The sequence below is a fragment of the Lutra lutra genome, chromosome 2 (assembly GCF_902655055.1).
Source record: "Lutra lutra chromosome 2, mLutLut1.2, whole genome shotgun sequence".
Classification (NCBI taxonomy): Eukaryota; Metazoa; Chordata; class Mammalia; order Carnivora; family Mustelidae; genus Lutra; species Lutra lutra.
This window is the reverse complement of record NC_062279.1, coordinates 183,125,564-183,255,133: the sequence shown is the minus strand read 5'-3', so window position 1 is coordinate 183,255,133 and position 129,570 is coordinate 183,125,564. Positions and strand designations below refer to the sequence as shown.

Below are 129,570 nucleotides of genomic sequence, written 5' to 3'. Positions count from 1 at the left end.
CTGACAAATAAAAAGTATATTTACGGTGTGCAGTGTGATGTTCTGGTGTGTGCGTGCGGGCGCAATGAGGCACGATCCACGCAATTGACGTAGCCATCACCTCACGGAGTTTGAACGTTTGCGTAGGGAGTGTGTGTGTAGAGAGAGCACTGAAGACTTACTCTCTTAGCAAATGTCAAGTATACAATACAGAGTATTACCCATAGTCACCATGCGGCGCATTTGACCTCCAGAGTCTCTTCATTCTACGTAACTGCAGCTGCGTAGGGTTTGACCTCCTCCCCCCGCACCCCCAACCCCAGGGCAGCAGCCATTCTGCTCTTCGCCTCTGTTTGACTTTCTTAGATCCCACATATAAGTGAGATCAGTGTTCGTTTTTTCTGTGCCTTCCTTATTTCCCTGAGCATAATGTCCTTCAGGCTTATCCATGTTGTCCCAAATGACAGGATTTCCTTCTTTTTCAAGGCTGAATAATATTCATGTGTGTGCGTGTACATTTTCTTCATTCATCTGTTGGTAGACAAGTTGATGCCACATCTTAGCTAATGTGAATAATGCTGCAGTGAACACGGAAGGGCAGATAGCTCTCCGAGCTCCTGATTTCCCTTCCTTCGGGTATATACCCAGAAGGAATATGGCTTGATCATAATACATAGTTCTATTTTTAATTTTTTTTAAAGATTTTATGTATTTATTTAACAGAGAGAGAGAGAGAGATCACAGGCAGAGAGAGAAGGGAGGAAGCAGGCTCCCCACTGAGCAGAGAGCCAGATGCAGGGCTCGATCCCAGGACCCTGAGGTCATGACCTGAGCTGAAGGCAGAGGCTTAACCCACTGAGCCACCCAGGCACCCCTCTATTTTTAATTTTTGAGAAAACTCCATACTGTTGTCTATAATGGTGGTTCCCATTCACATTCCCACCCACAGCGCACCAGGATTCCCCTCTGTCCACATCTCAGCACTCATCTCTCGTCTTTTTGGTACTTGCCATTCTAACAGGTATGAGCCAATATCTCATTGTGGTTTTATTTTGTATTTCCCCCATGAATAGTGATGTGGAACATTTAAAAATTTCTCTGCCAAAGAAGATAGAAGGTTTTATGTGGTTTTTTAAAAAAAAAATTATTTTTTTTTGCTTCGTCTTTTTTTGAGAAATGTCTATTTAGGTACTTTTCCTATTTTATTTTTTTTTTATTTTTTTAAAGATTTTATTTATTTATTTGTCAGAGAGAGAGAGGGAGAGAGAGCAAGCACAGGCAGACAGAATGGCAGGCAGAGGCAGAGGGAGAAGCAGGCTCCCTGATGAGCAAGGAGCCCGATGTGGGACTCGATCCCAGGACGCTGGGATCATGACCTGAGCCGAAGGCAGCTGCTTAACCAACTGAGCCACCCAGGCGTCCCCACTTTTCCTATTTTCTAATAGCATTACCTATTTTCTTCCTGTAGTTGTTTGAGTTCCTCGTGTATCTTGGATATTAACTCTTAGATGTACAGTTTGCAAATATGTTCTGCTGTTCTACATATTGTTGCTTTCTTCTGTTGACTGTTTCCTTTGCTGTACAGAAGCTTTTTGGTTTGATGTGGTCCCCATTTGTCTCTTTCTGCTTTTGTTGCTTGTGCTGTTGGATCATATCCAAAAAAATCACTGGCCAGACCAATGTCAAGAAATTTTTCTCCTATTTTCTTCTAGTGGTTTCACATGTCAGGTCTTATGTTTAAACCTTTAATACACTTTGAGTTGGTTTTTGTATATGGTGTGACAGAAGGGTCTAATTTCAGGCTTATGTACACAGATATCCAAGTTTTCCAACACCATTTACTAGGGAGACTCACCTTTCCCCCTTGAGTGTTCTTGGCACCCTTATCAAAACATCAACTGACTGTAAATAAATGTAAACATTTATTTCTAGATTCTCTTTTCTGTTCCATGGGTCTGTTTTCAGGCTGGCACCATACTGTTTTGATTATTATGGCTTTATAGTCCATTTTAAAATCAGGAAGTGTGATACCCCCGCTTTGTTCTTTCTGTACAAGACTGATTTGGCTACTTGGAGTCTTTTGAAGTTGTACTGAATTTTAGAATTGCTTATTTCCATTTCTGTAAAAAATGCCCCTGGAATTTTGGAAGGGATTGCATTGAATCTGTAGATCACTTTGGGTAGGATGGACATTTTTAACAATATTAATTCTTCCAATCCATGAACACAGCCTATCTTCCATTATTTTGTCTTCTTTAATTTCTTTCATCATGTTTTATAGTTTTCAGTGTACAGCTCTTTAATTTCCTTGGTGAAATTTATTCCCAGGTCTTTTATTGTTTTTGATGGTATTGTAAATGGGACTGTTTTCCTTATTTAATTTTGGGATGGTTTGCTATTACTGTACAGAAATGTCACTGATGTTTGTATGTTGCTTTCCTATCCTGCAACTTCGCTGAATTTTATCACCACTAACAGCTTTTGGGAGTATTTACAGTTTTCTCTACAGAAGATGGTGTCATACACAATATTTCAATATCTTTATAATGAGTAGAATCACACTAGCGAACACCAGCTCAGGACTAGCTTGTGCCTTAGGTTCTTAATGAAGCTCTTTCTAAAACCTTTCAAATTCTGCAGCACTTAACTTGGGAGAGAGGAGATTTGTCTGTATCTGGAGACCGTTAGCTAGGAAAACAACCAAGGGATCCAGATGGGGTTTACAGGCTTCGGGGGGAGTAGGAGAGGGATGTCAGCAGCTAGCCAGCTGGAAAATCGGGGAAGAGCCAGGTAGGCTATGGTAAGGATGTGGGCAAAAAGAAGCTGGAGAGAGTGAATGGAAAAACACCTCTCCCTGCCCTCTTTTCCAGGGTGTGGGTAAAACCCTGGCCTCAATAATAAACCTCATAAACATTAAAAGTAAAGACACTTAATAGTTTCAGCTCCCCCCCCCCACCGCTCAACTGGGGCTCAGATCAAATCACAACACAGATTTGCTGAAGGCAGCAAACCAAATCAATAACTGGTCAGTTCAGGGAAAAGTTAGCTTTTGTACATACCCAGGCAGGCGCAGTGACTTTTTGGCACCTGGTGGGCACAGTCTCTGTGTAGCCTCCTTTCCCTTCTTCCATCAAGAGGTGATGATTTTGACAGACAAGAAAGCTGGAAGCCAAACAGGAAATGGAATAGACAGCAAAGAGCCTGGAGAACATTCCAGAAGAACTGAATGGAAGGCAGTACCCCCCACTGGAGAAGTTTCCACCATCATCCAGTTAAGAATCCTCCCCATGCTGGGGTGTGTGTGTGCACATCTATTCACATGCTCGCACACTCACACACACACATGTGCGTCCACGTGCAAGCTAGTGGTCGTACACACACCTGTGTTCATGCCCACGGACAGGTGCAGCTGCTCATGTTTTATTGAGGCATAACCAGAAGAATGTGGGAATGTCAGTTCCAGGACAGCAAATAATTCATGGAAGTGCTTCGTCCCTGAAGTGGTAAAGCAGTTGTTTCCAGCTACATATTCTCTCTATTTCCCTTCTTCTCCCTCACATCTTCTGTCCTTTTCACCCCTCATTCGCAGAAACTGTGATTCAGAATACGTCTGTGGTCTGGTTGGGTTTGGGAAAAAATATCACAGGCATTAGGAAAGGAGGAGAAACCTGATGTAGGGCGAATGGAGCATGGGAGCACTGAAAATAGTGTTTGTCAAGTGACTAAGTGATGGGCTAGAGTGGAAACAGGTAGGAGGTACTAGCTAATTAGGGGCTGGTTAATAACAGCAACCACACTGAGCACTCTACACCAGATGCTTCCTGGGTATTTTACATACAGCCATACCTCGTTTTGTTGTGCCCTGTTTGTTCTTTGCGGATATTACATTTTTGACAAATCAAAGGCTTGTGGCAATGCTGCATCTAGAACTTCCACAGTTAGAAGAAGTCAATGTCTAGCTTCAAGCTTCAAAGGACAGGCTGACCCTCTTGTGAGAGGCTAATGCAGCTGGTGACATTAGGTTGAAGTCAGTGCCACTTTACCATCTCAGAAATCCTAGTGCCCTGAAGAATGATGTTGAATCTACTCTGTGTTTTAGCGACGGCACACAGCCTGGATGACAGCACATCTGTTTACAGCATGGTTTACTGAATATCTTAAGCCCACTGTTGAGATCTGCTGCACAGAAAAAAATTTCCTTTGAAAATATGACTGCTCACTGACAACGCACCTGGTCGGTCACCCAAGAGCTCTGACAGATGGACAACGAGGTCAATGGTTTCGCATGCCCGCTAACGCAACATCCATTCTTCAGCTCATGGATTAAGGAGTCAGTTTGAATTTCCAATCTTATTAATTAAGAAATTTTTAAGAAATTTTATAGGTCTATAGTTGCCATAAACAATGATTTCTCTGAGGGAGCCAGGCAAAGTACACTGAAAACCTTCTGGAAAGGATTCAACATTCAGGACGCCATTAGGAACTTTCATGATTCATGGGAAAAACTCAAAGAGCGCATGAAGAGGAGTTTGGGAAGAAGTGGATTCCAAACCTCATGGAGGACTTTACGGGTTCCAGACTTCAGCAGAGGAAGGAAGTGCAGGTGTGGTGGAAATAGCAAGAGATCTAGACTGAGAAGCGGAGCCTGAAGAGGGGACTGGATGGCTACAAGCTCATGATACCACCTGAATAGATGAGGGGTTACTTCTCATGATGAGCAAAGAAAGTGGTTTCTCGAGATGGAAATGCCTCTTGGGGAAGATGCTGAGAAGATTGTTGAGATGACAACAACAGATTTAGAATTTTACCTAAACTTAGTGGATAAAGCAGCAGCAGGGTTCAAGAAGATTGACTCCAATTTCGAAAAGTGGTCTACTGTGGCTAAGATGCTATCAAACAGCACCATGTGCTACAGAGAGATCATTTGTGAAAGGAAGACAATAGATGGGGCAAGCTTCATTGTTGTCTTGCTTCGAGAAACTGCCACAGCCACCCCAGCCTTCAACAACCACCACCCCAATCTGACAGCAGCCTTCAATATCTAGACAAGACCCTCCACCAGCGAAACAGTTATGATTTGCTAAAGGCTAAGATGAGGTTTAACATTTTTTAGCCATATTTTTAAATTAAAGTATGTACATTATTTTTAGACATAATATTATTGAGCACTCACTGGACTCCAGTATAGTGTCAAGATAACTTCTACATGCACTGGGACCCCAGAAAGTTCATTGGACTTGCTCTATCATGATGTTGGCTCTCCTGTGGCAATCTGGAATCGAACCTGCGAGATCTCCAAGGTGTTGCTGTATGTGATCTCACTTAACTCTCAGGAGAGCCCCATGGGGTAAACCCTGTTGTTGATCCCAATACGTGGATGAAGAAACTGAGGCTCCGAGGCCAAGACGGGCTGGTCAATGTTTAACAAGCAGCTTGGGGAGGGAGGACGGTGCTAATCTGCAGCATTTGTCCATGTGCATGGTGTAAAACATCACCATGGCCAAGGTCAAGCGGCCAACAGGAAGTCACTGAACACAGAGCTGGGAAAAGATGTACCAAAGCGGTTCGCATGTTCCCAGTCGAGGCAGCTCTGGTGCGTAGGCTTGGAGGGGGACTGGGCAGCTTCCCCACAAGTGCTCACGGCACACGAGTGGCAAAGCCAGGGCTCAAACCCAGTCTCACTCCAGACTACCCTTCTCACTGAGGTGCTCTCGCACGCCTTCTAAACTACGAAGACGTCCAAAGGGTCCGCACTGGGGAGATGACCGTGCGGTAGGGGAAGAAAGAATGGATGCGGGCTTGCAGAAAGCACTCCAAGACACATTGTTTTCCACAGTTGCAGCCCAGCAGCCTGAAAGTAAAAAAAGCAGAGTTCAAAGATCAATGACTAATTAACATCCAGCTGCCAAAAAAAGAACTGTGTTTTGATCTCAGCAGAATATTACATAAACTCTCCCTGGGCAAGAGACACCTCAGGGAGAATTAAGAGGTGGGACAGGGAGAGTTCATTTAGGAAGACTCAGAAGTGCTTTCCTGTATAATCCCTGGAATTCTGGCTGAAGGGTGGAGCCCGAGGTGGGGTGGGGTGGGGTAGGGTGGGGTAAGGGTGGGGTGAGGTGGGGGAGGGTGGGGTGAGGGGGAGCAGCTCTGTAACAGCGCTTGGTATTATGGGATTAAAGAGTCAGGTTTCAACAGGCATTCCCAAGCTGAAGACAGGGGAGGGTGGTGTTATTGGGGGTAATTTCCAAATTCTGCCATTAAGCGTCCGTCCTGCCTTATGGACCCAAACTGGACTGTCGTGGCAAAGGCTCTGGCTTCATCAGGGCCCTTGGCACATGGTGACAGCGGAGCACAGTGTGGCATGTTGGAAACAGCTCTGGACTGGATTCTAGTCCCGGCCCTGCCTTTACGGGCTGGCCCATGTCGGCTCTGCTACTCTGAGCCTGTTTTAGTCATTTACAACACACAACGTTTGGACTGGATTAATTTTTTTAAAAATCCGTTTCCATTCTAAAAGGTTCCAGTTCTGTGCCACTTAAATATATTCATTTCCTAAGTCCTGTGCTTCATGAAGACACTCTGATGAAGCAAATCTAATGTGAAAATAGAGTCACAACCATAAGCTTTTATACAGTGCTTGTGAGCACCAGACTCTGTTTTAAGGGCTTTGCCCGTGTTCGGTTATTTAATCCTTACAGCCATCATTTGAAATAAGTGACTTTATATGAGATGATAGAGGCTAATGGAAGTTACTGTGATGACCTTTTCACACTATATGTGCGTCAAGTCATTACGGTGAGCACAGCAAATGGATACAGTCTGGACGTCAGTTACAGCTCCATGAAACCAGGAGGGGGGAGAAAGGAGTTATATTTGAGGGGCCGGCTGGGAAACCGGGGCTCCAAAATGGCGGATTTTCCCGCCAACCCTCTCCAAGATGGCGGACTTTCCCGCCACCCTCGCTGGGGCCTCCACTTCACCGTCAGGAAACTGAAACTCTCCACCCAGGAACTTCCCAATTGGGAACTGCCCATCACGGACTTCCCCCGCCCCATACCCTCCGATCACCGCATACCTTGCCTTATATGGACGCAAGGCTATGCCCTCCCTCAACCCGATAAAAGGACCTCGCCAACTCCCTCCGAGAGCAACTCTCTCTCTCATTCTCTTGTGAGTCGCGGAGCCTCACCCGAGGGTGCTTGCAATAAAGTTCATCTCTCGGATCCATTTGCCTCGTAGCTTTTTTCTCACTATCGCTGGCAGGAGCAACCTAACAATATTATTATCTTCATTTTGCAGATAAGAAAACTGAGGCACAAAGTGGTTCTATAAGACAATGGGATAGGTGCTATTCTTATCCCTGTTACATGGACGAAGAGAGTGAGGCTTAGGACCCAGCGGACCCAGCGGCACATGGCCCAAGGAAGCTGAGGAGGTACCAGCATCAGGCCCACTACAGGCCTCTGGGTCTTGGTGGGACTGGCTGTGTCTGAGCCAAACCTTAGGCCTACAAGGAGCAGCTCTGGGAAGCTCACTGTCAGCCCCTCATCTCCTAACCATGCTGCATGAATGAGTCTGCCTCTTGGCTGTGATGGCTCCAGGTCTGTGGGGAGAAGTGCGGGGGAGGGGGGATTTGTCTGAGGTGATCCCTTCCCAGAGCCCTGACTGATGCCCTCAGCATTTCCCCAGGCTCATGTCACCCATCTTGAGGGACCCTGGTCTCATCCTTCTCCATACTGAGGAAGCACATCTTCCTGCCTTCCTACTTCCTCTCTCCTTACCTCCTCCAGTCCCTCAGACCAGCAGGGGCAGCTTCCAACTTTCCACTTCCACGATTTCAGATTCCCCCCGTCCTCAACAGCAAGCCTGTGGCCTAGGCTTGGTGAGCAGAGAAGGGTCTACTCCATTCGGTGAAGGAACTTCCTGGGCTGGGTCCTCTGAGACTGGTTCTTGACCTCGTTGGGAGAGGCGACCCACCCGCCATGTTCTTCCTGGGTGTGCCAAGAAGGCAAGCAAGGCTCTCTCCCCCTTTTCTGGCTGCTTCTCAGGGCTGTGTTTGTAGGGAGCAGCCTGAGGGCTGAGGTGACCTCTTGCCCCAGATGAAGAGCAGGCCTGCTCTAAGAGAGTTGCCTCCCTAAACTCTGTGTTCCCTGGCCATGATGCACACCGTTCTCACCACCCTGTCCCCAGCTTTTCTTGTGAGCATGTGGGGAGACCAGTGAAGAATGTGCAAATGGGTACAAATATGGTAGCTCCAAGGGATTCTGTATTCTTGTGCTGGTCACACTCAGCCTTCAGCAATCCATTACAAATCTTCGTTAAATTCTTGTTACTGGCTTGTATGCACCCAGCAGCCTCCACCCGGGCTGAGCAAGGGCTCATGGCCCCTTCCTCCTGGGAGGTGCCCGGCTTCCCTTAGATTTCAAGTCTGTGGGTTGACCTGGGACTTCAGCTCTCTGAGAGGTTCGAGAAAAGTGGTGAGTTTTCAGATTTCTCGGCAGACCCTCACTTGTTTGATTCAGACCCAAAAACACTAAAGAGAAAGGCCATGCTAAACCACCCGGATGAAATGATTCAGCAGTGAACAGAGACATCAGGGAACAAATCACCCAGCAGTAAGAGGAAGCTCTTGGAAATTAAAAAACGTGATAAGGAGTGGACTGAGCTGAGAATGAGTCCACAGGTGACTTGGTTGTCGCTAGACTCCCGTCCGAATGGCACTATCCACGACCATGTGCATGTATTACTTCGATGGGAAGACTTTAAAGTTACAGGAGGACAGAAAAGTCTGATTACTCACAAAGTCAGAATAACAGGGAAAGTGTCTGATGGCACGTGGTCAGTAGCTGCCGCAGCGTGGGAATGTACGAGCAAAACAACAGAACCTGAGTCTGGCCCACTGAGAACATCTGAATCAGCTCCTCTCCAAGAAACAGAAACCAGAAGTCCGGGCAGGGTTGGCTCCTTAGAAACCTGGCATGTCTGTGCTTCTCGTTCACCTATTCAGTGACTGTAAAAAATCGAGTTGCAGCAACACCAACTCAGCATCTAAGAATCGCTTAAAATGTGTCTTCCTATAATTAAGTTGTATGAGATGAGTTGTGGGTAGCAGGCCTTACACCCCGAGGTCACTGCCCAGACAAGCAGACACATCGCAGCGGTTACAACAATTCATGTTGGCTTCAGCCAAGCTTCCTTGCAGCCAAGAAAGTCTTTGCCATCTGCAGACCCTCAACAGTTACCTGGGCTGGGATCAAAGTTCCCGGACCGACCTCACCCCTAAACACTCAGCCATGTCGGGGTTCTACTGGTCTGAAATCACTTTCCTCAGCCAAGCATTTCCAGAAACACATTTCCAGAAGGAAATGAGTCATAATGACACGATATGTAATATTTTAGCTGTTAGAGAATTCCTTGAACCTTTTCCGTTTAGTTGCTTCAAACTTAATTTGAAGAAGTAACTAGTTTTCACTTACTATAAGGCGAAGTCAGATCAAGCAGAAATTTGGAACTTTGGAAATGCAGAACAATCTTTCCAGCTTAAGGGAAGGAGATGGTTGTCAACATATGGATTGCTGGTTTCCACCTTGGCCCTGTGGCTCATCAGAAAAACAAAACAAAACAAAAAACAAATTCAGTGAATTTCATCTATCTTCCCAGGCACAGATAAATCAAAACCAAAAAGCTCTAACAAAAAATACACTGGAGAGAGCAGAGGAAGTGGGAGTGCACGCGGAATTGGCTGGGGTCTCTACTCGGAGTTCCCACCATGTCGAAGGTTTCTTTTAAGATCACGCTGACGTCGGACCCGCGGCTGCCTTACAAAGTACTTAGTGTTCCTGAAAGTACACCTTTCACAGCAGTCTTAAAGTTTGCAGCAGAAGAATTTAAAGTTCCTGCAGCAACAAGTGCAATTATTACCAATCATGGAATAGGAATAAATCCTGCCCAGACTGCTGGAAATGTTTTCCTAAAGCATGGGTCAGAACTGCGGATTATTCCTAGAGATCGTGTTGGAAGTTGTTAATATCTGCTACTTGGAACATAGGATGACCTTTCCAAATAAATATTGTTATTGTTGTAAAACTGAAGTCAGGCATTTAAAACATGATGAAAACACCAGTAGTTGATGAAATAATGAAGGGTGACTCTGTCCCTTCTTGTGATTCACATGCTTCCTGTGAAGAGGGACTGCTATGTATAGAGGGTACCATCTCCACAGAAGACCATAGTCTGTCATCGCTACCTCACAACACATACAGATAGTTCATTCAGGCTAAGTGGATTATCCAGCTGTGTTTTGTAAGTGGTGGATGCTTCTGATAACTCTTTCTGAGAACATTTGGAAAATTAAAGTTTACTGAATCTTCCTATTTGCGTTAAAAATTTAAAAGGACTGCGGGTCATACATGGCAGTTTGCTTGATGGCATCTGACCTATGCACTTAAAAATAGTTGATTCTTAATTGTATGTTCATGATAAAGGATATAGACATAACAATGAATACGTAACTATCTTTTTGTCATTTAGGTTTTTTTAAGTTTCGAACTATATCAGAGACCCCAAAATTGAATTTTTTGATCTAGCCCTTATGTGTAAAATTGATGTCCCACACCAAAGAGTTTTAACTATGATCTTGCAGAATCCAGTACTTGGTAAGAATTGAGAATAAAGTAGAACCGTTCTTTGCTGAGTTATGTATCCTTTATCAGTCTCTGAATACAACCTTTAAAACAAACAAACAAAAAAAATACACTGGAGTCCCACTGAGAAAAGTCTAATGTTACAAAATGATATGCAGTCCATATTCTCTCTTTTTCCTGAGAGATGAGGATTTGGAACAAACGGAGTCTTGAGCAGAACAGAGTTCTGCAAAGAGAGGATTCCTACTGCTTCCAGAAATGGATAGAGTTACTCATTGTCACAGCCAAGCTCGCCTAGGGTCAGAAGCTTCTAGTTGCTAAGCAGCCTCCCCTAATTCCAAGCTTCCTGCTTTACTAGGCAGGAGGGAGAGTTTTCTATTACAAATCTGCCAAAGCAAGGGCTTTCCACACTGATGAGTTTCTAACCACGCCAGCAGAGGGGGGAAAAAATTTCCTTGGGTGGGAAGAATAGTCTTCCAGTTCATAAAAAGCTGTATTCCTTCTGTATCATTATGGAGCATATATGCAAATGCAGTTTGGAAAGTTGCTAATTAGCCTGGAGGAGCCGTGTGGTTAGAAGTTAAGAGTCTGGGGCTCTGTGGCCAGATTGTCTGGTTCAAAACTTGTCTCTTCCCTTCTTTGTGACTTTGGAGAAACTGTTACACTAGTGTGTGCCTTTGATAGTTTCATCAGTGTAATGAGAATAATACATTTGTAGTGAGGACTTCAATGAGTTATTGTCTACAAAATGCTTAGGACAGAGCCTGGGGCATACAAAGCACTCAGCAGAGGGTACCCATGATTATTTTGGTGGCAAACTTCTCATGTCTCTGTTGCTTGCGATCCATGAGCCATCCTCTACCGGCCAACAGAGGAGGAACAGGACAGTTCCCACAGGGTATACGTTAAGGGAGCCTTCTTCCAAACACCCACCCCAGAAAGGATTTTCCTAAATCATCTGGTCTTTGAGGTCATTGGCAGGTTTGTGGTTCCGTTCTGCCAGCTGAGGAATTTATCTTTTTGCGTGCTATATCACATCTGTATCACATCTGCATCACATCTATATCACATCTGTATCACATCTGCATCGCATCTATATCACATCTGTATCACAACTGTACACATCTATATCACATCTATATCGCATCTGTATCGCATCTGTATCACATCTATATCACATCTGTATCACATCTATATCACATCTGCATCACATCTGTATCACATCTGCGTCACATCTGTATCGCATCTGTATCACAACTGTACACATCTATATCGCATCTGTATCGCATCTGTATCACATCTGTATCACATCTATATCACATCTGTATCACATCTATAGTTCTGCATTGGGCCTACTGGCCTGATTCTTGGGCTACGTGAGGGTTTACACACTCCTAGGCTAAATTATTGCTGTCTTCCAGAAAAAGAACCAGGCAATTCAAAGATTTTGGAACTTCCAGAAAATGGGTGATATCCTATGCTATCATGTTAGTATAAGTTCTTTGATTGACCTAAAATACATATACAAAAAAAAGGGTACAAACAGTAAGCGAACCACTTCGTGAGTTGTCACAAAGTGAGGAAACATGTATTACCATCATCCTAAGATAAAGTCTCGACGGGAACCTTGAACTTTGAACTTCGCCCCTCACCCATTCTCTTTCCAAATGATCACTGCTTCTCTCTCACTCAGAGCTAACCACTGTCCTGATTTCTAACACAATAAATTAGTTTTCTTGGTTTTGAAACTTAAATACATGGAATAACAGAGAATAAATTTGCAACTTGTTTCTTTCATTTTATATTAGAACCAAAACAATCACGTAAGCAGTTGTATGTAGTTTGTTCTGAACATAGATTTTGTGCTCCCTTTGGCAGCACATATACTAAAATTGAACAAAGATTTCAATGTCTTTTTTTATATTTTTTAGATTTTATTTATTTATTTGAGGAAGAAAGAGTGAGCATGAGCAGAGGGAAGCAGAGGGACAGGGAGGAGCTTGCTCCCAGCTGAGCAGGGAGCCCCACATGGGGCTCGATCCCAGGACCCTGGGGTCATGATCCAAGCTGAAGGCAGACGCCTGACTGACTGAGCCACCCAGGTGCCCCTATGTAAGCATTTCTTTTTTTTTTTTAATTTTTTAATAAACATATAGTGTATTATTAACCCCAGGAGTACAGGTCTGTGAATCGCCAGGTTCACACACTTCACAGCACTCCCCATAGCACACACCCTCTATGTAGGCATTTCTGATGAGTATATAACTAGTGGGGAAATGATCAATCACTAGGTATCTGTATGATAAAACCAATTTTCCACAGTATTTGTACCAAATTGCACTTGTGCTAGACACGCATGAGTTCCAGTTGCTCCTTATTCTCATCAAAACTGGGTATTGTCAGTCATTTTATTCTAGGGTGAGAATAGGAGTGTCTCCCTGGGATTCTGATTTGCATCTTTCAGATGATTAACTGTTATGAATCATCAGATGCTTAATTAATGAATCTCAGATGCTTAGTTGTATGAAATCTTTTATCTAGGAAGATTATATGAATTATATGATTTTTTCTCATTTTATAAATACAGTAGATTGCATTGATTGATTTTCAAAAGTGAAACCAATTTTTCATTTCAGGAATAAGCCCAATTTTTGGTGATCTTTATATTTTGGTTCAATTTGATGTGATAATTTAGAGCTTTATCTAAAAGCTTAGATACTTGTCTAAGAGGCTTGTCTAAGCTTAGATACTTTTTCCTGTAGAGTTCCTGGTTACAATGACATTATAAAACAAGATTCCAAGTGTCAGTGTACCTCTTCCTTCAGTGTTTGGAAGAACTCATTGGTAGGGACACCTAGGCTTGAAGTTTTGTTTTATTTTGCTTTGTAGGAGGGTTTTGCTGCTATTGTTAACTTCTTGGGCAGAACATTAGGAAAGTGCTCATAATTACACAGCAATACATTTCCAAACTGAGTATAAAGCCACGAAGCCAGCTCCCAGATTGAGAAACACAATCAGAACATAATCAGCACATAATCAACATTCCAGTGGCGTTTTCTGGTCTTATTCCAGCCATTAGCTCCCTACCCACGGATAACTGCTCTCCTGAATTCTGAGACCATTATTTAGTTTTGCAGTATTGGTACTTGATCGGATATCTGTTGAGACTTACTTTTTGATTCAGTATATGGTTAGTTTTGGTATTGTTTTGTGTTTGCTTAAAAAATAAATTGCCTATTTTGAAGTTGCTGAAAGCAGTGTCCTATGTGTCAAGTTAGTCAAGTTCGATAATTGTGTTGATCACATGTTGAGCAGCTTTCATGCCCAGTTGTTGGCTTGTTCTATCGGTCAGTGAGAGAGATGGGATAAAATCTCCAACTATGCAGACTTGTCAGTTTCTCCTTTCGGTCCTATCACTTTTGGCTTCTTATATCTCGAACTCATGTTACAAGGTTCATAAGATTTAGAATTATTTTATTTTCTTGGTGAATTGAACATTTTACAGCTATGAAATCTCCCTCCTTATCTTCAGTAATGTTAATTGTCTTGAAATCCATTTTGTCTGATGTTAGAAGTGTTTTACCGGCCTTGTCTTTGGTAATGTTTGCAATGACTCATTTTAATCTACCCTATTATTTAAATATTTTGGTATTAAAGAGTTGCCTCTTATAGGCAGCATATAGTTAAGGTCGTGCTGTTGTTGTTCTAAAGATCTTTGTCTTTTAAGTCATGTAATTTGTCCATTTGCAATGAATCTAATTCCTGATGTATTTGGGTTTACGTGTACCATCTTACTGTATGTATTATACTATGTATCCTGTGTTTATCTCTTTTCTTTTCTTTTTTTGCTTATCTCTTGTCTTCTCTTCATTTTCATTAGTTAGATTACTCCATTGCTTCCCTTTTATTAACTTGTCCTACATGTTCTGTACCATTTATATCTGATAGGATTTCAATTCAGCCTGAACAATTTCCTTTAATATTTCTCATACTACAAAACTGCTGGGAACATATTTTCTTGATTTTCAGTTATCTGAAAATGTCTTTGCCTTTATTTTTGAAGGATATTTGCACTGAGTATAGAAATTCTGGGTTAACAATCTTATTATTGATTTTAGCTTTCTGAAGGTATTGGTCCAAGGTCTTCTCGACTTCTTTGTGTTTGATGAGGAGTGAAGGTTACTGAAATGATTGTTCTCCTGTATGTAGTGCTTTGGTTTTTTTACCCTGCTACTTTTGTGATTTTCTTTTTCTTTAGTTTTCAGCAGTTTGACTATGATGTGCTTAGGCATGGTTTTACTCGTATTTATCTTATTTCAGATTTCCTAAACTTCTTAAACCTACAAATGTATGTGTTACACTAATTTGGGGGAAAATCTAGCCTCTGGTTCTTTGTGGGTTTTTGGTTTGTCTTTTTTTTGTCTCATTTTTTCCATTTTTTCCATCTGAAACTCCAATCATACGTATTTTAGATCTTTGCTGGTGTCCCATAGATGCATGAGTTTCTATTCATTTCTTAAAAATTTTCCTGTTTTTCATATTGGATTAATATTCATTAATCTATCTTCATTTTTATTGAATCTTCTTCTTGTGAACTTTTAATTTGAGGTATTTTGTACTCCTAGAATTCCCATTTGGATGTATTTTATAGTTCTTATTCTTCTATTGAGATCTCCCATCTTTTCCCTTCTAATGACCATGTTTTCTTTTATGTTTTTAGCCAGTCATTATATCCACTTTAAAATTCTTATCTGCTAATTCTAACATCTGGATCACCTCAAGACCAGTCTCCATTGATAATCTTATCTTCTGAGATTTGGTTATATTTTATTGATTCTTCACAAGTCAAGTAAGTTGGGGTTGTATCCTGGATATTGTGATTGTTTTGTTGTGGAAATTCTGTGTTCTATTCCTCCAAAGGGTGTTGGTTAATTTGCTTAGGTTCAAATAGCAAATTCTGTCTATTGTGTGGCACCTCACATTTCAGTAGTTTGATCTTTAGCTGGGCTACTGGCAGCCTGCCCTGCATATGTGTGATTCAAGGATTGGCTTAACATTTGGACAGAGTTTATGTGCAGAATTTGGGATTTCTCCTTCCTGGCTCTGTTTCTGGGATTCCCCTTCACTTTCTAGAGGATGTGGTTGCCCTGAAATCTGATTTCTGGTTATTAGAAAGGCTGCAGAGTTTCTTAAAGTTTTGCTCATCTCATGTGGTGCAGACTGGAGCATCACAAAAAGCTAAAAAGCTCAACTCAACTAAAAGCTGTCAAAAATGAAAACCTTTTTCTGTGCCATTCTCTTAACTCAGGTGTCAACTAACCTTCAACTCTGCCTGTTTTTGCCTGCTCTTCAGTGTTTTCAGGTCATTATTTGTTTTTAATTTATCTCTAGTATTTTATGGTTTCTACTTTAACATGTGGTTGCTTTTTAAGGTTTTCTGTCTTGTTTATTTCAGAGATTTTACTTGTATATTGCTTTGTATTTGTCCTGCGTGGGTCTTGAATTGGGGCCTCCTATTTTCATTAGTTTAGGAAAATTCTTAAGCATTGTTTTTAAAATATTCCCTCTGCCATGTCCTCTGTCCTCTTTTTCCAGGTCTGAAATTATTGGTATTTTAGACCTTTTCACTGTGCTGTAAATCTCTTGACTTGTTTCTATGTTTTCCACCTTTTTTTTTCTTTTTTAGTTTCTTGGTTCTTCAGTCTAGATTTTTTTTTTTAGTCTAGATGTTTTCTTTATTTTATTTTATTTTATTTTATTTATTTATTTGACAGACAGAGATTACAAGTAGGCAGAGAGGCAGTCAGAGAGAGGAGGAAGCAGGTTCCCTGATGAGCAGAGAGCCTGATGTGGGGCTCGATCCCAGGACCCTGGGATCATGACCCGAGCCGAAGGCAGAGGCTTTGACCCACGGAGCCACCCAGGCGCCACAGTCTAGATGTTTTCTGATGTATTTTTTATTCATTAATTCTGTCTTGGTTGGGCTTATTACTCTTCTGTGAACTCCTATCCACTGGGTTATTAATTTCATCTATTAAAATTTTCAGTTCTATAATTTCCATTGGATTCTTTTTTTACAGTTACCACTTCTCTGCTGAAATACTCTCTCATAAATATAATTTATAGTTATTTAAAGGCCACATCAGTTAATCCTCATATCCAAATTTCTTATGGGCCCTTTTTCTATTGTTTTTTTTCCTTTCTTTTTTTTTTTTTTAAGATTTTATTTATTTATTTGACAGAGAGAGATCACAAGTAGACGGAGAGGAAGGCAGAGAGAGAGAGAGAGAGAGAGAGAGAGGGAATCAGGCTTCTTGCTGAGCAGAGAGCCCGATGTGGGACTCGATCCCAGGACCCTGAGATCATGACCTGAGCCGAAGGCAGCAGCTTAACCCACTGAGCCACCCAGGCACCCCTTTTTTTTCCTTTCTTAATAAAAATGTCTAGCCCCTTTTTGTAGGTTTGGTTATTTTTGAATGACTAACATTAAATAACATTGTGTACAAGAAATCATAGATATAGTGTAAAGTTCTGTATGATATTTCTTTAATAAAAGAAAGATCACTTCATGGTTTCAATAGTCTTACAGATACTGGATATAAAAAAGTGGAGCAAAGACAGCTGGGAAAATGGGTTCTGGTCTTGCAACTTTGAGGACTAAAATGCTCCATCTGTCTTTCAGGGAAAGGCACATCTTGTAGTTGCTTCTTACTGATGCTCTGTGCCAATCAGCTTTTTACTTATTGACATATAAACAATGTAAAATGACAATCTAGGAACACCTGGGCGGCTCAGTTAAGCTTCTGCCTACAGCTCAGGTCATGATCCCTGGGTCCTAGAATTGAGTCCCACACCAGGCTCCTTGCCCAGTGGGGAGCCTGCGTCTTCCTCTGCCTATTCTGTCTGCCATTTCCCATGCTTGTACCCTGTCCCTCTCTAACAAATAAATAAATCATAAATAAATAAATGAATGAATAAATAAATAAATAAATAAAATGACAATCTACCCCAAATCATCATGATATTATAGATCTCATACCCATCTATTTCCTCCTGTTTCAGTATATTTTCATTCAGATTTCTGAAGAAGAGAGTGCAAGAGGCTTAGTGAAGTCTATGGATTGGTACCCACTGGGACAGGCACGTACCATGGGTTAGTCAGCCATAGCCGTACCATAGGTGTGAACTCACATATTCAAAAAGGGCAGAAAGACTTACCGAGAAGTAAGTCTCAGCAGGCATGCCTGGGTGGCTCAGCTGGTTGGGTGTCCGAATCTTGACTTCAGCCCACGTCACAGTCTCAGCGTCATGAGATGAAGCCCTACATTGGGCTCGATGCTGAGCATGGAACCTGCTTAAGACTCTCTCCCTCCAAGGTCCCTGGGTGGCTCAGTCATTTAAGGGTCTGCCTTTGGTTTGGGTCATAGTCTTAGTGTCCTGGGATTGAGCCCCACGTCGGGCTCCTTGTTCAGTGGGGAGCCTCTTTCTCCCTCTCCCTCTTCCTGCTGCTACCCTATTTGTGCTGTCAAATAAATAAAATCTTAAAAATATGGAGCACTGGGTGTGGTGCAAAAACAATGAATACTGTTACGCTGAAAAGAAATAAAAAATTAAAAAAAATATATATATATATATATATATTCTTACTCCAGTGACCTCAATTTCATGGCTGAAGTGTAACCAACCCATACGTTCCCACTTCTGAAAAATCAGCCAATCCCTGAACTCTGTGTTTCCCCAGGATTTGATAAAATTAGCAGAAGGGGGACACCGAGAAGTCCATCAGAGACCCAAGCAGCACACATAGGGCTTACATGCCTCACCCCTCCTTGTGGCAACCTTTTCTCCATATCACATGGCCCCCTACCAAGCTGCTGGAGGTGGAGACATCTGCCCGAGTTTAACCCTCACTCTCCCACCTTCCAGCCACGTGACTTAGCACAAGCTACGTAAACATTCCAAACCTCAGTTTCTTTGGTATACTTCCCATGATTCTTGAAAGGTGTCTGAGGAGACCAGGGTCAAACACTGGTGTTTACACAGTATAAAACCTCACTAGTTGCCTTCTCTTCTGAAAGGAGCTAAATATGGTCAGGTAGCCACCAACTGACCTTCCTGTCTCCTACCTCCCTTGAATCCATTACAGTTTGCTAGCAATTAAGTCTCAAAATCCACGAGTACATACAAGACATCAGTGTAGAAGGTAGCAAAGATGATTGTGTTGAACCAGAAAGTCTCATTTATTTTTTTCTTGCTCACTGTCACGGGTCTGTCACCTGCAATGTCATCTCACTGTGGTCAGAATTGAAAAAGTACTTGACTTCAAAGACCCTTAAAAGCCTGCTCCTTTATATCCCCAAATCTCCATGCCGGAGCAACAGGGAGAGAGGGTTGTAGGTGCCTTCTAGCAACTTACCCTGAGGATGGCGGTGGGCTAGGGGGGAGACCTAAGTCCTCCAACTGCTTAGCTGCAAAGATTGTGACAATTGGACAGTACTGGGTCTCTGCTAGCCCACGCTCTCCCTGCACCTGGGATTGGGGTCTCTGGAAATTTGTCAGTAGGGGAACTGTTTTCCGAGCACTGTCCACACGTTGGCCGTGCTTGCTTCATGGCTCCCCCCGCTGCCGCTGGAGGTTCCCCACCCCTAAATCTCTCTGCCACACTGTCTGACCCTTCATCTCCCAGCACTCAGCTTCCCACTCCCCTTGCAGAACCCCTGGGGGTCTTCATCCCATGGGTGTCCTCCCCTCTATGAAAATGCTTAGTGGCTGGGCCTGGGGAAGGACACTCCTGGAAGACGGACCTCCCATCTCTCTCTTGTGGGGAGTGGGCTGGGGTGCTCTGCACCTGTCACTTCCATCTGTTGAGTGGACAGGCTTAGGGCCAGTCTCCAAAGGAAGGCAGAGGGTGCCTGCCTCCCTCCAGGAGAGGGAAAAGAGGGCATTTCTCACTGGCTAGAAGCCTCGCACTATGTGGGAGTTTTGAACTATAGTCGGATGTCCTCAGAGTGAACTCTGGGGATCTGGGAGGCCATTCCTCCATGACGGAACGTGCTTTACCATCTCCTGCTTGATGTAGCTGCCTCGGTACATTTCATATCCTTTTTCCTGAGATATTTCTTCTGTTGGCATCTTTTTGGTCAATTACATATCTCTTCATGACAACCACAAACTCCCTGTCTTAAAAAGCCCAGTCTCTCTACTGTCCCTATATCCTATCTCTGTGTACACTGTAGCACCTAAGAGTCAACCCACGCCGAGTCCCCAGCTATCCCTATAATGCCGTATTCTCCAAAGGAACTCTTGGCACCGGGTGTCTTTCTAGTCTACCACTTATCAGTGGCTCATGCTACTTAACACCAATGGGCACAGACCCCCACGCCCAGAGGTCCTTCCAGATTTTTCAATCTGTCGCTTTTCTATTTATCCCAGTCCCCCACTCTGCACACTTAAAAATTTTAATGCCTCTGTTCCCAATTTCATATAAGAGTTGTGCCTAACGTACAGTTGAAGTCTGTTGCTACAATGATCGCACTGCAAATGTGAAAATCAACCTCGATGAGAGAAATAAAGGAGGAGGAATTTGAAGCATTAGTGAGCACTCAGACATGCAGAATAGGGTGCTAAAAGGCACATATTATTCTATTAGGATGATCTGTGATGGAGTCATAACTCCTGTCCAAATCCCACTCTCAAGAAGGTGTAGGTAGCAGCCCCCACGGGTAATGAAGCCAAAATAAAAATTAAGCAAGTAGACAGGAAATGGAGTGGCTTTTTTTTTTTTAAGAGATGGAGGGAGAGAGGAAGACAGAGAGAGAGAGAGAGAAGTGGGGAGGGGCAGAGGGAGAGAATCTTAAGCGGGCTCCACGCCCAGCACGGAGCCTGCCGTGAGGTTCAATCTCACGACCCTGAGACCATGACCTGAGCCAAAATCAGGAGTCGGACGCTTAACTGACTGAGCCACTCAGCTGCCCTGAAATGCGGGAGCTTTTAATATACTATTGAAAGTTGGCCACAACTTTTTTTTTTTTAAAGATTTTTTTAATTTATTTATTTGACAGAGAGAGAGAGATCACAAGTAGGCAGAGAGGCAGGCAGAGAGAGAGAGAGGAGGAAGCAGGTTCCCCGCGGAGCAGAGAGCCCAATGCGGGGCTCGATCCCAGGACCCTGAGATCATGACCTGAGCCGAAGGCAGAGGCTTTAACCCACTGAGCCACCCAGGCGCCCCAGGCCACAACTTTTTGAATGAGTTCACTGGTTCTGAGTGCAGCTACAACTCTCCTCATCATCACATTTATCCCGAGATTTCTAGAAAACACTAGTTTGAATTTCAGATATTCAAATTTCGGCAATTCTGAGATGTCTCAGCTACAAAGTGCCAGAGGCAAAAAAATAAACAAAACAAAACAAAACAAAAAACCCTCCTCAGCTTACCTTCTCGTCGCCCCGGCTCTTCACAGCCCACATGCTTCAGAGAGTGATTGCAAAGGCGTTATTTCCAAAGGACTGAATACATTTCCTCAGAAGAGATTACATTTTAAATGATGTTTTTAAAAAATTTCCATTTAATTACTATAGACAATTTGTTTCTCAGTTTCCAATTATTATTGTCAGCATAGCCCACTTACTCACTGTAATTTCTGAACAAGGACTTGTACACAGGGGACGGTTTTGGGTTTTGTTATGGCAATTAAAGATAAATGTTACGAACAGATTCTGGGGGGAAATAAAACCAACCGTCTGCTGCTGAATGTGCCAAGAGCGGTGAGCGTGCTCTGTTTGGGATTCCCTTCTGCCCCAAGGGCTTAGGCTAGTAGACAGGGCCAGGAAGCTCTTGTATCATTTCCGCACGCGTTAGGTTTTTTCCCCTTCCAAGCTGTCACTAGGTTCCATGGGCAATTCTTCTCTAAAGGGATCACAGGAGCTTCTCTCTCATCTTCTACCTGGAAGTTCTTCTTCACACAAAGATATGGGGAGAAGGTTCAGGCGAGGCAAAAGGGGGGATGTGTGTTGCTCCATGGGGAGCACGTCCTCCTGCCTCCCTGTGGGTTCAGACAAATCAAGAAAGGTGCTGTCCGGGAGCTCCCTCTCCTTCTCACCCCTCTAGCTCTGGGGTGGAGTCCGTGATCTTCCATCTTTTCCTGCAGGTAATGTTTTCCATTTTCCGTTCACTGTGCCTCTTTGTCCCATTATTTCAAAGAGCTGTCTTTAAAAATGTGCTTCCGGGGGCGCCTGGGTGGCTCAGTGGGTTAAGCCTCTGCCTTTGGCTCAGGTCATGATCGCAAGGTCCTGGGATCCAGCCCCGCATCCAGCTCTCTGCTCAGCAGGGAGCCTGCTTCCCCCGCCCTCTCTCTGCCTACTTATGCTGTCAAATAAAATCTTTTTTTTAAAAATGTGCTTCCGTTGGAGCAACCATCCTGTAACCTCTTGCTTTCATAGGTCTGTGGCAATGCAGCTCAAGCTGGGTGTGTGCGTGCGCGTGTGTGGAGCAGGCATTAGTCATCTATTCCCTCCCCGGAGCATCCTGCTCATTACATTGCTAGAGAACTTCATTTCAATGACTGGGGTTTTTATGCGGACTAGTATTGCCCAGAGAAACCCACCTCGTGTTCCTGCTTTGTAGGGTTGCACAAAGTGCCTTGTGACTTTCTGCTGTTCCCTGTGGCCCAGGTTGGGCCCGTCCTACCGCTGACCCTCTCCCAGTGCTTGCAGTCCATATAGAATGAAGCTTTTCCTTCATCTCCACCAACTGTCTCTGTAGGCGTCTGCAAGAGGATTTTCCAGAGTTGAGCCCAGCTTTGGTCCAGATGATAGCGGAAAGCCCATCTGCGTCACCAATTTAAAATGGTGTACCTGGAGATTCTGTGTTTTAGGAACCTTGTCTTCTACCTCCTGTCTTGCCTTCAAGCTTCTGGGAGTCTTAAAAAGTCTGGGTCGGTCCTCGTGGGTTCTCTGATCTTTACATGAGGTTTCTTAGGTCCTCATGATTTTCTGCCCTGCACGGTCTTGTGACTTGCTTCCTTCTACGTGCATTTTCGGGGCACCTGTGCTGTGCCAGAGGTCCTGCCATCGGCAAGCTGATACTCCACCATCAGACAAGTTCAGAGTGGTAAGCGGGGCTGATGCTCGCTAGAGACTAATTGGACAGTAGTACCAGAGGCAGTGAAGTGGGCACTTCTGCCTGGCTCTGGCATTTTCCAAGCACTTAATTATTAGCTCAGAGTTTTAGAAATCCACAGCGTATGGTTGCATATCTTTTTAATTCACTGTCTGGCTGAGGAGGGTTTGTACTGTACCTGGAACTGTTCCAGATTAAGAGACTAGAGAGAGGCAGGACAGCTACGTATGGTGCTTTTCCCCGGATTATAAATAAAATTGTTATCAAGGCCAATATTGGTATGAAGAGAGAGATTTTAATCTAGACTGTTTATTAGGTTATAGAACTGTATCAATGTGAAATTTCTTGAGTGTGATCATTGTATCGTGGTTCTTAAACTGTCCTTGTTTCGAAATACTAGGTATAAAGCATCATAATGTAATTTACTCTTGGTTCAGGAAGAAAAGTGTATCTATCCACAGAGAGAAGTGTACGTATGTACAGACATACACACACACACACACACACACACACACACACACACACTCAGAATGCCACAGAAAAGGTGGCAAAACGTTGACAAGCAGAAAATCTAGGAGATAGGTATATGGATGGGTTGAAGTTCATTATATTTCTTGAATTTTTTTTCTGTAGCTTTGATTCTTCAGTATAAAGAGTTCGGTGGTGGTGGGGGGGGAACCAAAAAGTAAAAGAGAAAATACTTTAAAACTACCTTAGGTGGTTTTTGAAGCAAAATCCCAAGAAGAGAAGAAAACTCACGAATCGGTTCTGAAACCAAACACAAATACTTTTTATTTATGGGATATCATTTTACATCAATTCCATTAAAACCTAAAACCAGTTTGCTGTACTCAAGTTAGGTGGCAGAACAGGGTTTCAGTTAAGCTGGAGTCACAGAACTTGCACACGTCTATGGGCGGAATGCAGATACTGACGACACGAAGCGTTCACAGTTACAGGCTGGCTGCCGTCCATTTAACAGTAACCCCCCAGGGAAAGGCCTTAGGATGAAAAGCAACCCACGTTTTGGTCTCATTTACAGACACCCAACACTTAGTTGGTCAATGAATTTTATACATTTATTATACAACATATGAAAGAATAAAAGATAAGGCTTACAGAGGTATTTTAGCAGTTGTAAGAATAAAAACCAAGGGCACACACTAACTCGGAAAGCTTTCCGTATAAACTTCAAAAGCACTGTTAAAATGGAGACGGAGAGGCAACAGATGTGTGTTGTTAAAGGAGAAGGTTAGAGGCTTGTCTAGTCGGATTTGTAAAAACCTAATTCAGAGTTCATGCTTTGAAAAGGCTGCATGTAACATTATAGTGGGTGTTTATGGCAAATCCAATTGTGAAATTTCTGACCTACCAGTAAACACCGCAAAGTTGTATCGTGACGACGGAGTATTGCAATGTGTAGGGAAGAGAGAAAGGGTGTAGACAGGTAAGAAAGAAAAACCAGAAGAAGGCACCCTAATTTCTTGAACATTAGCCAGTAAGTTAAGTGTCTGATGACTGCTCAATTTTATGTAACTTAGGGACATTTTTTAAAAGAAAAGCATCTTGTTACTCGTTTGGCCCCTTTTCGTCTCCCTAAAAATAACTGCATAAAATCAAGAGCCAAGGGCAAGCAGTCCACAGGCACAGAGGCTTCTTTTACAAGGGAGCTCGAAAACTATTTGGAGTCTTCTAAATGTACGAGATCGTCACTGCTTGGGAATACTTACTTTCCATATTCCAGATCACGAATAGTTTTCCCTTGGGTTTTTTCCCCCCGATCATCAAAATGTTCACAGCGGCTGAAATGGAACATCTCCCCGTAACCATCCTCTTATGTTAGGATTAGCTGTGCTTAGTGTTCCCGAACATTCTCCAGTACTAACCGTAACTCTGAAAATAATTTCATCTATGATTTCTACTTGTTTAAACAAAACTACAGCAGATCGAACCTAAGAACTGTTGCCTTTAAGGTGTGATTTATTATTATTTTTTTTTAACTTTGCGGGATACTTCTGAAAATGAATCGAGTTCTTCACAAATTCACACCTGCCTCTGGCCCATCGCCTCGGAACACCAGGCACCTGCTGGGATGGAACAGATCGGTCCCGAGGGCTGTGCTTGCGTCAACACCTTCTCTTCTCTTCGGTTATTAACTTGTGCAAACTGGTATGAGGTTGTAAGGTAGAGAGACGAGTCTACCATTCCTAAGCAAGGAATGATGAAGTCTGCTTAATCATTACAGAGTTTTTCACACTTCTGGTTTATTTCACAGCAAACCAAACCTTCCTTTTTGGTAGAAAAAGGGAGTGATTTCATTCTACCGCATCATGATTTTGTATATGCACACACACCGTATATACATACAAAATTTCTGTCTTTGGTGGTTCAGTTAGGGAGAAAATAATATGAAAATCTGAACACTGTTTGCAAAGAAACTGTGACATAGTGGTCAGGAGTAGCATTGTCTGTGTGCTTTTGCTCACTTAATGCCATTTAAAGGTTCACATTTAGTCCAAGAGATTTTTTTTTGGCCAGATTTTGTGATAACCCGAACCTCTTCCAATCATTATTCCATCATGGATCTTGCTCATACCTACAGCATGCACCTGTCCAAATGCACCATTAACTTTTTATCGGTTTAAATCATTAGACTTTTATGTTTTCACAAAACTTTAGGGACTAAGTTAGTCATTCAATAGCACCAGATAGTTGAGGGGGAAACAGGTTATCTATACATTTTCTCAAGAAGGGTAAGGCAAGGAAAAAAAAAAAAAAGAGCAAAAAAAAAAAAAAAAAAAAAACCAGACATAAAATACAAACCTAAAAATACCGTCCTGTTTACTCTCGTTTCCTCATCCACATAAATAATGGCTATCACCTTTCTGTACAAATTACTCGGGTAATGAATGACAAGTGGCCCCTCCAGGAAAGGTCCTACCGTGTGATAAAATGAGCTCAATGCTGGTGGTTTCGTGTCCATTGCCTGCAATGGACATTCTGCCAGGAAAAGCCTAGCATAAAAGAAAATGAAACAAAACACCTCTCACTTATAGTATAGTTCTTTTTCCAGGAAAACTAGAAAATTAGACACCATGAAAGCTTAACTAAAAATCTAAACCACAACTAAAGGTGCTTTGCGGTTATAAATTGCCAGCAAACCATCAGGTTTCCACGGAGCAGGCAAAATCAATGTTACCTAGAATGGCACGGGAAGCATCGGGAGACCCAACACTGACAAAGAGAAGGCAAAAGGGAAAACCAAAACCAAAACAAAAAAAAACCCAAAACAAAAAAAAACCCAAAACAAAAACAGCAAAGGAAGTTTACAAGAGTTTCAAACTCATTTAAAAAAGGTGCAATTTTAATTTGTTCATTTGTACCTATATTCAAACTACTACGGCCTAACATCAGAGAATAAAAACCTACACCCTGCGTGGTGGAAAGCATCTGTGGCATGGTACGTGTCTAGATGTTCAAATAATTGTACCTTCCATCATTTAGAAACACTCACACTGAAGTAAACCAAATTATATTTGGCATGTGCCTCTGCGAAGGTCTGACTCGCACCTCTTTCCACAAGTTGGCCTCTTAAACGATGAGGTTAATTCTGGCAACATTCACTTATGGTAAAGGTTGTTCTCTCTTGTGTTCTGAAATGCTACACTGGAGACCAAATAGAGTATAACTGGTTCGTTTGAAAAAAGGGACTAGAAATATGCCACAAAAATTATTTTTACAATACAGTTTTGCAGAAATAATCTCTAGGTGAAGCTTTGTCTTTTTATACACATATACAAAATTTAAACAGCAATATACACATCATCACAGTGAGGGCGCTGGCAAAGTCACCAATCTGTAGTGTTAGGTACAAACTGCAAAGCAGCCTTCCAAGAGGACGAGGCTACACAGCAAGCAGAGCCGGCCCGTTCAATAGCAAACACCAAAACGTCCCTGCAAAAGGGAGACAGTGCAAGAAAAGCAGCATGCGCTTGGATACAAACAGCAATTTATGGCTAATGGTTGACAGATCTGTGGTAACAGTGACTCTCTCGCTGCTATGCATAAAGTCCTAGGACATCTGTTTGTCTTTATACCACTCCACAAACTCGTCCAACAACACTGGCCCTGAAGAGAGAAAACAAAGGGGCTATAAGGCTCTTCCCAGTGAGGAGGGTGTGCTGATGGATGGGGCGGGGAGGGGGGGCCTGGGCTGGGGGCGGGGTTGGGGTGTGTGTGTGTGTCTGTGTGTGTGTGTGAGAGAGAGAGAGACTGAGAGAGAGCGAGTGAGCGAGCGAGCACGAGCGCGCACCCAGTGCCCGGTACTTACATGCTCCATCTTCGTCGTAGTTGCTGAGGTCAAGGTTAATTGTCCTGCTAAATTCTAGCACATTGCACCACTGGTCTTTGTTAATAACTTTATATTTTGATTGCTGATGGAGGGAAAAGTAACATGAATTACTGACACTTACAATGAATAAATGACACGGTTTCAACTGCTGTGTGCATCAACTTAATAAAGTTCATGAAGGTTAACTCTTTCATTTGAGGTATGTTAAGCACCAATCTAGGAGAAGGATGAGAGACAGCAAGAGTAGAACTTAAGATGACAATTCCCATTAGGAAAATATTATGAGGGCTCAACACAAAATGACAAGCACATCAAAGAAACATGATTTTTATCCCTAGAAGTGAAATTTCTAGACTGCCAAAGCCCTCATTAACCTACTTCATAGAGATCCTGCAAGAATTACAAGAGATAATTTATGTAAAGTACCTCATTCAGTGCTTGGCAGAAAGCAGGTGCTAAATAAAGAGTAGCTCCCCATTAATAATCCCTGGCCTGATCAGCACGCTCACTGTCAAGTACACACACAGCAGGAAGTTATTCTCCGGGAACTGACGAAGGGCTAGCAGCGGTCTCAGAGCTAGGTGCTCTAGCTGTTGGAGAGAGTTACTGTTCTAATCATTCAGACCTTGAATCTGATCATAAAAGTAATAAATCAGAACACCCATGAAGTAGTTCTCCTATTCCACTCAGACAAAAAATATGCCATAGGTATTTTTTCTTTCAAAGTACACAATTCCTGTATAAAGACTGAAAAATTAAAACTCAGATTCAACAGTTTTTAAATCCTACCCACTAAAAGTCAGGAACACTGGGAACCAATACGAGGAGGGGGAGAGCAGAGAGAGCTGAGCCCACGGTTTTGAGGGTGCAAACACAAGAGAAGCTCAAAAGAAACGCTCGCTATGTCCTTTGAAAAGAAAAAAAAAAGCCAACTAATGTAAAAGAGGGAACAAAGCACAGACTACAAGTTGAACTTCTGAAGCAACTCAAAGCAAACATCAGTCTTGGAAACAGCTAAAGATGCTCCTGGAACCATGCAAAGTCAGACTGGCTTGCGGCAAGATCTTTCAGCTACAAAACTCCTTGCACCGGGGCTCAAATTCTGCTCTACTCTGAGAACAGGACCTATTTCTACTCATTTTTCGAAGAAAGCTAACATTTCATGGGACGCCCAGAGAAATTAGAACAGATCACTTGTAGCCACGGACTGTCACATCAATAAATACTTCTTATAGTAAAAACTGTATCTTATACCCGTCTTGAGGAGTCCTGGTTAGTGACCGTTAAAAGCAATTTTTAGTTACAGTCCTCAAAGAATCAGATCAGCTCAAAGTTTTTCTGGATCACTGCATAAAGTGAGCTGTAAGAAAGATTAAGGCGAGAGTGAAGCTGGAGTCAGGGTAGGGCCCAAGTTTTTCTCAAAGACCCAGGACCCTTGTCCTTTGAAGCAAAGGGCACTTTTTAAGGGGTCTGGGTCTGGAGGGCAAGAAGGATGCCCTCTGTGACAACCCCCGAAGCTGAAACTTACGTCTCCATTACTTCCAGGTCCTACAGTATCACAGGGCATCAAAACCAGCAGCTCAAAACGTTTGATCATGAACACTTAGAGCAAGCAAACCTCGGTGGAGTCAAGCTCTGGACATTTTTTCTAACGCAAACGCAAAGGAAATGGATACTGAGGGAGATGCTGCCAGTGTGCCTAACCCTTTGATGGAGCTAGGTGCCCACATTCTTGGAGATAAAGAGTAGAGAACAGTACAGGACCAACTCCTATGATAAGAAGGTGGACAGCCGCTTCTGAACCTTTGCTTCATAAGAGTGGAAATTCATCTACAGCCACAAAAGAAAGTGAACCTTGTTTTACTGCTGTTATGCAGAGCAGGATATCCTAGCGGAGGTCAAGGGGGGCAAGAGAGCGGGAAGGACAGAGCCATGGCCGTCTCCGATGCACCTGCACCCGGAAGTGATGCGGCACATACACCCCGCCCCCCCCCAGACAGCCCCAGGGAAAACAGGGAACTGCTCACGGACAGCGATTACGTCACCATCATTCCTATAGGCAGAAAAGTACAACAAACAGAAAATTATGTGAAATGGTTAAATAAAGTAGACTTGGTAGTTCTAAGCAAGCAAACATACATTCCATAAAATAACAATTTGGTACCTCTAAGAATTGGTGAAAAACTGGAAAAAGGGGCCAGATTTTTCCTAATAACAGTCCCAACATGCACTTGGCAGTGTTTATGTCTAGGCTGCGCTGGTCCTTTTCCTGTTTAACAAACAAAAACAAGGATGAGCCAGATGCCCCCAAATAATAAATTCCAATAATCCAAATTTCTGTTTCACTTCAACACAAAATTAGTAAACAGCTCATTTGTCATACACCATAAAAACCCTGAACCAAGCCTCAGGTGGGGGAGGGGGGCGGTTCAAACACAAGGGAGGGCTTAATCAGTTCGGTGCCGTATCAGTTTACCGTGGGCAAGATTCATGTCAACTGAGTGATCGCCCTAACGCAAGAGCGATTAGTTATGTAGTCACGGTATCTATGATCATTTCACGGGATAAAGAAAAATCTACAACTCGATCACTTGCTGCGACATTTACAATAATTATCCAAATCATAATTATGGGCCCCAAAGTCTGTAACTTTACTAAATGGAATTTTATTAAAGGTTTCGATTTCCATGCTTAGGAATCAGGTTTCCTTAAGAAAAATCATTTTTTCCCACAATTTTATTTCACTGCTAAGTGTTTTTCATTGTTTTTCTTGAACCTAAAAAGCTGGAATTAAATCAACTCCTAATAAATGCTGGGGCTCTAGAGATTCTGAGAGGATGAACGCATCCGCGCACTGGGGGGCAAAGTGTCTAACGTGCTGCAGTCCTCCTTACCTTGGATTTATTAGATGTGGAATCTCTTAGCAGAACACCCCTAACTAGTAGCCAAGGGAAAGACAATACTTTATAAGGAAACCAGAAAAGCAATAATACATAAACCTGAATATGGGCAGATTAAGTTCAAATTCACTTCTACTTGCGATGAAGGATCCTTTCTCCTTCTCACCTTTCACACAAGTTTCCATTCCAGACATACAAGCAGTCTGTTTCTAAGTAAAGGGACTGAGGATCTGGGCCCATGAGCGGTAACCTCACATATCCGAAGCTAGCCTCCTTGTGGTATTTTAACTACAGCGGAAATGTGCAAAAGGATTTTCGACAAAGGGAAAGTGAGAGCCTGGCCATCCCGCTTGGGACGGAATCTCAGTGTTCGTCAAATTCAGGGATGACGCTGGGACTACCACGGTCAGCCACGTATGAGCCACACATACCTTCCGACCAAATTAACTGTTACCTCGAGGACTCTAACACTGAGGTGCTCATTAGTACACACGGAATTTCTGGCCATGACACTGGATTTGAAAGTGAAGGACTTGAACAATATAGCCCATGGGAGGGCCTCGCTCAACAACAGCAAACAGGGCAGATGCAGATACAGGAAGATGAGCAACAGGTCTGTCTTTGGTCCCAGTCGCAAAGGGTTAAGGACTGTTCCCCGACAGACCAGGTCAGTTGGTCCAAGTCCCCCTTCTCCATTACAGGCCACGCAAACTGAGTCTGATGATGGTGGGGGCCCAGCTCCACAGTTCCATGCAAACAGGTGGGACCTCCTTTCCACGGTGTTCTCTGCCTGTCTCCTGGCCACGCATACGCTCTTGCTCAGGGCTGCGGGACTCACTCCCAGGGAGAGGAGGGCAGGAGGAGAGGTGCGCCCGAGACTGCCCACCTCTCGCCAACCACCCTCCTCCTTTGCTGCATTTCAGGGGCTCACACTTCCGCGATGCACTGTGCAAGCAAAGGGACAACTTCCCCTTACCCTGTAACATGGGTGTGGCACACAGCAACAGCACACCACACTATAAAGCAATCCACAAAAAAATAAAATAACGAGCAAACTGTTGAAAACACACGCGGCACCAGAGGACGGGGCCCAAAGTTCATTTGCTGACCAACTGCTCAGGTAGCACAGGGCTGAGGCCACCGGCGTCCTGCACACCCTTTCCCCCTAAGGAGTTTGTAATCACTCACTACGCCTAACGTCGCTAGTCTTGCCTTGATACAGTTGTGCCTTCTTCCAACATCAATGCCTCTGTCCCCATCACGATGGACATACACTAAGGTGACAAAAAAAAAAAAAGATACAAAGGACCTGGACAGACTCTTTGCAACAATATAATCATCTGACAAACTGATGATCATGAAGGAATTTCAATGCATGTGTTTGGCAGTGATGCCAAAACATGGAGGAAAGGCATCAGACTCACAGGACCGGAAGCTGAACAGCACTCACTTACTCCTGCTCTGCAAGGGTGCCAGCCGGCAGCTCGCAATCACTAACACCATCTTCTGCCTAGCAAATAAGAGAAAGATATTATGGACGCACTCACAGTCTGAACAGTGGCATCTCGCTGAAAACCAACATTGCCAGTGGGGGGATACAGACTAAGTGCAAATGACCATGAATGGAAACGCTCAAAGTTCCCGGGAACAGCACAGTTGAGAGCTCCCACAGCACACATCTCCTAACCAGCAAAACTGGAGACACGCCCAGGGGGTTCTCGGACAATGATCCTAATGGCAGTCTCTGCAAAAGGGCTCCCAATCAGAAGTGAAAAGAATCTTCTAGGATGCTATGAGGCAGCCATCGACATCATGGGCAGTTAAAAAAAGAAAAAAAAAAATCACCTTAACAAATTCAAGGAGTACAGCAAAGACATACAGGAGCTCCTTGAGAGAAATTTGAATAGTCCCCTGTCAACAGTGACCCATGACCCTCTGCTCTTAGAGCAACCAAGGAGCAAAGGACAGATTTCTGCATCTCAAGGTCAGAATCTAAGCAGAAAGGACCTTGAGGCAGTCTGTCAAGAGTCCGTCAGCATCCCCCAAAGGCCCATCAAGGCTAAAGGAGAAGAAACCAAACTTCCCTTCCTGCCTACTCCTGACCCAAGAAGTGGGGGTATCTCTTGGCATGCACTTCCATTGTCTAGGAGAACAGCTTAGAAAAGAATTTTATTTTTCAAAGAATAATAGGAACCAAACAGGTTCTAGACACCAAAGATACACTAACTCCCTAGAACACACAACTAGATTCTGCCTTGCTGTCTTCCTTAAACAGAGATTTTTATTTAAAAGCGCAGTTACAGACGATTCGGGCCTCTTCGTGGGGCAGCCGTAAAACCAAAAGAATGTACTCTGGAGATCTGAGGAAGTTATGTGTTGTCTCTGGACTAAATGCATTCCTCAAGCTAAAGTCTAACAACAGTGAATGTAGAAAGTGATGACGTTTATCAAGGTCTGATTTAAAGTTGTAGTATCTATTTACATATATTCAATATATACATAAAAAGTACCTTTGTTTATGTAAGACTGTTACAGTATAAGTCTTCTTGTAAAATATGAAAATTAAACACTTTTCTTCTTAAATAGCTCAAATGACTTAACAATAACAGAAACAAAGCAATTCAAATATGTAAATACGGTATTACAAAATGAATCTGTCACCACCTAGGTATCTAGATATTCTGTACAAGAGGTTCCCAACTTCCAGATTCTCTATTTCCAATTTTCACGAAGTGTTAACAGCTTAAAACTTGTATGAGAAATGGGGCGCCTGGGTGGCTCAGTGGGCTAAAGCCTCTGCCTTTGGCTCTGGTCATGATCTCAGGGTCCTGGGATCAAGCCCCACATCGGGTTCTCTGCTCAGTAGGGAGCCTGCTTCCTCCTCTCTCTCTCTGCCTGCTTCTCTGCCTACTTGTGATCTCTGTCAAATAAATAAATAAAATCTTAAAAAAAAACAACTTGTATGTGAAAAGGGGAACCCCAAGTTATTAAAAGTATAAAGAAAAAAAAAAAACCCTTCAAAAAAAATCCTTCTTGTTTTCAAGAGAGACTAGGTGAACTCAAGAAACCAACTGTGACTACAACTCACAAACATAAATGGCAAATACCAAGGCAGAAATTGGTGCGTGAAATCAAAAGGCCTAAACTGAAGACCTATGACACACGCCCTGCAATTCTTCTAGGTCACCACTGACATTATAAAAAAGAAAGCGCAAACGCAGTCCTCCTAAACACAGCTACCTAAGGGAACAAATGCAAAGTAAAGACAGCGCTAAAGAACTCGAGTTTTGATATGGTTCTGTTTTTGAAACTGATAATACAATAAATCAGTTTTTCAAGTGGGAGTCTTTTTTTTTTTTTAAATGCATGTGAAAAAACAAGCAAAATGTCAAAAAACCCAAGAGTGCCCTTCCACTGGGAAAAGTGAAATAGTTTTGCTCTTAGAACTTACCCAGCATTCATTAAGATAACAGTGTTTGCAAAACAATTACTTAATTAAGCTAAACTATTGACACTTCCTTTAAAACAAAAGAAAAAAAATCTGCCAACAGTCTTTCCTTGTCATTTTACTTGGCACAGATTCTCTGACTGTAAGCACTACTCTTGGAAGACAAGTCATTACTTGCAACTTGAGGTTTGCAGACAACCTAAGTCATGTCAGTGTAGAATAACTGAACTGTTCCTAATTCTATAGGGTAATTTATGGACTACTTCAACTGCACCAAAAGCTGGGAAAGGCGCCTTATACTTAAACGCATTTAACACAACGACTCTGTTAGGACAGGCGTTATTATAACCCCCACTTTATAAATAAGGGAACTGAGGCACGGGGAGCTGAATGACAGTCATCAACCAGTCGGTCAAGTCCAAGCCTGAGCTCTCGGCGAGTAGCACAGCACCTCCCTGAAAAAGGTTCAGAGGCAGCGAAGTCCCAACAGCTTTACAAGCAGGGGCTGAGCAACCGTGTCTGCCCCGCTGACGGTACTGTATCATAGCTTCCTTCCTCATATATTAAAGTATAATTGAAAGTATTTAACATAAACCATTGTTATTTATAATAGGGAATATTAAGGATATTAAGGATGTTGAAACAATAAGAAAGCTTAATTTCTATTAAAAGTTTGGTTTTAAAAGGTCTGCTGTGTTAATTATATGTTATTACCTCTAGGCGTCCTATCTTAGTAAGGAAAAAATAAATATTAGAGGGAAAAAAGAGGAGATGGACTTTTCCCAACCAAGATGGAGTTAGAGAAATCAGATTTCCCCTTTCACTTTGAAAAACTGGGAAACTGGACCAATTATCTGAAATGATGGCTGTCACACGATGGACAACAGGCAGCATAGGACCATGACCGCTAGAAGGAGATAGGACGGAAGGCCTAGGGTGATACCCTCTCATTGTTCTGAGGCAGGTTCCAACCCAGAACACAGGAGGAAGAACCCAAACCAAGCCCAGGGGTTCTTGCTGAGTTGGAAAGGACAGAGGCTGTAGTTCAAGGAGACAAAGGTGATTATGATTTGTGGGACAAAATACCAGCAAGGGGGGAGCTACACAGAGAGGTATCTAGAAATCCACAAAGTGTCTCCCCTAGTCATTGGCCAAGGACTTATCTGTGCAAGTGTAAGAAGAGACTGAGTGCAGGGAAGGCAGCAACCACTCACTGAAAAGGAGTAAGAAGAAATTCCCAGACCTCCGCAGGGCTGGGGAAAACCCTGTGTTCCCACCAGCTACAGTGGAAAGATCTAATACACATGGCCTTGGGTAGAATCCTCAAAAGAGACTTACCAGTGGGGTTGAATCATCCCAAAACTGAAGGTTGCTCCAGACCAGGACTTTCAAAGGATCAGTCTGGTTCCAAGGAACTATAACTGTACACCAGGAAAATGCTTAAGCTCAATCTTATTTAAAGGAATACAACAAAACTCAGGAACCAATAACATCTGGCATCCAATCAAAAGCCAAAAAAACAAAAACTACTAGGAATGCAGAGAACTTGTCAAATATGATTATAATCAAGACAAAAATTAAGGAATAGAAAGATACGTAAAAACGACAGACGTGATGGTACCAGGAAACAGAGTTTTTAAAACACCTGTCATAAACATGTTCTAGATGTTCAAGAAGGTAGGAGAAGATATTATCACATAATGAGGAGAGAAATGGATAGAAAAAAGGCTCAGATGGAACTTTTCCAGCTGAAAAATACAGCACCCAAAATGATAAATATACAGGCCAGGATTAATAGCAGAATTAGACACTGAAGAAGAAAAAAATCATTATTAGCAGACATAGTAAGAAATATTACAAAGGATAAGGGGAGACCCCAAATCTGAACATGGAATCACTGGCTCACGGGACAACATCAAGCTTCTAACACGGGTGTTAACTACTGTCCCAGAAAGACAGAAAGAGGGAACAGAAAAAATGGTGAAGAAATAACAGCTGACAAATTTCCCAAAGTAATACAAACTAAGTCCACACATTCAAAAAACTGAACAAACCCTAACCAGAATGAACAGAAGGAAAATTATGCCAGGGCATACTGTAATCCACTTGCCAGAAAGGAGGGAAAACGAATAAAACCAGCTACAAAACAAGACACTATGTTCAACAGAAAAATGAACATCGGACTTATCATCGGAAACTATTTAAGACAGAAGACAAGGGAAAGAGATCATTTAAAGAATATTAACAGTCAATCTCTAATCTTTTATCCAGAGAAGCACCTCCTATATCGAAGGCAAATTAAGTTTAGAGAATTCACCGCCAGAAAGTCTGTACTATGAGGAACGTTAAAGGGAATTTTTTTTTTTAGGCAGAAGGCAAAGGATACCAGGAAGAAATGTGGATCTACGTCAAAGAGCACAAACATGGCTCATAAAAGATATTTTTGTCTATTTAAAGAAAAAGTGATAACAATGTATGCTATGGTCTGATGTCTGTGGCTCCCCCTGAATTCGTATGTTGAAATCCTAACCCCCAAGGTCACAGGTATTAGGAGATGCGGCCTTTGAGAGGTGGTTAGGTCACGAGGCTGGAGGTGAATGCCATTCTAAAAGGAGACCCCAGGGGCGCCTGGGTGGCTCAGTGGGTTAAGCCGCTGCCTTCGGCTCAGGTCATGATCCCAGGTCCTGGGTTCAAGCCCCACATCGGGCTTTCTGCTCAGCAGGGAGCCTGCTTCCTCCTCTCTCTCTGCCTGCCTCTCTGCCTACTTGTGATTTCTGTCAAATAAATAAATAAAATCTTTAAAAAAATAAATAAATAAAAAATAAAAGGAGACCCCAGAGAACTCCCTCTTCCCCTCTGCCACGTGAGGGTACAGCAGAGAGCCATCTAAGATCAGGCTTCAGGTGACCACCAGAGACCTAACCTGCTGGCACCTTGACCCTGGATTTCCCAGCCTCCAGAACTGCAAGAAACAGATTTCTGTTACTTATAAGCTACTTAGTCTCTGGTATCATGTTGTAGTAGCCTGAACAGACTAAGACAATATACTGTGAGATTTATAGTACAAGGACAATGTCCCCCAGCAGCAGCAGAGAGTATGGGAGGGCAAAAGGAAAGTCTGCTATTGTAAAGGTTCTTGCATTATACATAAAGTGGTAAAATATTATTTGTAGATTGTGAAAATATAAAGATGTATACGTCAAGCCTAGAGCAACCACAAGAAAAATGAAACAGAGAGACAGCTATTAAGGCAATACCGGGATGGAATGATTAAAATGGGACCATTTAAAAAAAAATACCTCAATCCAAGAAATCATGATAAAGGGGGAAAAGGAACAAAACAAATGAGACAAACAGGGAAAAAAATACTATAGGAGACGTAAGTTTAACCATACCGATAATTACATTAAATGTACATGGTTTAAGCATCTCGAGAGGGTATTTTCAGACTGTCTATAGGCTGTCCATAGGAAACTATATCCTACCTGTGAGAAACCCACTTTAAACATAAAGACACGAATGGGTTTAAAGTAAAAGGGTGGAAAAAGACAGATCCTGCAGACTTTAATCAAAAGAAAGTAGGAATGGCTGTATCTGTATCAGACAAAGTAAATTTCAGAACAAGGAACATTACTAGAGATAAAGAGACATTTCATGATGCTAAAGGATCAATGCTTTAAAAGGCTGTAACCGTATGAACTGTATGTACACCTAATGTCTGCACTTCAGAATACGTGATGAAAACGACAGGGGGAATAAAGCTGGAGAGTTCAACGCTCCTCTCTCGGTGATGGACAGAACCTAGAAGGCAGACAACGGGAAGGACAGAGAAGACCAGAACAACACTATCAACCAGCATGACCTAACTGACCGTCATAAAACACTTCACCGAACAGCAGCAGGATACTCATTCTTTATGTGTTTTACACAAAAACACATCCATCGTGGCAGACTGTATTCTGGACAGCAGATCAAGTCTCCACATGTGTGGTGAACTGAAATGACACGTGCTGTATGTTCTCTGACCACAACAGAATTCAACCAGGGATCACCGCGAGGATTACTTGGAAAGCCCTAAATATGTGAAAAATAACACCAACGACACGTTTCTAAATAACCAACGTGTTAAAGAAGAAATCACAAGGGAAAATGAAAAATTTCTTGAACTGAATGCCAACGAAAACACGTACAACATCTCAAAATGGCGGATGCGGCGAAGCAAACCAAACCGAAGGGTCCAATGACAAAGCCATCCCAGAGCGTATTTTGGCCCAACTGAATGTGTCTGGCGAGGATTAATATGGGCGGCAGTTACTCATCTTACCTACCAGGGCCTATGAATTCACTGGCAGCGCTCAGTAAAAGCAAGGATCTCTGCTGGCTGCTACTGGGGATGCAAAGAAGTAAAATGCCGACTCCCCGGCTCCGTCCCAGACAAGGCAGGCCTGTGCCCAAACTCCATAGCCGCACTGGAGGGGGCAGGGGCAGGATCCCTGAGGGTGTGAGGGCAGGGGAGGCTATGGGCAAGGGGACAAGGGGATGCGGGTGGCTGGGCCCAGAAGCCCGAGGTGGCAGAGAGCTGTGGGAGCACAAGCAGGGCTCCGGGCGGGGGGGGGTCTGATGACGAAAGGCAAAAGCAGAAAGGCCAGAGCAGGTTCAGCAAACAGCGGGCTGCACGTCACAACACAGGTGTCCTGTGAGAAAGGAAACCCGCGGGACCTGTGGTCTGGACGTGGGACCAGAACCTGGATTTGAGTCCCTATCTACTGCTGATGGATGGCATGACCATGGTGCAATGTCTCTGCTTCTCCGCGGCCCACTCTCCTCCTCTGTGAAGGAGGCTGAACCCACCCCTGCTCGTCACGCACCGTGTGTGGGGGGACAGCCACACCGAACACATGGCGAAGCACTACGTACCCTGAAGGCCCAGGGGGCGGAAGGAAGGCTCTGCAGAGCTGGAAGGTGGCCCGGTGACCCTGGGGCTGAAGGCAGACGAGGGACACCCTCCTGACGGGATGCTGGATGAGAAGTGACAGGATGTGGAAACAAGGTGATTGCAGCAGTGCAGGCCTGGAGTAACTAGGGCCTTGAGTGGCAAGGCTGTGGTGGAAGCACCAAGGAAGAGGCCAGCATAGGGGGCTTCTGAGACAGGCCACACTGACAGGCCACGCTTACGGGCCACACTGACAGGCCACACTGATGGGCCACAGATGCGGCAAGCCGGGGCGAGGAGTAAAATGGAACTCGGGGCTAAAGCAGTGGGTATGTGGCAATCTCTGACCCCAAAACAGAAAAGCTAGAAAACAGGGCTTATTTTGGTGAGAAGCTGTAATGCTTTGAAACACACTTTGCCCATACAGTAAGAACAGTGGACTCTGGGAGGAAACCGGTCTCATGTAATAAAATGGTTAATCCTAAAAACCACGTATCTATTCTAAAAGCATCTGGCAAATAACTCCCATGTACAATTTCACAAATGCCATTTAGTAGAACACTGTGTCTGAGCTGCACCATATCATTTCTAACATCTATAAACTTTGATGTATTGTGATTTTATTGGTAGGTTATGAAAATGCAAAAATTCACAAATGAGGCCATGCTAGAGAACTACTAATGTGTTATTACAGATGCACCAGAATTCACCATCAAGTAAACCCTTGGGGCTGACCTACCGGAGTCAAAGCATGTAAAAAGGGAAAAAGATCAGCATGGTGGTTATGTTAAAAAAAAAAAAAAAGTTCTCTGTCCCTGAACTCTCTGCTTTAAAACCCAATCAATCAAGGGACGCCTGGGAGGCTCAGTTGGTTAAGCGGCTGCCTTCGGCTCATGTATTGATCCCAGCATCCTGGGATCGAGTCCCATATCGGGCTCCTTGCTTGGCAGGGAGCCTGCTTCTCCCTCTGCCTCTGCCTGCCACTCTGTCTGCTTGTGCTCACTCTCGCTCCTCTCTCTGACAAATAAATAAATAAAATCTTAAAAAAAAAAATCAAGAAAGCCTCGTCACCTGAATCCACGAAATGCACAAGCCTAACAGAGACCACAACACCGTTCCTGAATGGAGTATAACCGTATGGGCCGTGGGCTGTGTGTGAATGAACACAGCGCCAGCCCGAGCCTCGGGACTCCCCACCCACGGTGACTCGGCTGAGAAAACGAGACTTCATTCACTCCAGCAGAACCACGGTCACACACTCAGATGGGCCTCACCACATGACAAACAAGATTGCTCACTTTTCAGCACGATGACTAGAAACTATGTCTGAGTCACGTTCACTGGAATCCGCTCGGGTCTGAACTTCAAACGACTCCCAAACACAACACAGCACCCAGAGGGAAGCTGGATTCGATCTGAGTGGTTTACTCCGGTAACTCAATGGGTGAAGGTCTGCTGTTTCACGAGAATGACAAGCTTTCCCAAGCCTGTCTCAAAGACATTTAAGAAAACGGTCTACCACATGCCCATTTGTAAATGACTTCTAAGCCAATCTCAAGAACGACTGAAGGTCTGCCATCACAGCTTTTGCTAACACGCTACATTTTTGCCCAGAATCAGTTAGTTTAGAAAGCGTACATGTTGAAAGAAGTTCTAACTAGCATCCTGGGAGTAACTTACTCAACTTTGTTGCTTGCAGCATGTAAAAACGAACCTCAAAAGGCAGTAAGAAAAGGCGGGGGGAGGGAAACATCTGGATAGGCTCCAGAGAACTCACCCGTGCAAAGTCAAATGCATATCTGTAAATAAGTTTAAAGTTTGTAGAATCATTTAATAATGATCTTAAGTATTCCAAAGTATTTCTGAGTTTTTCTGTTGTATCACATCTAGAAAAACAGAATAAAGGCAAATTACAACCTGAGTTTGTTCTTAACTGGGTCGTTACATAAAACAGAATACCTAAAGAACACATTCATGACGATCTTATTTTTCCCACATTTTTGACTTAAAAAAATTTCCAATGTACAGAAAAATGGAAAGGATAGTAAACAGGCACCCACATACCCATCCCCTAGGTTCATAACAAATACGGTCAGATTTGCACTTTCTCACATACAGGCACTTTTTTTCTGTACCAGCTACTATTTGAAAGTAGCTGGCCAACATTATGACACTTCAATCCTAAACATATGAATACCATCATCACTCTTAATATTTTACCAATGTCAACTTTCTTAGCTAATGTACAACCCATATACAAAACTTCCAATTGTTCCCCCAATTTTCTTTATAGATGCTTTTTCTTGATCTAGGATCCAATCAAAGCTCATGTACTGCTTTTAGCTGTTTATCTCCTTAGTCTCTAGAAGGGCGTCCTGCCTTTTTCTGTCTTTCTTGACAATGCCATTTTCGAAAAAAGTCATTTTGCAGAATCCCAATTTGTCAGATAATTTCCCTAGGATTATACTTCAGCTAACTACTTACGGTAAGAACACTGCTCATGATATCCTTCTCCCTGTGTCCCATGGGGAAGCTCCTAATGTCAGTCTGGCCCATTGTGAGTGATTCTAAATTGCTTCATTCAATTTAAATACCTTCCCTCAGATTCTCCACTAACAGGTACTTTCCCTCCTCTGAAATGGTATATAATTTATGGGCTGCTATCTTGAGACTGAATCCTGTTCCTCAACAACTTTCATCTGGTGGCTTTAGCACCCACCTGCTTGAATCGACCTCAAATTTGAAGATGTGAAATGGTGATTTTTCTGACTCTCTCCTGCTGTGACACTACCGGCTGGAGCTCTTCTATAAAGAGAAGTTCTACTCACCCCCCTTTCTTCTCTTCTGGACTTCAGGATTTTTGCTTTTTATTCAGTGTTATAATCTTGCATTGCCTTTCGTCTTTGTGATGCACAAATTGTCCTCATTTGGGCAGCAACCCCTCTAAGCTGGTGCCACTGTCCTTCTGATTTGTCCCCGTCAGTCTCTGAACATGTCCTTGCTTCTGGCACAAGATATCCCAGCTCACTTTGTACTATCTCTACCCTATACCTGAAATCAGCTGTTTCTCCAGGGAGCTTTGGTGATAAAAACCTATTTTTTACAGGTAAGTGACACACGGTTTATTTTTCCTAAGGAAGTAGACTAATTGGCTATTTTTAACAATTTTCTGTTCCTAATACCTAGCCCTTAAAAAGGAGAACCAAGAGTCACCACTTCCACCAGTGATATTAACCTTTTCAATGCTGGATGTGCTTCCTACTAAGTATAAATAATACATACTGTAAGTCTTATCAATGTAAACATTTTACATACTTTATAAACTATAATATGGTTCATACTGGAGCACACTGATCTATTTTTAGCAATAAATCTCTAAAGTTTTCTTTTTTGTAGCTAACTACAAAACAGTTCCCATAATCTAAGGAGATAATAAAATATTTAAAAGCCAAAAATTAGAGTAAATGCTTCATTTCTATGAATCTACAACAATTTAGAATGTCCTCTATTTCTTCCTGATGTTTAGAAAGTAAAAAAAAAAAAAAAAAAAAAAAAGATAACAATTAGAGTATTTTAGAAGTCAGAAAAGGCTTCTTGAAGGGACTGAAATGTTTGCTGACAGTTAAAAGCAGACATCAAATATTTTTAGCAGAGAGGGTCTTTCAGATAAAAGGAACAGCACATGCAAAGGCCCAGTGGCAGAAGGGGGCATGCCAAGTTAAGATGAAAAGAAAACCACTGTGACTAGACAGGGTAGATGAAGAGGGGAAGTGAAAGGGAGGTGGGGCCAGGCCTTGTAAAGGGTTTTGCGGTCCAGACTGTTTTGTTTTTTTAATTGAATGCTAGAAAAAAAAATGGAAGCCACCCTCTACACCATGGGAAAGACCACAATAACTGGGCTTGCATCTTGAAAAGCCCACTCTGGATCTCTATGGAGAAAGACTGGGGAAGACAAAAAAAAAAAAAAAAAAAAAAAGATGCTGATAGCTTAGATAGAGATCCAGTGTCAGACCCCAAATGTGGGGTGAACAGTTGCTCAAAGGACATACAAGAAAGCAGTAAGTGGGAGTCTAGGAAACAGGAGGGGAACAAGCTATCTCTGCATTGGGCATTCTACTGTATGGTTTGATTTTTTTATTGTTTATATATACATAACTAATAATATTTTATTAATAATATGGGGGAGGGTCAAAGAAGAGAGCAACCAGCTAACCCCAAAACATTTAAGGCCGAGGTCTCTGCTCTTCACTGGAAGGGCAGGTGAAGGACCAAAGCCACAGGACATCGGCCAGATATGGGCAGGTGGTTTAGGGGACTCCTGCGCAATGAGAGGAAGAAGAAAGATGTTTGTTGCAACAGATTCGAGGGCAGGGACCACTCATCCAGACAAGAGCTCTGGCGGCACAGCTAACAGAAAAGAAAGGAGCTGCGAGTCTTCAGGCAGGACCACGAGGCCAAACGTGAATGAAGCTCAGTGCCTGCCTGGGAGTCCTGCCCCCACCCCGGCCAAAGACACCCTTCTGCTTGAAAGACACCCAGAGCTCCTGTCTGGAGTGTAAAGCATAAAATGCCCAAAGTAAAATTTTCACTTCGTGGATGTACCAAAGACAGTGACGTGGTTTAGGGCTAATATCATCAATAAAGGGTTTAATCTGCTTAAAAAGGGGCCCTGATACGTACGCCAGTGTTCGCAGCAGCAATGGCCACAATCACCAAGCTGTGGAAAGAGCCAAGATGCCCTTCAGTGGACGAATGGATAAAGAAGACATAGTCCATATATACAGTGGAATATTATGCCTCCATCAGAAAGGCTGAATCCCCAACTTTTGTATCAACATGGACGGGACTGGAAGAGATTATGCTGAGTGAAATAAGTCAAGCAGAGAGAGTCAAGTATCATATGGTTTCACTTACATGTGGAACATAAGGAATAACACGGAGGACACTGGGAGAAGGAAAGGAAAAGTGAATTGGGGGAAATCGGAGGGGGAGACAAACCATGAGAGACTGTGGACTCTGAGAAACAAACTGAGGGTTTTGGAAGGGAGGGGGGCAGGAGGATGGGTGGGCCTGGTGGTTGGTATTAAGGAGAGCACATATTGCATGGAGCGCTGGGTGTTGTGCATAAACAACGAATCTTGGAACACTGAAAAAATAAAATAAAAATAAAATAAAATAAAATTTAATTTAATTTAACTTTAAAAAGGGGGGTCCTGCCCCACAGTCTCTAGACTGACCCCCATCCGGGAACAGGCCGCTGAGCCACCCTATTCGAGCCACAGATCGCCATCTAGTGGTCACTCCACAAGATCACGTGCAGGGCCTGTGAAGAAACCGGTTTGGGGCACTGAAGCAAACTTCCAGAGACTTTCCAGAAAGCAGCCACATCTTCAGCCCATCTTCCCTACTTTTCGGTGGAGCACGAGTGAGAAAACTCCTACCGGCCCAAGCCCAAGAGTGACAGACCATGCCACTCCACTCAGGGATATCACCTCCCAAAACAAAATGTGCGCTTATCGTGGGATGGTTTCTTTTGTGATTTTGCTCCTGTAACAGACTCAGAAGCACCAGAAACTGAAACAATAAGCCTCAAAGGTTCTGAAACCAAAAGTAAATTCTCTATTACCTGGGGAAAGGCCTTTACCCCTTCACTTAGCCATAGGTATTCTTCTAGCCCCTCATCAGTTCTATGCTGAGTCAGCTACATCTCTAACACTGTTTTGTTCTGTTTAGGGTAAACATCCCTATAAGCTTAATTCATCAGAAGTAACCTAAAGCCTACATGTTGGAAGAAGGCGATAAGCAAAACAAAGAGTCGACTGAAATGAGCTGTGCCTTCTGACTGAGAATGATCTACAAAGCTTAGCAATGACTGTCCCCCATCAGCTGCTGTCACTCCTTCCAGCACTCACGAAACATGGCCCCGGTGCGGCCGGGCAGAGTTCTGAGAGCTCAGGTGTGAACCACAGCGCACCACTCCCCCTTCCTGGTTCGAGAGGCGCTGGCAGAGACACCCAGGAAGTGGTGGAGCTCATTCAAACCTCTGGTTCCAAAACCCATGGGCTGTCTGTCTCTGGCACATTCCCACTATACAGGTTTTTTTAAGCTTAGCATTGTCATCAAATATACTAATATGTTATAAATACAGGTATTGTCATATAACTGTAATTCCAGTTTGAGTTCAAAACACTTCCCTAGGCACGTTTAATAAAACTAAAAGAGAGCAAAAAAGAAAAAAAAATCCAAAACAGGTAATTCAGAAGATGGACTACCTTCCGTCTTTCCAGCCTATGAATGATTAGTTTCCATCCTTATTTACTTCTTGTCCTTATTTACTGGGCGTGCACACCGTATAAACACAGTACTTACTCAATTCAAGAAGCCTAGAGAAAAGTGGCCTTATTACTTTTAGATCTTTTGCCTGAACTTTGCTTCCGAGCCCCTGCCCTGAACGGACTGTCTTGTTCATGGACTTTGTTTCCCCAGGATGTAGAAACACTGCGCTTGACACGCCACGGCCATTCAAATACTTGCTAAACAAATGATGCATCTATGGAGGCCCGAGGGAGAGGGAGTGGAGGTTCTTAAAACTTGAAGTTGGACTATTCTGAACTATAAAGAACCTTAGAGGTTATTCTGAGTAATTATCTCTTCCTCCGTCATGGGGAAAGCTATCTCAGAGCTCCACAACGAGGAAAGAAAGCGGGCTCCTCAATGTCCTGAGTGGGTCGGGCTTGTCATTCCGCCCCAAATGGCAAGGACCAAGTTTCGTACAGGAACACATCTGCCACCAAGTGTGTCACACCAAGTGTTAAGCAGGGCTCCCAACGAAGGACCAGTAGTGTTCCTGCATCCCCCTCTGCACCCCCCGAACATACGCACACCTCCTCCAGGGAGCTGCGCACTTCCCAGGGAAGGTGGCCCCTCACATGGGAAAAGCCTGGCATTGTGTAACTTTTCTTTGGTAAAGGCAAACGTCAAGAAGAATCCAGAATGACGTAAATTGGATATTCTACCCTCCCTCTTAAGACAAATGAAAGTGTGTCTGAAAAATATTAACGGTGCCTCCTCTGAAGCCTTGAAATAAAACCTTGATATGGCCATGCCTTCATCAAGACAAGGACCCTTATAATGGCGTAGCCATCCTGCGCCATGTTCGGAAGGCAGCAGAGAAAGACAGCGAAGAAAACCATGAAAGTGAGTAGATGTAAAACTGTCAAGAAGATGTGCCCAACACCAAAAACACAATTTTTAAAAGAGATTTCAGAGGACTTAATCCCTCAAACTCTAGGCACCATGCTATTGACTTTTACCTAAAACTCATTCCCTATCAGACAATAGTTGATACAGGAAGAATGTGACTTAAGAATCAGAAGTCTGGGGCTTTCTTCTCCTTTCTGCCACTGACTTTTAACACATCATGTACCCCTGCTAAGCCTCAGTTTCCTCATTTGTAAAATGTGCAGGAGAAAGCCTGATCTGTCTTCTTCACCAGGCAGCTGTGAAAACCGTAATCAACTACTACAGCCAGGTGCAAAGACAGCATTTTTATCAACAGCAAATGTATGACGCTAGTAAGTTGGCAAGTTCCAAATTGTTTCAATAAAACCATAAAACCATTTCCACTCCAATTTCAATCCAGTAAATATCAAAGTCTATTATTCCAAGTTGAAGTGCAAAAAAAAAAAAAAGATCAAAGTTCCCATGTTAAGAATCAGCACTTCACCTTCTAGGACCACGGAAATATTTACGTACCCGTCCCAACCGTATCCTTCAGTGCCCAGCAGAGGGGAACAACTGTTTTCTTGAATGAAACTCTTAGTGTGTGCTCTCCCTCACTCACACACACACGCATGCATGCAAAGTGAACTCATAAAACCATCATCATAAAACCACTGGGTTTTTGGTTTTTTTTTCCTTATTCTGGCTCAGGTAATACAAATAGAATCATTATTATTGCTTTTTAATTACCAGCGTAATGAGGTTCCAATTTTTCCCAAAGCTAACATGAGAATATAAAATAGAAGATATCAAATATTTTCATTTTTAAGTTAAACTCAAGTCAAAGTCTTCCCCCTACCTGAAAGCCAGATGCTATTACGCCTTTACTGTTTAAGCTCCAAGCCTGTGCTGATAGGACAGCTACCAGACACACGCGGCCACCGAGCTCTTCAGATGGAATTAATGCAAACTGAGGTGGACCAGAAATGTTAAAACATGCACCAGAGTTTGAAGATTTAATATGAAAAAAAGAACAGCTCATTAATTTTTAAAATACTGATTATATGTTAGAATAATAACAGTTTGGATATTTGGAGTTAAATAAAATATATTAAAATTAATTTTACCTGTTTCTTTTAACCTTTTTTAATGGGACTATTAGAAAGTTTAAAATGACAGACTGGTTCACATCTATGAGAAGAGGCTTCTATTGGGCAGATCTGCTCTAGAAGAATACTAAAATAAACAATATACATTCCATAAAAATTTTAATTTAAATTCATGCATAATGTCCTCTTCACCATGTAAAAATGGGATTTGGTCTTTACACCTATGGCCACAGATGAAGTCTGCCAGATCACCTGGCTTCCTCCAGTCACCCAGCCCGGGCTCCCTAACCTCCCTTGGAAACAGCCAGCTGGGAAGTGCATGGAGGCCTCCCCCACAACTCCACTCCCAGGGCAGCCTCGGGACTTACTGTAGAGAAGTCATTCCTTTCAACCATTCCTGCAGAGTGAAATAACCCATGTTTTGTGCATCCAATTTCCAAGCGAGGACAAGCATAACTACCTGTATAAAAACAAACAAACAAAAAATTAGAACGACCAATCAAATCAGAATCAGATCTTAGGAATTAAAACATATCAACAACTTTCCCGATGCCTGTGTTTACGGTAGTTTAATCACCGAAATATGAACAGGGTAACTTCAACGATGCGTTCTAGTTTGGAAGACATCTAAAAAATAGTTTGATCATTCGTCTGTTGACAAAGGCTTGAAGGAACATGAACTCTTACAATGCACGATAGTGGAAGTGTAAAGCCATTAACCACTCCAGAGTACAATTCTGTAATATTTACCAAAATTAAAACCAGTTACTGACCCAGCAACTCCACTTATGGAAAGTTACCTTACAGATACATGTATACAAAGATGTTATTATTCAACAATATTTTCTGCAGTATTACTTATAGTAGCAAAAGCCTGAGAACAACCACACATCTATTAATAAGGGCCTAATTAAATACTTCCTTGTTGAATGCTTTCTGCACAAAGAAATACTATGCCACCATTAAGACAAATGAAGTAGAGCCATCAGCAGAAATGGGGAACAATCTCCAAGGTTTATTAAGTGAAAAGAGCAGGTGCAGAGCAGCGGGCTACAAAAATAAAAAGGTGGGTGATGGGTCATATGTAGTAATGGAGTTGTATCACAGACACACAATAATGTTTGTGAATTTAACTGTATAGACTGGAGGAAAATTATCTGAGAGGAGCCCAACATTCCACTTAAAAAAGCGTGGTGCCTGGACGGAGCACAGGCTGAGTGGCCCAGCCCGATCACTTCTCAGTGGGGCACTGCTCTGGCTTCTAGGGAACCTTCGGAAATGCGGTATCAGGAACCGTGACAACTCTAGTTTACGGCACAGCTTATCACTTAGCAGCTTTGGAGAAAAGACGGCCCACAGATCCTGATGGTGAGCTTAATAAATCCCTGAAGGTGTAAAGTCAGCATTTCAAAGGCATGTCCAGCTTCTAACTATCCAGGGCTCCGCACAGCGACAGAGCTGACCCTGCCCATCCATGAGTGTGGAAGAGGAGGAAGCCTTCCCATCTCGTCTACCTCAAAGACCCAACATAAGACGAGGAGTAACTGAAAAGGAAAGGAGGTCATCCCTAGACAGGTAAAGAAGAGGGATGGGGATTTGCCTGGACCACCCCACCACTCTGTGGGGCTGGTTGTCTCTGGACAGTTGTCCATACCTAAGGGACACCCAAGTCCTGAACCGGGGCTATACACTGACAAATGGCTACGTGTCTGCCTGTTGTAAGAACAACAACAAAAAACAATGGGAAGAAAACAGATGTTTCTGCAAACGTTGGCCAGGGACTAACATGTTCCACGTTTGGCAGTTAATCTGATTTCTTTACACAGGACTTGAAGGCTTCATTTCAGCTACCAGAAGAACTTCCCCAAACATCAAGCCACCAGCCATATGGCCCCACTGGGTCCGACAGTGATGGTGGTAAGAGGATGACATAACAGGAAAAAAGTAAGGCAAGCAGTCAATTAGAAATCACTTGAGATGATTTAATTAGCCTCTGAGAGCCAACACACACATTAAGTACTTCAGAACAATAGTATTTAGGAGATGCAGCAAGTCTGTCCTTTTGTTCGCCAACAAGCTAGTTTGTAGACTAAAAATGTCCAGTTTTGTCTAATTTCTAGCTGCAAGATTAATGAAAAGCTTTCTCTTCATGCTGACTTCATGGTGAAATTTCCACCTTAGAAATTATTATCTGTGAGAACTGATTCTCTAAGCCCTTTCACCAAATCTCAATTAAATCAATACATGTCAATTTTTAAAGTTACTACGTTTCTTAGATTAAAAAATCTAGATTACTAGGTAGATTACTAGAACTGATTAGTAAACCAATATTTCCACATACCATGCATATCATCACAAAATATCATCGCTTAACAGGTTAAAAAATTTTACCTTAAGAGACCAGGGGGCTACTCAGAAGAACTTCCCAAAAAGAGCTTACATGTTCTTCCAAATATTTACACAGTAGAGGATCTCTCCCTAACCCTTAGCTTTTCTTGGAATTTTGACTCTGGCATATCAATTTACCTAGGTGAAATGACCCACATTTTCGAATTCAAACTTGTATCTTCTCACACAATATCTATACTCAAATCCTCTACTGGAGAGATTTAAAGTCCACATAAACACTTGTTAAGTTAAAACAATGGTTAGGACACACACACACACATACACACACACGTTAATATGCAAGAAATGTGGCTAAGAAGCCAAGTCGATATTTGCGATGAGTATTTCTTTACACAAAATGGACTTTTTCTTATGGTAGCTAATCAGGATGCTAATTACTTAAATAAAGGATTTTGTTGTTGCCTTAGTAAATGACAGCATATTTGAATTTTACGAGCCTGCTTAAATTTTATAAGCTGTAAGTCTCAGGCAAGGTGAGGGCTTTACAACCTTTATTTATTTATTTTTTAAGATTTTATTCATTATTTATTGCTTCCCACTGAGCCCCAATGTGGGGCTCGATCTCAGAACCCTCGGATCATGACCTGAGCCGAAGACAGACACTTAATGACTGAGCCACCCAGGTGCCCTACAACCTACTTTTAAAGTGTTTTCAAGTGCTAAGTCAACAGAGCATGACAAGCCTTTAAAAAACTATCTCAACACTTATTTTTCAAATGTTAACACTTCCGACATTGGGATGTGTTCACAACTGATGCATATCAGTTTACTTAGCAACATGTTTTTCTTTCTTAGTGATGATATAAAATTTAACTTCTATTGGTGCCTTAGAACTGAAGCACGGTAAAAATATTTTAGGATAATATTCTGAATTCGGTCTCCCGGTCTTCAGTGTGATTTCACATTTCAAGACTATTTCTTTTCCTACAGAAATCGAGAACGAAAGGCCTCATCACTGCTCCACAAAAGGATACTAAGAGCAGCTCTCTGTAGCTGAGGACAGCTATCTGAAGAACGAATCAAGGGCAGCACTCCCTCCTCTCCAACAGGCCTTCCCTGCCCCGGGAGTAAATGCTCCCACCATGCCTCTCGAAATGCCTCTCACATTGGCGGTCCTGATCTCCTCCCTTCCTGGCCCTGCTGTCCACCCCTCCTCCCATCCAGGCTGACATCCGTGCTCCTTAGGTCCGCTCTCAGGCCCAACTCACTCTTACCCCTCTTACCATTCAGTCCAGAAAACACTCTGCCAACCTCAGCCCAGCCACCATCAGGAAATTTCCTTCATAAAGCTGGTGAAATATTCTTTTCTGTGTCTATGACTAGTAGTCTATGGGCCTCATCAGGCAAATACTCTTTATTGGCCCAGTTGTCCCTAAACCTTTAGAGCAGGATGAATAATTTATTAAGATCCCTGAACTAGATCACATTAAAATAAAAAACATAAGGACAGAAATCCATGTAATGAGCTAAAAGCTCTTTAGAAAAAGTAAAGCGTTGGGGGAAGTTGGGGGAGGACAGAGGCATAGAAATGTTAAGGATAAAGAAAAGTTTTAAGAAAAAGTGTGAAGTCTTCATTTCTAGTTGTCTTTAAGAGCATGGCACCAGCGATCTTGCCAAGAAGAGTCTGAATGAGAGGGACGATCTCTTGAGATCTATTCTAGATCATAAATTCATTTAGGAGCTAAGACATGTTTGTTAAATCGGAGGCTAATGTGGTATCAGACTGCGTGGTTAATGAGCCAGGGCACTTGTATAGTATCGTTTTTTTTTTGTTTTTTTTTTGTTTTTTTAAAGATTTTATTTATTTATTTGACAGAGAGAGAGATTACAAGTAAGCAGAGAGGCAGGCAGAGAGAGAGGAGGAAGCAGGCTCCCTGCCGAGCAGAGAGCCCGATGCGGGGCTCGATCCCAGAACCCTGAGATCATGACCTGAGCAGATGACCTAAAGCAGAGGCTTTAACCCACTGAGCCACCCAGGCGCCCCTATAGTATCGTTTTTCATGTTAGTGTAAGAGAGACAATGTAGGACAGGAAAAAATGTTCAACAATACCATGATGATAAGACTTAAGAAAAAAATAATTAAGTGTATAAAGTAACTTCTAATTAAAATTTTTTAAGGACATACTTAGGGCCTTTATATACTAAAAAGTAATCTCTGTGTTAAATCTGATCAGAAGTGGAAGAGCTATGAAAAATTCTTGATCATTACAACCTACTCAAAACCCTAATGAATAATTAATTATTCAAAGATCTGGACAAACTCTACATTGGGCTGGAATGACTACAGAGGGGGACAGATAGACTGTGTGACTCAGTCTCCCGACTGATCTCCCACTGAAGGCACACAGGCCCATACCACTTTTTATCATCTAGCCTAATTACTTTATTATAACCAGGCCTTTCAGATACAAGAACGTAAACAAGAAAAAAATGACTAACCAGTCACACCATACCAATCGCAATGAAAAAATTTTGCTTAGAAATCAAATTAGATTGGAACTTGTTGCCTCGAATGCCTCATAAAACTAACACACACCGTTACTTTTTTACTGTTGCTTTATTTGTCAAGGGACAAAAGAGGTAAGGAAAATAGTCAACTGATTTGCCTACCTTAATAGGCTACACTTACATTTTCTGGTTCAACACCAATGTCTTCACAGAATTTCTCCATGCCTTCAGGGCCTACGATATCATCAGTACCTGTGATGAAATGAAACCTTATATAAATTTAATCTTACCAGGTACACTATTACTCCTATAGTAGTGTCATACAGTTAAAATATGATTAAAGGAAACTAAAATCAAGTAACACTTACAGGCCATAATCCTTTCTGAAAAAAAGAAGTCACCAAGTATAAACCAGAAAATATTCTGGAATTTCCATTACTTTTTAAAGAATTCGGCTCTGCACAATGATTTAAGTCAGTTTATTGCCACGTCTTCCAACCTGAGGACACAGGCTACACATAATTTGCGTCTAGAGATAAGGCTACCTGATTTCAACTCCTTCTCTTTCAAGGAGCTCATAGCTCTATCTTATTTTGGTGATAATTTCAATATATACAATAATCTCCAGAAACCCGAGAACCACATAACATTCTTTACAAAATTAACTGGGAAATAACATAATTGCTTCTCTTCCGTAGGAGAAAAGCAAGCAGTCTTTCTGTTCTTGATAAGGCAATAAAGCCTCTTTCTTCCCACTCTGGCTTCAGCTTTGTTTCCTCCTAAAAGAACTGCCTACATGTTCTAGCTCTACTTTATCTCCCATTCATTCTTCAACCACTGCAATTTAGTTTCTGCTCCTCTCTCTCTATTGAAGCTCTTCCTGCCAAGGTCACCAACAACACCTTCACTGCCAAATCTAACAGACAACTGGTTTTTATCTGAACTCTCTGTGCTATCTGAAACTTTGGAGCTCTTTCTTCACAAAGTTTGCCTCTTCCCACAGCTTCTGGAAGTACCCTCTCTCATCTGGTTTTCCTCCTACTTCTCTTTTGGCCTCTTCATGTGTTCCTTTGCTTCCTCCCAACATGTTAAATTTGACGTGTGGAGTTCCATCTTGAAACCTTTCCTAGTCCCTTCTATACCTTCTGCCAAGGAAGTTGCAAGGGCACTCAAGCTCTCCGGCCCACGCTTTCCCTCTTAGCTTGGGACTGTCTACCACGTCCTGTCGAACGGCCACAGCTGAACTCATCTTCTGCCCTGAGCCACCTCCTGCATTTCATTTTCAGCCACCACCTCACTGACCAGATCATCTCTCCATGCCACGCCTGCTTATCCTCCCGTAGTCCCTCTCTCAGCTGGTGGCCCCACCAGAAAACAGAAACCTGGGAGTCATCCTGGACCTCTCCCTTCTTCCACATGCTCCACGTCCGGTCAACTAGCAGGTGCAATGCCAATTCTGCCTTCCAAATATTTCTGAGGCGCACCTATCCTGTGCTAGCCTGTTCAGGCTTTATTCTCCCATGCAGATGACCACAGCAGTCTCCTTGGGATTCTCCTGAATTCCACAGCCCCGCATCCCCCGACCCACCCTGCACACAGCCACCTAAAGGAGCCATCCCAGACATAAACCCCATGCTGGCTTCAAGCCCTTCAGTGGCTCCCCACTCCCCGAGGATGTGGTCCAAAGTCTGGCATATCCAATAAGGTTCTCTAGGATTTAGAGCCTCCCTTCCTCTTCAGCCTCCCATCTCTCCACCTTCAGCTCAAGCTTCTTAGAAAGAAATGAATCAATAAGCAGTCCTCAATGAATAAAAACTGAGCCCCAGAAACACTTACCTGTGGTTTGCTCGGCACACATGTCCTGCCACACACCTAACACCAGACTGTTCTCTGTGGCCTCAACCCGTCTTCCTCTCCCCCTTCCCAGTGTTAGCTGGCCGGCTCGTTCAGTCCTGAAGACTGAAACCAGACAGGGAGTCCTCCACTCCCCCCCACCCCACCCCTGCAGAGACTGGGAGGGGCAGTCCTCTGTGACCCTGCCATCCCAGGAGCATCTTCTCACATGCGGCCCATCTGCGTTAAGTTCTGGCTCCTGTGTCTTTCCCTCGTGATTCCTCCAAAGTAAGAGCTACTGTACTTCCAAGGGACCCTCAGCACCCCACCTGGCACGGAGCAGGTGCTTTTAGAAAGCGTACTGGATGAATGAGTGAAGAGTGGAATACAGGAGTCGCTCTACAATCTCTGCACAGCCCCTAGATCTAGCAAGCCCTGCAGAATCCCACCATCTTCATAGCTCTGTTTCATCCAGGTAACACTGACCTGACACACGGTGGACCTTTGCTAAAGACGGAGAAAACATGGGCCCTGCCCTCCAGGAAGGAAGACAGAGCATAGGAGTAATTCCTTTTTTTTTTTCTTCTTTATTTTTTTTTTTTTAAGTAATCTGTACACCCAACATGGCGCTTGAACTCACAATCCGGAGATCAAGAGTTTCATGCTTAACCACCCGAGCCAGCCAGGAGTAATTTCAATACAAAATAATGATATACAGAGGCGCCTAGGGGGGCAGGATCCACGGAGCATGTGACGCTCGATCTTGGGGCTGTGGTCCAAGTGCTACGTTGGATGTAGAGATTACTTAAAAAATAATAATAATAAACAACAATAAATGTATAAGGTTGCTGTCCTCAACATAAAATGAATATTAAAATCACCTAGAGGGCTTGGTGGAAAGTCTTACGTCATTTCCCTGCTTCAAAGCCTTGGCTCCCCTCAAGTCAAACTCAGGCCCTTCCCTTGTAATGTGGCCACCGCAAATATTTTCTCTGCATGTTGTTATTCTCCTTTGCATCACAAATGTGCTGTTTTGTTACAAAATGTTTTGTTTCACATATTCAAATCCGTTCCCCTTTTTGGGGATTTTCTTTTTTTCTCCTTTTATTTTACACGTTTTTCTACATAGTCCTAATTTACTTATCTTGATGACTGGGGGAAAAGCTATTGTTCAAACAAAAATTTAAATACTGAAATCTTTAAATAATACTTAAATATTAAGACAATAATAAAAGTTATTATCCAAATAAAAGAACTGCATTTCTAATCCAGTTATGTTTTGCTACATTAATACACACACAAGATATAAAAGTTCATCTCAAAGTGAAAGTGAAAAAAAAATTAGAAAGCAAGTTTCCCCTCCAACCCTTCCCTACTCCTCAGAGACAATCATTTATTAAACAGTCCTTTAAATAGCCTTCCCGAAATAAGTTGCTTATAGAATTCTACAGGCATGGAATAGGTCCATGTTTATTTGCTGTTTCTGTTCGTCCATGAAATTCTCTGTGGCTTTCCAGGGAGAATCTGATCATTTCATCTTCAGCCAATGTTCGTTTTTGCCTGCTCCTTTCCAATGACTTATTCCCCATTCTTTCCATCTCTTGTCTAACAGCACTGGCTCATCATTTCCAAAACATGGGCAAATAAGCATCGCCAGGGGTGAGCACCCTTATCTCTCTTCACTCAAATGAAAACACATTCAGCATTTTACCACCTGACAGGCTGCAAGCTCAGGCTTTGAGGGTGTGGACACCCACACGTGGGCAGCACGTAAATATTCTGCAAATGACACAGGAATACAGCCACATGGGAAAACGCTCCAGTAGACAAAATCAGGGCAAAGTAGACTAAAAAGAAAAAGGTGTTTTCTGCTCTCGGACTTAGGTATGCGCAAATACCAATGAAATCACTTATTAGTTTGCTGACACACAAGGTTTCACGCTAGGCCTGTGAATCCTGCCCCTCGCTTTGGTCCCCGTGCATACCTGGTGGTCTGCCCAGGCGAGGACCCGCACATGCGCTCTGCTAGTGGCCTGTCTTCCGTCACCTCCCTGCACGGAAGCGTGTGTAAGGGTCACTGTCCTGGCCATGGTTCTACTACTGTAAAGATTCCAGCGACAAGATCCAAGAAGAGTTCTTCTTGTGAGGAAATATCCACCCATTCCTATTATGCTAAGAGGTTTTGTTCTTAGGAACAGATGCCCTTTTTTGGTCACTACTGGGAGGACCCCTTGAGAGGTAGTTGCAGATGTGAAAGAAAAAGTTACTTTATAATTCATTTAAAATTCCTGTCTTTGGTTTCCATTCCTCCCAACTGGAAAGGGCTCTCCTGCCGTAACCTTGAGCCTTGAGCCTTGTAAGGTGCCTCCTTTTCCCCAGGCCTGTGCACAGGCACTTGGTGGGTCCCGGCTGACCTTGTCCACCCTCCAGCCTGGCCACTGACGCCTCTCTCTGCCAGTATTCAGCCCAAAGACGATGCTTCTCGGGTCTGTTAGCCTGAGTGCACCCCAGAGCCTGGCACCCAGCAGGCCCTCAGGGGAGGTTTGCTGACCTATACTGCGTGGCTGTCATGTTAAGTTCTCCAGGGTTCTTCCTTTCCTCCAGATTCTACGCGATGCCATTGTCCTATTACCTACAATACTTGTCTCTGTTGTTTCTAAAGAGCAAGTTTTAACCATATGCCTTGCAGGGGCATGACTCTGGCCAAAGTAGTATTTTATCCTAAAAAACGTAAAATATAGCTTGTCAATCAACATTATTTAAAAGATACCCATAATTCTGCTACTTAAAACAATTTTTCTCTTTTAGCCATGGTCTTTCTCGTGCATGTACTGAGATTTAGTTGTAATCACGCTGCCCGTTGGGATCAGGAATTTGTCAATTCACACGTAGAATTCAGCCATCTTAACTCCACCATTAAGAACTGAGAAGTCTTCATTCTGAATACAGAACTGGCTGACACGAAGTGGTTAGAGGTGAAGCATGAAGGAGATGATTTTTAAAAGTTGTATCAAAAAACCTAAGCTGTGGATTGCCCTGGTAACAAGCCAGTGGAGATATATTTGGAAAGCAGATATACCGACAACGCTCTAAAAACAAAAGTAGCCCCCCCACTTTCCCCACCATCCTAAGCAGGGGCCCCTCATAAATATATTTAACCTTTTTCATGGTGGCCTCAGGCCCTCAGGGGAAAACTTCCATAATGCCATGACCCTGCATCCCTGAGGCAAACGAAGCCACACTGTCCCTTGCCTTACCCGTAGCCTCTGTTCCCTTGCTGACAGATCACTTGGTCACTTAGCATCTGCTCCTGGTCCTTAATCTCATTCTGGTAAACCCAAACACAATCCTGTCATAGAACTTAATCCAAAACAGAAACTAAGGACCTGGAGGCAGGACTTGGGAGAACTTCTATGGTTTACATATATGTGAGCTTCCTTGTAACTCTGACTTCGACAATGGCATGTGTTTGGCTTAATTCCTTATTCTTAGATAGACTTCAGAAAGTAGATGTTATCAGGTCAATTGCTCAGGTAACACTGGTTATTTTTCATCCTAATGGAAAGAGCTGGGACTCCTGTTGCAGATGGAGGTCTGCCATGGGCAGTGGGGGGCAGGGTAAGGAGTGGAATGAACTCTGGGAAGAAGGGAAGAGGCACCCCAGTGAGATGACTACACCACAAAGGCCCCTACCGCCCCTCTACCCACCCTAGATGAGAGTGCAAGGAGTCAAGCCCATGCCAGTTGCTCTTTCCCAAGGAAACAGAACTCACCATGGGTGCTAAAGCCTTCCTCTTGCTAGCTAGTGCCCTAATCCCCTCCCCTGCCCCACCACAGCCTCCTAGCCTGCCATCCCCCCCCCCCCCCCCCCCCCCCCCCCCCCCCCCCCGCTGCAGGGGCAGGGCACCCCGCCCTGCAGACTCATCCCACAGCACCACCTGACAGTCGCCCTGGGTCATGTCGCCATTTGCTTTTCTTGAATAATGATCTACAGCTTTTATTCATGTGCATGGGATATTAGAAGGGAAAGCAGGTATCAGCTGGAGCTCCTCATTAGACCCAATTTCAAGCCATTTTCCCTACCAACACAGGAAAAGACGACAAAATGGGGGAGGGGAGTAAAAACAGGGATGGCCGCACCCACAAAAACTGTTTGCAGAGATGAACTGCAAGGAACCACCCGGCAGGGATTTCAAGGAACCTAAAGAATGTGGCTTAATCTTTATCCCAAATGTCACCTTCCTGAGCCAGAGAAAAGCAAACAAGAAGGAAAACTGTAGCCTGCCCTTTTTAAAGGACACAGAAATGTGGCCATACCATGAAAAAATGATGTTTGCTTGGAAAGACACACACACACACACACACACACACACATCAAAATAGCTATGCTCTGATGGCACAATTAAGTGTACTTTTTGTCTGTTTAAAAGACAAAACTTTTTCCTTTTCATAACCTATTTCCATAAAAATCAATGTGAACCAAGACAAGAAAGCAAAATACCTTCATAATTAAAGTAATATAAATATGAAAAGACCACATTCAGCACCCAAGTATCAAACACCTGGCAAAGGGCCAACCGCTTTTCCTAGGAATACAAAATGTCTTCGAGAGATTCACTTTCTCTCGATGTAACATGGAAACACATACATTCTAATACTAAGGTCCATGCCCTGCAAACAAAATCCAGTTCCAACTAGTTCAAGCAATGAAGGAGAATTCATTAGAAAGATATCGGAGTAGCTCGGGAAAATCAAAAGACCTACAGGGAAACAGGATCATGTCCTTTCAAGTCTACCACCCAGGAGAGAAAATGCTCTTCTCCTAGCTTCATTCTGAAAATCCCAGGGAATTTGATCAGATTGGCCTGGCCTGAGTTACCTGCCAGCCCCTGGAACAACTTCTGTGGCCAAAGGGACAAGGTTCTTAATAGAAAACGAACAGGGTGAGGTAGGGGATGGGGTGCAGGGGGGGCGGGGGAGCGGGGGGAGAGCAGATCAGACCAACAGGAGGAACCCTCGCTTTGACACGTAATAAAAGGGTATGTGAACCAGTTATGAAAACGTCCTGGGTCAGTATAAAGAAGGCTATTAAGCTAATGACGAGGCTTCAAAGATGACCAGCAAGAGCTGTGAGATGGCAGAGCGGAGAGGAAACCCTCCAGGTGGAGGGACGGCAGAGAGTCCGGGAGCGGTCTTTTAACCTGCAGGGAGCAGCAGGAGGCAAGGCTGGAACGGAGTGTTAGGGAATGACATGTCCGATCTGCTCAGTTTTTTGTTTTTGTTTTGTTTTTTAAGTAAGACCACAGGAGGTCCATGAAACCTAGTTGGGAGCAGAGACAGAGGACAGGAAAATCGGTTTGAAAGGGGCTGAAATTGTCAAATGCGCAGGCTAGGAGAGGGCCGGAAACACAGCAAAGAGGAAGGGGAGAAGAGGCTTCAGCTCAAACTTGTCTGGAAATACTCCTTTTCTTTTTACCCTGCACACAGCCACAGTGACAAGCCACCCTGGATTTCAGTCTGATATTATCCAACCAATTATTGTGAGCTGCAAAAACAGGACGGAATTTGAGACACTTTAAATGACAAAACAAACTTTTGCCAAATGAAATGAGCTTTCAAAACAGACACTTAATAGAAGAAATTCCAATGCACATAAGGGTTCAAAGCAGCAAAGCTTATTTTAACTTTGATGTACAAACCAAAGAGTCACCCACCACCAGCATTCTAAGTAGGTTTCCTAGCAATCCCGAGTATTTCTCCCAAGTGCATTCATCTTCTCAGTTCCCTTCTAGTGTTCTGAATTCTTTGGCTTAGCTGCTGGCTATAAATAGGACATTTGGTGACTTGTTTCGACTATGTTCCCTCCCTCAAACAGGAAGAGACGGCACACATACCACATTAGAAAAGTACACATTTTAAAATTCTTCACTCTTTCCTAAGGCAGTCCTTACAGCCTCAGATCATCTGAATGAGGACCTACCTGCATATTCGTAGAACCACTCTAAGCATCTCTTACTTGAAAAGGCTTCTTCTTCCGTCTTTATTCTGGTTGAATCATATTTCCTATACATGCTAGAAGGAGAAAGGAGTCTGCAATTATTTAAAGATGTGGAGTTTCTTTTAAGTGGCAGACAGTTTTTTCCTCTTTTACCCAAACCAGACATCTATTCAACCAGTATTTCCAGTATATTTTAAACATTCTGCTTCCTGCACGTGGAATCTTCAGCTTTTATAACTACACTTTTAAACACAGTCAGACCCAAAACAGAATTAAATGGTAAATACTTGATACAAGTTTTGCTCTGATTAACAAGTACTCAGTAAGGACTGATTTAATATACTCCCCTCTACCTCACGAGCCAGAACAACCTACAGAATGATATAGTGAGACGCAGCCAGAATTGGCTAAGGTGTTTCCTCCCAGCAATGACCCTACAACTCACTCCTGTCTCTGCATTAAATTCTCCTTTCAGGTCTTACAAATCAGGGGGGCACAGAACGCAGTCTAAGGGAACCCATCAGTATTGGACACGTCAAGGGAATATTAAGCAAATAAAAAGAAACATAAAATTATGTCCAAGCGCCTAAGGGGAAAAAAACTCAGAAGAGAGAAGTACAGGAGCCTGGCTTCGGCCCCTCTCCTGTCATGCCCCATTGGTATGGAAACACCCAGCATAAGCTGCAGAACCAAGTCAGGAAGCCCAGCAGCCTGCTCCTACAACACTGACTCTGCAGGAGTTCTGTATTTTGTGACGACTGGGACCTAAGAACCAAGATGTTCCCCATCTGGGGAAGGGAGAGAAGGCAGGATCTTTAAAGTAGTCCTTTCAACAGAAAATTTCCGACTATATAACCTTTTCTTTTCCTCATCTATGTATAAATTGCCTAAACACGTATGTGTATGCATATATATATATATATATATATATATATATATGTCAACACTTAAGAACATAGTTTTAATTTACATATTATATATTACAAAGATCACACACAAGTACATTTTAGTAAGAATTTATTCATGACCTAGACATTCACCAGAATATCTGTATACACCGGATTAGAGATTCTGGGTTTTCATACGGAGCATGGCTGTAGGGTATCAAGATACTGAAACAGCAAACCCCCCAGTTTTGTATCTCTTCTATAGGCCATACTACCCAGAAACAAAGGTGGGACTGGCCAATGGTTCAAACAGAGAGCTTCCAATCCTGGGCCGAGACATTCTCAGCTCACGGACTGTAACCGATCAACAACCTGGAGACCTACAGAGGACGCTGCCATGTTTGAACGGCTTCGAAGTACTCTACATAAAAAAGGACAATTGAGTACTATTTGGTAAATAAAAGATACCGATACATGTGATTACATGAATGAACCTCAGAAACAACATGCTAAAGAAGCATGACACAAACACACCGCTCACGTGAAATGCCCAGGAAAGGCCAATCTGTACACGGCCGCTAAATGTGGGGTTATGGGCATCTGGGGGTGAGAACGGGGTTGGGCGGGGACTGTGAATGGGCCTCAGGGATCTCACTGGGGTGGTGGACATCTTCTAAAACTGGTTTGTGTGATGGTTGCGTTAACTCTTAACTACTTGGTAAAAATCACTGAATTGTACCACTTAACGTGGATGAGAGCTACGGTATGTAAATAAAGTTGGTTGTTTTTTTTTTTTAAAAGACCAAGAATGAAACTCAGCCAAAGCTACAGACCCCTACCCCTTGGGTGGCCAGTGAAATGCTATCCTATCGGCAAGAAGACATCACACCCTCCCGCAATGCAGCTACCGGTTTCTAAGCAGCTTTCTCATACGGAGTTATCCCAGCGAGTGGTGAGAAGTAACGAGGGCGGTGGACAGAGTCACAAACTCCATGTGACTATTATCATTTAACAGCTCCATGACCAGAGCATCAACACCACCAAAGAAGTATCAAGTGACTGGCTTCCCAAAGCTGAAAATCACTGGTCGAAACCTTGCTGGTGATTGTCTTAGTCATTGCTACCTTCTTACAGATCACATTTGCTGCTCATCTGGGCTAGGACGAGGGATGCCTTTTTCAGAGTCGAGTTCTTTATCCTTCCAAATAAGGAAGAGCATATTAAGTCCCATGGCAAGAAAACAACAGAAAAATCTCATCTAAATCCCCTTGGGTCATAGATGTGAATATTCAGGCCCATGAGTGAAGTAACCTACAAAGCCAGAATGGAGGAAAGTGGAAAAAAGGCAGAAAAGATTGAAATTATGATGTCTGTTCCCAATGACTCATGAAAATCCAGATGAAAGATTAAAGATGCCTAAGATAAACAAGTCTACTGACTTTCGGAATGACCAAAACCACTTCTGTGAAAACCAAAACCACTTCTCTGAAAGAGAAGTGGTTTGCAGGGTCTTATTTTTCACGGTTTCTAAAGAAATTCTCACTCATCTGAGACTGGTCTGCCCAGCTAACACTCCAAGCAGGCTCAGAGCGGCCAGGCCCCCGGGCGCTCCCCCAGCCACTCGGCCCTGGGGGCCCTCGTGAAAGCAATTATGGATTCCTGTGATTGTGTTTGGTGAGACCCTCTTAGAGGACAGATACATACCAATCCTGTGGTCCTCAATGGGCACAGACGGCAAGCCCTTGAAAGGAAAGAAAGAGACTCTACACCAGTTTTGGTGGCTCAACGGACCGAGATAAAAGTTCAATTTCTAAGAACTCGACTTACCTAATTTGGATTTCGTTCATAAACCCACACGTAAAATAAATATCCCAAGATAATTACACTCTGAAAGTGTGCCTCTTTGATACACGTCATCGAGTCTGATCTACCGGCTCTGCGACATACCCATCGTGTCTACTTTTCTTGGCGGATAAGTCATCTCCGGATGCAGGTCTTCTCTTTTTCCTCGGTGGCATCGCTTTACTAAAGCAGTCTGAAGAGGTGCACGAGCGCAGGCTTCCTAGGGACAAAGGGTCACAGGGCACAACAGCCAGTTTAGCAACATCCCACATCCCCAGAGCGCGCCACCCGCCAAATTAAGAACGTCCGCGGTTTGTACTGTAAAGGGTTTTGATGTTATTTGTAAATGTTCTAAGGTGGAAAAAAAAAAGGTTTTTGGTTCCTCTTTGGGAAAATGTTATCGTCAAGAAATAAACCTAGCAATGACTCGAATAAGTTAATATCCCCCGCCCCGAAAAAACACATTAGAAACGGAAGTTATCATGATTTCCATTTACTCTCCAAAAACACTAATGTAAATCATCAAAGCTTTCGGTCTCTTTCACAGGTCAGTGTTCCTTCAAAGGGGACTGCACTGCTATCTCATTTGTGTATTTCATTGGGCAAGGTCAGATCAACCAGTAACCTTGAATCTAAAACACAAACAAGCACATTAGTCCCAATACTGTTAAGCTTCAAGGGATAGCTGATATCCGAAAAACAAGATTTAGATTTTTTGGACAGAAGCCTGACAGGATCTTGAGCAAAATTTCCATACTAATTTTTAGTCTGCTTCTGCCACTTTTGGTCAGGATTTTCAGAAGCAAACCTTCATTTGGTAAAAGATACTAAAATGTACTAACAGATGATCCCAATAGGGAACACGTACGTACAGGGACCTCGGGGTGAGCCAGGCCCAGTTTCTAACACTTACACGATGTCTTCACTTGTTAACCTCCTACCTGGTAGCGGCTTATGAAAAGAGAATCCTCATTACTGCCCACGCCGATAAGAGAATGGGGGGCAGGGAGAGCTTAGGTTAAGTGGCAAAATTGGGAGTTCAAACCCAGACAGTCTTGCTTTGGACTGTCTAAAGCCATTACAACTTACAAAACAATTATAAGATAATTAAAATGTGTCCATCCTGGCACAGGTGCTACCGGATATGCCATCTGGGTCCCACACTAACCCCGAATGTCAGTCTGGCAAGGTAGAGATTGTTATCTCTGCTCGACAGATGGGAAAAACCAAAGCTTGGACATTCAAGTGGTTTTCCAAGGTCCCCAAAGCGCTGAGGGGTGAATTCAGGACCCCCACGTCTCTCCTCCTGCCACTAGTCCCTTGGTAGAAGGCCCTGGGCTCTCCCTGAGTCAGAGGACAAGAGGGAGCTTAAGGAAGGGTGCTGGTGTTCGAATGATCTGCGTTCAGTGAATAAGTTTATGTGGCTTGGTCCATCACTGACCTATTCTGGTTCACCGTTTTAAGAGCAAGAACTATGATGCCTCCCTCTTGGGACTTTCGTGAAGAAACACACGCCCTGAAAGTGCTTCGGTGCCAAGCACTGTGTGTAGAGAGACGGTGGGGGTATAAACAGACACGCGTTCTAACGGCCGGAACGGAGGGATGCCCGCGCTGCTCAGGCAGACCCCAGCGCCCCGAGTGCTCGTGGCGACCGTGGATGTAGGCATGGCTAGTATCCGTATTTTCACAGATGGAGAAAGTGAAGAAGAGAGATTAAGTCCCAGCCGGAAAGCAGCAGGTAAAGCAGACGACAGAAGCCAAGCAGCTCTGCCACGAAGTCCCCGCGCTCAGCCACTACGCAGTGTCGCCTCTCTGAGGGACAGAGCTCCAGGCAAGGGTGGATGCACAAGGGCTCAGAAAGGCCTGGGCAGGGAGAAACACTCAGAAAGGATCAAGCCTTACAAGCCAAAGGAGGAGAGCGGGTTTGGAGGCGTGGTCCAGGGCAGCCGAGGTCAGCTCGGGAAGGAGCGGAGGTCCCCACCGGACTGAGGGATGAAGGGCCCACAGCAGCAGGGGGCGAGGATGGAGGTCAGGCTCTAGCGGGCCTGGCTGCAGAGGGATGCGGGTGAGGGAGCCCGCACAGGGCACACGGCAGCTCTTTCTAGAAACCTGCTCTGAGGGCAGGGAGAGAGCTGTTCGTGGCTATAGGTCACAGCCCCAAGAAGAGCGCTGATCAGGACTGGAACCTCCATCCCGGTTCCCAGTGAGGCTCACACCTGGTGCTAGGTTCCCAGGGCGACGTGCTGCAGGCACCGAGCAGCCGAGAGCACCTCTTCTGTCATAAACCATGACCACAGCCCGAACGGGGCGGCTGCCCAGTGCCAGGCACTGAACGATGCATGAGCTCAAGGATCCTGCCTCCTCCTCTAGCTCAGAAGCAGACCCCAGACAGGACGAAAAAGACAACCCGCAGTCACCCTTCTCCAGCTCCCCAGATCCTGTGCAAGGATGGTAACAGAGAATTTTTTGGAGACAAAAGGCAGACGGTATCTCTGACCCCAGCAACAGCAGCGGCAACTAGAAGAGGAAGGTGAGGAAAGAGCCTCCCACCACCGCACACACCCCGTCTTCCCTACAGAATGGTCCTGTTTATAAATAACACTAAAGCGTACCAAAAGGTCCAAAGAGTTTCACAGTGACCCAAGCTTTAAAAAAAAAAAAGAAAAAAAGAAAGAAAGAAAGAAAAAAAAAAAAAAAGATTTATTCTTGTCCATGAACACTTTGGGGTAAGGTCTGCAGAGTGTAACAGTGTGTCCCGCCTGGTTGGAAAGCCAGCCACACGGCTTGGAAACAACAGTGTGACCGAGGAACAGCGCATGTTGGCGAGGACGTGGGGCTAACAGGACCATCGTGCACTGCTGGTGGGCAGGCAAGCTGGTGTAGCCACTCTGGAAAACAGTACAGAGCTCCCCCCAAAAATTGAAAATAGGAATACCTACGACCCAGCAATTCTGCTGCTGGGTCTTTATACCCAAGAAAAACAAAAGCACTAATTTGAAAAGACTACATGGACTCCAATGCTGGGTGCAGCATTATTTACAACGGCCCAGAATGGAAACAACTTTAGTGGCCAGGAATAGATGAATGGATAAAGAAGATATGGGGTATACATACAGTGGAATATTATTCGGCCATTAAAAAATAATGAAGTCTTGCCATTTGCAACGCAGATGACCTAGAGAGTATTATACTAAGTGAAGTAAGTCAGAAAAAGACAAACACCATATGATTTCACTTATATGTGTAGAATCTAAAAAAAAAAAAAAAGAAAAAACAAACAGAAACAAGACTCATAAATAACAGAACAATTTGGTGACTGCCAGAGGGGATGTGGGCTGGGCGGATGCGCAAAGTAAGTGAAAGGGATTAAGAGGTACAAACTTCCACTTATAGGTAAGTCACAGGGATGCAAAGTAGAGCACAGGGAGTAGAGTTGATAATATTGTAATAACCTTATAGGGTGAGTGATGGTTAACTACGCTTACCCTGGGGAGCCCCGTGTAATGTACAGAATTGTCAAATCAGTATGTCGCCCACCTGAAACTACAACATTGCATGTCAACTACACTTCAATTTAAAAAAAGAAAGGAAGGAAGGAAGAGTGGTCTGTCTTAAACCTCAAAGCTCACTTTCTGCTCCTTGATGTCTATTTATAAAGAGAAGTCGGGGTGCCTAGGTGACACAGTCTGTTAAGCATCAGACTCTTGATTTCAGCTCAGGTCATGACCTCAGGGTCATGAGATGGAGCTCTGCATCCGTTTTAAGATTCTCTCCCTCTCCTCCTGCCCTTCCCTGCCCCCTTCCACTCTGCTCACTTTCCTTCTCCCTCTTAAAAAAAAAAGTCATTTCCAACCAGAACTGGGGATGGGTTAGGTCTAAGCACCTCATGTGGCAATAACCACCCCTTTACACCAGTGTCTGCAGAACAAGGAGGAAAACGCCCCATATCCCCTCAGCCCATGAACAAATGCACACTGTTCACAATAATGTCTCCACCAACATTCACCAATAAAGGTTAAGCCACTAGCTCCTCTGCTTCCTCGTAGACACACTGGCACAACGTCTAGCTTTCGCTGAGGCCTCCTTTTCAAGGGTATCCTATTTTCGGTAAACATACAAACATCTTAAGTTCACTTGTTCAACTTTCTCTTATTTTCTTCCTTATTGCTGAATGTTTTCTATGAAAAGTTTCACGTTGTGTAAAATGCACTCCTATTTGAGCCCCAATTCGGCATTTTATTCTTTGATTAAAATTTTTATCTTCTAGCTCAGCTTTTGCTTAGATCGCTCTAGTCTAATGACCAGCATAGGCGAGTGGCTACATGGGGCCATCTTTCACCAAGAAACAACGTCTGTTCACATTCCCAGTGCCCTCACTGGCTCACTGACCCATTCACCCCACCCCAGAGGAAAGACGTGTCAAACTCATCCCCAAGTGTAGATACAAAGGGCCATACAGCATAGCTCCAGAGGTAGAACCCTAGACCCTGTAATGTCAGGGAAAAGTTTCAGGCTACACGAAGCAATTTTTTAATGCTGAGGAAAGCAAGTTTACTTACAATACACTTTGCCACATGAACCAAATCAACAAAATACACAGAGAGCACACAACTCAAGGCTTATGTGCTCCAAACCTGCTCCCCTTCCCCCCACCCCAACAGAGCTCCAAGGAGTCTACCTGAGCAAGGGCAACACCGAGGGTTTGTAAGTGCACACACAAAGGTACACGCTGGCTTGGAGGGCCCCATCTGGTTCACCTGTGCATACACAGCAGCTAATACAGTATCTTAGTACAATAATAAGATATACACATTACTGAGAACCCTACAGTAGGCTCTCAATAAATAAGCATTCCTCAAACATGTGTAAATCAAATTCTATTTAAAAAGTCAGTACAGGGGCACCTGGGTGGCTCAGTGGGTTAAGCCCCTGCCTTCGGCTCAGGTCATGATCTCAGGATCCTGGGATCAAACCCTGCACTGCGCTCTCCTCTCAGCAGGGAATCTGCTTCCTATCCCCCGCCCCCCGCCCCGGCCTGCCTCTCTGCCTACTTGTGATCTCTGTCAAATAAATTAAAAAAAAAAAAAAAAAAGTACGTTTCCTCAGTGCCTTTCCAGATATTTAAAATACCAATGAATAGACAGTATATCATCATTTCAGAATTTTTTTTCCTGTTTGTCAATAAAATAAGCACTCAACTTTAAGTCGCCTGGCAAGTAAGACTTTTTTTTAAACAAAAATATTCCAGGGGCGCCTGGGTGGCTCAGTTGGTTAAGCAACTGCCTTTGGCTCAGGTCATGATCCCGGAGTCCTGGGATCGAGTCCCACATCGGGCTCCCAGCTCCATGGGGAGTCTGCTTCTCCCTCTGACCTCCCCTCTCATGCTCTCTGTCTCTCAAATAAATAAATTAAAAAAAAAAAAAAAGCCATTGTGTTTCCTTTAAAAAAAAAAATTCCAGAATGTCTGTTTTTTTTTTTTTTAAGATTTTATTTATTTCTTTGACAAAGAGGGATACAGCAAGAGAGGGAACAGCAGGCTCCCTGCCAAGCAGGGAGCCAGACATGGGGCTTGGTCCCAGGACTCTGGGATCATGACCTGGGCCTAAGGCAGATGCTTAACGACTGAGCCACCCAGATGCCCCGAGAATGTTTGCTTCTTAAAATACCTCTGTAATGTCTTTTTATAATAAAAATTATAATCACTTAAATGAATATTTTATAAATTTGTATTTATTTGTATCATTAAAATTTGGCTTTACTGACTCAGAATTTATATCACTTAATCCACTTCAATTAAACTTTAAACTAAAAAAACAACTTATAAAAATGTTATGAAATGTTGTCTACTTCAAATAATGGACTATTTTAACCCCCAGAAGTAGCTATGTAAGTACAATCAATGTGACATTATCGATCGAGGCAAAATGTAAAGGCGGACATTTTAAAGAATAACTCTGAAGCATTTTTAAAGTTATCCTCACAAGTCTGAGAGATATTATTACCGTCCCAATTCTACAGATGAGAAAACTGACCTATAGAGTTGAGCACCCAAAAGTTCCTAGATCCGTAAGTGCTTAACAAAGAAAAAGCAACTTCCATAGAGGAACTTTAAGAAATCCCAAAATTCATTTGAAATGATCACAGGTACAAGTTTTCATTCTTTGCCAATCATCCAAGAGAAAGCACTGAATGAAAAAGATTTTAAAGATCCATCTTATATCATGAGAAATATTCGGCAGATACACAGGAAAGAAAAGCCTTTTGATAATAATAATAATAAAGAAAGAGGAAAAGGGGGAGAAGAATCTCAACTAACAATCACAAACTCTGACATTCTTTAATATCATCTTGATGTCCTGGTGTTCAGTGTCAGTATTTCTACACTAGATGGACAGTCTGAAATCCACCCTGATGCTGGGGGGGTGTGTGTGTCTGTGTGTGTGTCTGTGTGTGTCTGTGTCTATGTGTGTGTCTGTGTGTGTGTCTGTGTCTATGTGTCTGTGTGTGTGTGTGTGTCTGTGTAGTCCTTAAGAAGGCAATAAAAATTGCTTATATTTTTTAACCCAAGGGTTATGACTTGAGTTCAGGTTCACTTATTTTTGATTTAGTGTTAAAAGAACTTCGGATCACTAAAGTGGATCCAAAGTGATCTCAGGTACTAAATAGAACAAATGAAATCTATTCACTGTCTATATTTTCAAATAAATCGGGTAGTCGGTGAAGTCTTTTCACATTAAACAATCAGAAATACTGCCAACATCCTTCAGCTTATTTATTTTAATAGTTCTTCCCACAAAATCTATTTTAAACAGCAACTCGAGTTCACCTGGATCAGACCAAAGGCTGTTTAATGACTATCCTGCTTGCTGTTTGGAGGATAATTTAGCTAAACTTATTTGTTTTTAAAGATTTTATTTATTTATCTGATAGAGAGAGTGCACAAGCACAAGGAGGCAGAGCAGCAGGCAGAGAGAGACGGGGAAGCAGGCTCCCCGCTGAGCGGGGAGCCCAATGTGGGGCTCGATCCCAATACCCTGAGATCATGACCTGAGATGAAGGCAGAGGCTTTACCCACTGAGCCACCCAGGCGCCCCACTTTTTTTTTTAAGATTGTAATTATTTGAGTGTGTGTGCACGAGAGGGAGAAGCAGACTCCCCACTAAGTAGAGAGACTGATGCAGGGCTAGATCCCAGGGACACTGAGATCATGACCTGAGCCTAAGGCAGACACTTAACCGACTGAGCCACCCAGGCATCCCTAAACCTGTTATTCTTAATAAACAGTATCTATGTAGGTGCTCCACTGCCTTTTCTTTTTTAATGTTTTTGTTTTGGGGCCTCAAGAGATCCATAAAATCAGAGAATTTGTCTGACTTTCCCTAACAGCGTAAATGCATGTTCTAACACAAAAAAAATCTCACTAATTTTTCATTTTATTGAGTTTATAACCTTGTTTCACTTAATAACATTCAAAGCTCATTCTGCCACTTCAGTACTTTTCACACGGCTGTTTCGCCTCACTTGTCACTGAACAATGTCACAAAGACATAGTGATTTCGGTTGATAAACAGATTACATTTCAAAACACCTTTCTAGTACCTAATATTTTCTTTCATGTCCTTGAACAGATCATTGAACTACTTGCTTGCCTGAGTGAAACTATTTGTGTCTAAAGGGGAAACTTTTTCCCTATTTAAGACAAGAAAATTTTGCCGTTCCTTTCTAAATACTGACTTTGGATATCGTCATCTTTCTCCTCATTCGTTGTTTTTTGTCCCTTCCATTTGGTTTTTCTTATTCATTCCCTATAATCTGGATTTGGGGCTACTTGTCCAAGATGAACTCTGTCTGTCTCTCTTTTTCTTCTTTTGGTGGGAGGAAGACCGAAAGCAGCAAAGGAAAGTGTGAGAAGAGACAGAGCAGGAAGACAACAGCCTCTCTTGGACTTGGGACTGGCTCCTCCATGTACGGTTTCTTATAGAGACTGCTGAGACTATGGCTGAGCCAAAAAGATTCAGAGCAGCATTACGGTGATTAATGTTCTCGGATTTCCAAACATAACAGATTTAATGTCTGATTTTTAAAGCACACTCTGTCAGGTATGGTAATCACAAGTGATGCTATAACCATATGGGGAAATGCTAAGGAAATGGACTATTCGAAGAAATTACTAACGCTAATTTACACTGACAGGCACGTACGAGGTACCAGGCATTGCACCAGGACGTTACATACCAAACAGCACACATATCCTCTGTCCCCAAGGGTGAGAGAGGAGGCATGAGGCCAGATATATTTTCCACTTTCATTTTCTTAATTATAGTTTCCAGTTTTTAAATTGCCACATTCAGGTTAAATATTTAGACATAAAATTACTATAGTAACAATATTCATTTGAATCTAAAGTTCAGAATTAACTACATAATGTACAAAATTCAGAACTTAAGAGGTTTTATTACTTCTGCTAAAGAAGAGACAACCTCAAGGCTGTACCAACACAAAATTCAGTTTTCAATCAAAATCGCATGAACTCAGAAGTTTAAAAAACTCCTCAGAGCCCACCAATATATCAGTTCAGAATTGGAGAGAAACGTGCTTTACTTCTGAACTATTAAAACTGGCCCTGAAAATTTTATTTCAGCATAATTGAGAGCAGCCGAGTCAAAGAGACTTAAATGTGTATCAGTAGGAGGCTGCAGAAACATTTTGATAGATCCATGAACTTTAAAAATGCAGAGACATGAAAATATAAAGCAGATGCTTTATAAATGTGCTACTAGAAAAAGATCAAGATACACTGAGTGACAAACACAAGAGGCACATATAAATATATACTGTTAGGGGGAATACCATCATCATTGGGGAGACAAACAAGAATCTAAGAGTTACCCCTAGAGAATCAAATGCAGACTGCTAACAGGGGATGACAGCTGGGGTAATAAAATGGAAAAGAAACTTTCATTTTTTTCAGTTTATACCTTTCCGACATTTCTTTTAAAACCACGTGCACACATTGTTTTCAAAATGTATTAAGCAAATTGCTTTCGATTGCCCTTGAGTTGATTTACTGACACAGAAAGATCAGGTGAAGAGAGCCTCTGTGGCCTGGCCTTCTAGAACACTCCTAGCACAGACTCTGCCCCCCAACCCCCATCCCCACCCCCCACCACCTCTCTCACTCCTTGCCCTGGAAGGAGGAGTGTCTGATCTAATTAGTGGCCTAGGGAGAAAGAGCTGAGCAGAGGGGCCCAGCCCCTTCTGAATTCCCTTTCACACTGGTCTGCTGCCAGAAGCTCGCACTCCTCCGCTGTCATAACCGGCGGGCCGGAGGGGGCACAGCAGGTGCGCCGGCCTGGGCTCATATGGCTGTAGCAGTGACTGGGTGTCAGGCTATCTCACTCAGGTGAAATACAGAAAAGCCTCCGCCTTCTCGCTGCACACCAGAGCTGTGTTCTCCAACAAAACTGTTACTTCAATCTCCATCTTACACCTAATTTTCAACTGGTTCTGAACCAACCTGGAGGAGAAGGTAGGAGAGTTCTAAACCCCCAAACCTCCAAGATATACCATTAAATGAAAAGAAAAAGCAAGATGCTGTATAATATGTACATTATGATCTTAGAGATGCTGAATTTTTAAAGTACTATAAAAGTGTATGCATACATAAAATTGTCTGAAAGAACACATATTAAACAGCATAATGGGGGAAGGCTAGACTGGGAGACGAGAAGGACTGTCACTTTTTATTCCATTCGATTTTGTGCTGTTCAAAATTCACCAACAAGCCTGTACTCCTGTGGTCATTTTCAAAAACTTTAAATACATTTTAATGATTTTTGCTGGGAGATGTAGTAACCACAGATCAAGTCCAAGTTTCTGAACCTTTGAATTAGCAACAGTTTGGGGAAGTGGTTCTCAAAGAGTGGTCTACTGACCAGCTGCACCAGCATCATCTGAGACCTTGTTAGAAATGCACATTCTAGAGGCACCTGGGTGGCTCAGTGGGTTAAAGCCTCTGCCTTCGGCTTGGGTCATGATCCCAGGGTCCTGGGATCGAGCCCCGCATGGGGCTCTCTGCTCAGCGGGGAGCCTGCTTCCTCCTCTCTCTGCCTGCCTCTCTGGCTGCTTGTGATCTCTGGCTGTCAAATAAATAAATAAAATCTTAAAAAAAAAGAAAGAAAGAAAGAAATGCACGCTCTCGGGCCCCAGCCCCAGTCTACAGAATCAGAAACTCTGGGGGAGGAGATTAGCAATCTGTTTTAACACGCCCTCCCTAGAGGGCTATAAGCTAGCTAAAGTTTAAGAACTACAGGACTAGAGAACTGTTTGTAATTATTAATTTCCATTTTCCAATTCATAAATCCTCAAGACCTATACAACACATACATCCAACACTCTACTCATCTATCAAATGATCGGTCATCTCCATTCAATAACCATTTGTGGGATACTTTTCGAACCACATCACCGTAGTAAGTTTTTAATATAAACTAAAATACTTGAGTAAAGAAACAGTACTGTGAAACCACTAGGGAGGATTCCCAGCCCCTTTAAAGGGATTGAATTACTCTGACAGAAGCCAGAGCCCCACAACAGATGCGCTTCGGAGGGAGCTAGAACATGGCTTCCCCTCAGACACCCTGAGAAACATCTCAACCAAGTAACAGCTTGTTGGTGTATTACAACACACAGCATTCTCGGCTCGTCCTTCTCCTTCATAACTTTATATTACAAGGCTTATTTAAAATTAAGTAGTGTAAGCATTTACAGATACCTGTTGGGTGATCGTCTTGGCCAACGTCTTCTGTTAGATTCTGCAAGAAATATGTTCACTATTACCAAGAAATCACACACCACACAGCAAGTATGAAAATTCATAAACATTTTCATAAACAGCCAGTATCTTCATAATCTTCTCTAAATTTTTACCAAATACACGTAAAACAACTACTTTAAACAGCTGGTAGTTTTGTCTTTAAGAGGTTGACTTACTAGCTTATTAAGGGTGTGGTAGATCTTATGAATATTTGCCAGTGTTGAGAGATGAGGGTTCAGCTGGAAGTCTTTAAAAGAAAAAGAAGAAAATTCAGTGTCATTTATTTCCCAGGCTGCCAAAACAGTGTAAAAGAAGAAAACTCAGAAGTGAAGAAAAACAAATGTTTGGATACCAGTGAATGGTATTCTCCATTAATTTGATACTTATTAAATAAAATACAACATGCAACTACTGACCTATCTCTTAGAAATAGAGTCTGGCAATAAAGTCAAATTCCCAACCGAATGTTTAAGTTCATGAAATTTTCATGTGAACAGTAAGGAAAAACAAAAATCCCTCAGTAGTTGTAAAATCCTACCAGCAATGAACCTGAATGTAAGAGAAAAATGTCAATAATGTTAGCAAATTAAAGTCACACAAATAGAAGATCTCAGAAGAAACATGTTCACTTTCTCTTTCTCTTTCCTTTTCCCTTTCTCTTCCCCGGAATTACTAATACAGTATCAAAGCAAGCTCCTGGACAGGAAAGTACAGAAAAGCATCTCAACCATTTGGCATTTCTTGCAATATATTTATTTTGTTGGCTCTTATACAAGAGAGAGCAAAAATGGAACCTAAGTCCCTCCCCTCCCATCAAACGAACACAGACAAATCAAAGGACTCCACTGCAAGCTGAGGCCAGGAGCCCAGAGCCCAGGGATGGAGCCTACAGTTACTTGCACTGCAAGATTAAAAAATGCCACAAACCCAGGAACGCAGAAGCAGAAATCATGCTCATAAACCTGTCCAAATCCAAGAACGTTATCCCCCATCGTCTCTAATAATTTCAGGATCACATGCTAAATCATACCCCCATCTTGGAATCCCACACAACATAAAACGTTCAACTGTTAGGCTTTTGAATCTCTAAGTTCAAATGTTTCTTGTCGCTTGCACACATATGAGGCTACATAAATATAAGTTAAAAGTCTACAAACCATTTTATATTTGAGTAAACATCAAAGAGTATTTTCATAAAATATCAAGATTTATACTAGTTCCTTTACCATCAGAAAAGTTAGTCTGAAAGTAACCTTGAAAAGATACTGTAACTCCCCCAAGTTAGGCCATTCTGATTAAAAAAAAGGGGGGGAAAAAATCGCCTTTCACTGGAACAGTTTCTTTGGGACATGTATTAGATGCAAAGAAAAGACCAAAGAGCAGACACTACAAGTTGTCCGTGCTGGGCTGGACTCTGGGCTGCTGCTCGGAGGCTGGAAAGCAAGCGGACTTCCCTGCCAGTATTTAGAAAGCTTTACTTTCTTTTCGAAATAGTACCAGGAATCCAGTTCTGGGCAGGCCGGTAGAGCAGAGCCCCTGGCATTCACAAGTCACGGTCAGGAGCAGCAGGCACGTACGTACACACACACACACACACAGGTGTGCTGCTGGACCCACCTGGTGGCAGTGATGGCCAGAGGCTCTGCTCACAGCCATCGAGATTTTTTGGCTGAGAGACAACCAGAGCAGGGCCTCAGACTCTAAACGGGCTTGACTAAAGACAAGTGTTACTTGTTTAGCATCTGAATGCTTCAGCCATACTTAAGGTAAATGATGACATAATGTGGCCCAGAATCATGATTTTCCATCTTAATCAGTGCAGTTGCACAGAAAACGTTTAGGAAAGCATTTGGAGTATGTGAACATATGTGTGTGCGTTTATTTACTTATGCGTATATTTAGTAAACATTGATGGGGTCTCTAAAGCTAGGAGCAACAGTGCTCTCTGATCCACAAGAGGCTTTGGGGAGCCTGAACACAAAGAGCCCCCCTGACCCACATTATCACCACACCATAACCTCCCCTTCTTCGTACTCTCTCAGTTTCAAAATCAGAAGACAAATGATATACTCCATCATCATCTCTACATTAAATCCTGAAATAAACTCCTGCCCACCCCCCCCCCAAAAAAACTAAAAACTGAAGAAATTTAAGGATCTAGATTAGATTCTCTCTTCACTGAAGCCACACGGGGGGGGGGGGGGTGTCACAGAAAAAGGGGCTTGCCAAAGATCATTCAAGCACCCAGGTTTCCAGATGCCTCACCCCCATGTTACACTTTTTCACCACTCTGATGTTAATTCAACTGTTGAAATTCACATAAAAGAATCTAAATGAGAGACCCCTGGGTGGCTCAGTTGGTTAAACATTTGACTCTGGATCTCTGCTCAGGTCATGGTCTCAGGGTTAAGAGATCAAGCCTGGCATCAGGCTGGGTGTGAAGCCTGCTTAAGATTCGCTCTCTTGGGGCGCCTGGGTGGTTCAGTGGGTTAAAGCCTCTGCCTTCAGCTCAGGTCATGATCTCAGGGTCCTGGGATCGAGTCCCACATTGGGATCTCTGCTCAGCAGGGAGCCTGCTTCCTCCTCTCTCTGCCTTCCTCTCTGCCTACTTCTGATCTGTCTCTGTCAAAGAAATAAATAAAATCTTTAAAAAAAAAAAAAAAAAAAAGATTCGCTCTCTTGGGGCACCTGGGTGGCTCAGTTATTAAGTGTCTGCCTTTGGCTCAGGTCATGATCCCAGGGTCCTGGGATCGAGCCCTCTATCAGGCTCCTTGCTCCGTGGGAAGCCTGCTTCTCCTCCCATTCCCCCTGCTTGTGTTCCTGCTCTTGCTATCTCTCTCTGTGAAACAAATAAATAAAATCTGGAAAAAAACAAAAACAAAAACAAAAAAAAAAACACCAAAAAACCAAACTCCTCCCTCTCCCTCTGTCCCCCCTTAAAAAAAAAAACAAAACCTGAATGAATTAAAATTTCTAAATCCTTCTACACACACACAGAGTCCTGTACTAAAAATCACAGCCAAAATACCACTTCGATTTACGACCTGTGAAGACCAAAAGCTGATGTGAATCTCAGGTCTACCAGTTACTTAACCTAAATCTCACCGCTCTTATCTATAAAATGAGATTATGATTCCTAGATATGGCAGACATCCATTATAATGCCTAGACCATATTAAGTGTCCAATAAAAGAGACCAATTATCACTACATTCGCTAACATCATTTTCCATATCACACCGCTATCTAAAATGGTCCCTAATTTCCATTGGTCCAAGTCAAGCCCCAAAACCCCAACTCCCAAGTTGGGGCCACTTCTGTGATTGAGGCATGTGGCCTGGTACGTCTTTACAGCCTATGATGGCATTTCTATGTTCAAACGCCATCAACCGGTGTCCATGATGACAGTCAAAGATAACCTTGACATAGTGGGAAAAAAAGACCATTTAAGACCAGGTTCTACATATGAACTTTCAGTTCACAGGCAATGTGGCTAAAAGGTTTATTTCGCAAATCATACAATACAGCCAGGGATTCTCCATTTCCACATCCACTGTCATCATCACCTCATCACTGCATCACCAAAAGGAAAAAGAAAGCAGCAACACGTATACTTTCTCTTTAGCTTCACCAAGGAAAGAAGCAGCTAAGGAGGAAACACAAATTCAGAGAAAAAAAGACCAAAATGCCATTAAAAGATAAATCCACAAAGGTTAACACATATTGAATTTATGGTTCATCTGTTTAGTGCTCAGGGCAAGTAACAGACCTTGAAATCTAAAATAGATTTCACATCCTTAAGGAATAGATATTAAGGGTAAAAATCAAATGCTTTCCAGAGAACGTATTTAGGAAAGCACTAACTGATTCATAAAAATTTTCTTCTGCTCATATTTCAATTCCAAAGGATAAATGCTAGGTTAAGTCACCTTTATTCCATGATCAAATGACTCTCCACAGTAAAGCACTGACTGGGTTTCACTCTCCTCTACGACATGCAAACCCTATTATCCTGTATTAAAAGCCAAACCTGGCTGTGCAAAAAAGGCATAGCCTGCTTAATAAACAGCATGCCTAAATGATCTGGTATTCTTACAACCATCAACAGAGGATGACTGGGATAAAGCTTCCTGCGTTTTTGTTTGTTGTTTTGTAATTACCATTTGCTGTGACCTATATATGATAAAAGAAAAAAATGAATAACAAGTGGGGGAGGAGGCAGGGGAAGGGGTCAAAGTCCATGTCCCCAACCTACCCTAGGTATAGAGTTCCACGATAAAACAGGCCCAAACATTAGGAAGGAAACAATTATGTAACTTCAGACAATGACTATCAACCAAAAGAATCAAATTTTAAAAATTAACAGTCCTAATAGGAGTTTGATTCCAGAAGAAGGTCAGAAACAATTTCAACTCTTAAAAATCAAATCCTTCCCTCATACCATAGTCACTTGTCAAAGACAGCAGGGAAATGATCTCAATTACAATAGCAACAAAAAGCAGTCATACATACAAGAATAAACAAATATGGAACATACAAATGAAAAAACCATGAAAGTTCACTGAAACACACAAATGTGAGATATCAGAGATATTACACTACTGGAATGCAAACACTCAGTATTATAAAGCAATCACTTTCCCTTTGCTCTAAACTACAAATTAAATGCAATCAAATTCCTACTCTTCCTGCCTTCCAGATCTCCACCCCAAGAGAGGTGGAGAAAAGGAAGGGAGTCAGGCAGATTGATTCTAAAGTTCATCTGAAAGAATAAACACGTTGGCCTTGCCAAGAAATTGTTGAAAAGGAAGAATGAGGAAGAACGTGCCCTATCAGATAGCAATACACAGTATAAAGCAGAAGTTGGTCAATTCTTTGTAGAGGGCCAGATCGTAAACATTTTTAGCTCTGTGGGCCATGCCATCTCTGTTGCAACTGCTGGTGCCATTAGAGCGCAAAGCAGCCATAAACAACACATAAACAAATGAAGGCAGCTGTGTTCCAATAAAACTTTATTTATAAAATCTAAGTAGTAGGCCAAATTTGGCCCGTGGGCCGTAATTTGCCAATGCTGGGTATAAAGGCACAATAATTACACCACAATGGTACATGTGCGAGAAGATAAATCAATGGAAGAGCGCTGATAAACATATGTACATCTGTGTAAACACACATACGTAATTAATATACAATAAAATGACACTCAAATCAATGAGGAAGAGAGAATCAGTAAAGAGAGGGGCAAATAGCTAGCATGTGGAACAGACTACAGTTAATTCCAACCTCACCCAAAAGTTACAGATGGAAGGGGAAGGCGTTCGAGGCGAAAGAAAATCCCTTCTCTTGGGTTCGGGGCCCTGCACGCTCTGCCTCTGCCCGTCTCTCTGATCTCATCTCCTACCCGTCCTCCTCTGGCTTATTCGCCTCAGCCGCGTGAGCTTCCCGCTGTTCTGTGAATATTCCAAGCACACTCCAATCTCAGGGCCTTCACTCGTGCTTTGCCTCGAGCCTTCTGCTCTCTGAAGAGAATACGGCTGCCCTTACATTTCACGGGGCTGCACCACCAGGTGCCTTCTGACACAACCTCGCCAGACCAACAAATAGGACCCCTTCTTCGATCTTTATCACTTTCCCATACGTTCCTTTCCTTTTTCTTTTCTTTGTATCACAGCTTTGTCATCTTCTGCCCCCTTTAAAGGGTAAACTTCATGGAAGCCAGGACTTGGTCTTGCCCACTACTGCATCCCTAGTACCTAAAACGATACCTGGCACATAATAGGCACTCAATAAATACTCAATGAATGAATGCGCGATCAAAGGCACCAAATGTTAATTTCAGTACGTTCAGGGCATTTCAAGGGCATCCACACCATTAGACCTTCAGATGTGAGAAGCAGCATGGTAAAAGACAAAACTCATAAAGAAGGCCAAGGTCAGAACATGAAGAATCTGTGAACCCTGCTTACCAGTCTAGAATTACTCTCTCAAGGCCCAGTCTCCACCTGGGCCACCTGGGGGTATGCCCCCAGACAGACATGGCACATTCAAGCAGCATCAAATCTACTCAGGAGTAATTCACCTGAAACAGTGTTACATGGACACAAAGGAGTACGGCACAAGACTTCGAGGAGATGTCACCACACTGAGCTCTGCTGCCGGGATCCTGGGGACGCTGAAGTCACTGAACCTCTGCCAGAGCAGAATGTCAGTGGAGAACTCTGAGGAGCACTGCTGTGGGTCCAGGTGCTGCAGTGTTCAATTTGGGAACTGTCTAGAAGGATCACTTGGCAGCAAATGCGTGGCACGGACGGTGGGTGGCCTGGCTTCAGAATGGCCCCTCACAAAGACCACCGGAAGTGACTGAGGCGAGGAAGGATTAGGGCCTGATTTGAGATGGGGCAGGACCAGTGGAGAGGAGCAACACTGAGTACAGTGGGGCCTCCCCATACCCGCAGGGAACTCACACAAATTCGACCTCATTCACTTGGCAAAAAAAAAAAAAAGGAAAAAGAAAAAAGAAAAACCAAAAGAAAGGAGGAAGAGAGAAGAAAAGAAACTTCACTTGTCCCATAACCGCTGTCCATTCTACTGAATGAGCCAGAGACAGGCACACAGATCCCATAGCTGCTCGGTCAGTCCGTTCCCACGTGCTAGTCACATTTTGTGATTCTCACAACACTGGATGAGTCTAGTATTTAAAAATGTATTTTCCATAAAACATGTTCCCTAAATGCAAGCCAGCTGCTTCAACTGGTGCTCCGCTGAAGAGCAGAGATCTGTTCCAGCGCCGGAGGAAAGAACCGGCCGTGCTGGGCTGATCTCAGGGAACCTCCAGCGGGGCACCTTCTGAAAGCATTTCCAAGGGACGTTTTTAATACAGGGGGTTTTGACCTTACTCAGGGAATCAGAACTACCGTCCAGATAAAATGTGATCGCACTATCGGGAAAAACCACTATGACTGCATTCAGGAGACGGCACGGAGGAGTTCAGTGTTTCGTGTCCATCTGTCCAATTCTCCCTTTACTGGCTCAGGCAGGATGGCACAGCTGGCTGTGGCCAAGCTGGGAGCGATTCACAGATCTACGAATTCCCAATTCGGAGCCCATTCCTCCATTCTAGCTTATTTCTAATTAGAGCGAGAACGGATCAATCTCCAGAGTCCGTTAAAGAAAAAAAAAAAAGCAACACTCTCTCCCACTCGAAGTTGTTAAAAATCAAGTACACGAACTTAGACTAACATTTTCTTAAAAGTTACTAAAACTGGCTAAATCTAAAACAACTTACCAACTTTTTTTTGTTGTTTATTTATTTATTTTAGTGGGGGCAGAGGGAGATGGAGAACTTAAGCAGACTCCACACGGAGCTCCACAGGGGCCTTGATCCCACGACCCTGAGATCAGGACCTCGGCCCAAACAAGAGCCAGACACTCAACCAACTGCGCCACGCAGGGGTCCCCACCACCTTTCTTCAAAGAGAAGAGATGGGCAGACAAGATACCACCAACACCACCAATGTTATTTGACTTCAAGTACACCTCTTTCTTCTCAGCACTAACAATCAATTAAAATATTTCATTATTTTTCTAAAGATTTTATCTTAGAGAAAGAGAGAGCAAACGCACGCCTGCAGGGGAAGAAGAGGAGGGAGCAGGACAAGCCTGACATGCGGCTCCACCCCAGGACCTTGAGATCATGACCTGAGTCGAAATCAAGAGTCAGATGCCTAACCGAATGAGCCATACAGGTGCCCCTAAAAATATTTTATTATTAGCTAGACTCTAGTTGGCCCATCAGTGGGCCATGCACCCAGGTATAAAGGATTTTAATGCAGCACTGTGCACAGGTATGTGCTTAATAAATGCTTCTGGATGACAATGAAAATGATGAACTAAAGCAGTAAAGGCTCTTGGGGAGGGAAGGGGCAGAATAATGACCATGTTAATGACAAAGAAGTGAGACAAAAATCAGACAAAAAGTAAAGGTTATCAAAATCAGCATTGGTCCTGAATGTCTCTCAGACAGAACCAGAACATGAGCAAGCAGAGCCCGGCCTCTCTAACTGGGGTACGGAATGCTCAGGGGCTCTCTAAGTTACAGGTTATATGGCCCGTTCTCCTGAAATGTCAATTTTACTCAGTGAGAAGGAAAAAGAAAAATACTCTGTTGTCAAAGTCAAGGGTGTATGGTAGCTGAAATGTATTCTTTAGGTTTGCCTTGTCTCCTTCCTTCTAGAAGCAGGAGCCCTCTTTCCTGTGGGCTTCAGACAGACAGAATGAGAACGCCAGCGATGCCAAGAAGAGACCCCTACCAACCTATGAAGAGAACACGTAACAATGTCTGATTTCAGTCAACAAGATTTCAGATTTGTTACTGCAGCATAAAAGAAAAAAACAAACAAACAAAAAAAAAACCCTAAGTCTTCAACAAGTCCTTACAAGGCCCTACATGATCTGACCTAAGTCATCTCATTCCATTATCCTTGCTCACTTCATTCCAGCCACTCTCTTCCTTGAAGACTCACGTGAATTCCTACCTCAGGGCCTTTGCATTTAATATGCCCTCCGCGTCAATGACTTCTGGTGTTCACAAAGCCTCGCAGCTGACTGCACCACCTATTCAAATGTCACCTCATCAGAGAGGTCTCTCCCGACTCCCTATCAAAAGCATCACCTCCTCCCCCCACCAGCTTTAGATTTATTTCTCTACGTTTGTGTGATAGGTTTGTGGGTCCGCTTCATCCGACATGTCCCTCTTTGCTAGGAAGTAGGAATCTCTTTATAAAATGCCTAACAGCGCCTGCCTCATAGGGATACCGCGAGGCCGGAATGAGTCAATGATGTGATGGGCTTAGAACGGTAGCCGGCGTGAGATAGGCACTACCTGGGATGTACTATCGGCCCAGCGCCCTCTTCCCCACAGCCCAAACCAAGCCTGCTAGTGAAGCCTCTTTCAAACTAATCCAGCAGCTGCCCGTAGAGAATCACCTGGGAAGCTAGAAAAATCGGCCAGAGCCGCCATCCAGATGGGAGTGGGGTCACTGATTTTTCAGCAGCCCAGATGATTCTAATAGGCAGCTAGAGAAGGGAGCTCTAGCCCCACTCTGGACTCGGTCCCCAGCCTGCGGGCAGCCAACCCGCCAACGGGACAAGCTCCGCACGCTGGAGACCAGAATCTAACTCAGTCATTGGTACCCCACCAGCGCACTGAAAAGAACCAGAGCGAGATCCAGGGAAAAGATGACGAAACTGAAAAGCCAGGTGAAAATGAAGCATCTCTGTCCTCATCAATAAATATTTGCCACTTTACAAGGCACAAAAGCCAGAAGGTGAGGCATGGCAAGGGGAACCTGGATAAGGGGTGGGAAGCAGGTCATTGTGGGTGACTCAGCGTTTTCACGGAACGCAGGCTCCAAAATGAAAGCCATCCAAGCATACCGCGGCTGGCTTTTTCCTTGGGGCTCTCCCAGGACCCATTAAAAGAGGCTGCGAGGAGAAGCCATCCGGCACAGAGAGGCGGCGTGCCACCTAGCTGCGTCATCCACTCCGCGGCCTGTGCCTGCCAGTGCCATCTCAAAGGAGCCGGCCACTTCAGGACACCCTGCGTGGCTGCACTCCAAGTGTGACAAGGTACAAGGGGCCCTAGATTCATTCCCTGTGCCCCGCCTCACCTACTGAGGAACACAGATCCACTCGACAGTTCAGAGGAAAAATCATCCTTTAATCTCACTGATGTGACAAGAGTTCTGCTGCTCTGGCCTCGGAAAGGCCTGAGCTAGAGTCTCAGCTCCGTGACATTCCAGCTGAGTGACCCTGCCCGTGACCCAGTCTCACTGTGCCTCAGTGTCCCCATCTGTACAGCTGCTCTAAAGGGCCCCTTTGCACAAGGCTTCTACAACAGTGAAACGAGATGGTGCCTAAGAAGCATGAGCAGAGCACAGGCCCGTCCCATGCGCCCATAAGGTGCACTGTTTTACTCCCGTTATTATCAGAACGTAAAAGAGACTAAGACACACTGAAGCCAGATCAGAAAGTAAAGACAAGGCAGAAGGGATGACAAGGTGACGGGTCATTAAAAGTATGACATCAACAGCCAGCTGCCTGGACTTGAATGTACAACCATCTTCTTCAGCTTCCTGTTTAATTAAGAACAAGTAATCTGTGGTCAAATTTTGGGAATGGCATTTGAAGAAAGGGATATTAAAGCAGAAAAGGACTTAATCTCAACTACAGAAAAAAAGAAAAAAATAATTTCAAAGATATTATATGAAAACATATTAGTAGTTCTACTAAAAGGTAAGAGGTTTGGGTTTTGTTTTTGGGGTGTTTTTGGTTAAGGTTAATTTACTTATTTGAGAGAGAGCATACCAAGAGGGGAGAGTGGCAGAGGGCAAGGGGAAGAAAATCTTAAGCAGACTCCTGGTGAGCACAGAGCTCAATGTGGGGTTCGATCCCACGACCCTGAGATCACCACCTGAGCCAAAACCAAGAGTCAGACACTTAACCAATGCGCCACTCAGACACCCCTAAAAGGTAAATTTTATGTTTTGTAGCTTTTCTGCAATGTTGTCCGGTATCTTCTATATTTAAAAATACTACAAAAAGTGTACTTAAAAAGTAGTTAACACAGTTCTGTTTAAAATTAAGACCCAAGAAGACTAAAATGCCAACATCACTAGTTAGTTAAGGAATGCAAGACTTCTCTTCGCCATGATCAGTTCCCCAGTTAGAATCAGTTTTTAAAGCCTACTGTCATTGAGGGGAAGATGACAGAAACTAGGGGACAGGAGGGATGGGAAAGAAGGAATTCCTCCTACATCCTGATGCTACTGGGGCCCATTCTAACAACAAAAGAACCAAAAGCAAAATGGAGATGACCACATCTGCTGGCTCTGCTATCAACATTCATAGGCCAAAGACAAAAATAGAATGTTGAGTTCACTGGCACTGGTGGGGCCCCTAGACCCTGGAGTCAGAATGCCTGAGTTAGAATCTCAATTCACCACTTAGAAGCTGTGTGACCCTGAGAAGATTAATTAACCTTTCTGCACCTCAACTTCCTCATCTGTAAAATGGGCATACTAACAGTACACAATCTGCTTCTGTGGGTTGTTGTGAGAACTGAAGGTATTAACGAAGGCAAAGCAGGTGGAACAGCCCAACAATAATCACCAAACATGTGTCAGCCCCTCCCCACTCCCCCTTGTTCCTCCACACTCCCTGCGCCCTGCCTTATGGCTTTTCTCCTCTCCTCTCTCTGGTCCCTCTTCTCAGCCTTTCACTACCGTGTTCCTGCCCACCCTCCACCTAATCCCCTTTCACCCCAGCCTACCAACAGCCCCTTCTCCAGCCCCAGTTCTCAGTACTTTGACCCTTGCTGTCTCTTCTTCTGGGAAAGCACCCTCCCCCTCCCCCACCGCCGGGGGTAGGGGGGTGGGCACACACAAAACTCTTTCCTCAAGGGGGAAAACTTCAGAAGCGAAACCCACATGATATATGCTAACCCTTCCATTAAGTCTAATTTTAATGACTTCCCATTTGTTTCCAAAGCACTCTGGGCAACCCAACCAACCTAGCTGCCATCGTGCCATACTTAAGCTGTCCATTACTTCTCTGCCTGCACCGCTAAAGCCGCCAGAAGCAGCTCTTTGGACACGGGGCCCCAACCCCAAACCCCCAGTCGCGTGTGTTACGGCACTGCCTGGCAACAAGAAACCCTCAAATGTTTGGTGAATGACTAAGTGAGGGAATGCCTCATTTGGTTCTTTCTGATAACCTCTCTTCCTCTCCAGGGTCTCCTTTTAAAGCCTAATGAGGACAGCGTCATTACACAGCAATCATTAGCAACTAAAACAGAAGAGAGCCAAGCACTTCTCTAAACTGTGGGGGGTTTTTTTCTCATTTAATCCTTGGGATCACTCTGATTTCGCCTCCTACCTCCTCCTCTCTGCCCAGCTCCCCACTCCACTCCAAGTCCACCAGCCTCTATGGAATTTCTACCACAGGTCTGCTCCTTCCCCAGAGCCCCTGCATTCCTCTTCCCACCGCCTGGAATGCCCCTCACTCCCACCAGTGACCCTGCTATTAAAAACTACAACATCCTCCACTCCTCTCCCCTCCGTGCTCATGCACCTGTGTGCCCCACCCCCTGCTTTATCCTTCTCTACAGAACTTCCAACCATCTACCACACTGTATGGTTTACGGGCTTACAGGCTCCCTCCCCTAAGCCAGATTGAGAACTTCACAAGAGGCAAGAACAGGGCCTGGTACATGGTAGATAATCAGTAAGCAGTGTAGACAGAACATCTCCATACTCTGCGGTAGGTACGTACGTTTTAGGCGTGAGGACGCAGGCGTGCGTGCAGAGGAGCTGATGAGTAACTCACCTGCGGTCACACAGCTAAGACATAACAGAGCAAGGATGTGAATCCAGGCAATTTGACTCTAGGGCCAACTCTGAACTATTAACTGTCTTCCCAACCTGACCCAGATAATAGTTAAAAGGCATCATCACATTCAGGGAGCAAATGCTAGCCGTCTGTGTCTTTGGGTGGTACAGAACAGCCATCCACTGGAAAACTTGAAAAGGACAAGTAACTTCACTCTAGACAGTTCCATGTGGTAAAGCACTACCGGATTTATAATTTATACTGCACTGACAGTTTTTCTCTAGACTTAATAGTTCAGGAAAAAAAAAAAAAAGGAGGAGAGATTTATCACACCTTTTTATACTGTAATATCCCGATGAACAGCAAGATGACAAATCATCAACTAACATGAAGGTGGCTTCCGATGACATATACGAAAAGCCAAAAGTTGTGGTAGGAGATGGAGAAGTACAGACTGCAAGGGAACACAGGGGAACCCTTGGGGGATCAAGAGAACATTCTGGACCTTAATTTTAGTAGCGGTTATGCCGGTATAGATATTTATCAAAATTCATCAAGCTGTACACTTAAAATAGGTACAATTTTATAGTATGTCTAGGATACTCAGTAAATACTAAAAAGCAATAAAGACTATCAGATAGAGTTCTACCCAAAAAAAGGCACAAAGAACATTTCCAGGCTAATATTCCCAAATTAGATCCAAAAAGACACACCAGAAGTTAGTCATTATTAGCTCCTGAGCATCACACCTCTCTCTCTCTCTCTCTCTCTCTCTCTCTCTCTTTTTTTAAGGGCAAAGAGGTGATTGGAAAAAGACAAGCAGTGAAGAGCTCCGTATAATGAGATCCAGTAGGGTGGCTGATGTGCAGCTCAGAGCCTGACTGACCATTGGCAAAGGCGGCGCCCACAACGGACATTGACTGTGTGCTCCTTCAGTCCTTTGGGTAACCTCAGATCAGGACCCTAGGACCCTGAACAGAGAGTCCAGTCGGGGTAGTAAGGCACATCGCTGCCCGTCTCTTCCAGGGCCTCTGCCACATCTTGACCAGTGACAGGTACGGATGTTGTCTGTCAGGATTCTGAGTTTCGAGCATCAGAAACCAACCAGCTAATAGAACAGGACCGTGATTTCTTTTTTAAAGAGCCATTGGTTAGTTCACAGAAGGCCTAGGAAATCCTTTGGATTCACACTCTGGTGGGCGTGTCTGAGCGGCCTGGCTTGCAAAGGTAGGAATTTCCTAATCAGGGAAAGAGCCAGGGCCCTTAAGACGGAGGATGCCCACCACGAACAGAAATGGATGACACGCCATCTTTGGGAATACTAGTGATAGCAAGTAATAAAAGGTTTTCAAAAAATATTTACAAGAAAAAAATTCCTCAAAGAGGGAACTTAAAGGAATCATAACCACAGGTAATGCTACTTGGGGAGGGTGGGAGTCTTTTTCATATCATTTAGTGTTGTACTCAGTCTATTAGTTTCAAAAACTATAAGCCTACCTTCCTAAATTGAAAATGACTCATTAAGAGTGTTTTCTAATTAAAAGAAAATTCAAATCCAGAGTAGCAAATACTTTGTCTGCTAGAATAAAGGACACTAGAGAAAAAAAGTCCTTAGCTCTGAAACAGGGATGTGATAATTGCTAAAATATATGATTCTCCTTAAAATGCATCTCAATATCTTTTTCTACTTAAAGCATATATTTATTTTATTTTATTTTTTTAAGATTTTATTTATTTATTTGACAGACAGAGATCACAAGTAGGCAGAGAGGCAGGCAGACAGAGAGAGAGAGGAGGAAGCAGGCTTCCTGCTAAGCAGAGAGCCTGTTGTGGGGCTCGATCCCAGGACCCTGGGATCATGACCTGAGTTGAAGGCAGAGGCTTTAATCCACTGAGCCACCCAGGCACCCCAGAGCATATTTTTTAAATGTATGTTCCGCTTAAAAGAATAATTCTCAAGAGGTACTTCTCCTAACCCCAATCTCAGAATAAGAAAAAAGAACAAGCTATGAGAAGCTATTAACACTAATTCAAGATGACCAACTATAGAAAGATATCTGTGTCAATATCAGATAATCAGAAAATCCACCTCCAACTAACAAAGTTTATTTTCTAAATGAAGAAAGCCTTCCAGTGATCTCAATGTGTAGTTAACATGAAATAAACCCTACAGACCAGAATCTGGCCATAAAATAAAAAGACAGGGAATGTCAGACCTGTCAAGCCCTGCCTTAGCCTTATCTACACAAGACTTACATACCAGATCCAAAATGGAAGCACGCATTTTCACACACAGACTCCGGGGCCCTTAGTCCATCAACAGCATTTTACTTGCTCCTTGAGAATTTCTCCATGCCACAGACATTCTTCAAAACTGGTATCTTTGCACGTATTTAAAAAGAACTATTGTTTAAATTGGTTTGCTTATGGCTGACTTTGTCAAAAAAGACCGAATGAATAAGTGAGAGTTTGTAGTCCCTGAAGAGACAATCTGAAGATAATGAAAGACGATTCAGAAGCATGCTAAATAGCACGAGGGAGGACTAAAATTTTCCAGATAATTCACTATTTAAGAGTTGACCATTTAAGTGCAATTCAATACCTATTTGAGGCCCTAAACAAAGTGCCATCGTGGATGAGAAATGGATACTAAACAGACAGTCCTAGATCTCAAGGAGGTAAGACTCTAATTGGGAAAGGGACAAGTAAGCGAGCAGCTATTGCTATATTAGACAGAACTGAGAACAGAGGTAAACCCAACTTTGGAGATTCAATGGAGGGAAAGGATGAGTCTGCTAGAGAGGGAACAGGAACCCAGTAAAGAACAGTTCTGCAGAAGGAGCACGGAGGGCAGTGGGCAAGGAGGCCGCAGTGGGCAGGGGGTGGGAGGGGGCAGAAACAGAGCTTAAACTGCACAAACCAATTCACCTCCAGGTCCCGAGGAGTCTGCATTTCATTAAGCAAACAGGAGCCCTTGAGGTTTTGTGTGGGGCAATCCTAAGGACAAAGGTGATTAAACTGGTGATGCAGAGGACAAAGTGAGAGGGGCTGAGGCTAGCAAAAGGATTACTGCAGATTAACAACAAGATGGGTGAGCCCTAGGACCGCAGCCACAGGTAGGAGAGAGTTCCATGGGGGGAGGAGAGGCAGTCTCGCTCTCACCACCAGCCAGGAAAAACGAGAGGATGAGGAATGAGTTAGTTTCCAGCTTCAGTTATTAAATGAATTGCGAATGAATGACATTAGTCTTGTTTTCCTCTTTGTTTTGACTACTAGGAAGCTCAGAGCCAAATATATGACTTATTTCTAACATATGGCAAGCAATTATGTGCAGCCTGTAAATCTATGGTTTATTTTCCTTCTGTTTTTTAAATTTACTTATGAGAGAGAGACAAGAGAGGCAAAGAGGGAGAAAGAGAATTCCAAGGAGACCCCATACTGAGTGTGGAGTCTGACCCTGGGATCAATCGCACAACCCCCAGATCATGACCTGAGCTGAGATTAAGAGTCGGACGCTTATCTGACTGAGCCACCCTGGCGCCCCTAATTTCCTCCTCTTCGCAGGCTTTTATCTATACTTAGTAAGTCACCTTTAATTATTTTTAAATGAGGCAGAAAATAAATCAGTATATTAAAAAAAGATTGAGACCAAGCCAGAGATAGCTGGACAAAGTAGCTGGATCAGGGATATAACCTGTAGGCTGCCAACCCAGAGCGTTCTCCTCACTGCTCTACCACTCTAGCGAAGGCCACATCTCCCAAAAGAAACTGAAAAATGCCAGACTTCCAGTTTTTCAAACTTCCTTACAAGTAGCAGTGCCATGAAATCAGTTCTCCCCAACAAAACTGAATGGGAAGTCTCCAAGGTGACCTTCTAGAAGACTCCTCTCTGCTAAGAGGGCGTTATAAAAAAACATCTTCCTTCCTTCCTTCCCTGTCTCACACAGGCATGATGTCTGGGGCCACAGCAACTACACTGCCAACGTGAAGCAATGAGCCCGAGGCTTTCCATAAGCCAAAATACTAAAAATAGAGGAACAAAAGGATGCAAAGAGACTAGAGTCTTCAAAAACATCATTCAGACACTGCACCACCCTTACAACCAACTATTTTCTACACTCCTTGCTACTGGACAACAATAAATTCTGTTATCTATGCCATTTTTTGTAGTGTATTGTTACTTCCCAATGATGGATACAACACTGGTCAAATCATGAGGTCAGTTTCTGACAGGCTGATTTTTATTCTGCTGAGTTAACAAGATTATTATTCTTGAGATGAGAAAATGCAAACATGTATTACAAACATATACTGCAGTCAAGAAGAAAGCAGTAACCTGTAAGAGCTGTTGGAGGCAGCTAAAGATAAAAACAGAAAGGGATGTAATGATAAATAACATTTGAAAAAGCGTGATCAAGTATTGACTGACAGGAGCACTTCTTGGAGGCAGGACCCAAGGAAGGAAAGAGTGATGTACAGAAGTCCTCTAAAATGGAGAAAATGAGGGAGACTTTCTCTTCTGGCAATGTTATAAACAAGATAACCTAAAAAATCCTTCCCAATATAAAATAACAAAAAATTCTGTGAAAAGTAGAAGAAACATCTGTTTAAACACATATCTTAGTTCACATGAAAATAAAGAACCTCCCCAAAGACCAAAAATCAAAGAAGAACCCGAAATCCACAGCATAAAGTAGAAGCTGTTCATGTTTAAAAACCTAGGGTTTGGGGGACTGGAGGAGAGGGGGATCGTTTGTGTGTAAAGGGCACCTGATCTTTGCGCTGTAACAAAAATAAAAAGAGAAAGAAATTACTAGCCTAATATTTTCTTTAAAACACCATCTTGAACACAATTGTAACTAGTTTTCAACCTCGGGCACTTCATGCTTTATATAAAGAAATTCCAGCATTAAGTGCGTATTTTAAAAAACATGTCCATATTACATACTTACGTATCACAACAGGCTTCATGAATATTTCATCATAAGATTAAGTAAAATATAAGATGAACAGAAATGTTTTCCTGAAAAAACCATACATTGCCCCATTTTTCCGGCCACAATTTAATCATTAATCACTTCATCAAGTTCAGTATATCTGTAACCACACTAAAAGGTTTCCAAATTTTAGGACTTTTTGATAAAATTTTATTATTAGGGTCATTGTAATATTCTTCTAGCGACTAAGCTACCAATAGTTTCATAATACCTTATATATCACAGAAAAATAGTCTGTCATCTTTGAGCTAATGTTATCGCCCTCTACATGACAGATTCTGCAATGTTCAAATTCAGCATATAAATGGTAATTCAGCATATAAATAAATTGTAATAGGAACTGGCAAAGGATGTCAAGAGAAAAGAATTACACCCTCAACTTAAAAAAAAAAAAAACAACAACACAAAAACCTCTTAAGGTCGTCCACTGAGTTTACCTTCTGTTAGCCTCATTTGCTTCCCACCTTCCCTTTAAAATTGAAGACATTTTATATTCCCTTTGCTCAGCTTTATGCGGGGTTTATGAATGGGCACAGTTCCACCCTAAATTCCACTAAGCCACCTTCAATTACTCAATTCATTTCAAGGCCATCTTCTTTCAGGAAGTCCTATCTTTGGGCAGTTCAAAGAGCCCAGGAAATGCAAACACATAATCTATATCATCGTCAGAAGGGTTCCAGGGGTCTCCACTGCATTCCCAGATTTACCTAAAGATGAAACCTTTTAACCTTCTGTTTAACGCTGGATGCCACAATAAATACAGCATCCCAAACTCTGCTTTGGACGGTGCTGCACCCTGAATGTTTCTCCAAACCTATGTGCTATAAGGCCACTAAACGCAGGGGGAAGTAATCAACTCGGGAAATCAAGAACCCAAGTGTGAAAGGACTGCGTTTGGCTTGGTTCTCCCCCTCCCGCCGACTCGGGGAGAAGGTCCAGTGAATCGCTCCAGTCCCAGGGGTCGTACGAGAGAGGCTCCCAAGGGCTCGCTCGGGTCCTCCGGGAATAAACCACGAGTTAGCAGCGCCGGGCGGCTCCGAGGGGCGCGCTGCATTCTGGGACTCGTTTCCACAGTTACCCACGTGCACCCAACCCAACCGCGACTCCGCGCGGCGCGGACTACAAGTCCCAGGATTCCGCGCGACCGCCTTTCCCCTTCACACCCGGCCACTGGAGCCAGACCCTAAAGGAAACCCCTAAAGCGTCCTCCCCGCAAGCTTGGCAGAGGTCGCGCCCCGCGAGCGCTACGTGGGGCCTCTGGCCCGGCCCTCCCTGCAGGGAAGCGGGTCCCCAGGCACCAGCGTCCACACCTGACGACCAGAAATTAGACAACTGCGTCACAGACTGCCAATCCCACGGACTGCCTGGGACCCCAACACCTCCCCTGCGCAAAACCCCCCACCCGGTCTCCAAGGCCCGACCCCTCCGGATCCCGCCACGGAAAGCCCGCAGCCCGCGCCCCGGCCCCGCCTCCCAGTCCCGCAGCCGGAGCCCGCGCCAGCGCTGACCTCGCTTCCCGCCGCTCTGGGGGAACCGCGGCCAGCGCCAACCTCAGGGCACCTCCCCGCCCCCTCCACCTCAGCCCCGCCCCCTCCACTCCCCGCACCCGAAGCTCAGGGCTCCCCCTTCCATGGACTCTGTCTTGATTGGGGGGAGGGATCCCCTCCCAGAAAACATAGTCTGACACCTCCCCCCCACCCCGAGCCCCGCGCGGACCGAATCTGGACTTGACAGTCCTCCCCCTGCCCTGGCCCCTCCCAACCCCCCTTTCCTCCCAACTAGCTCTACACCCCCACCGCACCTCCTCTACCCCTGCCCCCATCCTGTCACCCCAAACCCTCCCCTCTTCCCTCTCCTCTCACTCCCAATTACCCTCTCTTCCCAACACCTGCTCAATCCTATTACCCCAACGTCTGCCCCCTCTCACCACTCCCAGTTACCCCACCACCCTTCTATGCCTCTCCAGCCCAGCGGACTCCCCAACTATCCCATCACACCCCAATCCCTCCCACCACCTCGCTCTCCCGTTACATCAGCCCTCATCTCCGTGCCCGCCCTCCTGCCCCGCTCGGGCGATACCCCCATTCCCCCACCGCATTGTTCCCCCCACCCCCGCCATCCAGCCCTTCTTCCCATTGTCCCCGCCCCCGCGCTCCCCTCGCACTCACCCGCCTTTCTCACGGAGCCGCCCGCACCGCTCAGCCCCTAGGAAATCCTCACCCCTGCGCCCCGCTCGCTCGCTCCCTCGCTCTCTCTTCCCGCGCCGGTGCCACCCCCGGCCCTGCCCGCTAGCGCCCGCCGCCGCCTCCACCTCCATTCACCCCAGGCACTCCGGTCCCAGCCCTTCATCGCACGTCCCGCCCCCCCTGCCCCCAACACTGAAAAGGAGCCAGTCCCCACCCCCCTCACCTCCGCCCTCCCCCGGCAGGCCGGCCCCTTCCCCCCCCCCACGCCCGCCCCCGCCCCGCGCCGCCCGCAGCGTCACCGCCCGCCGCGGCCCCGGGAGGGGAAGGGGTGGCTCCCGGGCAGGGGCTCCCGGCGCGTTTCGGGACAGGAGGCGCGGGGCGGGGACTGCGGGAGCGGAGTGGAGAGTGTTGGCAACCGCCCGGCCCCGGCCCGCTCGCTCTCTGTTACTCACTGACAGCGGCGGCATCCGAGTGCATTTTCGGGCAGCTCACACCCCACTCTCCGCCCAGGCTCCCGCGCTCGCCTCGCGGTCCCCCCACCAGCTCGCCGCACCTCCGCTCGGAGCTGAGGACCAGCCGCCAGCACACCCGGCCCGCCCACCTCGGCTCCAAGCATTGGCTGAACCTCGGCTGCGGGACCGCCCCTCCGCGTCTCTCATTTGACAAAAGGAGTGCGGAGGGCGCCGGTCTAGAGCTGGCAATGAGGCCACGCCCCTTGGGCTCCAATGCGATTGGCCCCGGCGCCTCGTCCCCGTAACGCCCCTGGCGGGGGCCACGGTCTGGAGCAGCAGGTTGGACCCGGCTGCTGTCACTCATCCCCGGGGTCCGAAAGCGCGTGTAGGGGCGAGGCTGGGGAATTGGTCCACCTTGACCCTGAAGCCCCGCCCCGTCACGGGCGGGATTGGTGGAGCTGCAGACCAACCGAGAAAGATGCGTCGGCTCTGAAACAAAGCACGCGTGGTGTTCCGCGAAGAGCCGAGGAGGGAAAGCGCAGTTGGGGCAGCTCGTGTCCGGTACAAGGAGTAGGGGAGTCCCCCCCCTACTGGGATTCCCCACTTGTCTCGCAAGCCTCCGAGCCGTTCTCAGCAGGAGCCCCGTCCGCGCGGAACTTGGACTTCTCTTGCGAGGTGTTTCCTACTGCTGGAAACTGGGTAAAGAATCGCCCCGTCCTCACTTCCAGCAAACCCTCGGGTGAGGAATAAATTCCCAGTTCTCGTACAACAATTACAACAATCTGCCCGCTCCCCGTTTTCGAGATGCACATCTCTTCCAGAATCATCACACTTCTTCCCCCCTTGGTCACGTAAGCTTTTCTAAAGGCTTCGAATGCTACAGGCATTGTCCGTCATGCACACATCTGTATACGCCCCGCACCGCATACAGGAAATTAGAGCCACGCTCTGAGCTTCTGTCTGGCACACTGGCAAGTCCAGAAGGTATGTGCTGAGCCCTCAAGGACACCTAGCCTGAATCTAACTCACTGACTCAGAGGGCCTCATTTGGCTGTTACTTGGCAAAAGAAGGTGTTAATGTAAGTAAATTCGTCGGACCATTGAGCTTCCTAAGTCAAGAATTCGCACCATTTTCATAAGTTGCAACCACTTTTTTCAAAGCTTCCCAACCATCTCATCACACTTAACCATAGTGTAGCAGAATGATATTTTGAGATATTTAGGAAGGATAGCCCCCTCCCACCCCAATCACAGGATACATACACCACTTATCTGTATCCCAAGGCCCTACCCTAACCTACAGCCAGAGCATTATATAATCAAGGAATAGGATTACATCACATACAATTGGTAACAAAACATTAGTCATTTTGGTTTTCGATTTCTTCAGCCAATGCTTTCGAGTTTCAGGGTTCTGAAATTTAGGTTTCAAATCGGGATAAATGTCACGCCATAACCAAGTTACTTTTAAAGAACTGGATCAAACCAGTTCCTCTGTCCCACACCACTCCTGTTGTTGTATACTCTGTCCCTCTTAATCCCTAATGTCTCATGGGTAAATTGCATCCTTGTAATTGTATATCTATCATACTTCTATCATTTGAATATTTATGAATCACTTCACCTAATCATAGAATCTCAGAATTGACCTGAATTTATCCACTGTAGGTTTCTTCTCAAGATTCTCATCCATATTGGTGAACTTTAACAATGACAGGTTGGTCAGCTGGGCCTCGCAGAGATGGTAAGTACTTCTAAACTCTGAAAGAGGCCATTCCTTGTTGGGTAGATCTAACTCTAAAAAGTCCCTCCTTACTCAAAATGGAAAAGCTGCTCCTGCACTTTATCCCGTTTATGTTTGCAACCTTTTCATTATCTAGGAAGTAATAAATTCTGTAGAACTTAAATCATAAAATTTTATATATATAAAACGTATGTTTTTATTGATCACGGTACTTTAAGGGCCGAGACACAACTGTTGTTTTGCACAGAAATGGGTTTGCTTCTTCACACCTCCAAATTAAAATAAGCTCACAATTAATATGTTTTAGGTAGCCATTTACTATATTGATTTATTTGCTGCAAACTTGGTGATAATGTATGTAATGGGTAAGTTACATGAGCGACCTGCCCACTTCTTTGCCCGTAGCACCCAGCTCTTTACTGGCTCGTGGTGTCCACAAAAATATATAGAATGTTTAACCTTTGTTATTTCTCAGCATCACTTTCAGTGAGGTCACTATGGTTATTTTCAAATGAAAAATAGACTTACAGAGTAACTTAAAACATCTTTTTGGTAGGTGAACTACAGCCTGAAGATCGAGGGGCTAAGCTTATTCTTAGTCTGCTAAAACTCAGGGCCCCACATGTATGAATAGTAAAATAGTAAAATATATAAATAATAAATAAAATATAAAATAGTAAAATAGTAATTGAGTGATTACATAATACTCTGCAGATATCACCCCATCATTTTAATAATCCACAAGACTATAAACCTTTGAGGGCAGGAATTTTCTTATATTTAGCTTTATGTCCTTAGCATCAAGTATAGTGCTTTCAAATAGTAGACACAACTTAATTGTTCCTTAGAGTGAACTGAATGTTGACTGTAATGTGAAATTTTAGATCTGAGAGGAGCCTTGGGAAAATCCATCTTCCTCATTTTAAGCATATGAGAGTTGAGGTCCAAAGGAGTTAAATGTCTAATCCAACTTACTCAATTAGTTAATTACAAAGCAATAACTAAACTCAGGTTTTTCAACTCCTAGACCAGGTCTTTCCCCCAAACCCATATCAAAGCCTCAAAACTCCAAAGATGGGTAAATTACTTTTCCTTCCCATTTAAGAGTTGTAATAGCAATCTAATACAAATCCAATACTTCCTGGCTGGAATACTGCCTTCCCTTTTATGAAATTCAACAGGCAATTTTTTCAATATGTAATAGAACATTTAACTTTTTTCTCATTGGTACCATCTCCAAATAACTTGATCTCTGTGGGGGGGGGGATGTTTAGTAAGATAATAATGTTACACTTCTGTGCCTTTATATTCAGATCCTTGGGGGGGAAAATTAATAAGTGTCTTGGGACTGTGATGGTAGAGTAAAACTTTTCCCCAAATTCCACACATCCCACCATAGCATGCTGTTCTGCATATGTTGGGAGATGGGGGCACAGAGTAGAGAATAGCATAGTCTTAAGACTGAAATAAACTCAAGCCTGCTTAGACAAATCGATAAATAAGCCCCTGATGAAATTGGAAGAGAGCTGGAAAGAAGTCATGTCAGGGAGGAATTAATTCAGCCTCAGATTGAAGTGAGAGAGTGTATAGAGCTCCACTAGTTATCAAAAGTCAGGCTAGGGGTGCCTGGGTGGCTCGATGGGTTAAGCCTCGGCCTTTGATTCAGGTCATGATCTCTGGGGTCCTGGGATCAAGCCCCGCATCAGGCTCTCTGCTGAGCGGGGAGCCTGCTCCCCCCCACCCCCGCTCTTTCTCTCTCTGCTTGCCTCTCTGCCTACTTGTGATCTCTCAAGTCGATCTGTCTGTCAAATAAATAAATAAAATCTTTAAAAAAAAAAAAGTCAGACTAGATGGGATTACATGGAAACAGACAAACCAAAAAAAGTAAATCTATCAGTAGAAGTCAGGATAGTTCATTTCTCCAAACTCATAACCAGCTAACAGTTTGCTGATCCAAGTGATTCCAACTTTTTTTTTAGTTGCTTCCCATGTGGTAGGCATTACTTTTTTACTCTTATAGTGCTTTCCTTGTTAAAGTATTCCACATAACCTCAAAACACTCTAAGGGAGGGGTGGGGGGGCGGTTACTAATATTATTCCCATTTTACAGATAAGTTAACTGAGGCTTAGACCTTTCAGTAACTTGCCACCTAGCTAATAAGGAACAGTGTGCCTAAGAGGTCAAACTCCCTGTGTTATATAATATTCCGTCTCTTCTTAATCAGGTTAACATATGCCCTCCATGCCTGAGAGATTTACTTAAGGATACAATAATATGGAGGTGAATGTGTTTTTAAAAGATAGTGAAACTTGGCCTCTTTCTAGAGTTGAGTATGTAGACACTCAGGCTGCCTTTATTGATATATATTATGAAAAAACGAGTCTGAAAGATTATTTCCAGGTGACTCCGTCCTTCTTATCTATTTTAGCCTTTTGACCTTATTTCAATAACAGCTATCGACTTCGTGGTATATTATTAATGAGATTATTTATCTAGAGTATCCAATGAGGCACTGCTGAGTATAATTTCCCTACTCTGATAGATGAGTGGGAGGGGGCAGCCCCTTCAGCCTACGGGAATTAGCCTTTTAACCGTTGAGGCCTGTGCTACTGGGAAACAGTTTCAGCTATCTAGCTTTTAATTTCCTAAGAATATCACCGTAACTTTTCACATATATACATAGAACAGTGTTGCAATTAGCCACTTACCAAATGCTAATAGGGTAGTAAAAATGTAGGTTTTGTTTTTTAATACCTATACATAATCATGTTCCAATCATTAGGTGAATGGAAAAGCATAGAAGTAGACATTTTCCTCCAGTGTCACCAACAGGGACAGTCCTTCCTCAAAACTGGTCATGACTGGCAAGCTGAAAAGATGGCATCATCCTCTCCTTTCATCAGCTTCCTTTTCCCCTGCCCCTCTTATGCTAAAGGTCAGAAACTGACAATGACACACAAGCAAGTGACCTCTTTATAATCACTCCAGGTTATTTCATAAAATTGATATCCTGTCATGTGCATTTATAATGTACATTAAAAGGTTTTCTTTCTTTTTTTTTTACCATCAACTTCTTTTTTTTTTTTTTTTAAAGATTTTATTTATTTATTTCACAGAGAGAGAGAGAGATCACAAGCAGGCAGAGAGGCAGGCAGAGAGAGAGATAGAGGAGGAAGCAGGTTCTCCACCGAGCGGAGAGCCCGATGCGGGACTCGATCCCAGGACCCTGAGATCATGACCTGAGCCGAAGGCAGAAGCTTAACCCACTGAGCCACCCAGGTGCCCCTTTCCATCAACTTCTGTTGGGGCAATAGTGTAACTCCCACAATAAAAAGAGACCTTAAGGGATGGAACTTTCTGGAACCAACGCTACACTGAGCATTGTTAGCCATGGCAACACTTTTGATACTTTTTTCCTGAAGCAGAACATAGGCTTAATTCAGATGGCCTGGATTAAAGACCCATTGCTTAAGAAGACAGTGCATCATTTAAAAGAAATTATTTCACGTCTCTGTGTGTTTTGGTTTCCTCATCTGCAAAATAGTGAAAATAATAGGAACTACCTTATAGGTATGTTGTGAGAACTACGTGAATGAGTCAGTATAAGTAGAGCACAGAAAGGTACCTGTCTCCATACCTGAGAGCCTCAGTACTCACCATATCCTTGAATCAATCCCTCCCCCACACAGCCAGCTTGTCATCCCAAACCTTCCTTTTCCTCTAAGCTGGTCCCTGCCTCCACAGTCACTGTGTTTTATTAACTTGGCTTCCTTTCTCCTTTCTAGAGTTTACAGTGAACATTGAGTTAGGGACAAAATCGTTCTTCACCAAGACATGCCACCCATATGAAATTAGTCTAGTTTGAAACTGAAATGTGAGATTTTACACAATAAAGAAAAAAAATGAGTACCCAGTATCAATGCTGTGTCATTCAAACTAACTAGCTTAGTGAAAATTGATTGATACTGGAAGTTCAGATGTACATAGGAAATTCCTAAGCAATTAAACAGATTGTAGTAAATTACAGGGGATTCTACATAACTAGAGGTACATATGGTGTTCCCATAGTGACTAATTTCTCTTCCTCGTCCTTTGAAGTCATATTACCCTTCCCTGAGTGACGCAGTTACTGGTATAAAAGATTTTTAATCTACTGTACCAGAGGCAAAGTGTCTTTAAGTATTACCTTTGGGCCAGCCTGGGATAAGATGCAGACCCTCCCACTTAAGGAGGCATTAAACTTGTTTGGGCCTTAATTCCTCCATCTATAAACATAGGATTAATATCTTCTAGGGATAAATATGATAACATATGTACAAGCACTTATAAAAGTAGGAGACAGAAGCAGGAATAAATGCATGAGCCCCAATTATGTGATGTTTTCACATACTTCCTTGTGAACTTCATGCAGTTGTGTGAGGTACGGTTTAATTTTTATGCTTGGAGCTATTTCAAGTAAAAATGAGTCTGTGTTTCTAAGTTATCTAGAAAATCCGGGTTTCCTTCTTTATGAACTGCCATTTTAGGGATCTCTCAGAAAAGCTAAGAATTTTCTAATTCTGCTGAGATTTGACATCAGTGTTTCAATTTCAATTTTTTTTTTTTTTGTTAATTTCTCCAGCACAACTATAGAATGCTTAAACTGGCATTTTTATTTTCTTTCTTTCTTTCTTTCTCTTTTTCTTTCTTTCTTTCTTTCTTTCTTTCTTTCTTTCTTTCTTTCTTTCTTTCTTTCTTCTTTTTACCCAGGGCCTTCTATTTTTCAGAAATCATACCTGCCTAGGGATTTAACAGAGTGTTTGAATAAAATTGTCTTCATTACCACATGTTCTTTTCTGAATTGGGTATTTTCACCTCATTCGCATCGAGCTAATCAAGTCCTAATGATGTTGCATTAAATTCGATCTCAGAAGGTATAATTTTCCAATCAAATCTAAACAATGCATGAGGTTTATAGTGACTTTCATAAATATACCATTGCTTCACTTACTCCAGCTAGCAGGGTATGGGCAGAAAAAAATAACCATTTTACTTGTACAATGGCTTCTGTGTGCTGTCAGGCTCTTCATTTCTCCTCGCCTTTTCTAGCCTGCTTCCATGAATACAATGTCTTTCTAACATCCCTCTCAGGGCAGTACAGGAGGCCCCATCCATCTCCAGACGTCGGTGGCTGCACGGCAGCCGAGCATCTCATTATGGCAAAGTGAAGCATTCTGGGAGAGTGGATGGAGCCGGCAGGCAGCAGTAGGCAGTGGGGGAGGGAAGAGGAAGACAGGAGCCGAGGAAAATATATGCTCACTTCCTTGGTGATAACATGTTATGGAAGTAAGAACTTCCTGTTGTAGAAAGGAAGAGGATGTAGGATGTCAGAAACCTGTGACTAAGCAGATTCCCACTCCTACAAGCTGGTTACATCTGCCTCAGTGACCACAAGCCCCCGACACACCTGAAACCCACCCCCCACCCCGCAACTGAAGTTACCACAGAAGCCATGTTGTGGGAAGAAAGTAAGAATCCAAGTATTTCAGGAAAAGATCTATCGTTACAAATTAGAAAAAGGAAAGAATTTGGAGGCATGTGCGTGTGTGCATGCGCATATACACACGTGTGCAGACACACTTACACACATATATATGACTGATTTGTCCAATTGGAAAGTATTTCCTTCCAGCTGACCTGAATATTTACACTTTAGTTTGTTATACTGCCTTAGCCAAGATAGGTTAAAGCAAATGCCCTTAACATGTTGGGAGTCACAGGACCCCTTTAAGAATCATTGAAAATGATGACTCCCTGTCAAAGGCCTGAAATCCCCCTACATCCATCCCATCACCCCCTAAATTAAGAACTCCTAGATTAGACATTCATTTGAGTTCACAAGTATTTCCCTTTAAAAATCCAGACACTTGAGGGACTAGTCAGTGGCCATCGGAATTTGTTGGCAAGAGAGGAGTTCCCCAGTCTGACTGTCATCTGGGCCTGTGCTCAAGTAATGGGAACTGGTGGGTGAGGTGAACGGTTTCAGGCTGTGGAACAGTAGGAGAGGAGGGAAGCCTTGGCTCTGGGGGGGGGCAGCAGTTTCAAGGCAGTGTGGTGTATTGGACCATTGGACAAAGAGCAAGAGAGAAGCAGTGCTCTTTGGAGAGGAGATGCCAAAAATAAACTCCTGTTTCCAAGTTTCGTTCACCTCCAGTTCCAAACTGGGTTGCAGTCAAAGCTGCCTTTTCTGCAGCCACCCCCAGCCAGACTCTGGGTCCTTCCCTGCCCACAGTCACCCTTTGCCTTCCCTCTCATCTAATTGTTTCATTTTCTTATCTCCTGATCCCAAGCCCTGAGCAGCTCCCACTGGGCTGGGCCCCCGGAGCCACCTTGCCCCACCCCCATGGTCTGGTCAATTTCCTGGGCAAGTCTGACCTTGACTCCCTGCACCTGCTTTCATCTCATTCTTCATCCCTCCACCTCACAGTCACTGGTTCTGGTTTCAAAGCTCTATCACTACAACCTTCATCTGTTCTAAACCTCCATTCAAATTTTAGATAACCGTAGCTTGGGGAAACATTTCCAATTCACAGATAATAGACTAGGGGCTATAAATACTGTACTGGCAAACACTTAATTTAAGTACCACTCACTTATTACCAGGCACTATTCTAGTGTTCCTGTCAACTCATTTAATTCTCTCAACAATCCCGAGAGGTAGAAACTTTTGTTAAACTCGCTTTCCAGGTGAGGCGACTGAGGCACAGACAGATAAAGGAACTTCCCCAAAGTCACACAGCTAGTTAAGGGCAGAACTGGGAGAATTAAGCCCAGGCAACCTGGATTCAGATCTGTATTTTTCATCGCTTTGCTGTGTCGCTTCTTCATATGGCCTCGTACAAAGGGCTGTTTGCTCACCCTGTGCAACAACCGCCCCCCCACCCCAACGCACATTCCAAGTCCTTTATTGTGGAAACTATACCTATTTTTCTTGTACCAGTAGGCAGTCAAGCCCAGCATAACTCTAGGGGGCCAGGGCAAAGGTCCCATGTTCTCTCTGCCCATCGTCAGTGGCAACATGAAACATGGTTTCCCTAGTTCTGGGGTGTGGAACTTTATTCTCTTCCTTGTTAAAACAATCGGGGGATCTGGCACCAAGACTACCCATTGGGGGATATAAGAGTAGAGCTCAGGGGCACCTGGGTGGCTCAGTTGGTTAAGTGTCCGACTCCTGATCTCAGCTCGGGTCTTGATCTCAGGGTCGTGGGTTCAAGCCCCATATTAGGCTCCAAGCTGGGCATGGAGCTAACATTAAAAAAAAAAAAAAAAAAAAAGAGTAGGGCTCAAAGTAGCAGAGTATGGTTACAGGTGATTCAGCTTTAAAGGATTACCATTGCTTGGGGGTCAAAACTCTGCCACTTCGATTCACAGACCTGTACCCCTGGGGATAAAAATACATTATATGTTTATAAAAAAAATTAAAAAGTTTAAAAAAAAAAAACCTCTGCCACTTGCCCCCTGCTCCCCACTAGCTTTCTCTCCCTTTTCCAGCTCCCCTGCCAGGAGCCTAGGGCTCCTGTCATCGTGGTGCTTGGTGGCCAGCCCTCCTGGACAAACCCCTGCCCTTTGTAGAACGAGGTCCGTCCTCAGGGAGGGAAGGCGAACCTCTCTATTCCCTAGTAAGAGCAATATTGAAACAAGCTTAAACAACATCCCAGAGGAAAGACACAGAGGAGTTGCCTGAAAATCGGAAGGAGACCAGACTGATGCTGAGAGATCATGATACTCAGGGGCCACAGAAAGGGTGAAATTCCCGAAATTCCTCACTCCATTTTTGGCTTAGGAAATGGAGACACTTCCTTCTCCCCTGCCTCCGAGTCACTCTCCCGCTAACGGAACAAAACAAGGCCCCGCCGCCCCACGGCACGCAGGCAAAATACAGAGCCCGGCACCATCAGCCTGCTTCACGCACGGCAGAGCCGCATGTAGTCCCTGGGACCTATTTTGATGATCAGAACTTACCTGTCCAATGTCTCGTTCCCTCAGCTCCTTGTGCATGACTGGCTTGCTGTTCTCCGATAAGCTAATCCAGGGGAAATACACATGCGTGAACATAGTACCCCTCGCAAAGATATTTACACTTGAAATAAGACTCCTAACAAACACGTGGCCCAGCACCAACAACATACTTCCCCCAGCCAGCCTCCCACCCTCCCACCCTCCAGCCTGTCCTCCTCCCTGTCTCCGTGACAGCTCCATCCCAGCCCTTCCCGACTCCGCTTCAGGCTCACCTCCATTAAGCCCTTCTTTGCCTGAGGTTGCCCACAGTCATGTCTTTTTCCACTGAACACCTGCCTCACTAGAACAGAACTTGGCAGGAGGGAACAGAATGGGAACAAAGGGGAATAGAATGTTTGGACAGGACAATCTCAGAGGTGAGCCGGGCACATTCCCTCATCCCACAGGTGAGGAGACAAAGACACAGAAGCGGTGGGGCCGCTTGGACTTTCTCCTGCCTGGCCTTCCCCTCTTTTGCTAGGAAGACCCCTGCTTCTTTTGGGGGAACTGCTCCCCTCACCATTCATCAGATAAAGTTTTGATAGCCAATTGGGATCCCTCCCACTCCCAGTGGGCACGTGATCTCTTGCTTGCTCATTCATCTGTTCATGAAATAACCATCAGCAAGGGCCTTCCATGTGCCAGATACTGCCGGGCTCTAGGAATAACACGTTGAGCAAAAACAGCCCCACTTGGTGCCCTCATGGGGCTTATGAGCTTGCAGAGGAGGCATTCCTTAAGTAACCATGCAGCAAAGTAAAATGGCTCTTTTGACAAGTAGGAGAAAATGAACACAGTTTTTGAGGGCATACAATAGCAGAGCTGACTCAGCAACTTTGTACAGGTGTACAGTCCATGCACTGCACAAAAGAGCACAGCCAAGGGGGCAAAGGTGCTAAAGTACCACTTACTGTCTGCTCACTGACCCATGGACTTGGTGTGAAGCTGCCTCTGCTCAGAGCGGCATCTTGTTCTTCACATCTTGGTGGTCCATCCAAAAGGGTCATCTTTTTCTAATATGCCCCAAAGTCTCAAACAGACCAGCCAAGGCTCTGGTTGTGCCTCAGGGAAGAGAGTGGAAAGAAGTGAGGCTCCCCTGAAGAGGTGACTGGAGACACACAAATAATGAGTAGTGAATAAACTCAGTGGGAAGGAAGAAGTTTCCAGACACCCGGAAGAGCCCAGGCAATGGCCTCGTCATGATGGCCATCTGGTCCCTAGTTCCAAGCACTTCTAAGGCTTAGCCGATCCCCTGCCTTCCCAGACAATTGCTCTCATGACATTCCACTTCCTATTTGTAGTTCAAAATTAGTTTCTGTCCCTTGCACTTGGAGAGCCCTGGCTCACAGAGCAAAGCTGGCCCCAGCTCTCCTTCCTCCCAAGTCCATTGGGCCTCCTCCCTCTGCCAGGCCCCATCCTTCCATGCGAGAAACCTCTCCTCTCTCAGGCTGACTCACCTTCAGAGCCCGAACTCTGCCTTGGATGATCTCGTATTGTCTCCAGCATGGAACGGAAACTCAGTAAACGTTTCGTGAACCAAGACTCGATTAACTCTCTACGGGTGGCCATTTTGTCCACTGGGACTGGATAAAGTGGGAATAGTGGATAAATAAATATCCACTTTATTCCACTTTATTCCACTGGATAAAGTGGGAATGCTGCCACTCCCATCTGTTTTGACCTGTTTTTATGACAGCGGTGGGTTTTGTTGGTTGTTTTGCACGTTTCTCAATTTGGTAGGATGCATTCTCTTAAAATTGGCGGGGGGGGGGGGATGCTGTCACTCCTTAAAACAGGTGATCTCAGGACAGAACTCTAATTGACAGGGCCTGACTCACGTAATCATTCCAAAGCCTTTCCGTATGGCAGGAGATGGGATGGAATTGGCCAGCCCTGAGTCATATACTGTCTTCCGGGGCCAGGGGGTGGTGGACACTGTGGTATGAAACCCCAAAAGAACAACATGAAGTTAGTGAGGGGTAGTTTTCCAAGCCTGTGTGAGTGTTCTTTCCTGAAGAATAGAGGGAAGGAATGCTAAGCAGGATATTTTTTAGAGATGTCCACTTCATAATCATTATTGTTGTAATTTTATGAGAATTCATTTATTTGTTCAAATAATACTTGTTTAGCATTTACTGTGTATCAAGCACTGTCCTAAACTCTGGGGATACAACAATTAACAAAACAGATAAGAATTCATCTCTGGCAATTCAAGGAACCCCAAATAGCCAAAACAATCTTGAAAATATGAATAAGGCTGGATGACTCACTTCCTAATTTCAAAACTTACCACAGACTACAGTAGTCAGGGCGGTGTAGTACTGGCATAATGGTAGACATGCAGATCAATAGAATAGAATTGAGAGTGCACACATTAAAATTACAAGCATTTATGTTTAAGTAATTTTCAGCAAGGGGTCAAGACAGTTCAATGGAGAAAGGGTAGTCCTTTCAACAGCGGTAATGGGACAACTGGATGTCCGCAGGCAAAGGATAAACTTGTACTGCTTCCTCACATCATTCAGTAATGAGCCCCAAATGAATCAAGGACCTAAACATAACAGGTAAAACTATAGAACCCTTAAAAGAAAACATAGGCAGAAACCTTTGTGAACTTAAGCATGGATTAGACCATGCTTTCTCAGATATGACACCAAGAACACAAGCAACGAAAGAAAAATACAGATGAATTGGACTTCATCAAAACTAAAAACTTGTGCTACTAAGGGCACCATCATGAAAGTAAAAAGACACTCCACAGAATGGGAGAAAATATTGCAAATTATTTATCTAGTAAGCGACTTGTAGCTAAACAACATAAAGAACTCTCACACCTTTAAAAAGTTACCTGTACTCGGAAAACGATAAAACACTGATGAAAGAAATTGAATATGACACAAAGAAATGGAAAAACATGCCAATCTTCCAATCATGGATTGGAAGAACAAATATTGTTAAAATGCCTACCCAAAGTAGTCTACACATTTAATTCAACCCCTATCAAAATACCAACAGCATTTTTCCCAGAGATAAAATGCTAAAATTCACAATCCTAAAATTTGTAGGGAACCACAAGAAACCCCAATAGCCAAAGCAACTTTGAAAATGAAAAGCAAAGCTGGAGGCATCACACTTCTAGACTTCAAGATATATTAGAAAGCTATAGTGATCAAAACAGTATGGAACTGGCATAGAAATAGACACTTAGATCAGTGGAACAGAATAGAAACCCCAGAAATGAACCCACAAGTATATAGTCCATCTTTGGCAAAGCAGGAAAGAATAGCCCTTGGGGAAAAGACAGTCTCTTCAACAAATAGTGTTGGGGAAACTGGACAGCAACATGCAAAATAATGAGACTAGACCACTTTCTTTCACCAAACACAAAAATGAATTCAAAATGGACTAAAGACCTAAATGTAAGGTAGGAAACCATGAAAATCCGAGAAGTGAACACAGGCAGTAACCTCTTTGACATTGGCTGTAGCAACTTCTTTCTGGATATGAGCTACCTTATGGTCCAACAATTGCATTACTAGGTCATTACCCAAAGAATAAAAAAATACTAATTCAAAGGGATACAGACACCCCAATGTTTAAAGCAGCATTATCTACAATAGCCAAATTACGGAAACAGCCCAAGTGTTCATCCACTGATGAATGAATAAAGAAGATGTGGTATATATATACATGTATATGTATATATGTATACATACACACAATGAAATATTACTCAACCATAAAAAGAATGAAATCTTGCCATTTGCAATAATATGGACGGAGCTAGCGAGTACTAATTTGCTAAGTTGAAATAAGTCAGTGAAAAGCAGATACCATATGATTTTACTCATATGTGGGATTTAAGCAACAGATGAGCAAAGGGGGAAAAAAGAGAGGGGGAGGCAAACCAAGAAACAGACTCTTAGCTCTAGAGAACAAAATAATGGTGACCAGAGTGGAGGTGGGTGGGGGATGGGTGAAATAAATGAAGGGGATTAAGGAGGGCACTTGTGATGAGCACTGGGTATGGAAGTGTTGAATCACTATATTGTACACCTGAGACTATTTTACATTGTATGTTAACTAACTAGAATTTAAGTAAAAACCTAAAAAAAAATACGTAACCCAATCAAGAAATGGGCAAAAGATCTGTATAAACATTTCTCCAAAGAAGGTATACAAACGTCCAAGAAGAACACGAAAAGATGCTCAGCATCTTAGCTATTAGGGAAATGCAGATCAAAACCTCAATAAAAGACACTGAACATCTAGTAGGATGAATGTTATAAAAAAAAAAGGCAGATAATAACAAATCTCAGCAAAAGTGTTGGAAAACAAGTGTTGAAGAAATTGGAACCCTCCTTGTACATTGCTAGTAAGAATGTAAAACTGTACAGCCACTTGGAAAATAGTTTGGCATTCCTTTTAAGATTAAAAATAGAGTTACTATGTGACCCAGACTCAGCAATTCTTCTCCTAGTTATATGCCCAAGAGATATAAAAACATATATACACATAAAAACTTGTACACAGATGTTCCTGGAAGCATTATTCATATCTATTAACTGATGAATGGATAAATAAAATGTGCATAGCTATACAATTAGCAATGAAAATGAACGAAGTGCTGATACATGCTCCAACATTGACCTTGAAAACATGCTAAGCAAAAGAAGCCAGTTACAAAAGATCATGCATTGTGTAATTCCAATTTTATGGAATGTCCGTAATTCCAATTCTGGAAAGTCCAGAATAGGCAAATTTATAGAGACAAAAAGTCAGTTAGTTATTGCCTGTGGGGGGATGGCAAGAAGGAGAGTGACTGCTAATGGGGAACGTATTTGAGGGGGGGAATGAAAATATTCTAAAATTGTGATGATGGTTAGGCAAATCTGATTATTTTTAAAAACCCATTAAATTGTATGCTTAAGTAGGTAGATTGTGTGCTTAAGTAGGTAAATTGTGTGGTATGTGAATTGCATCTCAATGTTAAAAAAAATCCATGCCTTCATGGGCTTATATTTCTGTTGGAAGATAAGAAAAACAAACAGAAATATATAAATAAACATATGGTATTTTCAGTGTTTCTAAAGAAAATTATAAAGCAGAATGGGGGATAGGGAGTTTCAGAGAGTGGATGGGGGCTGCAGTTATAACTAGAGTGTTGAAAGCTTTACAAAGAAGGTTCCATATGAGCAGACACCTAAAGGAGATGAGGGTACACGCCATGTGGGGAAAGAGTACTCTCCTCAGAGGAAACAGCAAGTACAAAGATCCTGAGGCAGAAGTATCCCAATCATATGGCTGAACGGCAAAGTCAGTGTGGCTTCAATGCGGCTTCAGATATTAGGTTAGTTGGTGTCCGGCCTGTTACTGTTTTAGACCTTATAGCAGTTTTTGGTACACAGGAATCAGGAATACATCATCCTGTTCTTGAACCTGGACCCTTGGTCTAGAAAAGTGATTCTCAATCTTTTTTCTGCCTTGATACTCCTGAAAAACATGTTCCTGTGAGCAACTTGTTCCACAGACATTAAGGTTAGGAGTGAGATAATCTATACCATATAGGTTTGCATATATGTATACTGTCCTAAGTCTTCCACTCAAGAAAGTATATCAAAATGAAAAGGACTGAAACTAATGTTAGTATAAAGATAATTTTGAATCTATTCAATTTATTTAAAAAAAAAAACATAGGACAACCTATAGAATGGGAGAAAGTATTTTCTTTTTTTTTAATTGCCACACCTCTAGTTTACTTATTTATTTATTATTTTTTATTATGTTATGTTAGTTACCATACAGTACGTCATTAGTTTTTGATGCAATGTTCCAAGATTCATTGTTTGCATATAACACCCAATTCTCCTTGCAATACATGCCCAGATGTGGTCCATACACACAATGGAATATTACTCAGCCATCAGAAAGGATGAATACCCAGCTTTTGCATCAACATGGATGGGACTGGAGAAAGTATTTTCAAATCGTATTGTCTGATAAAGGCCTGGGGCCTAGAATATATAAGGAGCTTTTACAATTCAGTAACAAAAAGACAACCATGTCAACTACATTCAGATTTTTTTTTAATGATACCAATGAGACCTAAAGGGGAAACAGAACATATTTTCTACTGTGTTTGTAACTCTGCATCGTACCCAAATGCACCACATTCATTAGGTTCACAATAAATATTGTTGACAGTCTGAATGATAAGAAAGGGGGGGGAAGGACAGCTAACTTTTAAAATGGGCAAAGGACATGAGTAGACATTTCTCCAGAGAAGATATACAAATAACCAACCAACAAACAGAAAGATGCTCAACATTGGTAGTCATTAGGGAGATGCAAATAAAAGCCACAATGAGATAGCATTTTATACCCACCAAAATAGCTATAATTAAAAAAGAAAAAAAACACAAATACTAAGTGTTGGCAAAGATGTGGAGAAATTGGAACCCTTGTCCATTTCTGATGAGGATGTCAAATGGTTCAGCCACTGGGAAAAATAGTTTCGCAGTTCCTCAAAAGCTAAACAGAATCACCACATGACCCAGCAATTTCACCCATGGGTATATATGCCCAAAACAATTGAGAACAGCTACTCAAACAAATCCACGCACTTGAACAGCAGCACTATTGATGATAGCCAAAAGGTGGAAACAACCCAAATGTCCATGAACGGATGAATAAATAAACTAACTGTGGCATATGCATACAATGGAGTGTCATTAGCCATAAAAGGGAATGAAGTACTGATACATGCTACAACGTGGATGAAACTTGGAAGCTTGGAGACATGTGCCAGATGAAAGAACCCATATTCAAGAGGTGCCATATCGTATGACTCCATTTTACATGAAACATCCAAAATAGACAAATCTGTAGAGACAGAGTAGATCAGCAGTTGCCAGGAACTGGGGGTAGGAGTCAGGGCTGAATAACTGCTTCCTGGGAAAGAGTTTTATTGTAGGATGATGCAAAAGTTTTGGAATCAGATAGTCGGGATGGCTGTACAACATTGTGAATGGACCAACTGCCACTGAGTTATCCACTCTAAAATGGTGAATTTGATGTTCATTTACTTCAATAAAAAACATCATAATGCATTCCAATGTAGGTCTTTTATTATTGATAAGAAATAACCTAGTAACATATCTGTGAGGACACTGTAATCTAAAATGCTCTACCATGGCCATGCCACTCCACCCCCTGCCACCAGTCTACTTTGATTTCCTTTTAAATCTCAGCTAAGGGCTTGCCACTGTGTATCACATAGAGACGCATGGACGGGTAGGCAGGTGTGTTCTTAGAGGTGGACAGATTCACTCCCTTCTACATCAGCTGGCTTGTTTTGAGGGGGTCATAACTCTTGATTCTCTTAATGACCGTAGTTCACGTATCCATCCTGTCTTACCATCTCTTAGGTACCTGTAGGTCTTACTTCCTTGCACTTGTTAACATCTCAAGCCCACTTTGTCTGTCCCCATGCCACTACGCTAGTTTCTCAAAGTGACAACTGTAGACCGGTTGCATCAGAATCACCTCACCCCAAAGCCAGACCTACTGAATCAAATTATCTGGGGTGGGGAGGGAGAGAATCCCCAGGAATCTGCATTTTCATTAAGCAACATTGCCATATGCTTTTGCATGTAGACATTTAAGACCTTTACCTTTGTTCTGGATTCCCCATTAATAGTTAATTTACTAATTCATTCAACATTGAGTGTCCATCCAGGCAGTAGCCTAGATCTAATGAGGAAAAGAAATGGGAACCCCAATTTGCAAAAACAAACATATAAACAAAAAAATTTTAAAAACCCCATACTTTGATTTTTCAAAAGTACCAAACCATACTATTCAATATAAACTATCTAAACCCAAATTATTTCAACACCAGTTCATTCAGACCCGTATGTTTCTAGATAAGACTATAGTAACAGTAACATCACATGGATTTATGTGTTCCAAAGACCACAGACAGTTCTAGCAACTGGGCAGATGTACAAATTCTGTCAATCTTGACAGAATGGGATGTCCTTCAGTCCTATAAACTCTGTAAGTATCCTTTCCTAACTTCTCTCTTTGGAGACCCTACTAAGACTTTGTCAGATCATGTTTTTCCTTGCTCAGCAACTTCAATAAACTTAGCTTTATAAGCAGCAGGTTTCCTTGATGTTCTTTTTGTTGGGCTCTAATAGCAGGCACAGATATAATATTATTATTTTCTACCATGAATTATTGTTTATCTCCCTCACTATTATTTTGCATTCTGTTTTATGTGATACTATCCCTAGAATCTAAATTTATAGTATTTCTGTGCATTTTCCTCTTGAGGCACATCAATCAAGACCCAGCCTTTGGCTCTTTGTTCTGTACACCTTGAGAACAGAGTATAGGAGAGTTGTTTCAGGAGTTGAGTTACTGAAGCAGTAGCAATCCCACAGTCTTAAGCAATTTTGAAATGTGTCTAGATCCAGTAGCAACAAGGACTGTGATTTCTGAAATGTCGCTAGGGTGTCTCTTGACTTGGATTTAGTCTCCTTCATCCTATTCAGGGTTTAGAGGATATGTTCCATCAGAAGATTCCTCTTTGTTCAGCCCTGAAAATTTTTCTTCTACTATTTCTTTATTTCTTCCTCTCTAGTCTCTTCATTATTCCCTTCTACACAAATGCATAAACTTCTAGGTCTATCTACCGTGAATCTTAACTTTTTTCCCCCTTTAGCCATCTTCATTTTGAGTTCTAGCCCAACCTCTTGGGTTGGTCTTCCTATTCAGTAATTCAGTTGTCAGCTATGTGCTATATAATAACCCATTAGTGAAGGGTTTTCTCCCCTTGTTTTATGAATGTAACAGCTTCTTAGACCTCCCTGAGTTTAGTTGTGGCATGGGGAATTGTAATGGACTGAATGTTTATGTCCCTCTAAAATTGGTATGTTGAGGCCCTAACCGCCAGTGCATTTGGAGGTGGGACCTTTGGAAGGTAATTAGGTTTAGAGGAGGTCTGGAGTATGGAGCTCCCATGATGGGATTGGCATCCTTACAAAAGAGGAGGAGACACCAGAGCTTGCTTTCTCCACCATGTGAGGACAGAGAGAGAGGGCAGCTGTCTAAGCCAGGAACCAAATTTGCCTGCATTTCGATCTTGGACTTTCCAGCCTCCGGAACTGTGAGAAATAAATATCTATTGCTTGAAGCCACTGGTCTATGGTTATTTTGTTATAGCAGCCTGAGCAGACTGAGACAGAAGGTGGAGTCCTCTGCTTTCCTTCCTGATGTCTCAATGTATCATGCAGTTGGACAACTTGCTACATTCCTCAGTCCAATCCCATCTGCTTCTGCCTTTTGTGAATTTCTCAGCAATATTTCTAGGAACGCTCAATCTGTAATCCGCTAACAGTACCATCTCTTGTATTCCCACACTAACATGGACTTACCCTTTTAAAAATGTTTTCTCTGCCTTTACAACAAGACTTTGGACAGGAGATAGGTAGGCACACGTGTTCAGTCAGTCATCTCGGTTCTATAGCAGAACTCTGATCTCCATTCTAGCCATGGCTTCTCGCAGTGACTTTGCGAAAGCCTGGGGTGGTAAAAAGGGCATTGATCCAGAAGCCAAGATACCTAGATTTCATTCCCAGGTCTGTGCCTCACTTGCTATGTGATTTCAGGTGAGCCACTCACTTCTCCAGGCTTCTTGTCCTCCTTTGAAACCCAAGAGGGTTGACCGGATTAGAGCTCTCAACCTTCGGATCCCAACACGTGTCAAAAAGCCAGAAATAACAATGGTTTAAGTAGGATAGAAATAAAGTTCCCTATATTGTAAATAGACAGCCCAAGGATCTCATGACAGCTCCAGCATCTTCAGGCACCCAGGCTCCTCCTTCTTGGCTTTCCCTTGCCGTCCTCAAAACTTGCTTTCCGCACCATAGTCCAAGATGGCTGCTTTAGCTTTCATCTCTACATTTTGGCCACAGAAGGAAGGAAAGGGTATGACCCCCTTTAAGGACCCTGTCTGAAACTTCACATGCCACCTCTTTTTATATCCTGTCACCAAGAACTTGTTCCTAACCCCTACAATGATTGCTGTAGCTGCAAGGGAGGCTGGGAAATGGAGTCTCCCCCACTCCCCCACCCCCACCCCAGGTGTCCATGTGCCCAGCTAAAATTCGAAGGTTCTTACAGAGGCCCAAGGAAAAGAAACATTGGGGGACAGCCACAGGTTCTGCCACGGTGATGTGCCAGTGGTGATTTGTGCACCAGGAAACCTAGTAATTGAGTAATTAAGTACTCAAGATTACTAATGAATTATTTGAAAAACCATGGGTGGATTCAAGGTCATCCCTATATTAACACCTATTCTCTCTTCTTTATATCTTGATGAGTTTTCCTTTTGAGGCAGTGTTTAGTTCAACAGTAGGGAACTTAGTGAAACACAGCCTTTTCAATGCCTCGGTCTGCAGTGAATTATTGCAGCTGATAGGGAGTCCTTACCAACGTTTGTGGTTTTGTCCAGTGTGAATACATTAATAAGAAAGTGTCATGTACTTATCTTAATGGCAATCACGTTGGCTTTTGTGAAGGGAAGAAGGTTAAGAAATCTTACACTAAGTGAGCTCGGAAAGGGCTTATCATCTTGAAGACATGTGCCATTCAGGGCCTATAAAATCTCTTCTGCACGAACCCCTTACAGTCTTCCACCTGGGAAGCTTGTTTGCAGTACAGTGAACAATACAGTTCACTGAACAGTTCACAGAACAAACACAGCTCACAATACAGTGGGTCCCCGGCCTACTCCATACCATAGACTAACAATCTCTGGGAGTGAGGCCCAGAAATGCACCAAGGGCACAAGCTCTCCGGGTGATTCCTAAGAATGCTGGAGGTTAGGAGTACTTATAGGGGTCTTGGGAAGAGCTCTGGCCAGCACTTTTCCCAGTCTCCCATGGACTCCTTGCCCTGCGTCTGGCTGCCAGGCAGCTCGGGCAGCTGGAGGCTGAGGCTCCCGCCTTTCTGAAGATGATCGGTGATGTCGTGGTTTTACCAAGTGTCCTTCACAGCACGAGGTTGAACCGCTACAGTCTCTAGGCCCATCCCCGACACGGCTCTTCTTCGCAGCTTAAAATTATAAGCAGCTCTTGGAAGGTCAACACATCCAGTAAACTCATTTGCTGCCTTCTCCACCTGTCTTTCTGGTCCAGGCTTCACCAAGTGTAATGTACCAGGTTGTAGCCTGTAGATGTAAGAGATTTTTTTGGCTTCTGTACATACACGGATGGGCTTAGGACTGATAGATCTCCCCTAGCAGGCAGAAAAGCATAAACCGCTGGGCTGTGGGGTCCACAGCCATATGGGGGTGGGGGAGTTGTAGAGAAGAACCGAGCATCTGTTCTGTGCTCAGGGCTCACCATGGGTTTCTGGTGTATGCAAACTCATAGGACACCCCTAAGAGTCCCACGGGAGAGTGACGTCTCACTTGATTCTCATTCTCCGGAGTGCTTAAGTAACCTACTTCATCTCACCCAGAAAGTACAAGAGGCTAACGGACCCTCCTTGACTTGGGGTTGATTAGCAAAGTAGAAGAAAAGGGACAAGGATATCTGTGGTTCTCAAATTAACACATTTCCGCCACAGCACATCTTCAAACGTTTGTGTTTGCCCATCCCTGCAGAAGAAGCTTCCGAGTGTGTCTCCCGTATGTACTTAATTATAAATATATACATCAGAAACCAGTCTGCTCTTTAGACGTTAGTGGGTGCCAGCAGCACCTCCGGCCCCCTCCCCAGAGCACCAGACATCCCATGGTTTGAGATGTGACCCAAGAGTTTGTACTTTTAACAGGTTCCCAGGTGATGTCGAAGCGGCCTCTGATGGACCTGGCTTTCAATAGCATTGCCATCACGATAACCCTAAGGCAAAAATTTAAAGCACTAAAATATGACGGAATAAAATCGTAATTCTAATTAATATTTTTCCTGCACCCAGATAATTGTCTTAGGTGGCTCCAGGAGCCAGAGATCCCATTTTGGAAACCAGGACATTACACGGAGCCACACTGGCGTTCCCTGCCAGAGAGGCAGGCCAGGTGGTACTTCAGAAATCACAGAAATTTCCCAAACCTCAAACGTTGCAAATAAAGGAGATAATAAAGGGACACATCAGATGGCCACAGCTCTTGGGCCCACTAATATCCCCCTGTCGAGCTCAAGCACTCTGCCTTTCATCTTCAGCTAACTCTACTCCTATCATCTTTCCTCTGCCTTAATTTTTTTTCCCTTTGTGATAACAGCTACCATCACTTTTCAGGTAACGCAATCTAGCACCCCTGTTGTTCCTTTTATGGAAATTCTAGCCACTGCAAGTACATGTGGTACTTGATATCCACAAAGCAAAAATGTTCTGAGTGAATGATGCTTTGATTGAACTTTAATTTTGCTGTTGCTTTGAAGTCCTGGCCCTGTGTAAGTGATGTGCTGTTCAGCCTGGTTACTTTCATAAGCACTTGGAAGGGAATTTTTCCCTACTCAACATATGATGTAGATTTCCAGTGTGCCCTGTAGATTTCTTCAGTGCGTTTGCTGTTTTGGGTGAAAAATGAGGCAGGCTTAAACGCAGTAAATAAAACCAGTCCCAGCACTTTGAAAGAGAAGAGACAAGGTATTTGCAAAAACTTGGTCCATAAATTTAAATCGAAAGGTTATTATATAGCAATGGGCTATAGTAGCAAGAGGGTATTGTAGGAATATGATTATATTATAAATAATATCTGACATAATTAAGATATAAATATTATAAATTACAGCAATAGGCTGTATTATAAAAGAAAGTTGAAAAAAAGTTAATCAGTGCTTCAGCAGATGAGAAAAGAAACATCTTTTGAAATTTTGACATAAAGGCAGCTGGAAGTGTAGCTTATTGGTAAAGACAAAAATGCTTTCTTCCAGAAATAATCCCGGAGTTTCCTGTGACCAAATCCGAGTAAGAGAGCAAATGTCATGGACTGAGAGGAGCTTTGCAAAGAGCCATTTGCGCCGCACAGGAAGACCGCTGTGACCCATTGCTGGCTTTGGTGGAATTAAGTCTTGATTAACCGTCTTCTACTTTCTCCCTCTTGCCCCTCGCCTCATTCCTGCCTCAGACAGGAGACAGGTCAAACGGGAGAAGAGAGGCACTGGGGACATGCACCAGCAGAAACAGAACAGAAGGCCCATCTGGGCCTCGGATGCCCTGGACATCTCCAGTGACTTTCCAAACAGGAAGAGCAAAACAAGAAGCAGTGTTTGCATATTGTGTCCCTCAGAAAATATTTATTTGAGTCCAGTAAGGTGTCCTGCAATGTATGGACGCCAGTCTTAGAATCAGCAGTTACTTAATGTGCTGTCCTGGGCAAGTCAACTCAGTTAGCCTGAGTATGAGTTTCCTCAGCTAGAGAATGTAGAAGACGCCTCCTGAAATCTAGCTGTGGTGGGGTAAGGATGGCCACACATTTTTTGACACCTTTCCTATTGAGAAGTGGAGTCTTGGCTCACAATCTTTGAATAGTGAATAGAATATGGCAGAAGTGACATTATTCCAATTTCCGAGTCTAGACCTTATTCTTCTGGAAGCTTCCATTTTCGATCAAGAAATACTTTGGGAGCCCTGAGCCACCATATATAAAGTCCAACTACCCAACAACATAGAGAAAACAGCTAAAGGGCTCAGCTAAATCTAGCCTTCCAGCTGTCCTCATCAAGGCACAGTCATATGGGAAAACCAACTTGGACTCTCTGGTCCAGCCCAGCCACCATCCACATGCCGGCTAGTGACCCCAGTCAGTGCCACTTAGAAGGACGGCCCAGCCAAGTTCTGCCCAAATTTCTAACCTGCAAAATCATGAGACACAAGTTATTATATAATAATAGGTAATCCGTTGTAGACGATAGTGGGGCTCAAAAAGAGATTATAGATGGAAAAGGACTTGCCAACTGCAAAGCAACGTGTTTTGTCACTAGTATAGAAAAGAACAAGTTCAGTATCTGAACACAGGCGTTTACTAAGTAGTGATTTTGGTGACATTCGCCATTACTACTTAAGGATGCAGTCACTTGCCATCAGGTGACAGTAGTGGAGATGAAGAGAAATACCTTCAGTGTCTAGATATTTATGTTGGTAAGGGCCAAGGCTCTGTAAGTAAGGGACACTAACGCAAACTCCAGCTGAGCAAAGAACATACCGTCAAGCTTCGAGTTATTTATTTGGTAAAAGAATTGGGAGCAATGATCTCTTTTCTTTTCCTATGATTATATTCACTTTAGAGTATTCTGAAATAATCAAATCAATTAACCAGAATACACGAAGACCTAGTACTGTATCTGAAAATTCCATCAATGCTTCTCGTTGCAAATCTTTCCAAAATGCCATAATAGCTTTCTTGCCTCAGTCAGTTGTTCAGAAAATCCAAGATCTTTGAAAAGACTGTGAAGAGTTACCTCATATGTTGAGTGTTTGAAACTTAAAGTGCATTTTCCCCCTGAAATAACCCTATAAATGAAAATAAGATTCCAAGACACAAAGCTGATAGAATTACCAATGTTTTATAAGGCTGCATAATTATGTATTTTAAGGGGTTTTTTTAAGTTTTTATTTATTTATTTGACAGACAGAGATCACAAGTAGACAGAGAGGCAGGTAGAGAGAGAGGAAGGGAAGCAGGCTCCTTGCTGAGCAGAAAGCCGATGCGGGGCCCGATCCCAGGACTCTGGAATCATGACCCGATCCGAAGGCAGAGGCTTTAACCCACTGAGCCACCCAGGTGCCCGGTATTTTAAGGTTTAAAAAAAAAAATGTCCCCAGCAAATTCCATGCAGTGATTTCTTTAAACCTCATAAAATAGGCTCCACCTTATGAAACTCTTTTCAGTCAGATCTAAGGGAGTCTGCAGGGTGTCAGAGCCCACCCAGGAGGGCAACAGCTTTAGGGAGGTAGCATCTGCTACCTTTGGTCTCTCTGCCCAGGGCTCAGCAGAGAGCCCAAACCCAGGAAGCCCTCAGCGGCAGTCTGCTGTTGACCCCAGAAGAAGCAGGTACAGCGACTAAAACGTGGTTCAAATCAGAGAGACCAAGCTTGAATTCTGCCCTGCCTCTGGCCGGTGGTGATCATGAACTGAACTCAGGATCTGTTTCCTCAACAATAAAATGAGAATCAATAATGCTAACCACATGGTGCCCCTGTAAGAATTCCATGAAACATTTTAACGGAGGCCTTGGTGCCATGCCTGGCACACAGGAGGTCCTCCAAAAGGGGCCACAATTGTTATTACTACTCCTGAACGCCAACGTGTCCCATGGTGTGGCTCCATCCACTGCCTAACTCTGCAGTTCTGGGGAGTGGCAGGGGAGGGAGGAAGTGCAAGGAGAAACTATTATAACTTCTGTGTTTATTTCTTTTTACCCCAAAATATTAGAGGAAAATTAAGCTTTACTTATATTTGATATATGAATTTGTAGGCAAACATATATATAAGTTACAAATAGATACATCAAGAGCATACACTGCATTGCTCCATGTTTAAATTCTAAATAATACAGCGGTACACATTAAAATGTTCAAAGAGCCCTGGCCTGATCCTTCAGCTAAGTCACTGGAAGGGAACAAGGGCCGTGGTAGTAGACCCTGACCTCAAAGGAGCCCCGCCGTGGGTAGAAGGAGCTAATGTCCTTAACCACAAGAGGGTCCTTGAGTCAGGTGGGAGTCTTGTTGGAGGGGCAGAAGACAGAGGGAGAGTAAGGGAAAGTGGGATGAACTCTAACCGCCAGCCAGCCAGCAGGCAATCCATTGGTGACCAAGTTCGCCAATGGGTGGACATGGCTTCCCTCTAGTCAAGGGACCTCACAAGATGGAGGAAGTAGAGCTTCCACAAGGCGGTGACACTGGGTCTGACAAAGTGAAGGAGACACATGAGGTCAGAGGGGTGGCTAGGAAAGAAATCTGCCCCCGAAATGTGGGCCCTGCCCCAGTGGGAGATCAGCTCTGCCCTAGCAGGGTGGCAAATCCAGGACTAGGGCCCCATCCGTGTATCTGAGACATTTGTAAGTCAGGCAGCCGTAACTCAGTTTGGAACGTCAGTTTTCATAGTAAAGAGGTTTGGACTACGCATCAGATCTTCATGATATTCCCTGGAAATGCTTTTCCCCAACATATTATACAAGAGGCAGGATCCTGAGGAAGGTGGAATGCTGGGCCAGGGAGTCAAGAAAACTGTGGGGGCACCTGGGGGATTCAGTGGGTTAAGCATCTGCCTTTGGCTCAGGTCATGATCTCAGGGTCCTGGGATTGAGCCCCGAGTTGGGCTTTCTGCTCAGCAGGGAGCCTGCTTCCCCCTGTCTTTCTCTGCCTGCCTCTCTGCCTACTTGTGATCTCTGCCTATCAAATAAATAAATAAAATATTTTTTAAAAAGAAAACTGTTCTTGTTCCAGCTTTTCTACTATTTAGCTGTATCCTTCCATCAGTCACCTAGTGCCTCTGAATTCTGTCTTCTCACCTGTAGAGTGAGAGCTGATTTACCTGGGTCCTGGAGTCCTCTCCAGCCCTGTGATGATGAACTCCAGGATGCTGAAATGGGCAAATTCCCTTAGGATTTGCCTAAATCCTAAATTCGATCCCAGGATCCTGGGATCGAGCCCCGCATCGGGCTCCTTGCTCAGCCGGGAGCCTGCTTCTCTCTCCCTCTGCCTGCTGCTCCCCCTGCTTGTGCTCATTCTCTCTTTCTCTCTCTGTGTCAAATAAATAAAATCTTTAAAAAATTTAAAAGAGCATACTGATGTTCGAAAAGCAAATAAGAGGGGCGCCTGGGTGGCTCAGTGGGTTAAAGCCGCTGCCTTCGGCTCAGGTCGTGATCTCAGGGTCCTGGGATCGAGCCCCGAGTCAGGCTCTCTGCTCAGTAGGGAGCCTGCTTCCTCCTCTCTCTCTGCCTGCCTCTCTGCCTACTTGTGATCTCTGTCTGTCAAATAAATAAATAAAATCTTTAAAAAAAGCAAAAAGCAAATAAGAAATGAGAGGCAAGAGAATACAACTCTTGAATTACCAGATTCCACTAAGTGAAAATTTGGTTGGAGAGCAAAGAGAGAAGAAAGGCGAGCCTGGTCTCCGGAACAGAGGAGACATCAGCTATTACAAATGTGACCACTGTCAAGTAGGGACAGAGATTGGGATGTTTCCATTTCTCCCCACTGGACTCCCTTCCTCTCTACTGACCACCCCCACCCCAGGTTGCGTCACTGGGTTATCAGAGCTGTTCTAGTCTGTTTGGGCCGATATAACAAATGACCATAGACTGGGTGGCTTCAACAAACAACAAATACTTCCCACAATTCTGGAGACGGGGAAGTCCAAGATCAAGGGGCCGGCAGACCCACTATCCAGTGAGGGCTCTTTTCCTGGTTTGTAGATGGCCATCTTCTCCTTGTATGGTCACATGGTGAAGAGCAGAGAGAGACAGAAAGCTTTTGGGTCTCTTCTTTATAAGGGCACTAATTGGATTCATGACAGCTCCACCTTTGTGACCAGATTTCCTCTCAAAGGCTCTACCTCCTAATGCCGTCACATTAGACAGTAGGATTCCAACATAGGAATTTTGGGGGGCACACAGTCCGTCCATAATACCTGTCCCCCTAGAGGCATACTAAAGAAACAAGTGAATTCTCATCTTAAATGTAAAGGGAATCTGGAAAAAAAAGAAAGAAGGGGCGCCTGGGTGGCTCAGTGGGTTAAGCCGCTGCCTTCAGCTCGGGTCATGATCTCAGGGTCCTGGGGTCGGGTCCTGCGTCGGGCTCTCTGCTCAGCGGGGAGCCTGCTTCCCTCTCTCTCTCTCTCTGCCTGCCTCTCCGTCTACTTGTGATCTCTCTCTGTCAAATAAATAAATAAAACAATAAAAAAAAGAAAAAAAAAGAAAGAAAGAAAACAAAAGCCATAGTCAGCATATTGCTAGATAGCTAAAATTTTTAAGGGAAAAAAATAAATCCAAGTGGAAAACTGCCAGAAATGTTAGAAAATGTTTACAAGGATATTGTTAGAAAATTTCTGTTATGGCAAAGAAAATGTTTATATAGTATCTTACTCTGCCAGGAAGCAGTACAAACATGAGGAATCTGTCCACTTTTCCTCTCTACAAAGTAAGCTACAATTGAGGAGGAATTAGAATTCCCAGTCATCCTGTAGCCAATTATAAAGTAGGAACTCTGGTGCTATCATTAACAGGAACCCCAAATTTCCATAGAATTGATTTAACTTCTAATCCATAGATTTCCTCAGAGCCCCTAAAAATAAGGAGAGCTAAGAGCATGTTGTATTTCACGGGATTGCCAGCTTATTAATCATTTCTAGTTTAGCCACCTTCTCGAAGTCTCCAAAGCAGTCCCCTTGAGCTCCCTTCCCCCAGTCTACCACAGGCCCGAGCCTCCTACTCCAAGGCAGTCCAGCGGGTCTACTCAGAGGGCCCAGAGTCAGAGAAGTTGTGGTCAGCCACACCCTCAGCCCACCCCAACATCAGGGCCTTTATTTTACCTCAGGACTCAGCAATGGCAAGCATGTGCCAGACCACATGGTTAAAGGCCCTCTGACTAAACTCGCATTGGAATAACAACCATCAGGTTAAGGGGGATTACATAATACCAGGGTTCTATGTTCTTTCTGTTAAAACTATTGAAGGGTTATCCTTAGGCTTGCACAGAGCACATGACTTTGAAGCGCACTCGTGTAAAGGTGTAAAGAGATTATTAAATGTGTTTTTCTTTTTTTTTTTTTAAGAGTTAGGGTTAAGGTTGTTAAGAGTTAGGGTTAGGGTTGTTGACCTGAGCCAAAGGTAGAGGCTTAACCCACTGAGCCACCCAGGAGCCCCTATGGTTTTTCTTTATGTGTAGACCAAAGATAATGTCTTTGCAAAAATAAAATGCATGCATTTGCCTTTTCCCCTTATCTCTATTTCCTGGGAGACTTCCATCTCTGGACTTGAGTTTCTTCTTACCTATCTTCCAGTTCTTCTGCTAGTTTTCTATTCTGGTATTAAAACATTTCACTGAGGGGCACCTGGGTGGCTCAGTGGGTTAAAGCCTCTGCCTTTGGCTCGGGTCATGATCTCAGGGTTCTGGGATCCAGCCCCACGTCGGGCTCTCTCCTCAGCAGGGAGCCTGCTTCCTCCTCTCTCTCGGCCTGCCTCTCTGCCTACTTGTGATCTCTGTCTGTCAAATAAATAAATAAATAAATCTTTAAAAAAAAAAACAAAAACATTTCACTGAGGGCACCTAGGTGGCTCAGTCAGTTAAATTCTGACTCCTGGTTTCATTTTAGGTCGTGATCTCAGGGTCCTAAGATCAAGGCCTGCATGGAGCTCCCTGTTCATCGTCGAATCTGCTTGAAATTCTTTCTCCCTCTCCTTCTGCCCAAACCCCTGCCAGCTCTCTCTCTCAAATACATAAATAAAATCTTTTTTTTTTAAAGATTTTATTTATGTATTTGAGAGACGGAGATCACAAGTAGGCAGAGAAGCAGGCAGAGAGAGAGGAAGAAGCAGGCTCCCTGCGGAGCAGAGAGCCCGATGTCGGGCTTGATCCCAGGACTCGATCATGACCTGAGTCGAAGGCAGAGGCTTTAACCCACTGAGCCACGCAGGCGCCCCTCTTTTTTTTTTTTTTTTAAACATTTCGCTGAATTCTTAATTTCAAGTATAGTTTTTTTGAGAATTCTAGAATTTTTTTTTTCAAACCTGCCACATCACTTTTTATGGTCTTCGTTTCCTATCAGAATATTCAAGCATGGCTTTTATGACCTTGAAGACAGTAAACATAATTTTTGTAGTCTGTATCTGATAGATCCCATACCTGAAGCCTCAGTGTGTCTGTTTCTGTTGTTTCTGCTCATCATGGTTTACGGTGTCCTATCCCCTATTGTGCTCAGTTATCTTTGGTTATGTAGTGGACATTGTGTGTACGAATTACTTGTAGAAATACTTTGAGATCTATTAGCTCCCTCCTAAGAGGATTATTCATTGGATTTTATTTTATCATATTTTATTTACTTATTTTGCCAAGAGTCTTGGTCCTTCAGCCATTCGGAGTCACCTCAGTCTCAGTTCAGGGCTTGAGATTTTCTTGGTCCACCAAGATCAGAGCTTCTCCAACTAACATAACTTGTGGCTCTTGTTAAAGTGAAAATTTTGATATTGGAGAACTGGGGCAAACCTTGAGAATCCACATTTTCCAGAAGGCCCCCACCCCCAGGGATGTCAGTGTTTGTGATGGTTAAGTTTACATGTCAACTTGACAGCCAAGAGGATGCCCAGATTAAGCATCATTTCTGAGTATTTCTGGGAGGGTGTGTCTGGATGAGATTAGCATTTAGATCTGTGGACTCATTATATTTCTCTCCTCATATGGGTGGACGACATACAGCTTAGTGAGGGCTTGAGTAGAACAAAAGGTGGAAGAAGGGGGAATTCACACTTTTTTTCTTCCTGCCTGGTTGCTTGAACTAGGATACAGATCTTCTCCTGCCCTTAGTTCTCCTGGTTCTCGGGCCTTCAAACCCAGACTGGAATGTGTATCATTGGCTTTCCTGGTTCAGGCCTTCAGATTCAGACTGAATTATACCACCAGCTCCTCTGGGTCTCTGAGGGTCTCCAGTTTGCTGGTGGTAGATTATAGGACTTCTCAGCCTCTGTAATTGTATGAGCCAATTTCATATTATAAATCCACTTATATAGATGGATTTATCTATCTCTATCTATCTATCTAATCTCCATCCTATTGGTTCTCTCTCCCTGGAGAATCCTAATACAGGGCTGATGGTCCATGGTTCCATACTTTAAGGAGCAAGGACTTAGGATGACTTGAAGCAGGCTTGCAGTTCTTTTGAGTGATGACTTATTCCCAGTTTCTCCTATCGTGGGTTTTCCATTTCATTTCTGCTTCTAGTAATTCTAAACGTTTATTTGTAGATTCTGGTGGGTTTTCTTGCATAAACAAATCATGTGGTCTGAAATAATGACAATTTTATTTTTTCTTTTCCAATTCTTATACCTTTTATTTGTTTTTCTAGCCCTATTGTTCTGGGTAGGACCTCCAGGACAACGGAAGTAGTCATAGCAGGCATTCACTGACCTCATCAAAAAAGCCATGACTGGGAACAACTCTGTGGTTGTGTCTGCCTTCGGCTCAGGTCATGATTTCAGGATCCTGGGATCGAGCCCCCATGTCAGGTTCCCTGTTCAGTGGGTAGCCGGCTTCTCCCTCTCCTTCCTCTTGTGCTCTCCCTCTTGCTCTCTCTCTCTCTCATATAAATAAATAAAATCTTAAAAAAAAAAAAAAAAAGCCATGCCGGATCTCAAGAAAAAAAAATTTTTTTTCAATAGTTTTCTCAATAGTTTTTTTTCAATAGTTCAGTGTTACCATGTTCATTGTAAGATTTTGTACATATACGTTATTAAGTTTTCTTTTTATTCCCAGATTGCTAAGACATTTTCTAAAAAACAGTGAACAAGGGATGCCTTGGTGGCTCAGTCAGTTGGATGTCCAACACTTGACTTCATCCCAGGTCATTATCTCAAGGTCATGGGATTGAGGCCCTCGTGGCGCTCCACACTCAATATGGAGTCTGCTTGGGATTCTTTCCCCTACCTCTCCCTCCCCCTCTATTCCTCCCCTTGCTCACGTTTTCTCTCTCTCATTCTCTTTCTTAAATAAATGAATGAAATCTTTTAAAAAATAATGAAGGATATCAAGTTCTAACAAATGGTTTCTTAGATAAATCTTTTCGTATATTGCTGAGGTGGAGAATTATATTGGTTGACTTTCAAATGTTAAACTGAGACTGCTTCCCTGGGATAAACCTAACTTAGTCATAACATATTATCTCTTTATACAATGCTGGATTTAGTCTGTCAATATTTTGCTTAGGAATTTTGCATCCATGCCCATGATAGAGATTGGCCTATAATTTTACTTTCATTTAACATTCTTTTCCATTTTGGTATTGTATTAGTCTGGATTCTCCAGAGAACAGAACAATAGGAGATGATAGATGATAGATAGATACCTATATAGAGCATAACTACAGATACAGTTATATCTGTATGGATCGAATGATGCTCATTAACAGAAAATAATTTTGGTAGAACACTTGGCCCAATAGAGGGTCAGTAGTCTATTTAAGTCACCTGTATCTCTCGATATGCCACATTTTCATTACTATTTAGTTCAAAATATTTTCCACTGTGAGCTCTTCTTTGACCCATGGGTTATTTAGAAGTTTATTATTCTATTTCCAATATTTAGGGATTTCTCACTATCTTTTTGTTATCTGTTTCTAGCTTAGTTTCATTGTCATTAGAGAATATGCTCTGTATTAGCTTGATACTTTGTATTTGTTGAATTTTCGTTCTTTGGCCCAGTACATGATCAATTTGGGGAAATATTCCATGTGCACTTGAAAAGAATGAATAATTTGAAGTTGCTTTGGGGCACTGCTCTATAGATTAACTGTGCTAGGTTAAGTTTAACTGTGTGGTGCAAACTTTCTGCTTATTCTGTCATTTACTGAGAGAGGAGGATTGACGTCTCCACCTCGGATACCCATTTGAGATGTAAGTAGGTCCTGAGAGCTTGATGAATGAGTAAGAAGGAGACCAAGAAAAAGAGATAATTGGATCTGCATTAGAAAGTAACAGATATGTGGGGTGGATGCGGAAACCAGAAAAGGTTAAGCGAGAGATTCCTAAGCTAGATGATATGGAGAGCACAAAAGATTTGTAAAATAAAGGAATATCTATTCTATTTAAAGTTGTTTTGGGTTTCTATAACATAAACTCCTCCCTGTCTTTCCAAGATCTTCAGTAAAATAAGCTAATAAACCCCATGGAGAGAATGTTTTGTTTTACTTTGTTTTGAGGAAGTCAAGGAAGACTCCGAGTTCTAGGTGTGCTTGTCACAGTAGAGAGGTGGCACTTGTTGTCAGTGTAGACCTGCTTCCTCAGAACTTTGGGAAATACTGAGCGCCTTCTGAGGGCCCGGCCCCGGCTAGGTGTATTAAATACACTCTCTCTACTTTGCATTGTAGCCTCCTAACCCAAGTCAGAAATGCAAGTGAGACCAGCTATGAACTGAAATATGACAGTGGAAAGTAATTGAGAGAGACCATAAAAACCTGAACCTTGCTCTTTAACCTCCCCACAACTCACAGAAATCTTTGGGGGGGGGGGTGGGGACCACTGTCTCTGGGAGGAAGTGGAAGGAGGATTCAGGCCATCTTTCTTTTTTTTTTCTTTTTCTTTCTTTCTTTCTTTTTTTTTTTTTAAGATTTCATTTATTTATTTATTTGACAGAGAGAGAGAGATCACAAGTAGGCAGAGAGAGAGAGAGGAGGAAGCAGGCTCCCCGCTGAGAAGAGAGCCCAATGTGGGGCTCAATCCCAGGACCCTGAGATCATGACCCGAGCCAAAGGCAGAGCCACCCCAGATGCCCCAGATTCAGGCCATCTTACCCAGAGCTGAAAGTAAGGGGACCTCAGCAACTAGGTCACATAACTTAGCTGTATTTCCGTCAGGAGATAAGGTTGCTAAAGCACTTGGCTCAGTAGAGGGTCAAGTCAGTAGTTACTATTCAAGCTGTTTCTGTATCTTCCTGTCCCCCCAAATTGGCAGTAAGGATCCAGAGAAGAGGGCAGTGTTGTTCTCAGTTCAGGGAAACCTCCACCACCACCTCGTGCTAGCACAGAATTGTAAGAGACACTAAGTAATACGTTTGCTGTTGTCAGGTTCTTGAAGTTCCCCAAACATGATTAGGCTCAAGGGCTGAATTAGTGATTTACTGATGCACAGCAAATTGCCCCAGTCCACTGGGGTTTAAAACACCAGTTACTGTCTATTAAAAATTTTGGAGCAGCCAAGCTGCATGGTTGGGTTTAGGTCTCTCATGAGTTGCCGTCAAGATGTCAGCTGGAGCTGAAGCAGAGCTTGAAGCTTGGCTGAGGCAGGAGGTGCCAGTGGCTGAGGTGATTCACCAACATGGCCACTGGCAGGAGGCCTTAGTTCCTCAGCACCTTTTCCTCATGGCTGCTTATGATATGGCAGCTGGCTTTCCTCAGACCCAGGAGAGTGAGATGAAGGTGGGAACCACAGTCTCTCTTACAACCTAAGCTTGGAAGTCGCATGCCATCACTTTCATTGTATTCTCTTCATCAGGAGTCACTCGGTACGTCTCTCCCACACTCAGAAAAGGAGAGTTAGGTGGAGCCAAATCACTCGTAGATGTTTTATATTTTATTTAATTAATTTTTTTTTGGAATTTGAGTATAGTTGACACACAATGTCACATGAGTTGCAGGTGTGCAACATAGTGACCTGACAAGTGTGTGGGGGCCCTCTGTCCCCATAGAGCACTAGTACAATTGCATTGACTATATTCCCTGTGTTAGGCCTTTTATTCCCATGACTTATTCATTCCATAACTGGAATCTCCCACTTCCCTTCACCAATATCTTTTCACCGTGATAATATTATTTTATTATTGTATCTACTATTTATAAAGTAACCAAATAATGCACCTAACCTCTACCAGGCATTTGATTTGTTATAGAACCGATCCCATCAACAATCTTACATTATAGATCCCTTCACCAATATTTTTACAGATTTTTAATTTATTTATTTAAAAGAAAGAGAGAGAGAGAGCAAGCATGAACTGGGAAGAGGAGCAGAGGCAGAAGCAGGCTCCCCATGGAGCAGGGAGCCCGAAGCAGGACTCCATCCCTGGACCCTGGGATCATGACCTGAGCTGAAGGCATATGCGCAACCAACTGAGCCACCCAGGTGCCTCCCCCTTCACCTATTCTGCCCAACCCCTCTTCCCCCTCCCCTCTGGCAAACATCAATGTGTTCTCTATATTGATAGGTCTGGTTCTGCTTTTTGTTTGTTTATTCATTTGGTTCGGTTTTTTTAGATTCCACATATGATGGAAGTCATATTTTTCTTTCTCAGTCTGACTTACTTCACTTAGCACAATACCTTCTAGGTCCATCCACGCTGTCCCAAATGACACAATCTCACCCTTTTCTATGGCTGCATAATATTCTTGTGTGTGTGTGTATGTATATATATCCCATCTTCCTTACCCATTTATCTATCCATGGACACTTAGGTTGCTTCCATGTCAGGGCTACTGTAAATAATGCTAAAATTACAAAGCAGTGATTCCATTTTCTTTGAGCATATACCCAGTAGTGGAATTGTTGGATCATATGGTATTTCTATTTTAATATTTTGAGGGACCACCGTACTGTTTTCCACAGTGGTGGCACCAATTTGCATTTCCATTGACAGTGCACAAGGGTTCCTTTTTCTCCACATCCGTATCCTTCATTCACTGTGCAGAAGTTTTTTATTTTGATGGAGTCCCAATACTTTATTTTTGCTCTTGCCTTAGGAGACATATCTGGAAAAATGTTGCTACATCTGATATCTGAGAAATTACTGTGTTCTCTTTTAGGACTTTTACAGTTTCAGGTCTCACATTTAGGTCTTTAATCCATTTTGACTTTGTGGGTGGGATGTAAGAAAGTGGTTCATGCCCATTCTTGCATGTAGGCATCCAGTGTTTCCCTGTACCATTTATTGAAGAAATGGTCTTTACCCCACTGTATAATCTTGTCTCATTTATTGTAAATTCATTGGCCACATAAGCTCATATGTATGTCTGGGCTCTCCATTCTATTCCATTGATATATAAGTCTTTTTTTGCATCAGTACTATATTATTTTGATAACTACAACTTTGTAGTATATTTTAAAATCTGGGAGTGTGGTACTTCTAGCTTTGTTCATCTTTATCAAGACAATTTTGGTTATTTGGGGTCTTTTGTAATTCTATACAAATTTTAGGATTATTTGTTGCTGTTCTTGGTACTTTGATAGGGAATGCAGTGAATCTGTAGATTGCTTTGGGTAGTATGGATATTTTGCCTATTAATTCTTCCAATCCATGAGCATGGAATATCTTTCCATTTGTTTGTGTCATCTTCAATTTCATGCAAGTTTTATAGTTCTTATAATACAGGTCTTTTACCTCCTAGGTTAAGTTTATTCCTAGGTATTTTATTCTTTTTGGTGCAGTTGTAAAGAGAACTATTTTCTTAATTTCTCTTTCTGCTACTTTGTCGTTAGCATATAGAAATGGTATAGATTTGGGAGTATTAACTTTGTATACTGCAACTTTACTGAATTCATTTATTACTTCTGGTAGTTTTGGGTGAAGTTTCTAGGATTTTCTATGTATAGTATTATGTCATCAGCAAATAGTGACAGTTTAATTCTTTTTTTTTTTTTGCCTCTATTTTTTGGGTAATTTCATTTTTTTTCAGCATTCTAAGATTCATTGTTTATGCATTACACCCAGTGCTCCATGCAATACGTGCCCTCCTTAATACCCAACACCAGGCTTATCCAACCCCTCACCCCCCCTCCCCTCCAGAACCCTCAGTTTGTTTCTCAGAGTCCACAGTCTCTCATGGTTGTCTCCCCTCCAATTTCCCCCAACTCACTTCTCCTCTCCTTCTCCCAAGGTCCTCCCCCTCCATGTTATTCCTTATGTTCCTCAAGTAAGTGAAACCATATGATAATTGACTCTCTCTGCTTGACTTATTTCACTCAGCCTAATCTCCTCCAGTCCTGTCCATGTTGATATAAAATTTGCATATTCATCCTTTCTGATGGAGGCGTAATACTCCATTGTATATATGGACCATATCTTCTTTATTCATCTGTTGAAGGGCATCTTGGCTCCTTCCACAGTTTGGCAACCGT

At 43.3% G+C, this 129,570-nt stretch overlaps 2 protein-coding genes across 4 annotated transcripts; one reads left to right on the top strand and one right to left on the bottom strand.

Annotated features, from left to right (window-relative positions):
• Positions 1–9,693: 9,693 nt before the first annotated feature.
• On the top strand, positions 9,694–10,672 carry LOC125093713 (ubiquitin-fold modifier 1-like). Its single transcript, XM_047719262.1, has one exon. The coding sequence runs from the start codon at positions 9,749–9,751 to the stop codon at positions 10,004–10,006; it is 258 nt and encodes an 85-aa protein (XP_047575218.1). The 5' UTR covers positions 9,694–9,748; the 3' UTR covers positions 10,007–10,672.
• Positions 10,673–24,402: 13,730 nt separating this feature from the next.
• DCUN1D4 (defective in cullin neddylation 1 domain containing 4) lies at positions 24,403–103,052 on the bottom strand. Of its 3 annotated transcripts, XM_047719259.1 has the most exons (12): positions 102,973–103,052; positions 102,704–102,764; positions 73,113–73,183; positions 72,895–72,934; positions 62,226–62,340; positions 59,374–59,465; positions 51,742–51,812; positions 47,071–47,162; positions 40,150–40,258; positions 29,256–29,360; positions 27,071–27,173; positions 24,403–26,868 (listed from the first exon to the last, which is right to left on the bottom strand). In XM_047719259.1, exons 1-12 carry the CDS (start codon positions 102,976–102,978, stop codon positions 26,813–26,815), a joined length of 921 nt encoding a protein of 306 aa, XP_047575215.1. In that variant the 5' UTR covers positions 102,979–103,052; the 3' UTR covers positions 24,403–26,812. The 3 variants fall into 3 exon arrangements, with proteins under 3 accessions (XP_047575215.1, XP_047575216.1, XP_047575217.1); XM_047719260.1 differs by lacking the exon at positions 29,256–29,360; XM_047719261.1 differs by lacking the exons at positions 102,704–102,764; positions 102,973–103,052 and adding an exon at positions 92,488–92,656.
• Positions 103,053–129,570: the final 26,518 nt, after the last annotated feature.

Excerpts from the sequence above, each read along its gene's own strand:
- LOC125093713 (XM_047719262.1), top strand. The coding sequence starts at position 9,749 with ATGTCGAAGGTTTCTTTTAAGATCACGCTGACGTCGGACCCGCGGCTG.
- DCUN1D4 (XM_047719259.1), bottom strand. Across the intron at positions 73,184-102,703 it reads GGGAACGAGACATTGGACAG|ACTTCCAGCTGAACCCTCAT; the intron begins GTAAGTTCTGAT and ends TTTCTTTTAAAG. Across the intron at positions 51,813-59,373 it reads GTGGTTCTACGAATATGCAG|GTACTGATGATATCGTAGGC; the intron begins GTAGGTCCTCAT and ends ATTTCATCACAG.